Raw genomic sequence first — 121,305 nt, 5'->3', positions numbered from 1 at the left:
CAAGTGACATTTAGGCACAGTGCAGCTGCTGTGCAACTACGGCTTAAAGGTTTGCAAGAGCAGGAGGAGGTACCGAGAAAACTTGCCAGGGAAAACAAATGTTTAGAAAACAAAGGTGCTTCCAAGGCACCTGATGAGGGGATTAGAGTATTTGCATTACAGTACGGAAAATGTCATCAGGGCTTCTAAATAACTTTTTGCCCTACTTTCCTCCTGACCAAATTCCTCTAAGTGTAACTGCAACCTGCCCTTCTAAATTGCCCTTTGAGATTTACCTGCTCACTGCTTGTTTCCAGAAGTACAGCCAGTACAAAATTCATTTGTCAGACTTGTTCTGTGGGCACTCAGGGCAGAATGTTGTTTTTAGGACTACCACCTCCCAGGGCTGCAGCATGGCTGCACATCAGCCTCCCTGCTAAGCACACTGCACGCCTGATGTAGAAAATGTTAGAAAGCATCTCACATCCTCCTAGGTACTTTTCCCAATGACCTGACAACCACACACAGCTTCCCAGGCTGACTAGTCATAGTCAGTGGCAAGGAGAAGTTTGAGACATTTAAGGCAAAAACAAAGTCCTCCAAGGGATCAACAAAAACATAGATAGTCTAAGCTGTCCGGCCCAGAGGCTGGGCTCCCACTATTTTCAATCTCTTTCACAGTCTTAGTGGAAAAAGAGCATCTGCTCTCTTGTGTGGGTTTGGATTCAGCAGTTGCCTGGGCTGCAGAGGGACATGAAGAGAGGCAGAGGATCTGTTCCAAGCACTCAGAGAAGAGGAAGACAGGGAATAAGGTGTGTTCATGTTCCTGTGACAGCAGAGCCAGGCAGACTGTCTTTTCTGTCACCACTGTGCAGATCATACCAGACTATGCTTGATTCCTTCTTAGTCTTTCTCACCTTTTAGTGGCATTCACTACAGAAAAGCAAATCACAAACAGCAGTGGAGACTTGTGTGTGAAACAGGAGAAAATCCTCTGCCCCAAAACTTGAACTAAACAGACTGCCTTCTCCTGCTCTTCCAAGCACGCTGCTTCCCCTTTCCACTGCAGCCATTAATTTTCTTCCTAACCCCGCTAGCACACCCTATAAGCTGCCATGCAATCACTATTGCCTCTCAAGGGAAGGCTTGTAGGGAAGTGTCAGAAATGAGCAGAGTGCTCTGTAGGCAAGCTTCAGCAGAACCCCAAACAGAAGCCAGGTCAAGAGGTCTTTCTTCTAGGGGGCAGTTGTTTTTACTCTCCTCTCCCTCCAGGAATCAGCACTAGAAAGCAGGGTCTGTTCCTGCAGAAACACATTCAGAGTGTTGGGTAGGGAAGCTCTGCTCTAGCCCACAATCCCAGTGAAGGGCACAGCAAAAGCTGTGTTACCCACCTGCAGAGCTGGTGGCACATCAGCTCACCATGCCAGCAGATCCAGTTCAGCACAGACAAACCACATTTGCAGGGGTCTTTCATTTATGTTGCCTAAGCTTTGGGACCTATTTGAGCTGAAGAGTGTTAGGAGGTGCTGGTTGGGGCAGTAGAGCTATCTGACCTGAAGGAGACAGGACCTTCAGCACAGCTCCAGCAGAAGAGGGACACACCAGGCTTCCACATGCTTTGAAAGCATCTCTGCAGTGATGTTTCATCTCCAAGGCCCAAATACCTCACTGTAGGATCACCAGCTCACAGGTCTGAGCTATTGGTACTGACGGTTCCATTTCCTGCAGCCAGAACTTGCAATGATTTAATCTCTGACCACCGAGCTTTGCTCCAGAATCTCAACTTTCTTTTAAAAGACAACACACTTCTAACCTTACGTTCTACAGGGATCTCTGACAATATAAATTGTTCAGTTCAGGTATAGCTGTACTGTAAGCTGCAATGCTGCATGCAGATTTTAGAACCAGCCCATCAGAGAAAAGAATACCAGAAGCAGTCTGGCATGGGGATCTCTACACCACACAACTGGCAATGTAGACATACAATGAATATTAACAGCGATAATAAATACTTCAGTGCTGATCTTTGCAAAAGCATCAACTAATTCAATAAACGCCCTAAGAAAAGTGACCTGAGAAACATTATATAATAAAATAAACAAATCAAGATTATACAAACCCCACAGCAGAATTATGGGATCTTATCACCACATTTGTGCTTTTTCAGTTCAATCATAGAGATGTTAAGTCTTTTCTTATTTTGTGACAAACTTTGTACAGTGGAATAAGGGACCTCATGATAACCCAGGCAGCTGTTTTTTTAGCGTAAGCATAAACTAAGTATTTGGTGAATAATAAAGATACAGAACAAGAGGAAGAATATAACCAGCTAAAAGGAGAATTTTGTGGGGGGTATGAGAACCTTATTTTATTTATAAACACCAAGGCCCTAACCAGTATCACCTTCAATGAAAAGAGATCTCCTAAGGCCATGAATATCGAAAGGTGCTCTTGAGAAGCTAGTTTTGTCTTTGGCTGACAGCTTAGGTCACATCATCTAGGCGAACAGATGTGGTGTTTCAAATTGCCCAGATAAAATTGAGATGATTGTTATGGCAGGGGAAAAGACAAGCATCATCCAGATTTGTCTCCAGAAAAATGAAGTTTGGCTGCTTTATAGTTATGGTGAGACACAGTGCATGTTTTTGCTGTCATCTGACTTAAAATGTGGCTGAGCTTTCAACTGTGAAACATCTGGAGAACACCAAAAGATTTTTTGTAGCACTACTCTGATCTGAGAAGTCAGGTCTGCTCTATTTGTGGCCTCCAGGCAAGGAAGTGCCATCTGAAACATGAACATAAGGTCTGTCTTGACTCTGGAAACTGTTCGAGTAAATTCATCCAGAGTTTAGCTAAGAACATTTGAAGAAAATTAGCATTAGCATTCAGGGGCTGAAGCAGGTCATGCTCCAGAGAGAAATGAGAATAACATGTTATGGTGATGAGATGGGATGAGAAGACTTGCTCAGAGAGAGGCAGCTCTGCTTGCCCACAGCCAGCCAAGAGCTGAGCTCCACCTTGCATCTAGGGAAGAGCAGTCCCAGTTCAGGGACTTTCCAGGGATTTTTCACAAAAGATTACTCTTCAGATAGCTCCTCCTGCATGGGCGGAGCAGGGTGTGAAGGAGGTGAGACATCATAGGATGGTTTTCTCTGAACTTGCTGCCATCAATCGACTCCTTCCTTTGACCCACCTCAAGGTTGGACAGTCACCCTCCCTGGTGAAGTCCTGACCTTTTCCCAAGCTGGGGCAGTGGTCTGCTTCCGAGTCAGGAAGAGGTTGGTAGGAGTGGGTGAAAACAATTTACCCATTGAAGGGAGAGGACTCACAGGTCATCCCTGATTTCAATTCAGGAAAAAGAGTGAAAAGGGAAAACGTTTGTTTCAATAGGTAGAAAGAACTGAAGTTCTTTCCCTGTAATGGATGAGAGGCACCTCTGACAGTCTGACCATGACATCTCACCATGCTCTTCATCCAGATCTGGACCTTACCCCTATAAACCTCTGAGACATGTTCACCCATACTGTAATGCCAAGATGACAGTGTGTGCCATCATCCTCCACCCTGCAGCTGTTGAAAAGAAAAAGAAAAATGTTATCTGCATTACTCATCTACACCGGCCAAATTTCTACACTGTCTGAAGTACTCTCCTTGTCTGAAAAAGCTTTCTCATACTGGTCAGAGGGCATGAGAATGTGTGTTGGCTTCTGAAAATCCATATTGCTGTGCCTCATATATTACCCTCCACATCCCTGGCCTCAGACATCACTGGGAAACCACAAGGTGCACCAAAATCCAACAGCTTGTCTTGATCATGCCCTGCCTAGACCTAGGCACTGTTCAAGTAGTCTCTAGCCCTTTACTGCCATAGGCACCATAAAAAGGCCAGTCAGATAAATTACTCCCCCTAGGAGAGGCTTAATTTATCCTGATGCCCAGTCAGAACAGGTACAGATGGTGGATGCCAATTAGTTCTGCGTTTAACAGAAGATAAGGTGTTTGGGGTGTCATATATGCTGACCAGGACAGAAATGTCTTCTGGGCCCTTGTTTCTGGCTAGCATGCAAACAAGTAAGGTGGTAGAGGGCAGTGACTCAGAACCAAATTAAGGCAAATAGCACAGAGTTAACTGGAAACCAGAATTTCATTTGTTTAAATTGTACAATTAGACATTGTCTTAAGTGCTGTTAAGGTCACTGTAATCTTAACATTACTTTCATGAGCATGTTTCTTAAGGAAATTAGAACAAAGAGAAGAATTCACAATAAGCTGTAATTAACGGTTCCCCCTTGCACTGGTGCTCTTCAAATATGAAGAGAAAAACATCTGCTAAAAGGCTAACAGTGGCAAGATGAATCTGCTTTGACAGTGTGTACAAGCCAGGAAAGCCTTCAGAGTGTTTGGCTGGGATTCAGGATGGGAGATGGTGCCATTAATCCCCTCTAAACCAGGTAACCCACCTGTCTGGCCCCACAAGACAAGGTGGGCCTTAGTGAGGAGAGGAGTTATGGTAGAATCAGGCAGGAATGATAATAGCCCAGAAAAAATGCTCTAAGTTCATATAATCTTTTAAAAGTGTAGAAACAGAATAAATATTTAACTAGTAATAATTACATATTAACACAACTTATTAACTAGAAGATCCATATATAATCAACCTGATTCACTTTATGAGCCTGATACAAACTTTTGCTCTCCCTCCCATTTACTTATCTCCTTTTCTCACGCCAAGTCATTTGCTTCACTTCCCTGCCGCATCTTTTCTAGGACACAGATTTATTTTCCACCTTCATGGTTAAAGCACGTAGCGCTTTTTCTGGTGCTCAGAATTAATTAACAAATCTTTTTTTATTACGATCTGATGACAATTTGCTCTCCTTTACTGGCATCCCATCACAGTGCTGACTGTGGCCTGAACTGCAATTTAATCCTCATAGAAATTCAAAGCTTTTACAGCTCAGTGTAGCTACCAGGTTAGTGCTCATAACTCCTAACAGTCCTCTTGGCTGCAAAGGAGAAGTAGTTTGAAATGCTCATCTGGCAAAATGATGAAACTCCTGTCTTCCACTACAGAGGAATTTCATGTGAACACACAACAACCTGGGAAATAACCTGTGAAAAACATCCAACCCAGTTTCTCACACATCCCATAAAAGGAGCTTGCACCCTGCCCAGCAGACTGGGTTTGAATAGAGCGCAATGAAAAATGTTTAACTTTCCTAAAAATCACAGCAATGTATTTATTTTTGAAGCTCTATTACTGAAAATAGCTTGGATAATTAATGGAAAACTTTCCAAAACATTCCAGCCCTGGCACTAAGCATGAGAAACTCCAGGCTGAAGGGAAGCCAGAAATAGGAACCATGATCAGTCAACTCCAGAGGCACTGCAGTGCTGTTGCAGTGAGCCTGATGCCATAATCTGCCTACTGGGATCCAGGTCCATCTCCAGGTGGCAACAGGAATGTGTAAAATAGCCAGGGAAGGGGTTGGAGTTCAGAGAATATCAGGCATCCCTGTAATGTCAGGAGCATAGTCCAGGCAGATCAATGTAATATTAAATATTTATAAATTTCTACCATTTCCAACTTGTTCTGCTGGAACATCTTTACTTCCAGGGAGGTGGGTGAAGTAGACATCAAGGATGGCAAGAATATTTATTGAAATGACAGCCTGGGTGGAATAGCAACCAGTAAGAACTGCTGGCCTGCAGCAGGCCAGCAAGCAGCTATGTCAGTCTGGAAAGCACCAGGGGCTTCACAGGGCTACATACAGACAAGTCTCTCAGTATGACACCACTTCTGGTTGAAGAATAAGGTACACAGTCTGAGCCTGGCAGCATCCCTCTCTATAAACAGCAATCCAGGTATTGCTAGGCTTCCACAAACATGCTGCTAAATTATTCTGAAGCTCTTGCAGAAACTGAGCTGCTGTCCTTTTCATGACTTTAGAAAGTACTTCTTTAAATATTCACATTTTAGAACAAATATTTTTATCCCCCCTTAAAGGTAAAAGCTTTAGATGTGCTGAACAAAATGGCCTCCACCACTTTGGCATAGAAGGGGGGATGAGAATTACAAAGTAAAAAAATTCACTGTTTAAAAAATGTCCCCTTATTTTTCCTCATAATTATCTTCAGTACCTGAATGCATGGTTTGGCAATGAAGAGCTGTCACTGTGGAGTACAGCAGCCAGAAAGAGGAGTGAGAAATGGGAGAAAATGCTTAAGCCACTGTGAATGGAAGTGGTATTCTTTCATTTGAACACTTGCATGTCTGCAGAGATGCTCAGCACATCACTGCAGCATTTTCAGATGCAGAGATACATCATGACATGCATATACAGGCATGCACATGTGTTTCACACCCTTAGATTAGTTCCAAGTCTAACTCAAGTTTGCAGCAGACACCACTTTCCCTGGTGCTGGCTGAAGATGAGGAAAATATCTCCCACAGGAGATGAGAACCATTGCAAGCCTAACCATTTCTGTTTGAAAGTCACAGCAAGATCCAAGAAATGTGCCACATCTAAACTAATTCCTTTATAAATGTGTCCACTGCAGCATGCCTTTCCCCACAGACAGAGGATGAAAAAGGCTCTGTGCAACAATTATAACCATATTTCTTAATGGCATACTGAAGAACACTTACAGGTTCTTTTACTGCAGTAAAATCTATACAGACAAAAATAACCGTATCAATAGGTCCAAGCTTTAAAGCCCCATGTACAGCACATGCAATCTCAGCCTGCCAACAGTTAAGCTACCATGCATAAGTGTCATACTGGTCTTTCCTGCTTCATTGCCTGGCTTTTTGTCTGCTCCAAGCAGCTGGCTCAGCCAGGCAGACTTTGTCCCAACTCCAGCACAGAGCAAGCTCGGACTCCACCATCACAGCACTTCATGGGCTCTTATGTGCCGTGTTCCTGCCTCAGCTGGGCAGCATCAGCCCCTGTACCTGTGTCTCCAGAGATGGGAGGCAGCTCTCCCCTACTTGGCACCCCCAGGGGCAGCTGAGCACAGCAGACACAGAGGGAAGGAGGCACCAGGTTCTCTTTATCATCAGGTGCAGGAAGGAGCTCAACAGGAGGACAGATGTGTCTCACAGGGTCGTTTGGCCCCCAACAAATTCTGAAGGATGAGTTTCCTTTGACACCTTTGCAGCCCTCAGGAACTTCTGCAACCTCCCTAAATAGGGAAAAACAAATGTTCCACTTCTTTCCATCTCCCTCCTCCTGCCTGATCCTCCTTCATGTTCTTTGTAGCACCTGGATCAAAAAAAAAAAAAAAAACTTAGAATAATCCAAGTGTGAGTGTGATCAACAGTGAAGGAAGAGATGTGTTTTCTGCTTGCTAGCAGAAAACTAGCCTTAGATAGAAAACTTAAATATCACAGGTTGAAGGCCCTCTGTGATGCAAGAAAGTAGGAAATTGAAGGTCTGAACCAGTAAAGATGAGAATGTCAAATGGGAGTCACAATGAAAAATATCTGTTGGATCTGGAAATTAAAATCCAGCCTCACAGAGTCTCAGAGGGAGGTGCAACAGGAGACTGCTCACCAGAGGAGTGCTTTTGGAGAAAGCTAGGAATTCCTCAGTCAGGCGTCCCATGCATTGCAAGGAAAATCCAGGAGGCTGTTCCTCTCCCAGGCACACTCAGTACTGCATTGGCTGCTTCAGAGCAAGTCTGCTGTAAAGAGGAAGAAATTCAATTACAAAAGGGAATGAACATTAGTTGTATGGTAAGGAAGAAGGGGGAGAACAGAAGGTGGATTGCTCTTACTGCAGATAAAACAGAACAAAGTGCCTTACAAAAACTTGGTGAATCTGAGGTCCCACAGGAGAAGAAAAATGATGACAGACCATCTGCCATCTGGGGTGAAACTAGCACCATATCCATCTAAATCTGAAGTTGTTTTAAATCATCTGCAACAGAAATGATTTGTGTTGACAATGACCATTAGGTCATTGTCCATTCATCATGAGCTGGGGCTCACCCAAATTTCCATCCATAGACCACCAGCCACTACAGTATAAATAACAAAATCTGTAATTCTTTTTTGGCTCAGAAGCAGTTCTTTCACTAATAAAACACTGAAATCAGTGACCTGGCACTGTCTTCCATGGACTGAACTGAGGCAGACTGTGCACATTCATTTTTTTGCCCTCAGACTGAGCAGAAGTCAATAAATGAGCTATAGCCAGTGCATTGAGATTTAGAGGGGTTTGATGGTACTTTTAATTTTATATCTCTGCTGAATTTGTAATTTCTTCACCTCAGCCCATGGATCATGCTTTGGATGTGGATTTATTGAAGTCAAGATTTCACAGCTTTGAGCAAGATTCAGAATATACTTTATGGATGCAAGAGAGGTCAGAATGAAGAATTGGGACACAAGAGACACACCTTAAGGAAAGAACTTTCCTCCCATCCCTGAAGACTGATCAACTGTGGCTCTGAAAATCCTGTTCAGCAACTTGATCTCCTCAAAATGCCCCAATCTCACTCTATTTCTGTTCCCCAACCCCCAACTATTTTGTTGCATTTTGGAATAATTTTTTCCAGCCCTGTTACACTGATTCCAGCTGTGCTGTACTTGAGGTGCAATGCCCTACCACCACCCACCTGCTGAAGCATGAGCTCAGCTACTGAGGGAGCACCCCTTCCCAAGGGCTTGAGGTTTTAGAAATGACAAGAACAGATTTCCCCATGGGAGCTGTCGGAAGGAGCAGTGATGTATTTCCTACATTCACTGTGTGTGATTTGGGTCTCCTTGATATGAAATTAACAGGGAACAGGAGCAGGAGGTGAAATTGTGAGGTCCACAATGACTGAAGTCAAGAGGTCTGTTCCCTGGTACTGCCTCTTACTCCTCCACTCCTGGTGGACCCCAGTGATGTGACAACCTTCCACTTCAGTTTGGTGACACTCCAGCACCCAGTTCCCTAGCAGGCTCCTTTGTACCAGTTTGCTGTGTCTCAGCAGGAATCCAGGCTGCCAGCACTGCATAAATGCACAGAGCCCAGAGCCTGAGGTGGAGACACACAGATTTAATGCCTTTTATTCTCTTTTGTCAGAAAAATGTACTTACTTACTACTACTATTCACTGTTAAAAGAGAGAGGGAGCTTGTTGATACAAAAGTAATACTGCTTTCGTATACTGATAGCATTAAACCAGTGCAGCTTCCTCAGGATGGACACAGCTGCTAGATTCAAGGTGTTTATAGCACTACATTGCCAGGGGAATGAGCTATAAACACATAACAGGCCTCTGCACCCCCCTTGACAGCATCAGGTCACATTTCAGCTAGACAAACAAAAAAACCATCCAAAAGTTCACCTCTAATCAAAATAATAATTAATGCTATGCAAGTGAGGTCTAAATTTCTGCCTATCATGACAGAGACAGATGAATCCAGAGGGTCCTCTCCAGATGGTCTGCACTACCTTAGAAAATAGGTCCCTTGATGCATCTCAGTGGGCATTAACAGGCCACACCCAGCGAAGACCATTGACATTTAAGTATTTCACTGCTGAACACAGCCATGGTGTTCCTCAAGCCTGAACAAATGATACGTGCTCATCTGTCTCCTTGCCACTATTGTCCATCTCCCCAGCTGGCTCATCATCCAGCTACCTTGCAAGTGTCTTGTTCACACAGTGCAGCTGTTGATAGGCAGGCAGTTTCAGCAGGGGCAGCAAGCACCACAAAAGCAGCTCTACTGCCTTGTCTTTCATGTCCAATCTCCAGAGCAGTGAGGTTAGCACACATGCATAGAATGAGTTTCTACTCCTCTGCCACACATTAAAAATGGGAAGTCTGGTTATGTGTTTCTGACAATGTTCCCCAACATCTTTTTATGTCACTATCACCACAATCCACTGACAAATGCAGGAAGGAGGGTGGAGAAGCCCTTTCTTCCTTATCAAATCAGCACACCTAGAGCATTGAATCTTAGGGGTTAAAACATGCAAAATAGCTTGTTACCACCAAATCTGCCTGAACACCAGCATTTCATTCCACAGACTCTCTCACTAGGTTTACCATTACTCTCTGCATCCCCCATCCTTAAAAGAAACAAAGAGTCAGCCAGAGAAAAAAATACTTCAAAGTTCACTCCCTGGGAAGACTTCGAAGTTCTTCCTTGTAAAATGCTCTGTTAACTAACTGACAGTTCCTCTGTGCAGGAGCCTTTCTGAAGCAAACTGAAGCAGTATTGTATCATCAGGGACTTCCTTCCCCCTCTTCAAACCCTAAATGCAGTTTGGGATTTCTTGTTGGCAGAAACACGTGCAGTCACTTTAGCTGACATTTTTCAGACAGGCAATTCATTGAGAGTCTACTCACTGCTGGGTATTTCGAGAGGGGAAGGTGAAATTAAATCCTGCTGACCATACAGCTCAGCCCCAGCAAAGCAGGCACTACCACATGTCTTGGTGATAGGAGGCTTGTTAAAAAAATTTGACCTAGCTCTCCTCAAACTACCACAGGAAATATCAGTCAGTTTTCACCCTGAAAACATGAAGTGTGAAAAACAAACTATCTGGGGAGAACCAAGCTCACACTACTAAGGTCAGAGAAACTGTCTTGAACTAACTAGACTTTGGCCTTAGCACAGCATTTTTTTTTTTCCAGCACAGCAATTCCTACATCTCTATCCTTTCCCTCATGGATGATATGGGGTATTTTTTCTGTAGTGTGCCTAAGACACAGCACCCCATGGCTTTTGCAATTCCCTTCAAGTTGATTGTATTTTTCAGGCTTTCCCCTTCATCTTTGTTCAGGACACAAGTGAGAAAATCATGCTGGTTTTACTGGCATATATTTCCCATCTTGATTCCAGCACAATTTGTCTCTTTGTACAGCAGTTCCATTTAACTTAATGGGGTGGTGGTGATGGTGGTGAAATCTCCCCAACAAACTCTCAGGAATTTTACAGAAAAATAAGGCTGGTGAGGTTACTGACTCCATTGTCTCCCCTAAGTGAATTTTGAGATTTTAAAAAAATGAGCACATACTTAGGAAGAGAAAGTTTGTTTGGGTCTCGAGGTCTGTTTTTGTATTTTTTCTCAAGGAAGCTGGGATCTTTTGAAAGCTACTAAGTTGCATTAAAAAAAAAATCCTCATTTGGCTTCTGTGTGCTTTTTTGAAGCATTTGATTGGAAGTGCCAAGTGCGGTGCTAACACATAGTGTGAAGAGCAAAGGGGAGGGAACACGTGCCAAGGTCACCTCCTCAGCAGTAGCAAAGGCAAGCTTCACAGCAGTGATATAAAACCTCCCTCTGATACAAGATACCATTCACAGCTACTTTTTAAGAGCTATAAAAATCCAGAGCAGGCACGTATTAATTAAAGTAGCTCAGAGAGAAGCTCTTTATGTCTGTCTTGGCAGCGGGTGACTGAAGGGCACATAGCACGTGGGGGAGCAGAATGTCCATGGACAGAGTTAGCTAAAATATTTTAGTTTTTATCACCTCTGGGTTTGTCAGTGGGCAGCACAGATGGCTTGCAGCTGGGGAGCCAGTCAGTGTGCTGCTAAGAAAGCAATGTGACCTGTGTCATGAAGCAGTGCATACTGTAAGGAAGCTTTTCCTCATGACTAGTACAAACCTCCATCGTTGACATTTAAGTCCATAACCTTCCATCCTAGCTAGACTAGAAAGCACACCACAAAAATCCCCCTCCTCTTCAGCACAGTATGTTTCTTATTTACCTCTTCGTCCCTCCATTCTTTGTTTTGCCTAAACAAGACAAACTCAGTTCTTCTATGTAGGAGATGCCCAGCCCCTGCCCTGGAGGGATGTCTGCTGAGATAAGGAGATTGCTTAATCTTCCCAGGACTCCCAGGGAAGGCAGCTAACTTTGCAGTTACAGCGAGAAAAGACAGACTCAGAATCCTCTAGGAGACCCTATGCAGATCCTTTGTAACCCATTGGCCTTTACCCTCTGACACCCACCCCCCATATCCCTATAAAAGCTAGCCCCCTGCCCCTGCGAGGGCAGAGAGCGCTCGTCCCTGGCTCCCCTTCGCCGGAGTACGGACCAGGGGTACGGACCAACAATAAAGCTACCTTTGTGCGGAACCAGCCACACGAGCCTCTCGTCTCTCTCCCTGGTCTGGCCTGGAGGCTGCCCTGCAGAGCTGAGCTGGAATCACGAGCTGATAATCACTAAAGAGCTGACAGTCTCTGCACAGGCCCTCCTGCCAGCAGCTGAGGGAAGACACCGGGCCTCGGGAAGGCGATTCCTTTTGGGACCATCTCCCCGGACCGGTCACCTCTTCCTCGGTCAGAGCTACTGACCCCTCACCAGCTGTAATACTTCTAGACTTTGCTCATAAGCCACATTTCCACACTGATGTCTCCTGAAGAGCACAGGACTCACCTTCCAGAGTGGCAGGTTTTCAGCAAAAGAGGCAGTCATGAGGACAAGGACCCATTCAGGCTTTCCTCTGCTCCTTTCCCCTCAAGGCTAGGGCGAGGCAGGCCGAGGGACAATTGAGGTTAGTAGCCAAGTGCAAACCCACTAGCTATGGCCATTTCTCTTCCTTGTCCCCTACTGCAGCCCACCATGAGAAATAAGCTTTAGCTGTGAACTCACTGACATGACACAGCTAGCAGTGAAACACATCCAGCAAAAGGTTGGTGGCTAGCAGGAAGTCTTTCTGGTTTTAACTGGTGATTATTCCAATTGAGTGAAATAGGGATAATCCATCTTTTTTAGCTCTTACATTTATCTACTTGTATTTACCTCACCTGCTGGCTTCTTTGTCCAAAACTGCAGCAGGCCTTACACACTCCAATATTTCACTATACACTGGAAACCTTGAAAGCAGTGGAGCATAACGGGGACATGGAGCTAATGGGGCCAGAGCCCAGTGACATTAAGAGTTCCAATGCCTATTTGCAAGGCAGGGAAAAAAGGGGTATTTGGGTATTCTTGAGGATCTAACATTCACCTTCACCTATGGTGCACTTGAAGATGCACTTGAAGGCAGTTTTCTCCCACGTAAACACTTTGTCAAGAGACAGGCAGTCTAATCTGATGTTTTCCAGGGCTCTGTAAGGATTTCTTAAGTTCCAATTTTACTGCTTGGACCGACTCTACTTCTAGTGTGGAGAAAATATCTGTAAAATGGAGGTGGTCTTTAAGACATCAGCACAGTGCTTTGAGACACACAGCTGAACAACATGTAGTCTTGCTACTCATATATCACAGGAGAACCAGAGGGGGACAGAAGATAGTATAAAGCTTTTAAAACATATGGAAAACATTATCTGAATAGCAAAAACATGACATAAAACTATACACACATACAGCTCAGATTTGAACTCTCCATAGCCCTTGCTAGACAAGTAGGGATAATGATTTTTTTTATTCATCGTGCATTGAAGGGAGTCCCACTCATATTTTCACACGCCCCAGCAGTCAGACAGTCTCCCTGCTTTTATTTACGGCTAGCAGTCCCGGACAGTCATGGAACAGAGGAAAAAGGAAAAGCAACTGGCAGATCTCAGCTAATGCTAAGTACTGTCTGACATTTTTCAAAGAACAATCAATTGGAAAGGAGTTGCTGTTAATCAATGTGAAACAGATACATTTCAGATCCCCACAGAGCATGAGATAATGTGAAGCAGCTTCTTAGAGCAGCAGGGTTTTTTTGTGAAGGGAGTTTGGACAGGCAATTTTTCTCTTAAGCCTGCATTTCTGACAGCTGCCTAGTACCCTTTTCCCAGGCTTGTCATATTCGTGCCGAGATATATAAATGCCTTTTCCTTTTTTCCTTCTTAACCACTGCACAATCTTTCAGTTTTTTAAGCAAAGAAAGATAGAAGCCATATTTTCTATCATCTGTAGCCGAAGCTGAAGTTATTCCTGTACAAGGAAATGGCTTCTTGTTATCTGAAGATGACATCTCCATTTTACAGTAAAAGCCTCCATCCTTTTTTTTCTGTTCTCTTTACTCCTCTCCCCACCCCCCCCATCTCAAAGCTGAACTTATCCACTAGCTTGAAAAGAAAAGTAATAAAATAAAGATGGTTTTGCTTTGTTTCCTGGCGACCAACACCACTGAGACCCCAGGTACCATCACACTGGCTAATTCAAGACAAAAACAAGTTCCATTACAGTTAAGTGGCAAGAGAGGATGCAGTACTAACCTTGGCACAGAAAATCCTTGGCAGAGCTGCCTGCTCGTCATGGTAGAATTCACAGCAATAGAAGAATATGTTTTGAATATGAGAAACTATGTTCCTTGCATGTTTATCTGGTTTTTGGGTTTTTCTTTCCCTCTACTAAGCTTAACCATGTTGGCTCACTTGCATTACCCTCTTTACCTGTAAAAGTATTTAACAAAACCCCCTTGATGCAGGGCTAATACAAGAGGGCTCTCTGTGGCTCCTTTAATAACTCCCAGAGAAAGATGGATACATCTTCTTTGCACTTAGCTCAAACTACCTCTGCCTTTCTCCAGAACAATGTACCCCTCAGGGTGAGGCAAAGTCCTTATACCAATAACATGGTACTAAGTAGAAGAGAGAGAAAGGACTTTACAATGGCCCCTACTCCCAAAGAACACCAAAAGGGATGACAGCCTGTGGGAATGAAGAAGGTCTTATAGGTCTGGACTGCTGTGGAGGCCCAAAAGAAGGAGGAGATCAAGGAGCAGTGATGAGAATTGACTTGCTGGTTCAGACTACAGGTACCTCTAAATCGGTACAGAACACTGCAGACAGGCAGGTGACTCCTTGTTACAGAGGCTCCCTTTGCATGTGAAAAGACCCAGTTCCTCAAAGACACTTAGGCACAGGCCAAGGCAGTGAGGTACTTCTCAAGGCAACCACATTGCCTTCATGGAAGAACTCCCACCAAAACCATCATACAGATAGGGCAGAATCCAGATACTCCCTAAGGAGCCAGAGCAATAGAAATGCAGCAGGAAGAGAGCTTCCCATCCCTGCCGTTACTGAATACCAAACAGAGAAAAATGCAAGCCCACAGGGATACGTTGTCTTCAGTCCTGTCAGTCACAGATGTGACAGCTGGGACCTTTAGAGACTGTCAAAGGAGGAAAACCAAGGCACTCCAAATGCCAAGACTGTCAGCAGCATAATTAACATGTCATGTATGGTCTGCTCAAAAGTGCAGCACTTAACTGCATCTCCAACAGATAATGCTGCTCAGCTGGTAAATCCTGCACCTTGCAATAATGTCTAAGTTACTGAAAAACCAAGAAAAAACACCAACTGTAGTGTTTGGAAAGACAGAAATCAGTTTTCAGCCCAAGGAAGAAGGCAAGCTAGCCTACCACAAGGGCCATTGCCTCTCCCACTCCAGAGGCGCATCTGGAAATTTGTACCCAGTCATATTTTTACAGAACATCTGTTTCACATGGGCAAAACATATCAAACAAAAAGGATGGAGGCAAGTTCTGCAGGGAATTAATAAATCAAGACAGGTTTGGGGATCTCCGTAGATGGGGTGCGCTCCCCAGCAACCTGCAAGGACCAGTTTGAGGCAGGTGGCACCAAGCACCAGGTAAAAGGGAAAATTTCTCTCCCCCATCTCTGGCAGCATACTTTGGACAAACTTACAAATGTGAAGTGACAAGCAACAGAAAGAAAAATCCCATGTTATGAAAGGAGCCCATTCAGAGAGCATTGCCAATTCTCCCCGTGCACAGATAAAATGGATGTGCGTGGTTAAGTGCAGGACTGTCCCAGTTAAGGTAAAATACTTAAAAAAACCTAGATGAATGCTCAGGTTGAGAAAAATCTAAGGTTTCATTTGAATAAATGTAGATCTGTAGCCATGACTGACCAAAATGACCAGACCAAGGACAGCATCTGAATCCACTATTCAAACATACCTGAGCAAGCTCACTATCACATTGCTTAGAAGTACAGTATTGCTGCCAGCATGGGCTCTTCCACAGCTGATCTCTGACACACAAATCAGGGAAGGCACTGGAAAAGGAAACTCAGAGGGTGAGGTCCAGGTGTTATTTTAAGGAACAATGGACCTATAAGGACTGGGTAAGACACAAGGAAAGAAGAGAAAAAGCAAGCATGCAAGAAAGCAACAAAAGAGCTTCAAAAGTGGTAAGTCTGGTAAAAGAGTAAATTTTTATCGAATGTAACAATTAGCAATGGAGACATACAAGGAAGTTTTATCTATAGCCTAGTAGAAAATTTAAAATCATAATAAAATAAAGCTAATCTATTCCTGCATAATAAATATATTGCTTCCCCTCTTCTTTCAGAACTGAATTAAAATTACACAAGTTAAGGATATCTTACAAACAACAATGAATCTTAGTTTAGAAAATATTTGTGAAGGAAGTTCTCCTTGCTAGTTTCTATTTCTGAACAAGTGATTTGGAAAAAAAAATCTTCAATGATACCACTGGCTCCTTAAAAATAGAGGACCTGCAGTCCAGTTCTTGTCTGAACATTACTTTCTTGTCTCACAAACAGAAAAGACCTGACCCTGTGGTCAGCCAATCGGTTCCATTAAAGAGACCAGTTTTATCAGGAGTTCCTACATCAGAACGAAGGGAGAAAAAGCAGAACAAAGAGGTGAAATGGACACCTTGTACTCCTGATGACAGAAAAGGAGTTTCTGAGTCACACAGAAAGCTCTCAACATCCTGATCAGATGGAGACAGGACATAGCGCTATCTGAACACACACTCAAAATGCTTTGGAGAGAAATAGTTATATCCAAACTGCTGCTGTAGCCAGGAAGGTCTTGCTGGGATTATAATCAGCTGTGTGAATGAGCACAGAGACATACCACATTTGGCTAGATGACTTTTTGTTAAGACTTGCCAGTGGTACAGGAAAAAAATATTGCCCTTCTAATGAAATTGATCTCATTTGCAGCTCTGTGATAAGTAGTATTTATCATGAACCTGTGATTCCTCGTGCTGCTATTGCAGCTCCTCTGGGATAGCATTAATGTACCATTTCTCTCCACGGCTCCTACTTATCTCAAACAGTCTCCGCCACAAATAGGGTTTTTACCCCTGGCCTGTGAAATTTCTTGAATTATCTGATAAGGGACAGTTTCAGCCACAATCACAGCAGGTCCAGGATTCTGCCCAAATGTTGTAATAAAACAGGGGTCAACTGTGCTATACACAGTAGTGTGAAGATAAGGGTTTTACTGAAACTTCTTTACAGAGAGGTATAAAAGTTGAGCATAGCTTCATCATTCAGTAGAAGCACACTCATCTCATGCAATCAAAATAACCAAAAGTGATTTTTACAGAAAGGAGTATGCATTTTTAAAAAGTTATCTTTAACTAAGGTCTAGCACCAGACAAAAAATGTGAATATTTAAGGAAGTTAAACAGCAGCACATTTTAAAAAACAACAATAATAATTAGCACACACTAGCTTATATTTTCAAAGCATTTTACAAAAACATGAATTAATTAAGACTCACAACACCCTTGTGAGATAGTTAAGTATTACTAGTCCCATTTTAGAGACAGAGAAACAGGCATGGAAAAAGTATAACCTGCTCACCACCACACATGTCAAATCCAGGTACAGAACATCAGATTTTCCATTTTTTGCCATGTGTGGTCTGATCTCTTACAAGCTTCTGGTCTTCAATTGTTTCCTCTCATCTCTTTTAAGACGCCTGTCCTTATTTCAGTCCGATATGAAAAGGTACTCACCAAGAGCTATTCATGGAATCACGGAATGGTTTGTGTTGGAAGGGACCCTAAAGAACATCCAGTTCCAACATCCCTACCATGGACTGGCATACCTTCCACTAGACCAGGTTGCTCGGAGCTCCATCCAACCTGGCTTTGAACACTTCCAGGGATGAGGCATTCACAGCTTCCCTGACAAGCGGTTCCAGTGCCTCACCACCCTCACAGTAAAGACTTTCTTCCCAATATCTAATCTAAACCTAGCCTCTTTCAGTTTACAGCCACTAACCCTTGTTCTATCACTACACACTCGCGTAAAAAGTCATAGGAGAAGTGCTCCAGCCTTCTTTGTAGCCCTCCTCTGGACTTGCTCTACTATACTGGTGGTCCCAGAGCTGGACACAGTACTCCAGGTGGTCTCACGAGAGCAGAATAGAGGGGGAGAATCAGCTCCCTTGACCTCCTGGTCATGCCTCTTTTGATACAGCCCATGATGCAGCTGGCTTTCTGGAAAAGTCATCAACACATTCCAGGAACCTCCTGAACTGCTTATGCCCTGCTGTGTTGCCTCTCCAACAGATATGGGGTGGCTGAAGTCCCCCATGAAGACCAGGCCTTGTGAACCCGAGGCTGCTCTTATCTATAGAGGGCTTCATCCACTCAAGTCTTCCTGGTTGGGCAACCTGTAGCAGATCCCCGCTGTCACCTGCCCCTGCCCTCCCTTTAATCCTGACCCATAAGTTCTTGGTTGACTCCTCCTCCATCCCTAGGCTGAGCTCCATGCACTCCAGATGGAGCTCTGTGCACTCCAGCCAGTCACTGACATAGTAAGGTGACACCTCCTCCTTGCTGCCAGTGCCTGTTCTTCCTGAAGAGCCTGCACCCTCCATTCCAACACTCCAGTCACAGGAGTTATGCCACCCCGTCTCTGTAACAGCCCTGCACGCGTGAGCACACTATTCACGACAAACAAGCGGAATTAGGAAAACCATTTTTTATGAACTCTGTTACTGGAAGCTGGTTAACAAAAGACTTAACATGGGTATTTCCATACTGCCAGAGTGTCATTTCTCATCGGGCACTTGCCACCAGAAAACTTGCTGAGGCCTATCTGCAATGCTGGTACAGCTCAGCATCTGCAAAAAAAGTAAGGTTTCTTTGCTTCTTCCAAACAAGGAATCTCTCTCTGGCAGGGGGTCTTCTCTAAGAAGAACTCATACGAGTACAGCTGCACTGAAAACAAAGACTTCTATCAAGAAGACTCCCAAGGTAAAGCCAAGGGCACAAATGTATGTCAGAAAATCTGGAAATGTTCATCTATTGTGCTTTTGTTGCCTCTCTCTGGACTCACTCTATTACAAGAGATGGTCTGGAGGCATCAGACATCCTGGGGGCTAGAAGATGATTCTTCATAGTCACTTTGAGAAGACAAATTCCCTTATCATACCATTCTTCCACTGAACTGGTGAGTGACAGACTAGGATTAAACTTCCAAACCACCTGAAACTTCAAGTCAATGGATTTAACTCTATAAACTGTCAAATTTAACTCTGTCAAATCTGGCATATCTACTGCTGCCTTTTTGCAAACCCAGGCCCCAGGTGTTAGCGGAGACATAGAAATAAAAGTAGTCCTTCCATCTTCAGTTACATTATGTCCATTAGACACTATCCAGAGTCCAGGAAGTTAGTTTCATGACAGCTTGATCTGAAGATCCTCCCCATACTTTTGGATCAGCTTCATGTGGTTATGGTCCACTGACCATTGTTCTGGGAGGTGTTTGGGCTTCATGCTGTCCAAGAAATGCTGCCGCCAGCGTCTTTCCAGCTGCATAAGGGAGCGCAGGCCTCCTTTAGCACAACACTGCACCACCTTCAGTCCATGTGGCATGTAGCTCTCGTTGCAGATCCTGCCAGGACACAAGCACAATTTATTTTCACACAAGCCCACTGTCAGACTCCAGATCTGTCTCCAATGAACAAGACTGAAGACAAGACATTGAAGATATTGAAGATACTTTCAGCTGCAGAGTTTAATTACAGACAGAGGGTAAGCTAACCAAGAGGAAGAGTTTTAAGCTTTGCTTCAAAGCCAGACTGCTTTCTGCTACACAGTTACACCATAAAGCTGGTTTCTCTGAACTGAGAAAGTGTTCTTCTTTTACAGCAACACTAAACAAAGCTCTTAAGGTCCATTATAAACTCCTCAGGAGACTGCAAATTTCTCAAGGCAAGAACTATATGACCCTCCAGAGCACTGAGCCTGTCACTTAATTCCCTGCCTGGATAGGCTCTGAGTTACAACATCGGCACTTTACAAACAACAGCGAGCATAACAAGGAGAAAATACTCATTTCATGCAGAGACTAGACACTTGTTAAGAAAAGATATTTGGGGAGGCTTTGAAAAGGTGAAGAAGAGGAGACTTCCGATATGACTGTCCTTCAGACTCTTTTCCTGATCTGTCCTTCAAAAGAAGTATAAAATGTTGGAAGGGAAGATGAAGAGCAAGAACAGAAGACTGGTGAGGAGGAAAGGAAAAAGGGAAAGAAAGAAGAGCTGCAGCTCAGAGACCAGTGGTGGGTTGAGGGGAGACGGGTATAAACAAAAACAAACCCAGTAAGAAATGCAATATAAATGACTATAAACCTTACATCCAGCCTACATGGGCTTGCTATACCTGGTTTCCAGACCAGCTGCTGCCTGGAGCATCTCTGGAGTGACTGTCTCTGTGTTATAGAAGTCCTTGATGCTTTGCAGCAGCTCTGCCCTTCGGGGGTCAGGCAGGCTGTCTGCATTCAGCAGGGCTCGCGCCCCCGAGCGCACTTGCCTGCGCAAAGGGTCCTCCAGGAGACGCACACCTTCCTCGGAGCCGATGGGGGCCCCAAACTCCTCGGCCAGCTGCTGCTTGAGATGGTTGTCATAGTAATTGGAGATAGCATGGCAGGATGTGCAGAGTAGGAGTACGTCATGCGAGTTGTGGTCCTTCATCTGGATGGGGAAGTGTCTTCGGTATTCGTGAGGAACAACATTCTTCCTAGAGAAGACAAAACAGACAGCTCATTGCATTTGTCTGGAGCTGCTGCTCCCCAGTTCCTCCTCCTTCTGCCCCAGAAAGGGTAAATTAAAACTAAAAGTCCAGGTAAACAAAGATTACCAGGACTCATAGTACAGAAAGTGATTATTTTTATTCTTTTCATTTGTAGTTCTCTCTACAGATTTTCTGCATTTCTCTTGTTTCCCTTCCAAAAATTCATCACTTTCAATTAAAGATTCATACTGTTAAAAAAAAAAAAAAATCAAGTAATGCACTATGAGAAGTATACTTCTCAACTGATCAGTAGCAGACAAAAAGACAAAGACAAAAATCTTGTTCTTTTGGACCTCATGAGCTTTAGGCTCACCCAAACCTTTCAAAAATATAAGGACTAAATAGTGGAAGTAGTAGTACAGCTATTTTCAGAAGGGGATGCCACCCACCCAGTGTGTGTCAGCACACTGCTGCCCCCAGCGTTCAAACTACAGCACATACATGTTCCATATGCTTTTATCTCTCCCAGGGTCAGTATCTCCTCCCTCTATAAGAAGAAAGGTTGGTCTCTTCGGTGTCTCACACAGCCATACAACTGCAGAGCATTCAGTGTCCCACCCAGGACATGAACAAGCACAATGGTTCAGGCCGCTAACCAAGCTTCTGGATGCCAAACTAGATGCAGACCTCAGTCCTGTTTTAGAAGATGCATTTTTCTCCAATCCATGAAACAACTCACCGAATATAGGATTCTCGCCTGCCACATACAACACAGAGGTTTTCTTTGACCGTTAGATAATAATCAACTTGAGACTCAGGACGTCCTGAAGGTTCAAACCGCAGCTTCACAACAAATGGGTCTGTGCTAACTAGCTCTAAAACGATAAAGGCAAAGGGAAAATATTCAAGACAAAGTTGCATTGGAAAGCTAAAATAACGATGCTACAATGTAAGAATTCACTTCACTTCACTACAATGTAGTGAATCCCTAACAGTATTTCCAATAAGAAAGGATACAAAAAAATTCAGGCTCCATTATGAAGAAGAGAGAGAAGAGAGAGGAGAGAGAACAGAGAAAGCTGTATTTCAAATATCAACAGGAAAACTGGTATGCCTACCTCCAATCCCCTTGTCCAGATACCACTGAGCCTTCTTGCGATCACAAGTGCACAGGGGCTGTCCATCTGGTGCATGCAGGAAGCAGTTGTCATACAGTGGAGATTTTCTATGAAACAACGGCAGTATTACAGCAACTATAATAGCATGCAAAAAACTCCAGAGCTCTCTACAGCCCTATGTGTCACCATGCAGTTCAAGTGGCCTCCTCCAAATCACAGGAGTACCCCTAACACACACTTGAGGCTGCTGAGACTCCACAGGCTGCTGCTAAGGGAAGCAGTACATCTGAAAACTTATACAGGGTTCAGCAATTGACTCTAAGGCATCTTTGCTCTCCTGCTGCCAACAGAATTGTAACTCTGAATCCCAATTTTCAAGAGATGCCGTCAGTGATGACAGCCTTTAAAAAAAACTGCATTAGAAAACAAAAGAGAATTGAAGTCACAAAGGATGATGAGCTAAGAGTAAGCTCAAAGAGAGCATCAACTTACAGGCAAGGCAGTTTCAAGGATCGGCTGCCTAAGCCTGAATTTTAATGTTTTATTATGAAATTTTTTCTAAAACTTAGTGTGAATAGCAATTACTTCATTCACCCAAGAGAAACGATCCAAAAACGCTCTTGCAGCACTGAGAACTCAAACATATGAGTTCAGGAGAGCAACAAAGCTGAGCTGATGCCCTCAAACACAGGCCCCAACCCTTTGGCAGTGACAAGAAGTCTTGCTTGAGCAGTCTCTGGCAGTTTGTGGCAGTGTGTGGAAGGGCTCTTTTTTGCAGAAAATGTTTCCTTACTCTGCCAACCTCCTTCAAACAAAATTGGAGAGTGAAGCAGGCTGGGCTCAGAGATGACCTGGGAGGAACTGGTCAGACATGTCACAATACACTGTACTGGCCACAATACACTGTAGAAAAGTTTCCTTTCTTCTCTACAGTGAGATTGTACAAATTAGTACTCAGCAGAGCTCTACCAGCTAAAAAGGTTGATTCACAGGCTATGTAAGCTGACAAAATTATTTCTTCTGAGGTCCATGAGGGGAAAAACCCAACAAAAGATACAGGAGGGCTCCCTCCACTGAGCATCAACAGTTCAACTCAGTCACTATGATAATTTCAGTACTTCCCAACTCTAAATGGATAAACATTTAAACTAAACAGACTTAAACAGAAAGGAAGAGTGAAAACTGACTTTTGAAACCACATCCAGTGTTATTACAGACCAGAGCCACATTGCTGTAAATAATGTAAAAAACAATGAGTCTACAGATCTCTCATGAAGTCGAGCACAATGAAAAACAAAAAATAAATAAACAAATATGGGGAGATCTCAATTTATCTTGGAATGTAATTTTGTTTGAATTTTAATCCTCCCATGAGATGCAGTCCTCCTGTTTTATATTACACAGCCTCCATATAAAAAAAAAAGAGGGACTTGCTCTGTAAAACACAATACTGTTAATGACTGTTAATGAAATCAATACTACTGACTACACTAAAGTTTCTCCATTGCCAATCAAATAAACTTAAATAGAAGAAGACAAATACAGAAATGTCTGACTTTCTTTCCCAATGATAATTACATATAATTTTAGTTATGTCCAGTGATAAATTTTATTAGATTGTATCCCAACAAAACCAAACATACCAGTACCCTGCATCTTCCACTGCATTAAGCTTAAAGCAACTTTTTCAACTTGTTTTAAATTTAAAAATCACTGAACTCTCCCTAGCAAAAGCCTGTAAGAATTTAGGATTAGCTCCAAAAAATCGCCTGCAAGGATGGTGATCCTGAATCCAGCAGCATCTGCCTCTGCAAGGCCAAAGCAGCACCATTCTCTCTTCTCGCCCCCTGGCCAGCACAGGAGGGCACTGCTTTGCTGCTACCACAGGCTGTTCCTTCCTGTTCCCTCTGACACCTTGTACAACATCTTACCCCTGTTAACCTTAGCTTTCAGCCCTGCCATCTCTGTGGTCACAGTGACATGGGACAGCAAAGGACAAACAACAGTACACGAGGCAGATCCTGATGAAAGCACAAGCTCTGTGCCACCTTTTCCCTGGAGGAGACAGGACACAGCTGTTTGAGCAGTAGAATCACGGAATCATAGAACATGCTGAGTTGGAAGGGACCCACCAGGATCACTGAGTCCAACTCCTGGCCCTGCTCAGGACACCTTGGACACCCAAGAATGACACCTGGACAGCCAACTGCCTCCTGCTGGAACTCTGCTCTCTGGCTGATGCTTCCGCAGGGGAAGAAAGGAAGGGCAAAACTTGAATACAACACCTCGACTTGCTCATGATCTAAGTAGAAATCTAAGTGCTGCCCCCGCTTGCAATACCACCTAGAGGAAAATGAGGAAAACAGAAATAGGATCTGATGCCCATGACTGTTAGGGCCTGTGTTCCCTTTCCTAGCTCATATGATCTACTTTGTTTAATGACTAGAGCATGAGGCAACACTCAAAGTTTTCCATATGCAATGCAAAGAGTAAGATGTGCTCATATACTCACCTTGCAGAATATCCCACACCCAGAGGCTTTCGCTTCTGCCTCCGTGGATCTCTCATTTGCTGATTGCCAGAGGGCTGGCCATTCACCCAAGACTTCCGATTCTTTGTTTTCTGAGGGGAACGCCCCTCTCCACTCTTCTCCTCTCCTGTGCTGCCACTCTTTCTTCCTCTAAATGGGATATCCACCAAGCCCTGGCATTTTCCCCGTGCTTTCTCCCAAGCAGTGACAGAGTTTTCACCTTCAGATGTAGCAGGGAGGCTGGTAAATCCCAGCAAATGGAAGAACAGAGCCACTGAGACCTGGGCATCCCTAGCAGCATAGAGAACCTGCAGAAAAGCACAGAAATTGAGATACTGACAAACAGCAAATCCTCCCAAACATTATCAGTCTTCAGTATTTGGTACAGTAAAGCCAGAAGCTGGATTTATTTCCTTTTGAAGTTCACATGAAGTTTTGCCAGTTGAGTGGCACTTTCATAACATCACCACACCCCACTACCCTGGGGTAGTGCCCCCAGGAACTGCAAGGGACTGCAAATATACTTAGGTCAGACATCCTCCTACCCCACCAATCCCTCCCTCACAAAAAGTTCCCTCTTGGCATACTGGCTGCGAGTACTCAGCATGGTTCTTTGTCCTGCCACTCCCTCTACCGGTCACTGCTACCGCAGGCGTGTGCAGCTTGATTAAAGAAACTGAGCAGTCGGGGAAAACACAATGCTCTGAAGAAGGTGAAGAAGATTTCCAGTGTCTCTCTAATATTGCCCCGACTGCTACAGACTGAAGAAAATACTAAAAAGGTGAGGTTTTGGAAGCCTTTCTTCAAGGGATCTTGCCTCACAGATCTTTCAGGACTAAAGGAAAACAAGCGAGAATAGCAGAAAATTATCTTCATGGAAAAGGAGGGAAATGCAGGCCGTGAGCCTGAAATTAACTTTAGGCCACGTCACACATAAGGTTTTGAGGTATAATTTGAATAGGCTCAGATCTCCCTGTTGTAAAGCCTCTTTCTCTACTAAGAAGGCTACTTTTCCTCCCAAAACAGTAAGTCGAAGTGGAGGACACACCTGATCTTGTGTCAGTTCTTCTGCCTCCCAGTTGCTGCAACGCACATGAGGAGACTTGTCAAGCGGGAAGTTCAGGACTTTTTCAGCTAAAGACTTAAGGCTAAGGCAGTTGCGAAGTAGATCCTTCCTTCAGTTCAACAAAGAAAGTGAAACAAACATATTAAAAATTGAACTATACACTCATGCAAATTCAGTTGGCCTCATAGAGCCTGAACCTGTGAGAACACAATGCACACGATGCATGACTCAAACAGCACACAACTGCCTGTCAGCTTTACAGGCCCTCTCCCTCCCTTCTACTAAAATGTCCTTCCTAGATTTAGTAACTATCTTGCGTCTGCAATATGCAAAGCAGGCAAGGCTGGGAGTTAGTAACATTTAAGGCTGAAGTGTTTGGCTCTCAACTACTCAATTCTGAACTAAAGAGGTCCATCATACAGTGATGGACCACCTGTCCAAGGGATTCATGAGAAGCCCAAGAGCCAGGAATGACTCGGAACAATCCTGGCCACTAGAGACAAGAAGTCCATCCTCAGTGCCAAAAAGGCACCAAGAGGTCAGCAAACCCATGGCCCAGATCACTAACACTACACCCCGGCCATACACATAACTGTACGTGAAGAATATCTGCAAGTAAAGCATTGTTTTAGGAAGAGTGAAGGATAAGAAAATGGCATCATAACTGTAACCTTTCCATAGAAGCACTGTTATTAAAAGAGAAAACTGGAACTGGCTTATTTAGTAATTTTTCAAGAAATTTTGAAATTCAACAGTTCACTTACATGCCCTGGGCACATTTAACTCATACTTCTAGGCAGTGTATTAAAATATCTGCTGACAGTGTTCACTCTCACTGCATTACATCATTGTGCCTCGACTTCTTAAAAGCTGAAGCACAATACACAGAAAAGTCCACAAAGGTATTAGTCTGTGAGAGAAGACTAACAGACACAACTAGCAAATGAAATCCTCATGAAGATTTCATTTCCATTAAGATCGCAGAATAGAAGCATGATATGTTCTTAGGCTGCAGCTATCAATTCCCTAAAGCTACCCTAAAGCCACCCTAAGAATTCCAGACATACGAGCCTGATATCATTCAGTTTATGCAAATCACCTAAGAAATATTTCCACCTCAAATGATGCCTCAAACAGAGCTACCTCTGTCTTCGGGCACTTACCGCTGTCTCATGGCTAAATACCGGAGATCCATGCTCCCTTTGACTGGAAGACCATAATCATGAAGTAATTTGCAAGCATCTTCCCAGCATCCTACCCCAACTTTCAACACAGCACTATCTGCCATGATGTCCAACAAAGTCTTTGGAAGAGTCTGGCCACTAGCAACAAGCTTGGGCAACCGAACAAGAATGCAGAGGCCACTGGAAGAAGCCATCTGTAGCAGGGATACAGGATTTGCTTTCCCCTCCACAGATACCTGTAATGAAGTAAAAAATGAGAGTCCAGGTTACAGTATTATTAGTAATACTGGAGCTGAAGCAAATTGCAAAAAAGGCCACTGAAGGCAGGAAATACTTATCGGTTTATACAGTCAAGTACTGTTACATGTCTCTAAAAATTCACTGCAAGTTATGTGGTCTTTTTCACAGTATTAATGTCCCCAAGTTACTCCTTGCCACATTCCCACAAGAGAATCTTTCCCCCTTTCACCCTCCCCCTTCATAGCTGAGCGGTTGGAAGAAATCAGAAATATTTTTTAATGCACATCAGCACAAAGCCAACCGCTATATAAATGTTTATGGCAAATACATTGTTTAGCTGTGGCTTATACTAATGACTGTGGGGTGAATAAATTTCCAGTCAAAACAGTGGCAAAGCCAGGCTTTATAAATTACTTTACACCTGTTTTGAGATGTCACACATGCAAATGTACAAGCAGAAGAGAAAGTTTGTTTTCTGGTTGTCCCAGGGAGTTTTATCTTCATATCAGCATTATCCTCCTTTTTGGATTTAGTGTTCTTAAGATATTGTTTCTTGAATATGTAGCTGGATTTAAAATAGTGTAAGCTCAAGCTACTTCTAGTAAATCACCTTTAAAGAGATATTACACAAAACACATAATGCTATATTTAGCTATATGACCGTTACTATATTTAGTAAAGTCGATTTATCACAGGAACTCAGTATATAAATACATCTGGTGAATTAAAAACTTAGCACACTTAAACGTAAGAGCAATCAAAATTAGCAGCTACTTCACTGCTGCCTTGACAGACAATCACAGTTTCAATAGTCAGTCCTGTGGTACCTGTTTCAGCAAAGGAATTACTCCACCTTCAATGATCTCCCCATGCAATTTGCAATCTAAAGGAAGGAGAGGCTCTTCTTGATCACTCACCCACTCACAATCAATTCCAAGAACCGGCCACTTCTCCAGCTCCTTCTTCAGCAACGGTTCAACATGATCCCACACCTCCTGCTCTGAAACTATCACTATGTCTGCACCAAGGGTCCTCTCTATCCAGGAAAAGGTGGGAGATCTGAAGAAGGAAAGCACCTTCTTATCCTCTGCCTTAATGAGTTTCTCATCTTCTGACTTTACTGCTGCTTCCTCTTGCTGACTACTACAGCATGTTTTTCCTTTCCGACGCTGGGTTGCTTTCCACAAAACCAGGCCCCCCAACGCAACACCCAGCAGGGTTGCCAAAGTAATCGTCACGGCTGTTTGCTTGGCCATTTTTTATTGCCCTTTCTGTCCCTTCACCTCACCCTCTCAAAACAGCATTGTGGGATTTCATCATGGCCTGCAGAGAAAAATGAGAGAGGCAGAAATTAAAGACAACATAATGAAATGTGTTTGGAAACATTAAACACATACAGTGGTACCATAACAAGGTTCTAGCCACAACTTGTGATCCTGATAGAAAAAAAGTCTGGGTCCCACTTTGATAGACTGGGGGCCGGAGGACAGACTGCTGCAGTGATGGATTGGGCAGGAAGGGGAGACTGAATACTGCTGTTGATCACACAACTAAAAAGCTTAAAGGGAATCCATTGAATTAAACTGATGCAACTGGATGCTTCCACAAACTCTGCTATTCCAAGAATAAACCAGTCACTGTTATTATCAACATCTTTTAGTTCAGTTTGGAACTAGATCAACCTAAACAAGGCCAAAATGAAATTGCTGCAGAATAAGCATGTCCGTTCACGCATTAGTAAATAACAGGCATTTGTCCATTATATTCACATCCATACTAGGGTCAAATAGCTCTTCAGGCATTGAAAAGCCCTAAAGCAGCAGCATCTATTTTTAACACAGCTGTCCCTGTATCATACAGAAGCGTAGTACCCCTTCAGTAAACTGAAATCAACCCTGTCCCTGCATCCCTACCTCCCCAACCCACTGCATCGTTTCAAAAGGGCTGTCCTTGCGCACTCTTCCCCGCAAGCAGAAGTTCGGGTGTCGATGCTACTCCAGCCCTGCGCAGCCACTCCCAGCACCCCGAGCACGGCCCGGGAACCTGCCTGAGCGCCCCCGAAGCAACAGGTCCTTCACTGCCACCCCGTAAACTGAGCGCGAACACGGGCTGCAACGAAGCCGCCCGCAGCGATGGCCTCTCTCTCGGTCCAACAGCCCCTACCCCTCTGGGAATCGGGGGGTGCCTGTGATCCTTGTGCGGATCCCCCGCCGGGGCAGGAGAAGCCCCGATAAGACACCCCAGGCGCGGCTCAGCCCCGGCGGCAGTGGTGCGCCAAGACCCGGGGGCGGGCCCAGGACCGCAGCCGAGCGCTCCTCCGGGCCGCTGCCAGGCCCGGCGGGAGGGGGGCAGGCGGGGGGGGTCCACGACTCCCCTCGGCACCAGGGCGAAGGCGCTGCCCGCTTTAGGCTCGGTCGCGGTTATTTACCCTGGGAAAAGGCCCGGGCGCCAGGAGCGAGCATGCGGGAGGCCGCGGGCGCACCGGACCGCACACCGGCGCACCTGCAGCCGCGGCCGCCGTCTCTCCGGGATGCGCGCAGCAGCCTCTCCCCCGCGCCCGGCCCCGCCACCCGCCCGCGGCCCTGCCGGGGGCCCACCGACCCGCCCGCTGCCTGCGTCCCGCGGAACTGCCGCGTCCGGCTGCAGGAACCCCCCGCGGGGCAGTCGCCACACACACCGGGAGCCTAAGAGTGGCGGACGCTTCCTCTGTGCCGGCGGTGCGAGTGGGCGGTGGGCGCCGCCATGTTGTACGGAAGCTGGTGGCGGGGCGGCTGTGTCGCTGGGCAGGCGTCAGCATGCCTTCAGCCAGGGCAAAATACTGGCAAAAATACTGAAAAGCCAGCTCTTTTTGTGGGAGATTTTTGCAGCGAAAGTGCGGTTCGTTGTCTGCGAGTAGGTAGGGGTTGAGGAGCGAGCCGAAGGGGCTGTGAAGCGGGTTTGCAGCCACCCACAAGCAGAGCACCGGAGAGCCCCTGGGGCAGGAGGGACCAGAGAGAATGGGAAGAACAAAGGCAGCCAGGAAAATAAATAGCAAATCGCAGCCACCTCCGAAGTGGCAAACTGGAAGAAAACAAAGGGGGGAAATCAAATAGAGAGTATTAAGAAATTAACAGAGCAATAATCGTGACAAGTAATTGTTTCCCCCCTGTGTGTGGAGAAATACGAACGTTGGAAGTGTGACACCACAAAACCCGGACAGTGAGTATACAGGCAGCTGCTGTGTTCAGGATTATGATCGTCAAGGCTTGAGGCCATCACTGTCAAAAAGCAAACAAGTTTCCACCCCAAATTCCGTTGCAAATAAGAGGATCTGAGCACCCAGTTTCTTCAAATCCCTTTGCAATTCCCAGTATCTCACAGCTTTTGTGCTGTTAGAATTCCAGCTAGCTGCATGTGTTTGAACTAGAGACTGAGCCCACGGGAAGTGCTGCGTTAATTTAACAATTTGACAGCATCAAATTTTGTTTTAACTTTGCCCATCAGCGTAGGAGGATCTCCCTAGCAGAGACTTGGCATTTAGCAGACACATTGTCCAAAGAGTGCAACAAAGCAGCTAATGGCTGGCATTGGGGAAAAATCTTCTATAGAAGCAGTATTTTTTTCTGTCTGTAGCTCATATTTATTTTCCCCCTTCTTTTTTTCTTAACTCAGGAATGAGGTACAGACATATTGATAGCTCACAAGGAACAGAAGTGATTTTCCAGAACACTTTTCTGAGCAAATAATGCCCTCTCCTTATCAGAAATAAGATGACAGGGCCATTAAAAGTTAAGCAGCTACTTGTTCTAAGGACCTGATCTAGGCCAGCATGGTATGACCACATCAGGTCTCACTGGTGGTGGAGTAGCATCAGAGAATTTTGTTTTCCAGTGACTTGCATCTGTATTTTGAATGTACAAATGCTTTATACCTCAGAGTTACAGCTGCTGTATCATAAGTCTTTCTGCAAAGCTTCTCGATCTTGCTCCACAGTGAAGAGATTTTTATATTAATTCACTGGTGGTTACAAAGCATTGCAATCTCACTGCAGTAACTCACACATCTTGTCTCTGATTTATTCTTCTCTATAGGGAAGGTCTGCATCTCCCTTTCAGTCACAACCTGGCCACAGCTTCTCCATCTGTCCCCTAGGCTCTGATGCAGCAGACACAGCTGACCAGCTGAACTGCAGGTCACCAAGCAGGAGCCAGCACTACTCTGAAGTTTCTCACGTGACTTGTGCTCAGAAGAAAAGTGCATCATGTGCATGCTCAGGAGAGAAACCTGGAGGGGTCTGGCAGTACCTGAATTCCCACAGTCAGATGGACATGTTTTGCCTGTTTCTCTTCCTGTCTCTTCACACATATCCCTCAAGGTACAGTGCTTTGTTCTGTATGGTCATTGTAATCTATCATAAACCCAGATTGCCACTTAGATGGGTAGCCCCAGATTTCCTGTTGTACCTGTGATTGACTGCTCATTCCCTGCTTCCTTGCTCCACCACCCACATTTCTGTAATGACAGGGTCCGAGAATCATGGAACTGATCCATCTGTAAACTACTTCAAGGGAAAAAGGTAACACCTGGGAACACAACAGACTTATTTTGAGGCCCGAGTGACTGGAAAGAGAATCAAGACAATGCTGTAGATGGGCTCCTGGATCCAGCTGCCCTGTTGTGGGGTAGGCAAGGCATTCTTAAGAGAACTCTGTCAGAGCTTGAGATAAGCACAGAATACTGAACAAATCTACAAAGCTTGTTTGTAGGTGGACCCTTCATGATAATCTGGCATTCACACAGAAATCTGAAATACCAGGTTTTCCTTTTAAAAATTATTTATCTTCATTTCTGAAGTAATAGAAGTGTAAGTATAAGGATTAAATTAAAAATAAATGAAAACAACTGATGCATGAGTGCACTCTGGCAAACAAACAAACCAACCAAGTTCCCAAAGCCTGATAGGGACATTGCTGAAGGTGAGAAGATTACTGAGTAAACACCAATTGCTGGCTTTTCCTTACAAGAAGTCTGTTACAGCAGGTAACTGGAAGCCTTTATATGGTAAACAGCAACATTTACTTTTCTGTGTCTGTAGCCTGACCTGAGGTCTCTGCAGAGGTCTCTGTCAAAAGATTAATTTTTAGCCTGATTTCCTAAGGAAAGAAGGCTTATGCAATTACTCTATATTAGTGTTTCTGCCTCTGGGTCCCATTACTTCCCCCACTTTCCTTGCCAATAAAAGCATGTTTAAACCATTGCTGAATTCTGTCTGAATTTGTACAAAGGTAACTTAAATGAAATGCCAAATGGATGAAACAGGTCCTAATAAAGCTGTCACTGATAAAACGGTAAGCATGTGCAGGCACTGCTTAATATACATATGAGAATCCACACAGCGGTACCACATCAGGACAAATCCATAGGAAACCAGGCTTCACTTGTTCTGCTGATCACAGAAAAAAGAATTATTTTTATAATGACATTAGCTCATCCTTTAGGAGGGAGAAGACTAGGGTAAATGACTCAGTGTTCAAAGGAAGATCAATGATCGTGGAATATCAAAGGAGAGAGGCTCCAGTGAAGACTTAAATTGCTGGTAGCAGACAATGAGCAGAGAGCTGCATGTAGTCCCCACTAGCTCATTAATAACACTCTCTTTGGGGCCCCATCCCAAGCTACAGAAGAAAGCCAAACTCACATTTCAACTCCTAATGTGATTTATCTTCCTTCTGTCAATGCTAGCAACCCCATGACTACATATGCAAACAAGCCATTTTGAGCAGGATTTGTTTTAACAGGGTTGATACCAGAAAGGCAGTAGGGTTTTTTTCCTGAATAAGTCAGAATGAGATCAGTTTCAACCAACTGTGAAGCCACATCCTAAAGGTGGAGTCTCACACTGCAACAAGGTGGATGGAAGATTTAGCTTCTGTTGAAAAGGCAGTTCTGCTTCCCACTTCTATCTGTCAGCATTCTTCTCCAGCCTCAATTCTACAAATACCGGTGCCTGCTTGATTCAAGGAATTAAGCGAGCAGAAAGCTAGCACAGAAAAAAACTGGGTTTTCTTCTGGTTTAACTCCTTGTACTAACTCATCATACAGCCAATCTCAGTGAAACTACATCCTAAGCCAAAAGATGAGTCAGTGGTAGCTCACTGCAGGGATCTGACAGAGTTTGCAGGTTTTGCAAAGAATCTGAAAAAAACTCTCTCAGAGGTGTAAGATGCCAGATAATCCCATGAGGATGAGTTGTATTAACATCGATCATCATCAACGTATTTCTTCCTTCATTGCCAACTCTTTCCATTGCTTATGTAGAAACGGAGATGAATTTCACAATTCCATTTCTTGACGAGCTGCTTAACTTACCCCAGGAGTTCAGTCCAGAAGGCACACTGAGTCAGCCTCATGGTTTATGGCTGCTAAGAATATGACATCCCCCATCTCCAAAACTTATCTCCCAGCTGGGCACTCCAGACCAGCTTGTGCTGATTTTGGCACTCATTGGGACACTTCCATGAGCCAAATAAACACATGGCAGACAAGCAGGTCCAATAAGTAGCATCAGGACAAAGAAAGGGACAGAACACAGAGCCACAAAAAAATAAAGCCACTTTTCAGTGGCCACAAATCATTAGATTGGCTTAGCTGCATGTTAAACCTACATAGCTGAACAGCAAGTCCCAAGGGGAGACATTTGAGAAAACAATCCTTGTTTTTCCTACCTTTCTGTTAGTAAAGGTAAGCACGAAAGTAAGCAAAAGGAGAAAAGCCCAGAAGCCACCAAATTTTCACTAGAGGGAATAAATTACACAAGCAAAATTATTTTTAAAAAAATGATGTGGCTAAAATATTATATAGTTTTCTTGGTTTACCCTTTCTTTCTATTTCCACTCAAAAAATATTAGTATAAATAAACAAATTAATAAAAGCCTTGACTCAGCTCCACTTTCCTTATTACCCTCTCTGACTCACTCCATAGACATCCAACTATCAGTGTCCAAACTTCTCAGTTTCCACTGTGGATTAACCAAAGCCAATCAAAGGTTCAACAGAACCCCCCCCAAAATATTTAAAGCTCATCCTTTCTCACCTGACACAACCATGCTTCACTTAAATACTTTTTACCTATTTAAGCCTTCCTTCCTAGTGCTTGACAGACTCTCAGAGAGTTGGTCTTCTGTTATCCTCCTACATTATCTCTGAGTTATCTCATCTGAAATACAAATAAATTAATGTCTCTCTGCAGATGATTTTTGGATCTGCTCCTTTCCCCAGAACTATCTCCCCCTACCCAAACTCAAAACATAAGTCTTCTTCTCTCTTCTATGAATGACTAGCAGGAAATTAGACCTCAGCAGAGCTAGAACTCTTTCCTGAAAGCCCTCTTATTATCTTCTTTGTGAGTATCCGTGGATAGCATCACCAGTTTACCTGCCACTCAGGCTTGTTTGTCAACTGTCAGGTCTGACTGAAATTTCTTTGTAGATCCTAGCACCCAGGGTATATACTTCTCTGTGGCAGCTCCAAGACAAAGTCTTTTGATCCATCCTTGCAGCTAAGACCCTTGTTCTCTTGCGGATATAAAAGGCTGCCCTAATACCTCTCCCTCCATCATTAACCAACACAGCTCTTAACACAATCATTGACCACTGGAAATGCCAGAGTCTGACAACAGAGTAAAGCTGACTGTAGGCCTCCTATTAATGATCAAATACACCACAGCCATCAAATGGGAACAACTAATGCAATTTAACTGATTCTCCCAATTCAAATATGTTTGGAAAAAATGTCGAAGGGATAACTTTGTCCCAGCAGGCAGTAAACCCCGACCAGTTATTGTCAGTCCTTCCAGAGGCAGAACAAAAACTCTGTGGCATGGACAGAAGCTAATATGAGAGCAATGTAACACCATGGCCACACCCGATCCAGATCAATTTAGTACTGCTGAGAGACCTGCACAGCCTTGGAATTACCAACTCTGAAACTGCAACCCAGGATTGTTTACATAGATCATTACACTAACCACATCACTTCTCTATTTGAAGGATTCTCCTAGTTCCCTCTTACGTATTGCATCAAACATTATTTACTTACTTTCATTTCCAAGGGCGACTACAGCAAGTCACCGTCCTGTTCATTATCTCCCATTTCCTATCCAGTTGACTCCTCTACTCTGTTGCCTACTTATTGAAATTCCAGTCAAAACATTTGTTGTGCTTGATTTCATGCTGCTTTTGAGACACGGAGGAGACTATATAAACATCCTACAGAATTAAGCAGCTCAAGCAGTGTGTAGAGACAGACTCTGGCTTCCCGCGCCCTTTGGGTCTGGCTGGGCTCAATCCAGTTTGTTCAGTCTCGGTATAGCACCCCACATGCTAACATGTCCCACAGAACAGCAACTTGATGAAGTTTGATCTGTTTGGCTAACTACTGCCAGTACATCAATTCCATTCCAAGCTGCAGAATGTTCCTGTTAAAGTAGACAAAGATGCTTCACTGATGCTACTTCAGTATGACTCAGGACAACAGTGTATGTGCTTTGGAGAGATAACAGCATTCTGGCATTATTAACACAGCAACCCATTCTTTTCAAAGGAAGATATTACCTGTATAGGCTATGATAACTTCCTCAGGTGTTATGTTCAAAATTAATTTAAAGAATGCTTACCAGTACAGTTTTTAACCTATATGGTCATGTCATTGAGCAGGACAGATTGGCAGTCTGCTATTATTTTTCTTTTAAATTCTGAATGCTTACAAATGTGATAAAAAAAAAACCCGCAAAAAAAACCCCTCAGTTAAATCTTTCTTGAAAAACCTGGCACTCGGGGCTTAGGAAATAGTTTTATTTCTATGCAAGGCCATGTAAGTACACAGCTTTCCCAGAGACTGGATCCAGAATGGAGATTTTATTATATTGCATATTTATTTCAGTACAGAAATCAAAGGTACTCAAAAATATTAAACCTGAACTATACTTTAGGAAAGGAGGAAAAAACGAGCCACATGTCGGGAATTTAAAGGTGAGCAACAGTTTCTGATAGAATTGTAATGGTGCAGAATGTCATGGCATGCAAGCAACAGAGGTATAAAATATGATTTTATAGCAGTGTCTGAAGCTTACCTGTGTCTGAAGCTAAGGTAACAAACACAAACCATGATGGACAGGGTCTTTGCCTCTCTGTGTTGAGGGTGGCTAGACATGGTACACTGCAATAGTTGGCCATCAACAACTGTAACTAGAAAAGACCCTTTTGTACAGTTCAGATGCAGAAGAGATTAACTGCTCTGTTTGTACTTCAATTGTGAAGCACTGTTAATTATTAATATTAATGTGTTAATGTTAGCAACTTCTTACATTCTTTTTTTATTCCCAATTAGAAGGGAAAGTTTTTTATTTACTTTTTTTATGTGTTAAAATTAAGGCTCTAGTGTTGTCAAATAAAAAGCTTGGTTTATGCAGGATTTGATGCTCTTTCTATAATCTTAATCAAGAAAAAACCCAAAGCACTTAACTGACTTTCTATAATGAAATAATTTCTATTTCTATGGAAAAGCTGTCACCGGAACATGGCAGCAGTCTTAACAGTACTCAGCCATCTTGCCATATCACAGTTTATGTCAGGGAGGGTTTTTCTCTCTGCTTGTTTTAAAGTTTGAAGACTCCAGATGTAGTGCTACACAAAGATGGCCTGGATGGTCAGGCTAATTCCTCTCACTTTCTGAAAACTGTATCTTCCCTAGGTACTGGTGCCATCGGGAAATACAGACCTGAAAGTTTCAAGCAGCTCACTTTGTGCACAGGCAGCATGCAGTTAGATGCTGCAAGGTGGGACAGGGGGTCTGTGCAGCACCTCACGGACATCACTCTTTGAATGACACTCCTGTTGTCTGACACAGCATCAGATGTTACCAGAGAGGTACAGGGTCCTGTGAAAGAGAAAAGATATTTTTATCCTGGTAAGGTAAAGGTTGGGGTGCCGTCAAACAGTGAAGGACAGCACAGATCAGGTCCACCTGGTTAGCCAGCTACCTTTTGGGGTTTAGTTGATATTGGAGGGTAAGAGAAGAAAATTCATCTGTACTTCCAGCAGTCTTCTGGGGCTGCAGAAAGGTCTACTGCTCGTGATGGGGCAACCCTCCTTTGGTCAGTGTTGCTCGGGAAGGAGCAGGAGAGAGCAAGCTATGAAACCTCTGACAGCCCCATAAAAAGTATCATAGAGAAAGCCACCACCACAACAACAAAAAAACCCCAAACTAAATTCTAAAGCCGTAATGCTTTGAATTTTGAAATCACTCAGCATTTACAGAGGACAAGCCCCACTGCAAACCGGCCCCGCACTTGAACTATTTTTCCCTTCATCTTCCCTCCGGTTGCCCGCAGGATCTCAAGGCGGGCCGGCCGTGGCTCCGGAGCGCTCCCTTCTCCTTCACCGCTCTGCGGGAGCACCTGCCCGCCCGCCGCCACCTTCCCTGCCGGCCGCGGGGCCGCAGGCGGCACAGGTCGCTCAGCCGGCCCGGCGGCGGGACGCGTCCTCTCGCGGCTGCTCCGAGTGACGGGTGTGCCCGTTCCCCGCCAGGTCCTCCGAGTGGCGAACGTGTCCCTCCCCCAAAAGGTCCCCGGAGCGGCGAGTGTGTCTGTCCCCCTGCAAGTCCCCGCAGCGGCGAATGTGTCCTTGCCCCAGGAGGTCCTTGGAGTGGCGAACGTGTCCGTCCCCGGAGTGGCGAACGTTACCGTCCCTCCGCAGGTCCCCGCAGGGGCGAGTGTGTCTGTCCCCCCGTGCCGCTCCAGGAGCGAGTTAACCGGCGGCGGCGCCACGCTAGAGCCGGGCCGGGAGGCGCGGGCTGCAGCTGAGGATCAGCTGCTGAGGGAAGCGGGGAGGAGCCAGCGGGATCAGGAAGCGGCGGAGTGTCTAACACCTCTCTGCCATGGCTGGCTAAAGAAAAATCATCATAACCATAACAAGGGGGGAAGCGGGGGAGGGGAGGCGGCGGCGGGGGAAGGGGCGGCGGGGGAAGGAGCGGCGGGGAGCGGCGCAGGCGGCAGCATGAGGAGGAGAGGCAGCCGGGGGGGCAGCATGAGGTCGGTGGTGGGGTTCCTGTCCCAGCGGGGCTTGGAGGGGGACCCCCTGCTCACCCAAGACTTCCAGCGAAGACGCCTGCGGGGCTGCAGGAACCTCTACAAGAAGGACCTCCTGGGCCACTTCGGCTGTGTCAATGCCATTGAATTCTCCAACAATGGAGGCCAGTGGCTGGTCTCAGGTAAAGCGAACGCTCCCGTCCCTCGCCCCCTCCCGCCACCCCCTCCCCAGGAAGCATCTTCCTCCCCGGCCGCCTCCCCTGCGGCCCGGGGGAGGGGAGCCGCGGCAGCGCTGCTCAGAGCCGTTTCCCAAATCCACCGGTGCCCGGGAATGATGTTTTCTCAAGTAGGGATCTAAAATGGTTGACAGGTTTTGAATTCCACTATTATCGGGGGGGGAGCCCTGGACAAAGTTTTTACGAGAGTGTTTCCCAGGCGCTGGGGGTGGAAACTAGGGGTGCCCTTTTATTTGGTGGCTCGCGTGTCTTTCCTCGTAAAAGGGGATTTTCTTATTTTGGGGGGACGACGACGGAGAAGAAGCCGCCCCCCGGCGCGCATTGTGGGCACCGGGTGACATTTGTCAGCGCCGTGCCCCGGGCCGGGGGTCAGCGATCGCTGCCGGGGGCGGGCGGCGGGCCCGAGTTTGGCCGGGGGGGCTGCAGTGCCGCTCGGCATCGGGCGGGAACCGGATCGGTTTAATCGAGGGACTGGTCACTTTGAGGCCACCCCCACCCCATCTTCTTTTGGGGGAGGGGAGTGGGGTTTTGTTTTGTTCCTCCTCCCTCTCCTTGCAGGGCGCGTTTGTGGAAGAGGGGCATATATTTGTGGTGATGGTTTTTGGCATCAGGTCCCCTCTGTTGCCTGCCCGGGGCTGAGGGAGCCATAGGGGTGGGGGATGCTGTCAGGTAGGAGGGAAGCGAGGGCTTGACATCAGCTGCGACACCGAGGACGGGGAAAGGCTCTGCACCCCCAGCCAGGGAGGGGCTGCGGGGCTCGGCGGCCGGCTGCCCGCCTCCCCCCACCCCAGTAGCGCTTGGCACAGGTGCCTCTTCCTGCTTCCCCGCCTCCGGGCTCCGAGGGGCGGCAGGGGAAGGAGGCAACTTGAGGCCGGGGCCTGGCCGGGCGCTGCAGGCCGCGGTCTCCTCGGGCGGCTCTTAGCGACAGGCCGGGGAATCGCGGGCCGATCCCGCCCGCGGCGCCCCAGGAGCTCGGGCACTGAGGGGTCACGGCGCTCTTCTCCCGCCGAGCCCTGGGATCCCGCGCTCCTCTGCGAGGGGGCAGAGACCTTCGAGCGGTGGGGAGGGGGCTGCCGGCTCCGGAGGAACCGCTCGTATCGCGCCGCCCCGGGCAGGGCCGGGCCGCCGAGCGCGGTGTCCATTGCAGGCCGCGGTCGGGGGGCGTAGTATCCCGGCCACCCCTCGCCCCCGGGGAAAGCAGGCTGGAGGGAGCCGCCCCCATTCCGTCGCTCTCCCATGGCTGAGGCTGCCGACTGGTCCCTCCCCAGGGGCCGTGCAGCAGCCAGAAAGGCCTGTTCCTCGTCGTGTGGGGCAGCTGCCCACGGGGGAGTCGCAGAGGTCCTTGGCACAAGGCCGTGGCAGCTTTGTGGAGAGTGGTCTCCGCTTGCCAGGAGGGTGCTGGCCTGGTTACTAACCGAGGGCCTCGGTTTTGCCTGTCCGCCTTGTAAATAGCGACAGAGGCTACTGAGGAATGTGACGGGGACATGGCTGAGCGGACACTTTACTGCCTTGCCGTGGTGTCTGGGAAGAGGTGAACTGTATCATACAATGGTATCAGTACTAACTTCAAAGGCAATTCAATAAAAAGTTTTTATGACTCGTTACTTTTAAGCAAGGGCAGACTAGAAACCCTGTATAAACTTAAAGTGGAAGCTGATACACTGAAACCTTCCTAAATTCAACATTCGTACCCGAAGAAACTTACAGGCCTATGTCCAATGATTTCTGTAGTAAGTGTCCGTGAAGGATCTCAGTGTTACTGTTAGGGATTCTTTTATCTTTATGCACATGCAACTTCTGAGATATGCATCCACTTATCTCGTGAATATATGTGTGTATTCATACATACATATATATGTATATAAACATGAGTGTATATGGGAAGGGAATGCTGATTCACCTATTCTAAAGTTCCCATTTGTGCCAGTTGTCATGCTGGTTTCTACTGGTCCTTCTCCAGTAGAAAGCAGAGCAATGTATTTTTACTTTTAAAGTGCTACAGAGAGCTCAAGTGTATTTGTTGTTTCTTTTTTATTTTCCGTAATAAGTGATGGGAACACCATCAGTATTTTCTTTTCTTCTTGCTCAACATCAATGTACTTACCTATGTTGACATCCATTCTTTAGGCAGAGGCATAAACAGTCCAGGGCTGGAAAGGATGTTTAAGAATTAATTTTGTCCAAACTGCCTGAACCAAGGTAGGTGCAGTGAGAGAATGAAAGCAGAATTCACATCTAGTGGATATCTAAAAAAGGGTATGTAAAAGGAAGGCTTTCAAGCAATGTCGGTTTTCAATTTCCTAACTTCTCATAAAGCATCAGAATGTTCAAAGAGGATAAGCTTTTCCTCCATATGTAGTATATAAATGCTACTAGAGTTCTACCCTCCTAAAAAAAAAAAAAAAAAAAAATTTACATGTGCTAGCAGTACACAAATTTGGGATAACCAAGAACAGGTTACCTTAAGTCTGACCTTCTACTGATGCCCTGAGAAAATGAAGAGCTCTAATTATGGTAACATTCTTTTTAAAAACTTTTGTGTTATCCATGAGCATAATATCTAGAATGCTTTATCTGCCATAGCAACAGCTCTGTTGTTTTGTGCTTTGTGCTTCAGTCAAGAACAAGAAATTAAAAGTCCAAAGATTTATGGATACTCTGTTAAGTTTCACACCATTATAAGACTAAACTTCATTAAAATTACACTCAAAGCACTCCTTTTTAAGTCCATACTTGATCTTGAAGCTCTGAGGAGTAGCAACAGCAGGAAGAAAAGCAATGAGGAAAGGTAAAGGAAGGGTGTAAACTGTCTCTACTCTGAAGTTTTGTAGAAGAGTTGCTTCAAAAGACTTACAAATGCAGGTAAAGCCTTAGAATTGGTGGTATGAGAGTCTCTCTTCCCTCAAAATGGTCAGCATACAGAAGTAAGGATGAGATGTTGGATGCTTCCAACTGCACTTGTAGCAGCTAAGAGAGTTAACATATTGGAGCGCATGAAAAGGGAGAGTGTAAGCGGTCTTTTCAGTTGTTCAGTCTTAATATGTGTATTCTTAACCTAGAGAAGGCTGCTTTGGCTGAGTGACTTGTTAACAACTTAGACCTTGTTAGAGCTGTTTTAAGTACAGCTGATACAGTGCATTCATAGCAGCTATACCAATGCCATTGAAATAGTAGCCTGCATCCAAGTTAGTGCTGTTCTCATCACTTGGCTGGAATGCTTTCCTTAGGTATGTGTCCTGTTTTTTTTTTTTAAATGTGTCTCACAGAAGGAAGTCTGTGAGGCTAATGATTACTTTTTCAGTAAACAATTCAAACTGCTTAAACAGGGCTTATATTGCAGTTAAAGATAATTTTCCTGTTACGATTTTGGAGAGAACTTTGGTGTAGACAAGCCTCAGCAGGCCCTCTGAAAGGATGTTTGAAACTTTTTGGTATCTTAACTTCTTTAAATCTTGTATTGGAAAGTACATGTTTAATAGTCTTTATTTTTGTTCTTAACCATATTTCAAAGTAAAAAAGTTGAGGTCCACAAATTGAGTTGGGGGCCAGTCTGCACCTGTGTGAAACTCAAGTGTCACTTTATAGAGGGGCAGAAAGAGAAAGGTTAATGTTTTGGGACAGGAGTGCTAGAAGAAGGGACTGACATAAGGACAAGAATTTTAAAAAATTTAAATAATTGGAAGGAGGAGGTGGACACTGAGGAGAAGGTGCAGTGTGACAACTAGAAAAAAAACTACCTGTCGAATGACACAAGGGAAGAGGAAAGCTTAACATATAAAAAATGTGTAAGCGGGTTGAAATTGGTTAAAACTTGCTTCTGGATAGAGTTGAAAGATTTTATTGGGGAAAATGTGTCTTTGCAACACTTTATGTACTAGATAATGTTTTTTTCTTTTAACAGTTTGAGAAACACATGACTGTCCATGCATGGAAATTAAAATCACCATGCAATGGTACGCAACTAACTTCTTCCTTCATATTGCCCAGCATCTCCTGCAATTTGACTTCTTAAAAATCAGCTTTACTTGGTCTGTGTAATAGTCTTTCTCCCATCCTTAGGTTTGGTGGATATGTTTTCCTGTTTGTTTATCTGACTGTCCTTTTTCATGCCTGCTATCTTTTACAAACATGAGTATCTTTATCAGAACCTCCCACTTTTTTTTTTTGCATACTTTAAACTGCACTTTCAAGATAACTTCTGGAAAGTACTGTAATCAGAGGCTTATTTAATCCATGCCAGTGTTCTTTTTCTCTTGGCTTTTTTTTCCCTCCTACCAGATAATGCAAAAATTAATAGCTGGTCTATGATCGTAAATCTGTGAGGATGCAAGAAACTGTTGGAAATTTATCTGTCATTTAGTTGTTATGTAAATCTGAAGGAACATGAGCCTAAAACAGGGGAATGAGGTGACTTTAGCAAAGCTTGTGGAGTATTACCTCTGAATAAGGGGATTGTGTATCAAGTATGTTTTAAGGAGGGGCACTTTGATCTTAGTGTCTTTGTATCAAGCAGAATTCTGTGTGAGGAGGGATATTAGGTTCAGTTACTACATCATGTTTTAATTAATGTCTGAGAAATTATAAAATTTCTCAGGAAAGATGGGATAAGGCAGCAGTAATTTCAGGGGGTAGGAGTTGAAATTCAAGTTAATTAAGATATATTACACGGGAAAAAATGTCATGTGTTTTGATAGGGACAAGTGCAACCTACAGCATGTGAATAAAAATGGTTGTCTCTACAATACACCTTGGAGACTAGACCATAGTCATGTAGAAAAGGATCCAAATGCATAAATATCACAACACAAATATTGTCAGACATGACAAAGCATGTGAAGTAAATCTGCTGTGGTTCTGTTGGGGCCTCAAATGGAGTGCTGTGCTCAATTTTGGGCACTGTGTTTTGAGAAAGATGTGCCCAAACTGAGAAAATTCAGAAGAGGGGGCATGAAGAATGATCAGAGGCCTAGAAGAATGAAACAGTGAAAGAAAGGGGTCAATTTAGTCTACAGAAAGAACAGCTGAGTAGAAATGCAAGTCTTGAGCTGCATAAAGGTGTTTTTAATTATTATTACATGAAGTTGTAAACTCTTTTTTGTCTACTGGGAATAGGACAAAGAAATGGTCTCAAATTATAGGAAGAAAGATTTTAGGATGCTGTTTGATCTTGCACTTTCCCTTTATCCTGTAACTCATTCACTTATTTCTCTTCATTGTTTGCACTGTGGCATTTTCGTAATTTAAAGTCTGAAACTGGTATGATGGAAGAATCTGATCAGGGGGATGGAATAGGTAAGGACAGGCTGTTTGTCTGTCAGTTGATTTTGTGTCAGGTCAACTTCTTTAACTTACCCCCTGCCTGAATGGCCACTGAATCCAATGGAAAGGAAAATAGCAGGAGCACAGGGCAAGGGGAGTGGGATTATATGTAATGCCAAGATGCACCCTCAGGCTTGATATAATGGGGTAATCTGCCTAACAGCAAGGATAATGAAGAACTGAAATAGGCTGCCTAAGGAGGGTATGAAATCTACCTCAGCAGTGGTTTTTTTTAAGAGCAAACTAGAGACTTATCTTCTGGGAATAATTCTGACGGAGTCTGGTCTTTTGCCATTGGCCAGGGCCAACTAAATGATCAACTTCTTGAAATACCATCCAATCCTGCTTTCTGTGATTCATGCAATTTCTGGAGTAGACACAAGCAATAAAACTAATCTTTAATGTTATGATTTAGAAGTATTGCCCACTTGCCATGTAGGTTCTTTAGCAAATGGACCTGGTATATGGGAGGTAAAGGGGAGTAGTGGTCTTGAGCTTTGTCCACAATCAGCAAGGTTAATGCACTTTAAAACTGCAGTTTTTCAATCCTGAATGGTATGATTTTGAAGTGCTTCTGTTAGTACACAGGAGCTCAAGTGTGTTTCGTGAGCTATGCACATAATGTTTGTAATAGATTTGCTTTTCACATGGGTATGTTCTGGCCCCCTTCAAATTATTTTGGGTTTAGAAGGAAGAGACTTCTCCTCCTGTCTCTCTTTGGTTTTGATTGTAGAAGCAGGTTTGACCCTGCTCCTGTAATGAGCACTGGAGTACTTGACTAATTAGATCTTTTAAAACGTAGTTCCTTTCTGAAAAGTAACTGTAGAATGGCATTGTGTAGTTCTTAGCTGGGTCACACAAACTTTTACTTTTCAAATTGTCAGTCATACAGTTCTAAACAGAATCTGCAAAATAAGATGAAAATAAAGCTATTTCCTCATTGTAGATGCCAAACTTATTGGTTTTGACACCATGGACTGAAAAATTACAAATTCTCTGTGGATCTTTAATTTCCAGAAAATCCACATGTGGAGCCTTGTTGACTAAGGTATTTTCATATGAAGCCATATATCCAGGTTTTGCAGATAAGTAGTAAACCGGTTGCTGTTGGTATATGCTCTATATTATGTTAAGAATGTGGCTTCTGCCTCAGTTGTTGTAGAATTGATGTACATGCACAATAAATTCACCATAAACTGAAAGCATTTTAATTAATCTTCATTTGGTGATGTACTGCACATAACAAATGCTATGGACCTGAAGTTTCCTGTAATTCTCAGACTTGTAACTCATGCTGCATAATGTGTATGCAGTTTGTGTCTGATGAATCATAGTTCCTTTCTACAAAGCATAAAAATTATATATTCACATTTTCTTTGCTTTCTCCTTGTATACCTGTCCATACACGTGTACCTCCCTCCTTTCTTCCCTCTTATGGAAAGAGTCAGGTTTGGGTAATGGAGATTGTGGATTTGCACCTTTCCTGGTTTCAGGCACTTAAGATTTACCTTTTCTTGGGTATTATTTGCCTGTGACTTAACACTTCTTGTTCTCTTGTGTGAGGATGTAGGGACTGCTGAAGTGTCTTGTTTCCCACAAATCCTCTGTGGTCCAACACATTGGGTAACTTTTTCTTTCTGGTGGAACTGGCCTTAAGTCAGAAGTATTTCTAGAATAGCTGAATTGGAATTAGAAGGGAACATACTTCCAACACAGTTAATGTTATTATTTTGTTGAACTTTTATGTCTCAGTGGGGTATGAGAGAAATAAAACTGAGGAATGAACAGATGTAGAAGTTCTCAAAGAAAAAGATGTACATGAGAATAGATAGATAGAGAAGGGACAGCATTGCATAAATGTGGGGAGCATTTAAAAGCTTCTGGGATGTGGAATGTGCCACCATCAAAGTTTCATGGAGATCTAGGTGTCTGGGAAGAAGGAGACATTTGCATCCAACAGGAAAAGTAGTTTCCAAGGTGGAGGAAAACAGGCACCAAGGTATAGGAATTGATAAAAGAGAAGGTAGCGGCAACTTTTCACACTAACAATTTTCTGCACAGGTTGCAATTTATCCTACTCCTACCATACTGTATGTGTGCTGGGAACCACAGTAATGTTTGTTTTCTGTGGATGTCTTAATTATTTTACTTGCATCTGGACAGTGGTTGGTGGAAATGATTATTATGAGTTTACTCTTGAAGTGAGACACCTAGGCAGCTGTGCTGTTAGGAGGATGTGTAGACTTACTGCAGTGGTTTTGAAAATTGGTTTGCTATGGTAACAAATAACAACAATATGTTACTATATTTTGCCCTGACATGTCTTTTAGGGAGGGCAATAAATGAAGTATGATAGAAGCAATGTTGGTGTTCACCTGTGTTAAATGTTGCTTAAATTGTTTTTCAGGTGGTGATAACATTATGACATGGCTGTTGGCAGCTTTGGGAAGTAGACACATTTAGTGTGACAATTACTTCCTAAGCTTAACTTGAATAATGTGGTCATATGTTTTGAGACTCATGTATTTCTATGTCTCCTTATTACAAGCTCATCTGCAATCACTAGAGTGCAAATGCAACTTTCTCTCCTATTTCTGGACAGAAAGGAGTATAAGTTCCCATCAGTTTAGTTGACCATAAATTACCGTGAGATTTTGGATCCATCAGATTTGACTCATTCTCAGTAGTTATCAAATGCATCACAAATCTTTGTATCATGTAATCTCGTTTGATGTGCTAAGTACAAAATCAGGAGGAGGAATACACAATTTCAGGGAGCATGGGTAATCATAACATGCTGCTGTACTGTCTATCAAAGTGTCATAAAATCTTTTAGGAGACTCAAAGGCTGAGAGACTATTTACTTGTAGGATGTTTGACATAACCCAGTTCCATGGGAAAACTCCTTAATAGCAACATATGATGTGAAAAGTTTCAAGAAATCTGATTAACAGCAGTAATGAAATCTATTTATGCATTTACTTTTTCTGTAAGTAAACAGCAGCCCAAGTAATTTTGGTTTCTTTTTTTCTCTTTTTGATGCCTTTGTCCTCTGGATAGCAGCTCAAAAGGCTCTGAGTTTAGGCTTTTGGTTGTGCAAAGAATCAGTAAAATGTTCTAACTGTAATCAGCATGTTTCTAGTGTCACATTTCACTTGTGATGCCATTCTCTTCCATTTGTTATTAAAGACAGATACCAAAAATATTTTGAGTCTGACTTGAAGAAACCTTATTCAGATTTTACAGGCATTCAAAATTGCTGTTGAATGCTGACCAATACAATAGTATCTTGATTTATTTTTTTTCCTAATAAATAATAACTTAATGCAATTGAAGCGTGAAAAGTCTAGTATTTATTATATATATAACTGTTTGCCAGAAAGAGAAGGAGGTACTTAAATATATTTATGTATAGAGTTCTGAACTGAGAGCTGCATGTAGGCAAGCAATTAGGAGTGCAGCAAGATGTAAAGCAAGCGAGTTGAACTTCCTTTCTCAGGTACTCCCTTTGTCAGGACTTCACCTCAGAAATGTCTGTCTTAACCTTTACAGATCTAGAAGCTTGACATAACTGTGCATCCTGAAGACTTCTGAATGCTTCAGTAAAATCTTTTTATGGCCACCTGTCAGTCCTGAGCCAACCTGTGCTATGAAGGCTTAGGAAAGACTGCTGGAGGAAATATAGTTGTCAGTGAAAGGGGGGAAAAGTTCGTATTTTATGAATAACATAAGCAATGCTGGCAACAAGGAGCTGGTGTAGAAGCATTTTGCCAACATGCGTATGTGAATTACTTCAGCATGTAATTCATCTACAGCTTTCCACGGAGTTTTACATAGAAGTAAATTTCTGAGTCTCCAGGTTGCTCTAGGTTGTCACTATGTGTTGGCAGAATGGCAGCTGTTTAATTCAAACTTTTCCTGCTGATTGCTCTGTTTTCATTAGTTTTAGTTGAATACCTGACTGCATGACATCTTAATGTAAATGTGTGTCTATATATCCAAAAAGGCATACATTTTTTTTTTATGCTAATTAAGGTTTTAGCAAAGCTTTTTATGAATAGCTGCAGAATTAAATAATTTGTCTGTAATCAATTTACACATGGCTCTGGCAGTAATGCACATTTCCTTTATTTCTTCTAGGAGGCGATGACCGCCGGGTCTTACTTTGGCATATGGAAGAAGCCATCCACTCAAGAGTCAAACCAGTTCAGCTGAAAGGGGAGCATCACTCTAACATCTTCTGCCTAGCTTTCAACAGTGGCAATACAAAAGTGTTCTCTGGAGGTAAGGAAGGAAGAGCACCCTGATTTCACCTGAATATGTATTGTGAATGCCTTGGAGTAGAAGCCATGAGTGAGATCCTGCCCCACATGAGATCTGGAAGGTGTTCTTAATCAGCAATTGGAATTTATTTGGCAACAGGGAATCCTTTAACTAGCACAACATTTTAAATTTTGCCGTTTTTTTTCCAAACCCCGGTGTAAGCACATCGTGTCTCAAGCTATCGCGAGAATCCTGGGTCCAGTCTGCCCCTACTTGTGCTAAGGACTATGGAAAACATTGTCTTTGGTATTCCCTCTTAGCTGTACCAGACTCTGCATTCTCTCTGGCACTCAAGCCTTATGCTTGAAAATCTTTGCTGCTACTGTCTGATTTCAATGCAACCTTAGATGGCTCATGAAGGACTATTGCCATCTATTGGTGGATCATGTTTTCTTAGACCCCGTTTCAGTTCTTACTAGGTAAGCCTCTGCCTTTTAGAACTTGTTGGCACGTTGGGCTCTGATAACCCTTTTTGCTCTCATCTCTTTTTAATATAAATCTACTTTTCAATAGAAAGTTTAATTCGGTCTTAAAACTAACGTAAGGAAAGTGGACATATACTTGTTCTGGGGTAATAATTTCTGTAATTTAGGTCCATTTCACCACTTGATTTTTAAGGTATTGAGATAGGGAGGAAAATTGAATTGAGAAGAAAAAGGCACAAGAATGTCAATGCAGTCAAGTGTCATTTTCTGCTGTACTTTATTTCCACTATCTGACAGGGTCATAAAATGGATGAGAATTTGTATCTTTCATCAATATGTCCATTAACATACAGCTAGACTTACTTTAAGGTACTATGAGACTACTTGGTCAAAGTCCTTCATTGCCATTTTGAACCAAGACTTGTGAACTGCCAATCAGTGCTAGAGATTGATTCTGAGTTCATGTGTATGGTGGAAGCTTCCCGTCCTTCAGTGTTGTGTTAAAATTATAATATCGCTTTTAAAAAAAAGACATGACAAAGCTTAAGATGGTGTCAGATTTCAAGGATGAAATTATTCAGATATACTTCTCAGGCAGAATAAACCCCTAGACTGTCAAACAGTGATGCCTATCTTCTTTTTCTGGGGACTGCTGTTTGTTTTATGAGAAAGACAGCAGTACACGCTGTCTTCAAATGAATATATCTGCACAAGTGATTCCAGTGGAATTTTGGGCCAGAGTCTCTTTTACTTTAGTTTGAATTCAGACAAATGGAACCTTACATGAATATTCAAGGAATGAAGTGTGCCAAGTCTTGCTGGACCAGATGGAATGGTATTTTCTCATGTCCAACTCAGCCCTCTGTCCATTGGGCTTTGCTGTCAGAGGCTGCTGTTTTCACAGGAAAGGCAGAAGAGTGGTCTGATTGTACCTTGCTACTGAAGTTAACACCTGCATTTAAAGATTTATATAATTGATTATGGTGGATTTTTTGCTAAGATGCCAGGTTAGAGGAGCTGTGACAGCTGATGCACAGAGAAACTGGCCGTTCTCATATCTTTTTCCTCCTCCAGTTTGCATAAAAACACTGTGACTCTGCCAGAAATTATTTCCATTGGAGGAGTCAGGAACTCTTTCAGCTGTTCCATCAAGATTCAGTGAGCTCATCTGCAAGGGCTGTGAGTCTGGCTCTTGGATCCCTTGTAACGAGTCATTTTGCTGCATGGCCTAGATGTACCATCTGTTTTATCTCTGTTGGTAAAATGGGGATAGCTATATTTATTCGCTCAATGATGTTCTGGGAGATTCTTAAAAAGTCTGAAAGAACTGTGGGTCGTAGGAACTTCTGGTTGTCACACAGACACCCACACCCACACCTGAGTTTGGAGTGGTATTTAAATCATAGAAGATTGGAATACTTTAAAAAACCCCAAAATTAAAAATTAGAATATGGAAACTAGCACAGGTCACACAGAGCTCAATTTATTCTGTTAATAAATTACTGCCAACGACTAATGACTTAGGATCTGATGACCTTTCCCTAAAGCAACTCTTGATAACAGAGGAGAAGGGATTTTCCACTTCAGTACAGATTGGATTGCATCCAAGGAATTTCAGAGCTCTTTGCTTTGAAGGAGCAAGCACCCCATGGAGCTGTTACAAAAATGGAAGGCAGGAACTGAGTGGACAGTGTTTTGCATGTAATCTCTGGAGGAAAAAACTGTCCCAAAAAGTTCCCATCCCTGAAGAACATTTTTGCCCTTCTCTGTCCACACACACTAAGTGTAGAGCAGCATTTGAAATGCAAGGTCCCTTCCTAGTAAACTGCATGGACTTTTTTTTCTTTGCACTTAATGTTAGGTATATGAAAAGCTGAAATAAACCTACAGGAAATTGAATTTGTTCTTTTAGGGCTTATATGACAGATATGGGTTTTAGGCCACCTTAACTGTGCTCCCCTGTATGTGCTCTGCAGTATTTCACCCTTACAAGTATAGTAACTGAAGGGAATGGCAGATCCTTCCTGTCTTTCTGATGGTTGTAACTGCAGTTATCAAAACAAGAGAGATTATAAATGACACAGTTGTGTACACAATTATGACCCAGTTAGTCTCAATGAAGAATGAACTCTCCAGTGTTAAAGCAAGAACACTGTAAGTGGGAACCCCCCTGGGTTGAACAGCAGTGATGTTTTCTGCAGGGATGGATCCTCACCAGAAGCAACCAGTTTGTGGTTAGATTTTTGTCACTACTTTCTCCTCCCACACACAGAACAGAGGAAAACAGTGGTTATTCCACTTTCCCTTCATTCTTTCTTTCCCATTCTGAAGCTTGTGATGGAAGGGAATTTGATCCCATGATGACTAGATGCCTGAAACCAGGCAACTGGAATGATTGTGTTCATACTGGATGGAGACTGAAGAGCCAGGACTGTCTGCTGGAGGAAATTTTGTCATTGGAGAAACTAGGCTGCATTTTTCACTACATAGGCACTAGAGTAGTTTTACTAAGTATAAACAGTGTAATAATGTATAATGGGCAGTTCCAAATACAATTAATTACCAAAGGACACTTACGCTTAAATGACTTGTTTATTGTACCATGGAAAAGATGAGCTACTGCAGTAATCTAAGGCTGGCACGATTTTACTAGGAGCCTGGGCAAAGAGCAAGTGGTTGTAGAAATTCTCACACCTCACTAGTCAAAGGGAAACTTTCTCATACTTCTCTGTTGAAACAGAATACAACTGAATTATGTATGGGATAAATGAAAACTGAGTCAACTGAACATTTAAGAATCATAACATGAAGTCTTGCTCCTTCTGAACCTGTCTTTAGTGTGCACTAGGAAAGCTTCACAACTCTACATCACAACTACTAAGATATACAGAGCATAAAAATATGACTTTGCAGGCTTTCTGATTTGCGTTTGTTTGTTTGTTTTTCTGAATTACATATAAAAGTGTGTGTGTCCTTAAATATTTCTAAAGAGGAGGTGCCAAATTTAGGTAATAAAATATTCAGTACAGGGACTCAAAAAATAATCTGTTGCTGTTGCTTGAAAAACTCTGCATGAGCTACTGGAATTCCTTAGCGTCTGTGACCCTGTTAGCCTGCACACATGTGGTTAGTTTCCATTGTATTCAATGGAGTGATCAAAGAAAAGTGACATGATTGTCTGGTTACTTAGTTTGGTTTTTGTTAATATAGAAGAAATTACATTGGCTGTCTCATTCATGCCTTCTCAATGGTTGCAAAACCCTGAATGCTGACAGTGTTAGCTGGCAGCATTTGATCTGGGAGCCGTGTGCATTTCATTTATGACATCTCTTTTCACCATCCACAATCTTTTTATGGAGCGTCCTTTGAGCAGGAAGAAAAATGTATTTTCATGAGAGTTAAAAGTGTTTTGCTGCTTCATGTTGTAGTCTTTATTGCAAATGTCCCAAAACTCAAGCTCAAACTGAACAAAGAATGATTAGTAGCATATTTAAATAGAATTATTTGTTGAGCAGTGGCAGATGAAACTGCTGGTACATTTGGTAATGACTGGCAATATCACATGGAGCCTTTCATATAACTGAGCAGAGGGTAACCAAGTAGCAGCTGAGCTGGTCTAGTCTTCTTGGTTTCAATATTGGTTTTGAAATTGCAAATTTTTTTTAAGAAGGTGGTTTGGGGTTCTTTTCACTATAATGCTTTTTAACCGCTAGAGCATGGTGTTAATTGCTTATATTTCTCTTTTTAGGCAATGATGAACAAGTTATACTCCATGATGTTGAAAGGTAAATACCCAGTTTGTGTTTCAACTGCTTCAAGAACTCCTTTGATGTCAACTCACTGGAGGCATTTTCTGTTTTAAATTAATGGTTTAGGAGAAGAACAGTGCTTTAATACTGAAATTTGCTTTTTATTTATCTAAATTCATAACTGGAATGAAGTATTCCCCATCACCCCATTTTCTTTTCAGCACTTGGGTTCTGTATTATTTTGACCTTAGTAAAGAGAATGATTTTTAAATATATATGCTCTCCTGCAGGCAGCATAGTAGATTCTGAGTAGATTATTCTGGCACATATGCAACTGTTGGCACATACAGACTTCGTGTTTTTCAACAGACTCACCTGACTTGTGTTTAAGATGGCTAGTGCTTGGCCTACCTAACTTCCTTTTAAAACTTTGGATGCAGCTGCCTGATTCTCCACACTAACATAAAGCATATTGGTTTTGATACTTACTTTCTACCAAAACTGCAAAACAGTTGGGAATTAGGCTTTGTGGTGCTACATCAAGATTTAGCTGTTAGTCAAAGTGTAATTAATACAGCAGTGGTAAAATATTGAATTGGACTTCTCTAGATATCAGGTCCATTGAGCTTACTGCTTTTGAAGTAAAAAAAAAATTTAAAATTTTGGTCTGTGCTAATTACTTCTGCAGATTTAAGCATTGACCATTCATTTAACTTGAACTCAAGAAAATAAAGAAAAAGCAGGAAGAGATATATGTAAGAACAGAGAAATATAAAACCTTACATTTCTTTGAGTTTCCTGAATAACATAATCGGGACATATTTCTTGATGTGTTTGTCCAGAGCCTTTTGCATTGAATTGTTCAGTGTATATCTGCCTTCCACTGTACCTTATGTCTGCTTCTTGCATAAATCTTACATGCAAGCTGGGCCAAAGTAACTTCGTCTTCTGTTCTGATGCTTTCTCAGGAATACCATGTTGTTTAGTGTTTGGGGAGTTTTTGTTTTGGTTTTAACATTTTAGGCCTTTTTGGGAGGGGTGTTTTGTTTGTTTTTGGTTTTTTTGGGGGGAGGAGGGTTGGTTTTGGGAGAGTTTTTTGTTTAGTGTTCTGTTTTTCTTGTTTTAATTAAATATGGAAATGTCAATTTTAGATGCTGGTGTTTATTGTGTTCTGACTTTTTAAGCTTCTACAAGATCTTTGTCATTTTATCTTTTGTATGTAACACATTTTTTCCTTCTATGTCTTGTTGAGATGTTTTAACAAGTCTTTTTGATATGTGCATATTTTTAATGTGCTTTTGTTATCAGGTTTTTATCTTTTTAGGTATGCTAAGTCCAGTTGTAATCCATACAGAATTCTTTCCTCCATTTTGTGTGATCTTCTAAAAGAAACCTTAGTAGTCTGACACACCAAATTCTGATTGATTTCTGTGGAAAGTTAATCTCTTTTTAGTGATAACAATAGGTCTGTCAACTCCTTTTTTGTAACTTTAAATGGCTTTTTCTGTAACTGCTTTCCCCCCCACCTTTTTTATTAATGGTCCCTGAGACAGAGTTAGTATATCTGCCATTATGAACATCATTTGCCATGTGAGCAAAATTTTATGTGGGATCTCTTTGGTGGAGCTTCCATGGCATATAGGGCTTGTATACAAAGTTTATTCCCTAAAGAAATAAAGGGGCTTTTAAAAAGAAATAAAACAGTCCCAGGATCTTCTGATTTAGTATTTCAGCTTTTGGCCTCTCTATACCCCTATTTCCAGCTTTTTAGATGATCTAAAACATTGGGAAAAGAATAGAGAATGTGCTTTTTCTTTTTTTAGAAAAAAAAATGAAATGGCTGAAATCTAGGTATAGTTTTAGGGGGATTATTTTTATTTTGTTGGTTTTTTTGCCATTCTTTCTACATGGAAAAATGTAGGTCTGGTCTATCCTGAAAAACAAAGAAAGCTTACTGAAAAAGCCATCTGGAAAGCTGCTCTTATGTGAGCTTCAACTGAACTTTTGAACAAAACAGAAGCCTGTATTAAAGAATGAACTTCTGTCTTGTTTCCTTTTTACATTAAGAAGTAAAAATTGATTCCAGAGGTCGCAAGGCTTCTTCCTCTTTTCCATTACATCTTCCCAAACTTAATCTAATACAACATGTGTTCCATAGCATCTTGCAGTATCTGAAGTTTTTAATGTTTGGGTTTTAGTTTGAGAGATTTTTTTCCTCATAGCATGAAGTCACTGTACGTGGGCATTTTGTTTGTTTTTTACTCTAATTAAACACAAGGGTCTTCTTACGAAATTACAGAAAATTTGTCGTTAAGTATTACTAGGTAGATAAAATGGTAAATATTTTGCTTTATAAAACAATAGCAAAAGAAGGAAGAATAATAATGTTGTGTCTGTTTTCCAGCACGGAGACCTTGGACGTGTTTGCCCATGAAGATGCAGTGTATGGCCTTTCAGTGAGCCCAGTAAATGACAACATCTTTGCTAGTTCATCAGATGATGGCCGGGTTCTTATTTGGGACATCCGAGAGTCTTCCCATGGAGGTAAGATCTCTAGAAGGAAAAGATAGTTCATTTGGGAAGAATTCATGCAAGGCAAGGAGGAGAAAAGTTATGTTCATCTGGGATAATTGAGACAGTGAGTCTTGGAGAAAGGTGAGAGTGAGGCAAAATTCTTTTGGCCGGTGATTGGCAAGCCCTGGTCTTTACAGTTCTGTGTTACTGTGTTAAATGACTTTATAAAGTACCAGCATATAGCGCAGACTAGCACAGAACTTGGTATGAATAGGTTTTAACTAGAGTAAAGGGGCAGTGGAGGGAATGTTTTTTCAATGAGAACATCTTGCCAAACTTGCAAGCAATTGGGAATATGTTTTTGGGTTTTTTTCTATAGCCTAGGGTGGGAAAAAAATATGTTTAGAAAGCTGTTATTTTGATTTGAATAGTTTCCAAAGCTATTTATATACTTCCTGTGACCCTGATACACTTATACATAATGTTTTCTGCTTGTATGGAAACTTAGAGCCTTTATGTGATAAAAGGGAAGTTGAATTATTACTTCAATCTTTCTTTTCTGAAACAGAGCTGAATACTGTTGATTTATGTAACAAACCTGCAGCTTCTCAAAACACTAACCTGTGTTTTTACAGCTGCGGTTTTGACACTGAGGAATCTCAGTTTAAAACTGTAGTTACATAAATTTGAGAGGAATGCCTTAATAATTGAATTTCAGTACATGAGTACTCAAGTAATACTTAAGTAAATGAATCTTCAAGTTTACCTAATCCTAAAGAGCACTAAGCAATCTGCAAGATACAGAATATGGTTGCCTTCATTCATAGCTAAAATAAACGTTCATCTTTTTTTGTAAGCTGTTAAAATGCAATTACCAGTAGCTTCTACTGGTCTTACAGGAAAATTATTCATGGCACTGAAATCCAGATCAATGTATTTTGTACACATTTGTTGTTGGGTCAAAGCTGATGTTTTAAATGAATTATCTTATTCCATGCCTAGTGAATTTCATCACTCTTCTAGACTGCAATTCTGTCCCTTTTTGACTTGGAAATGAAAGCTGAAACAAGACATACTTTATAGTCTCACAGGAGTTTTTAAAGCCCTCTAGCATCCTGAGGGCTTTAATGAACATGAGTAACCAGAGATAGGTCTTTCTTGACAAGCCTCACCAGAATACTCAGAATAGATTGCTCATTGATACCCTCCCTACCTCAGGCATATTGCCTTTGTATAAGTATAAATAAAAATTTTACATACTAGCACAGCACAATTTTGTGCATTTCTCTGGCACAATCATATTACCCCTTATCTCTTTTCCATGTAGAAATTTTATTAAACATTCTGAAAAACAATGTACACTCTTCATATGTGTGTATTGCCGACTTTAATAAAAATATCTACATCGTGTCTTTTATATCTTTGAGGAACTCATTAATAACACCCCTCTTGCTCCTAAGTCCCTTATAAGTCCCTTACAGCACAGTGAACTATTGTCTTCCCTTTAGACAGTTTCTTATCCCATGCACCTCCCTTTGCTAATCCCAACTGCCTGCAACTAAACTTGATACTATACCATATGTGAATTTAGTCCTCATTACATCTACCACTTTTCCCTTGCATAAAAAGTCAGTAACTTTATTAAAGAAGAGATTCAATCACTCTGTAGAGAATATTTTACTTTCGTAAAATCCAAACGGAACTTCATCCCTGTTTATATGTTTTCATAATATCCAAATGATAAGACTAGACACTGAATATGGTTTACAAATTGAAAATGGTGAAATGTTGCTTTATTGCTTTCTCCTGAACTCTCCACCATAAAGATCTATCTCTGTTAGGAGAATTACCTGTTGCTGACAGTGGATGTCAACAGTCAGGATGACTAGGTATTTAAATGCATCTGTATGAAGCTGCTTAGCATCATAAGATAATGTCCAATCTGATCTGAGTTTCTGAAATTATATGAAATTAAGTTTGTCCTTCTTTGTTGTAGTTAAACTTTGTTACTGCTTTTACTGTTGCTGAGGCTTTGAATGAGATTGCTGCATCAGTGAAAATGGTGTGAAGACATGTTGTCTGTAGTAATTTTGGGCTTTTTGGAGTCATGTTTTAGGTTCTCTGAATTTAGAAAAAAAGGGTTTTTCCACGCTTATACAGTAGTCCTGAGTCAGCATTTATATGTGAGCCCTGCCAATGTTTACTGCAATGTAATGCTTGTCACAGGGGCAATGCCCTTTTCTGCAATGGTGTTTTCATGGGAATAGGCACTACGCCTGCTAGTGTGAGTGTAGTTAGTTACCCTGAGTGGCCAGCTTGTTAAAGTCTTTCAAATAATCTCCTAGTTTAAAATAGTGTATTAAAAGAAGCAGAGGAACCATCTCTTTCTCCCTGTCTTTCACTGCTGAGTGATTTATGCAGTGATTTTTATAAACCTACTTACAATTTTTATTAAAGATGGTGTTGAGCTGCTCCCTCCAGAAACATGTTCATACTCCGGTGTATAAGAGCTACAATTGTGAATGGGCATAAAGAACAATAGAAAAGTAATCCCCCTACTTTTCATTGAAATGACTTAGTGCCTCATTAGTTTAAGTCTTGTAATCTCTCTCCTGAAAGGCAACTTTTGATATCTTAGAAAACTGTGGTGCCAATCTATTTATAATAAAGGTGAGAAGGAAAGCACCGGTAATTCGCAACAATTATTTGACTAAAGAAATATACACAAATTTAAAGTTTCTTTCAAAACACAGCTCCTTTATTTGGCAATCTGGTGTTTGTCTCTCCACTCAGCTAATGCAGGCCTTTGCTTCTCAGTGGGGGCTGCCATTTTGATAACACAGCCTTTTATGCCCCAGCAGGATTCTGATTTGATGATGCAAATATAGAAGGTCAGTTTTGGTGTTTGTTTGGAGCTGCTGGCAGACCAACAGCAATTTCTAAAGCCTTTGGGCAGACTGGCAGAACAAAAGTTGGCTTCTTTTCTTCTTTTTACCTCTGACTCCTATGACAATGAATAGCACCGTGGAGCATCATCTGCGGTCAGAGACCTTTGTTTTCATCACTGCTAAAAAAATGCTAAAAAGGAAAGTCCCTGTATGAAAAAACTTATAATAGAGCATGAGAGGAGGATACAGATGAGGCAAGACAAGTAAATGTTAATTCTCTCTCATTTGCTTGATAGGCAGTCATTTCATAAGGTATTTGGAATTTGAGAGGGTTGCCTGCTTAACCATGTTTTATATGTGGTAATGAGGGATATGAGGAAAGAAAATTCCATACCTTTGGAGGTGCCTGTGGGACTACAGGTGCTGCACATGGTGGCTTGGATCGGGGCAGTAACTGTCTCCCAAGCACATGAGCAACACAGGAGTTGCTCCAAAGTAAATGGTGAATGGGAAAATCTGGCATAATCCCTGACTCAAAATAGGGATTGATTCTGGTTGATTGAAAGAGTGGCAGCATGCCACAAAAGATACAAACAAGGAAGAGAATTAGACTGTGCCTAAAGCTGTAAAGCTCACAGAAACAGAGAGAAGGTAACAGAGTCAAGGCTTTTCCCCACTCTTCATGAAGACAGTATTATGATGTAATGAATAAGGCAGAGTAGCAGTCCAAACACAGTCTTATGAGAGGGAAGGAGTCTGAATGAGCATGTTTTCTACTCTGTGTGTGAACAGGAAGAGCTGTTAACGTTTTTTTTATGCAAGAGGAACACCTTACTTGTCTGTTTGTACAGCACTTAAGAAGGTAGGCTTCTTTTCCCTTTAGCAGCTTTCTTTGAGCTGAGTTTCGTACAAACTTATTTCATTTCTCGTGATATTATTCTCCTTTACAAGAAATTGCTGCTACATTTATGGTTTGGGTAATCAGCAGTGGCTGTGAAAGCTCTCAGGCATATATTACTAGGAAGATTTCAGAAGCGCCTCCATGTATAGTCCTTACCAGATAATCATTTGGTCGTGAACCTTGAGAGATTCAAATATTTGATCTTTGAATAGCTAGTTTTAAACTCTGATAACCTTCCATAAAGAAAATGGTGTCTTGAAATTCAGTATGTGTCCTTTTCCATACTTAGACAGAATTAATGTACACGTGGGTGGATTTTAAAGCTCCAGGTTTTATATTGCTTTGGATGTGTCAGCTTTAGAAATGGTTTGAACATGTCTCCATATCTTCAGATCTTGTTATGCTGTTTCCATATTCAGCTGCCAAACTCCTTGCATCAAACAGTTGTATGCATTGTTTGTTCTTACGTCTGAAATTTTAACTTTTTCAACAGAGCCCTTCTGCTTGGCACACTACCCATCAGCCTTTCACAGTGTGATGTTTAATCCAGTAGAACCCAGATTACTGGCTACTGCCAACTCTAAGGAAGGTGTGGGACTCTGGGATATTCGTAAACCTCAGAGGTATGATCTGGCTGTCCTTGTTTTATGCTGTGTTATTTCTTTCCCTTGGGAAGTGATGGCATGCTGCTTTGTTGTTTTTGTTTTTTTAAGTCAGAATATATGGTAGTAAGAAAAGATGCAGAACAAAATTAATCACAATGTTGGTAATCAATTATTTTACATAATTAATGTTCTTCTTCATACTTACAATCTAATTTGATTTAAAATGGGACTAGATCTTCAGTGTTAAGGTAATTTTTTTCGAAGCCTGCCTGGCCTCACCACTGCAGATTAACTTGGATTGCTGTGTCACGTTCTCATCATTATATTTAGCACTGTCTTGCTACTACTGAAAGAAGCTGTGATGGGCACTGCCTGGTTTACAGTTTGTTTTTCCTGCCCAGCTCAGTTTTCAGTGGCTGACTGGAGACTGTGGTCAAGGCAGCTCTTTACTCAGTGCTTATGAGTTTTACATGACTTCCTGACTGATACAGACATCTGTATAATCATTTCACTGTATAATGTGCTTCCAGATTCACATAGAGTTAAAAACAAATGAAGAGAATTAGGTTGCAGCTTGAAATATGGTTAGACTGGGTTCTAAAGTGGATGTATGCAATGTCTGATACCAGACTTTGGCATGCATGAGAGATTAAGCTTTTTCAGTCTTTCAGATTTTGAATGTTCATTTTTTCATCATAATGGGCTGGGGTGGGTTAAATCTGGCTGGATGCCAGCTGTGACATAAATGAATGCAGGTGTTAAATCTGCTTTCAGCTACCATTTTTCTGGGACAGCCATTAGCTCTCCTCCTTGGCTTAAACAGAAATGTACCCAAAACATGGTGAGAATGGTATGTTTGGCTTAGGAAGAAAAAATGGCTCTAAAGCACTCTGTTGCCACTGCAGTTTTTTTCCCCATGAAACTCTCAGGAAAAGGACTCTTCAGAATGATCTGTGTCCTACTAATGGGCTGCCAAAGCCAGAGTTTCTCATATTTAAATAAATTAGGCTGGATTTTTGTCTTTTTAAAGTAACAGAACATTTGCCAAAACTTCTACTTGTCTCTGTAGATCTAATTTGCTAATCTAGAAAGCTGGAACTTGTTTTTTAATGTATTTGTGGCCAATTCACTTTGCCTTATGAGGAAAAAAAAAATTATTTATTTTTAGATCAGTTAAGATACAATCCTTCCTCCACTGAGGAAGTATAAGGCAGAATTTACACTTCCATCTGTGTGTTTTAGTTTGTTACAGTCTCTTCTGGGGAAAATACACTTAATTATCAGGGGGAAAAATAGCTTTTGTTAAAGATAAAGTAATCCACATAAAGCTGTGAGTACTTGTGATAGACTGCATAAACCTGAAGTTGGTATGTGCGTGAGTTTGTGAATATTTTCTGTGTTCTTATTAATAATAAAGGATGCTATAGTTGCAGGTAAGATGTGTGCCAAAAGCATTTTAGTTGAGGAATTCTACTGGCAGAATGGGTTAAACAGCCCTGAATTTCTCCATAATCAAGGGATAAACAGGAAGCTGCCTGTGTAAGCACACCACTAGCACAGCAAAGAAGGGCTACTGCATCAGATGCTTTCCTCATTGTCAAAAAAGTCTGCTGATGGTGGAAATCCTTGCTTCCCTACATGTTTGTAGCTCTCTTTTATGCTGTCATCGGTATCCAAGAAAATGTAATAGTTCCTGAAGTGTAGGAAGTATGAGGGAATAGAGGTTTTTGAGGGACATGATTTAGAAGTACCTGTTTGATTGTTGAATCCTTGCTGGGATTGTTGAATAGCACAATATATAAATAACTACAGTAAAAAATTGCTAGATCTGTCTATTTCTTCCCTAATCTGCATTTTTATTTACATTGCTGCACATGATGTTCACCTGCGAGGGATTTTTATGCCTTAAACCATCAAGAGAAATTTCTCCTTTGCTTTGGTATTGATGTAGTCCATCATAACTCTGTGGCCAACAACTTGCGGAAGTTTTTCAGTCCTATCATTCCACCTGTGGTGCTAGTAGAAAGTACTAGATCAGGTAAACTTTGGCTGTTTTGTCACATTGTGTGGTAGTGGGATTTTGATTAGAAATTGAGTGGGTAGAAAAAGGGGGAGAAGTATAGATACTTTTAAACGTTTGCTGTGGATGGCCAAAATTTTAACTTCCAGTGGGTTAAGCTGGACCGCAGCACTCTTCCAACAAGGGACAGGTGAAATGGTTACAAGTAGTTAATAATTTACTGCTGATATAACACTTCCTGTAAAACTCACTTCCCCAGCTGCTGTCAGTTCTCAGATGGAGGCAGAGTGAGATGATGCAGGCACTACTTGGTTTTCTTCATAACTGGAGGCTGCTCTGGGGAATCCTGCTGCTGCTCATCTGCAAAATCCAGCAAGTGAAAAGCTTGGAACTCTGAAGACTAGCTATTTGTGGCCAGTAGCAGTACTATAGTTAGCAATATCTTAGTGTAACATGTATGGCAGCTAACAGCACTGGTGTGGTAAGACTTTTTACAGATATAGGTGAGGTTTGATAAAACCAACAGGATTTGGCTGGTCTTCACTCATTTGAAGGGGATCAGGCTTGATGCTGACTTTCTGGTTTTAATCAGCAGAGGCTCCACAGATGAAGTATAGTTTTTCTTTGTTCGGCTTGATAATGGACTAAGAAAAGGGGAGATTTGCTGTTAACTTCTAAACTTGTATGTCAGTCAGTGGAATATGGCTAATTGTGTAGTTTTAAACTAATAGCTCTACATTTTGAAAATGTTGACTAGAACAGTGATGTCCTTGTAGGATAGAGAATTCAGATATAGATTCCACTGCTTGTCAGGAACAAATGAGCTGCATCTACTTATTTATCCAGAAAATCTGAGGATTTTTACAGCAAAGTATTTTTCTCCAAAATACATGGCTCTTCTCCAATTGGATTGTGGGAGAATTTGTCTCAGCTTGCTGTTGCATGCCTCCAGCCAGGAAAGTCGGTTTTGTCCACTTCTTTAGACAGGCAACGTTAAACGCCCCTAAAATTTTTAAATTGAATTATTTTAGGGCTAGAAAAAAAGTCCTGATTATGAGTAGATTTTATTCATATGCTGTGGAATTGGTTAACTTCCTAATGGAAAGCTGGGAGTGCTTTATACTTGGCTACAGTGAAGGAGGTAATTGAAAAGCCAGCATTTCTTGGCATGCATGGACAAATTTAGAGACAGTTGCACAGCTCTGAATTGTGGAAAGTTTAGCTCACTTCAAATAATCATAATTTGATTAGTCTTGCTGACTGAGTCAGGATACAGAGGCGGATTCATTTTGCTTTTTCCCAAAGTTCATTCACAGCTTGATATCTCTTCTGTCTCAGATTTAGTGCAGCAATTGAGATTCTCTCCTTCTACCCCAGTATACTAATAAGATCTGGATGTGGTGGGTTGGCTCCTCAAAAATAGCGTATTAAGTGCTATAAATATAGGACTAATATAAGTCTATGATTATAAGTTGACTAGTGATTCTGGAAATCTTATTTTTTTATTTTTAGGATGTGTAAGTATTTCTATTCCTTCAGGTGGACGTTAAACTGAAACCATCTGTATTGTTTCTTTTTTAAAAACAGGGCATTGAAAAGCTTTAAATGTGGTTTTGATTGAGGAGGCTGCTGTAAGGCTTTCACGCCACTAGATGGGGTCTGGAAGCTGAGCCTTTTTTAAAGAAAATTTTAAAAGGGAGGTCGGTGCTTCTTAAACTATTTACAATAAAATATATATTACAAGTATTGTTACAGAATTGCTGGGGGCAACTCAGCAAGCTAGAGTACATATATATTGCAAGCAAAGACTGTGTTACTTCAGCTATTTTTAGGTACTCATGTTCTCCCTCCTCTTTTTCCATGCAGCTCCATGATCATCTCCTTCTTTTTACTGAAATAAGAAGACTACTTTTTCCCCTAAGAAAATATTATCATTATCCCCTTAATGCTTTCTTTTCCTATGTTCCCCCTGACCCACCACTTACATCAACTTATGTGGAAGTTTTTGAGATCAAAATTATATTTCTTTGTCATATTAATGACCATCACACATTTTTAAACTGATCTTCATGATGCAAAAAGGCTGTTCACAGAAGTGTGTTCTGCTTGTGATAGGAGCATTGAACCTGTACTTTATGCATACTGAGATCCATTGGTGTGTCCAGTTCAGGGGTTAAAATGCTACGTCTTGTGTCATAAATACATATCTTGGGATATTTTATGGGAGTCTGGGAGGGCTTAGCTAAAAACTACCAGGCCCTCATTCCTATGTCTGTTGCATAGTTATGTGTTTGACCTGTTTTTTGAACCAACTCATCATGTTTAGAAGTTAGAAAACTAAGCAGGAAAGGCTTTATAGCTTTCTTATGCCCTAGCAAGTTGAACTTGGTTCAAGGCAGGTCCAGTGGCAACTGTAAACCATGGAGAAGAGAGAATAAGACCTGTGAGGCTGAGAGGGGAACATAAGAAGGAAACATGTCCTCATTTGAGAAGCAGTGAACATGTGTTCAGCTATTTGTGGCATTCTGCTCATTCTGTTTTACTTGATTTGGTTTCTTTTGCTACACTAACCTTCCTCTTTTTTGCCTCCTCAGCATGTTCTTTACAAGCTTTTTACAAAGTAGAAGTGAAATGTGACCAAAGCTGGGGATGATTTACCTTCCAAGGATGCATGTTTCATAAGAATAAACTATAAGCAGAGTTTTTATTTTTTTCATTTGACTTTTTGTGTTCCTGGAGTAAAACACTGTTCCAGGACCCCAGACTTTAGTTTTGGGATCTGGAAACACATTTGTCCCCCTAATTCAAGTACTAGATTCAACTCTGAGTGAGGTAGAAATGCTTACACACAATAGGCCTTTTTTAAGATTCTTCTGAATGTTCAGGAGATTTGTGCTGTCTGCATAGTTACAAGTCAGTGTACTCAAAAAGCCCAATGATGAGTTAAAAAAATCCTTGAGCAACAGGGCAAGCCTGGTATTCTTTGGTGGTTGTAACCCTTATGGCATATTTTAAAAGCTAATTTGACCATACAAATCATAATAAGACCAAGTTTAAAGGAATGTCAGTTTTGGTGTTTTCCATCAAGTCTTTACAGATAAATCCAAAAGGAACATTAATTCAACTTTGATTTCTTTCTTTATCTTGGCTGACAACTAAGTGCAGTTCAGAGCCCACTAAAACAAACTTTTTTAGCTCATATTAAATGAATATTTGTGTCTCAAAAAACACCAATCAAGAAGGCTTTCTTAGTGTACTCCAAGCTAACATTACATTTGCCTCCTGGACTAAGAATTTGGAGGAAGCAAACTCCCAAACAAGGAATTACTGCTATTAGATGTCAGTGAATCATCTCGTGATTAGCTCATTAAATAGTAAGCAAAATATAGAGATATAGAAATTTCTTCCCTGTAGTAAACTAATTAGATTCAGGGGGATCTTGAGAGAGGACTCTTCTTAGCAGGTTTATGAATGTTCAGGCATGTCGATCTTGCCAATGTGTGGAGGACTTTGAAGGTGTGGCTGCACTGTACTGCTGGTCTTGAACTGACTCTTTTCTAAAGTCTTTGTCTTGAACAGAGCTTTTCTGCCAAGTACTAATTACGAGGTGTTCAGCTTAGTCATTGTGCTGCAAGTAAACACAATCCAATTCTTCAAACAATCTATCTATTAAATCCATAACTTCTGGTCCACATGTATTGGAAATCACAGGTACTTTTGAAAATCCAGTTCTTGGCTCCTGATTGCTTTGACTTGTAGTTTCTCTTATTTTGTTTAGTTCCCAGCCTTTCAAAGACCTGATGAGTATTACTTTTTTGGTTTTGTATCAGAGGTCTGATAGCAAGAGGAAAACACTGTTGGACATAGAAATCTTGCAGGTGGTGTATGTTAGATTGACATGTAGTTGGAAAAGCTCAGTTTGAGGTTTATGAGGCCTCTCTCAGTATGAAAATAGAAGTGGTAGCTGCCAGAACTACAGGAAATTTGAGAACAGTTCTTCACAGTGTAGTTAGATGCATGTCAAATAAACCAGCTTTGTAAGAGAGGGCTGAGTATTACCTCTGAATTAAGGCATGGTTAATTCTGTTAGAGTTTATTTTTGATGAGTGGATGTGCCAGGCAAAGGGAGGAAAGGCAGATGATGAGTATTTGCAACTCCATCTGTACCACAGGTGATATTCGTAAACTGTCGCATAGAGAGGACTTCAGAAAATCTGTGTGGTGATGTTAAAGGTGTTCTAAGGTCATAAACACTGCATTCTAACTGAGTTCAAGTCCATAGATTGAGGTCTCCCATGGTTGCCAGTTTTAGTTTCTAGGGTCATGCCTTTAAGCTAGTTGATCCTTAAAGATCATACCATAAAAACAGAGATGGCAGTTATTTTCAGAGAAATGCTCATACATGTGCTGAGTTTTTATCCTTTCTAGCTTTCCTTCCTGGGCTCACTCTACAAAGTAACTGTTGCCTTTTTTTATCTGTGTGTTACCAAGATGTCCGGTATGCTGGATGACATACTGAGCTTCTGGAAGTGCAAGTGAGGGATCCAGTATTGTTGGTGATTGTGTTGGGGATATTAATTCAGGGGCCAGCCACAGGGTTTGCTTCTGACAGTGATTTACATATTTCCTATTACCGAGGTTCAGGGCTCTTTCCTTAAAAGCTAGTAATTTTCTTAATGTATAATCTGTAGATGTTACATAATGGCAGGAATAGTATGAGGATATTTAAGGTTTTACTTTGACTGTTTTGCATTTTGACTTTTCATGTGAAGGAAAGAAGCTTCTGATTGTCATCACTTCCAGCATGAATGCTTTGGGATTCCCAAAGCCCCTGCAGGTGGAAGAGTTCACTACATCATTGAATTGGCAATTACTGTTTAAATTATTTCAGTGCAATAGAAGTGTGCTGCACTTCTCTCTTTGGAGACCTTTGTCAGTCCTGCTCTGAGCAGAGCGCACTGTATTAAAGACTTCAGGAGAAATGCGTGTATCTTGGCAACCACTTGCTCATTGTCAGGCTCATCATTTCTTTCTCTTCCCTGTGGAATAATTTGTTGAGAATTTTGACTAACTTGGTGCTGCTAAAAGTAATCCATTTAGCTGGGTTACAGTATAACAAATTTTAAGTGCTATTTTGGAACTTACCAATATGGGTCAACCACACCACCTCAAATAGTTCAAATAACTATTTGTCTTCTCTTGCAGTTCAGGAAGTAGACCTCATCCCACACATGTACCATCCTCATCTGTTATGTTTCTGTGCTACTGAGGCAGCTCAACTGATCAGTTTCTCAGCCTAGAATTTGAAGATCTCCTAACCAGATCCGACTTGGCGTATTTGCCCCAAATTACTCAGAACCTAAATGTAGATACTTTCCCCCCTATTTGTCTTCCATTATTTCTCAAAAGTTCCCTTTAATGTGATAGAAAGATTATTGCTTAAGTTCATGGGGATTGAATTTTTCTGGGAATCTTTGGGATGTGTTGAAGAAACATTTGAATAGTAATGGCATCTGGGGGAGTAGTACTTTTCAGATGGCTTTTGGCTTTGATTTCCTTATTATAAACATAAATAAATCTCCAAAGTATTTGCCACAAATTTAGCCAAAATCAACGACTTTTTTAGGGTTAGAAATATCTGAGGTAGTTTCCTCTGCCTTTCCTTCTTTCTTCTCACTGAAGGAAAAAAGGAAGTACTTGCAAATGAGTCTTTTTTGACTTTGGGCAAAGAAAGATCGTGACAATCATTAAGGCTTTAGTCATGTTGATGACTTTCCTGCATATGAAGACTTTTTTTGTGGTTGCCACCTTCAGTCAGTTGATGTTTTTTTCTATTTTTTTTTTCTTTAAAGACAGGAGTGCAGCCTAAAGTTGTGAAATATGTAAATCAGTGAATTTATTGTTAAATATTTTTTATTCTGAAGCAATAATTTCTGTTGCTGGTGTGAGCATCAACTAATAGATAGTCTGGAAATACTTAAGTGTGCAAGTCTGCCAAATACTACCTGGTATTTAAGTGTGTGAAACAGGTGCTATAGTCTCTTTTTCCCACCCTTATGCCTTGTCCTTATTGTGGAATTTACTGGAATGGTACCGTAGGAAAGGCCCCCTCACTTATTTAATTTGTAGTCCTGCTTTATGCATGACCTTGTCAGCCCTCTTGGGATAGAGGGTTTAGCTTAGCTTTTTCTGTGTTTAGGCTAGTATCTTTCCTGTAGTAGAGTGTATTTAGAAAGATTTTTAACTTTCCTCTAGCATCCCTGGATTTGTTGATCAGACATACAACTGAATTTTGGAGAACTGAGATTCAAATTGTATAATAAAAAAGAGTGTTGTTAGTAGCTCAGCTTTTAATTCTTTGTTGTTCTCAGATAGGGCTACAGTCTTTCTTCTGTTCAGCCTCTCCTGTCTTGATTGCCCTCCATCATACGCAGGGGGATTTTCTGACTTGAAGATGAAACTTTTTCACACCTATCAGCATCCTCACATTAACAGGGACTTTAAGCTCAATACTATCCCTTTGCTCTGTGGGATCCAGCTTGCTCCTACAAGCAGAGGGGCTATTCGGGTTTTAGATTTTCAACACTGTGTGTAACTGTAAACAAGAAGTCAGGAAACCTGGTTTTGTTTCACAGTGTTGGTTAGGTCTGTTGGTTGACCTTTCTTGCCCTCGGTTTTTCCTGTACCAAGAAAAGGGAAAACTGCCTACTTCAAAAACCTCATGATGCTTAATCTTTTTGTTAGCTTTGAAATACTTTAGCACCCAGGTCTTTCTAAAGCAAGAATTTTAAGTGCCAAGTATTGTCCTTGTAATGCAAATTTTAAAATTGTAATGCCAAGTATTGTCCTTGTAATGCAATTTTAAAATAATCTGTTGTTCAAAAGAAGCTCAGATTGAATGGGTTTTTGTAGAGCACTTTCTTGAGGGAATAGGTCAGTAATCGTTGTAAGTCATGCCATAATCACCTCTATACCTCCATTTAATGTGGAGGGAATTAAAAGAGAAACTTTTTTGTTCAAAAAGAAAAAAAAAAAAGAAAAAAGAAAATTTAAAAAAATATTGGTGACTGAAATCAAAGGAGAGATCCTCTTAGTGCATTTACTAGGAGAATATCTGAAATATTAGTTTAATGCTATTGTAAGAGAAGGGAATTAGTCTTTGAAACATCAGTCCAGTGGAAACTGTGGTGGAACCAACCTGATGACTCCAAAGTTATGTCTGCAGTTGCATTCACTTAGCTTTATGAGAAAATTTATTTTCATCTTTTACCAACTACAGGCAAAAGCTTTATTACTTCAAGACTGGACTCTTCTACTGCAGGAGCATTTTGGATCTTGCGAATTTTCCTGACAAAAGAAAGGCCTACTTTCTTTTTGCTGCTGTTTTCTTTAGTTTCTGTTTGTGTGGTTTTTGTAAATCAAAAATTCATGCAGCTTCACTAGAGAAAAGAAGGGAAGTGAGTGTATATATTATCGGATAAAAGAACAAATCTATGGCTGATGTTACTCAGCTTTCCTAATGCAAGACAACAACTGCAGCACAGAAATGTGTAGGAAAAATGTATCATAGGACTGCAGTATTGACACATGACTGATTCTGCATAAGATATGAAAATGGATTCATTCTTCAAGAGGAATTGCCAACTTTTACACTCAGAATATTTTTCTGAGGTAACATTCTCTGGTATCCATGTTCTTTGTTTTATAACTACTTTGGTGAATGCTTGGTTTTGGGAACAGTTACTGTTCCTTCATTTGGCCTAAGGGTCATCTTCCAATGCCAAGTCTGGCTGTATCTGCATCTTCTTTATCTGGTTATCTAATGGAACCTACTCCTTTGTGTTTTGCTGTATTTAGCTGAGCAATGTTCTATGTCACAGTCTGTACTCCATCCTACAAGGTGCTATTTCTGAACAGGCTGAATAATGGACTCTGATCAGAGAATTTAGGGATTAGAAAAGGATGGAAATGATCAGGTGTTTCAGCTAGTTTGCTTGTGGCTGTTGGACAGTTGTTTTTTACATTGTGTTCTCTATTTTGGTTTTTTTTTAATCTGGCTAAATTTTGTTGTTGTTTGGTTGGGGGTTTTTGTTGTTTGTTCTTTTGTTCGTTTTTTTTCCTGAAAAACAAATTGTCTGCCTACTAGATCTCATTTATTACTTACATTACAGTAAGACCTACATGATTCAAGCAGAGAGTGAGAATAGGACACTCTTGTGCCTGCTGACTCTAGTGAGGGCAAGCCTAGGGCAGGAGAATATTTGGGAACAGGTCTCTAATAAGACCAAAACAAACCTTGGCTAGAGCTGGAGGAGTATGTGAAACATTCAACCAAAAGGGTGGTTTTTTTGCTTGTTGTCATTTGCTACTGTTCAGTCTTTTTAATGGCAGAGGTAAGCCTTAAATCCTGAAAGGATAAAAGTAATACAGATGAGGGGGAGAGTTTAGTATACTTTATGCCTCTGCTCTTGCCATCTTCCTCAAAGTACTGAAATTCTTGAGTTAAAAGGCAGAATACAGGAAAACATAATGCTTTTTGGAGAACTGCCTGAGATCACTGATGAAGCAACATTTTCATTCAGTGATTCAGTTAGGTCATAAGGGCCAAATCAGGCGAGCCTTTGCTGTTGCATTGTCGGGTTACTCTGGGTACATAAATGGTGATGTTTGATGTTTTTAATGCTCTAGTTTCTGAAGTCAGTTATCAGATAAGAATCTCACTTATTTAAAAAATTAAAATATTGCCCTCGTGGTTTGGAGGGCAATATTTTAATATTTGGAGCTTCTATTCCCCTTAGAGTTTGCCGTGCATGAAAGTTCATTAATGATGGTGAGATTCCATTTTGCATTAGTTTACATGTTTCTGACTCTAACAGTAAACAGCAAAGAAATGTCACGTTCTTGAACGTGCAGAATCTTCACCCTGAATTCTGTACTTTTCTTATCTTGGTGGATGGAGTTTATTTTAGTTGTACTTTCTTTTTGAAGGAAAACAAAGATGTTTAATTTTGCTAACAATACTCAGCCTTTATTTTATTTGGTTATTGTTCAGTGTCCAAGCAAATACCCCTTACTTTCTGGTAAGGATTCTAGGAGGCAGTTCTTGTAAAGGTAGTAAGATAATCAGAAGTAGTGATGATAGAATTTAGAAAAATGAACTTGTTTCTGAAAAATAATAAAATCTTGAGTATGGCTTGTATACCTTCTAACCTTAAGGCACTGATGGACTTCCTTCACTTTTGTTAACACTTACAATACTTGTAGTGAAATGCCATAAACTTTGACACAATTTATCTGCTTTTCAAAGAAAGTATCTTGAGATTTCTGAGACTCATAATCTACTTTAAAAAGGTCTGCATGATTATTGATATTGTGCTGACTTGTCTGTTACTGGTTAATTTAGCTCTAAGTGCTTCAGACTATATATGAATTGTGTCCTTTTAAACACACAATAATTTTCTTGCAAATAAACCCCCAAACTTTTCTGCAGTTTTCCAGGCCAAAATTTTGTTTGCCAAGTTTCATTCCAGTTCTTTTTTTGCACAGTTAGAAGTTCCTCAGTTTTGTGGTTACAGAATTGCTGACAAACACAGTTGTATGCAATGGTGTGTATTAGTTACAAGCATTCAGTTCATTCTTTCCTTTTAAGGTCATTGGTTCATTAACTTAGTCTCACTCACTGCAGTTTATGATACCAACCACTTTTCCCTTGCTCAATTCCTTTCTTTTTCCTCTTAAATGACACCCCTGTCCCAAGGACAGTGTCTATACTGCAATGCAGTGATACTGCTTCTTCCCTTACCCCACTAAGTGCCAGTAGAAACCGATTTATTTACATTAGTGGTGCTACTCGTGGATTCAAAGCCTTCCATTGTTTGGCTGAGCTGGTATTTAGTTAGCCCTTGCCTGCTGCCTGTGTGCAGCATATCCAGCTATGGAAATGACCGTATTGCATATAATCGTCCATTCTCTCCCTCCTCTGCCTCTCTCCAGCTCCAGCATATGTGTTTGGATTGCAATGTTCCATCTGTGGACTAAATATTTCTCTTTATCATACAATATGACTTTTTAAAAGACTCGAAGTGCATGTGTCTCTCTATATTGCTTCCAGAGCTGGTAGGCAACATCAGCATTCCACAGCTGTCTGGGTGAGCCAAATTTGGAAGCAGAGTAAATCCGAGTAGTCTGGTTTTGGATTCATAAAAATAATGCCTCTGGCAGAAAGAGCACTCATCTTGTTCAGAAGTGTCCTTTTAGTATTGACTTCAGATTTCTCACTAGCTGTCATGGTCTGTGTCTTCAAGATGAGAGTATTGCTTCTGGCATGATGCATCAGTAAACTTTTTAGTAACTGCAACAAGGTGTTGCCTCTGAAATTCCTTTGTTAGTGCATGCAGTAAGGGGCAGGCAGAAGTGGCAGTTCTAACATGAGCAACATATCCAAACATGTCTACACTGCCCCACATAATCCTGTGTGAAAATATCTAAAAGTAGAACTGACTAAAGGTACAGAGCAACACCCTGGTGCAACTGGGAAAGCGGAGGTAGTCATTTGAACATGCTTAAACACAGCACGTCTCTTCCTCTCCCCTCCCCACACCTCAAAAAAAGAAAGTGCAAAAGTCCTGATTCTGATGAGTTTGAAGATCTTTAGAGCTTCTTGATTCAGACATCCTCTTTAGTACTAGCAAGTATTAGTAGTGGTTTAATACTGTAGAAAATAACTTCTGCTGGCTTCTTTCTTGGAGAGGGCTGTCTGTTTTTTTCCTGCAATTTTGATGGAGATGGATACTCTAGAAGTCATCTCAGGCAATTATTACTTTTTTCCTAAAACCAGCACGATTGTTCTAAAATCAACAAAATTTTATGATGGAAGATACCAAAGTCCTGGGGTTCCTCAGTTCTCAATACTGCTACCATGTGCACTGCCTGCAGTATGAGGCAGAGGAAGAGAGACTTCTCAAATCCTTTATATATCCTCTATTTGTGAACTAGGTGAGCAGCTTTGCCACCAAGATAGAGCCATGAGCTGCACTCCCTCCCTCTTATTTGTGAACATATCTCTCAGATGTTCTGTCCTAGGAGGAGAGAGAGAGAGAGCAAATATTTTTCCTCTGTTTGGATCAGGAAATGGATGTTTGGTGGGGGCTTGTGTCAGTTTGTTCGCCTCATCCCCACCTGACTACCTGCTGCCTCTTTTCAGAGTTTGTTAAAGGAAAACACTGTGCAGTTAATTTAACAAATCCTTTCAAAGAGGCAGAGAGGAAGCAATCAGGACACAGCAGGGTGGGGAAAACAGAAAACTGCTGTCTTGTGATTAGTACAGCAAAATGCTGCACTTGGAGCTATAGTGTCAGACTTTTGGGGCCAGAATTAAGGCAAGCGGGGAAAGTCATTACTCTTAGGTTATAAATGAATGGCAAACAGCTATTTTAGTATTTCTTTCTGTATTAGCCAAACTAGCTCACTGGGTTTTTTTGTTAGCGTGGGGGTTTGGTTTTTTGTTTGTTTTTCTTTTTTTTTGAGCCGAATGTTAAAAAAACTGCAGCATGAACTGTATTTCCATTACACGTGTGGCTGAATTGTGTGGAGTGAGGGTCTGAGGCAGGCAAAGCTGTGGATCTTTAGAGGAGCATTAATTATGCAGCTCCTTAATTCTAGACTTTTCATGTGTGTATGTGGTCATTTTTTTCTGAAGTTCTAGTCTCTCTTCCTTCCTTTAATTTCTGAAGTAAAATATTCTTTTGGAGCTTTGCTATGATGAAGTTACTGCAACACAATACAGAATTCAATTCCAAGTGTTTGCTTTGGTACCTTTGACTGCTATAGGAGCTTAATGAAACATCTGTAAGCAGAATGGAAGCCAGTTTAACATTGCACTCCTATTGCTATAAAACATAATCTCAAATGATTTCAGGCAGGGCATAATAATAGTAACCATGGAAACTTTGCTTGAAGACTTCAAAGGATGATCTGGTAGGCTCACTCACTTGTAGGCAGGAGAGAATTCTGGGCTGTGGTTTGGATTAAGGAGGAGAACTGGTAATGAGGAGAGGAGCTTAATCTTGGTGCAGCAGTGGCTGCACCTAAGCATTGTCTGGTTGTTGCATATTTGTTATGACCTTCTTACTCATGCTGGACAACTCATATCTTTTTATTAAAAATTGACTTTTCTTAGCCAAAAAAAATCTAGGATTGTTTCTTCTGCCAGTTTTTTGTGTTGAGGTCTTGCTTGGGTTGGGGCTTTGGGGCATTTATGATGTTTTAGCTTATTTGTGTATCTTTTTTTAAGGAAGTGGAAAATTCCATTAAAAAAAAATTGGCTTACTAAGACCTATCAGAAGAGGGGGAGGCAAAAATGTCATGTGTGTTTTGGTTATCTTGTTTTGTTTTGATTTTTAATGCCTGAGTATTTTGAGCTGTCTGAGTACTTTATTGGTCTTGATGAACAGAAACTAGGGCTGATGAGAGGGATTCTAAATCCTTGTCTCTAAGGTTACAGTTTCTAGTATTAAATTCTCTCATGTTTTAATTAAATACCTTGAACATGATTAAGAAAAGCTCAGCAACTTTGGAGGAGAACATGAGACACCAGGACTGTTCATGCTGATACAAGTGTTCAGAAGTTTTGGTGCCCAGCTTGAAGAACTTGCTAGTTAGTTGGCTTTGAAAATGTGACTTCTGGTGCCTTTGTGGCGTCCTGGCTTTGACTGTTCAGTTCAAAAGTGTGTGTGTGAAATTGGGATATTTCTAGGGCATTCATTATGTAGAGCCTTGTATTTTGTATTGGTTTTGTTTAACTCTGGCTTAGGAACAATGGTTTTTAACTTTACAGTATCTCAGGCAATGATGCGTGCTTCGACCTGCCTGGAATGTGGCTTCCCATCCATGTGGAGTGACTCAGTTTTCGCAGTTGTTGGGGCAAAGGGCTGTATCAGAAAGTATTATGCATTAAAATCTGTGAATAAACTTCCCTCTAGAATTTACAAATTCTGAGCTGGCATGCTTTTTCTGGTTAAGAAGGGGCATAAAAGTCACAGTTCTCAACAAGATTTGATGGTTATTTCTCAAAACAGAACTTTAACAAAAGGTTGAGCTCTAGTACTGTTTAGGGAGGTTTCAGTGATCACTGAACAAAAAAAGGGATAAAATATCTTCCATCTTTGTCTCACTTTCCCTACACACAATCATTTCAAATACACAAACTGAATGAAGTCTTTGAAAAGAACAGAAGATCTGTACAAGTTGCATTTAAGGTGTGCTTTGATTAACTTTATGTTCCTTTATGGAACAAATTCCATTTCTGTTACTTTTTAAAAGAGAGAGTCTGGAAACTTGTGAACCTTTGGTTTTGTTTTGTATATGTCAATAAGAATGGATACAAATACTCCAGCTCTGAACATACAGCCTTATATGGGACAAGGAAACCAGCTAATCCTGACACATTAGAGTTTTAGGTAGTAATGTCATGTGATAGCATAATTGTCTTGCCTACTTGGCAGTATTTTTAGATGAAGCTAGTTTGAGATTAGCTAAGTGACTTATTTTAGCATTTCTTGCAATAACGTGTTAGTAAGATCTCCTTTTATTTAAGACTTCTGGAACTGATTGTGAGTTTAAACATCCTCTGATGCCCTGTAGAGATATAAATAGAAGCAGAAGAGAGAGAATGGCCAGCCTATCTACATTTGGATAAAATGCCATCTGGTGCCAGAGCAGGGGTAAAAAACTGCCTGGATTAAAGAACCAGCTAACAAAAAGAAGGGCTGAATGCTGGTAGGGTCAGTCTCAAAGGCAGACATCCCAGAAGTAAAAGGACAACCTTTTTAAGGCTAAGTGCTCTGTCCAACTTTGCTCCTATGCAGGAAATGTATTTGTTATTAACAAAACTACTCACAGTCTTTTAACTTTTCTCTTCTGAAGACATAACAGTCATAGCATTTTGATAGCTTGTCATTCAGGTTTCGTACTAAGATTTTTCAGGAACTGATGCTTTAAAGCAGAAACTAAATAAATTATAGTTTACTGGGCTTGTTGGATTGAAATGCCTCAGTAAGATTAAAGAGAGTTCTGTCTTTAAGTAGTTCAATTCATATGTGCAGCCCATCTCACTTGTTCCCACTTGTCTTTTCCCAGTTCCCTGCTTCGCTATGGTGGGAACCTCTCCCTTCAGAGTGCCATGAGCGTCCGGTTCAACAGTAATGGCACCCAACTGCTGGCACTGCGTCGGCGCCTTCCCCCGGTGCTCTACGACATCCACTGCCGGCTGCCTGTCTTCCAGTTTGACAACCAAGGGTACTTCAACTCCTGTACTATGAAGAGCTGCTGTTTTGCAGGCGATCGTGATCAGGTAATAAGCAAGCAATGCTGCCCTGAGTCTCCAGAGTTTCCATGACTGTTTGAGAACACTTCTATAAGGGTGGCTTTTTTCTGATTCAGGAGGTAAAACAGGAAGCAGGACACGTACAGGCTTATTCAGAGCTGTTTTGCAATGTGGGCTGTGAAAGAAGGAAAATGTATGCCAAAACACATGATAAATTTTACCTGTTGTTTGATGTGATCTAATACTTACTTTGAAGATTATATTCAGAAGAAAATATTTGCAGTCTTTTTAGGTCCAATTAATACAATGTTATCTACTCATCTACATAGGATAAGGAAGCATCTTCCTTGCATTACAATATTGATACTGGGTAACATAGAGGCAATCCCACAAAATGTAAATATTGCATATTTACAGAGTTACTGATTCGTATTTCAAATTATAATGTTTCTCTTTTAATACTCTGCTAATGGATCAGGTAGGATAGGTCTTCGTAGGTCAATGTTCTGTAAGTGGTGATGGCAGGTGATTAGGAAGGAATAGTCTGCTCCTTCACTGAGGCAGGGCTCTGTCCCTACTACTAATCACCAAGAAATAGGTCACACATCAAGTGACTAACAGAAGTTCATATGATTCTTGAGCCAGATATTGTCTTTGGACAACTGTATTTAATAACCACTGGCACTGTTTAAGGACAAAAGATGTATTTTCAAGCTATGATAGTATCAAACTATGGTCTGAAAATTTCTTAATTGTCATCAGCAAAATTCTTGCAGGAAGAATTTCATCACTAATTCTATTGCTGCTGCTGCAGGAGGCAGAGTTGAGCTTCTTTCAGATTGCAAGTAGAAAATACGTTCATGTCGCTGAACTCGAGCAGTGTTCCTTAGTTCTGCGTAGCTTTTGACAGGAGTGTGAAGATGTGATAATGAAACTCTCTTAAAACAATTGAGTGGCTTACTACAAAGAATGGGAAAACACATGTATTGGTTAAGAAGAAAACCACTGACAATTTGTGGTCCACTGTTTAGTCAGCCTAAAGATAACACTTTTCTCCTCTGGAACTCAGTGTAGAGCTGTGTACCCTCTGACACAAAATTTAGCTTCTCATCTGTTACTAAAGATGTAGAGGAAAGTCTTAGTATATGTTGCTCTGCTTTCTAAGCTATTTTCTGATGGGTATGGTATTATTTTAACAGGAAGAGTTTGTCTGTTCTGTATCAGGGTGATGCAATACTTCAGGAGCCTACATTTTTAAAAAACTTTATATTCTTGTGGCTTGACAGACTTTCTGTTCTGATAAGTAGCAGCACATAATGCTGCTATGAGTTGGAAAACAGAGCAAAAGACAATTATATTCTCACATAAAGCTATATGAAGCTAATAGGGAAGATGAAGTTTAATATGGAATGTTAGAGAGATGTGGAATTTGACATTTAGACACAAGCTTGTACCCATCTTCTAACTGGAAGGAAAAAAGATAATGAGTTTAGAAAATGCCAACACATGCTCCAACTCTATGTCTGAAACTGTCCAGTAATGTTCAAATTCTGTGACTAAGACTGTCAACACTAGGGATAGCCCTTAGGGACTGCCTTTTACAGAGAACCCAATTCCAGTTGCAAGTATATCTAGAAAAGCAGGTTAGAGCTGGAACCTACTGTAAGATAGATAAGGTGAATAAAAAAACTACAATGTTTTTTGAGTTTTGCCCTTCTATACAACAAGTATGCTTTTGCTTAATGTATACAAGTCTTCACCCCTGCAAATCAGAATTCATCAGAAGAAGAACTAATTCTGTATCCAATTTAATCTGGCTCCAGTCCCCTCTACCTTTTAATATTGCTGTTCTTAGCCTTTATAAAGAATGTCTTTCATTTGAAATCTGTGCAAAGTAAGCTTCACAGAATACCTTGGTTGTATTTCCTCATAGGATCAAAATTTTGTGTGAGCTAAGGCTCATTTGAAGGGACTTGTGGATAAGAAGGTTGTTTCAAATTGTGAGTGGCACTTGTGGTAGGAACAGTTCTTCAGCAATTCTTTCACATTGCACCTCTGATTTTCTCTGTCTTCGAGTCTTCTTTTCGTCCTTATTAAACTGCCAACTTGATCTTTTTTTTCTCTTTTAAGCTGTCTGAAATAGTTAGATTTACCTTTCTTATAGAGCATAGTAAATTAAAAATGGGAGTCTCCCATGTTCAAAAATTATTATGTGTTGTCTGCACAGGTAGTTCCTCTCATAAAGTAGCATTTCTATTGTATATTTTAACTTTAATAAGAAAGGATTATCTTTAACTCATCAGTGCTTAGAATGCAATTGCATTGGGGAAAAAAGTGAACTGCTGAAAGGGGGAGGCCTTTCTTATCCAGCAGAGGCGTGGTGTAAGACCTTTCACTGATACCACTTCTAACTTGGCAGTAGCATTTACTTCTTTTCCTGGGTTAATGACTTGTACTGACACCCAGAGAGCTCTGACAAGCATTTGGATGTGATATAGGGATCAGAAGACGAGTGAGAGATGAAGAGATGGCCTTTCAGCTCTGTAAGACTCAGCTCCTCACAGAACTATAGTCTTTGCTAATCTTTCTCTGAAGTTTGTACATAGAAAGTGGTTTGCTCAGGAAGTTTTCTTGTAAATTATGACCATCAGGGTTTAAAACCCCATAACTGTTAGTTTTGGGTTGCCTTTGGAAATTTGTTTTAACACAGTGGTGAAAATCTACAGTAAAGGTAAATAACATCCTGTTCCATATGGAACAGTTGGATTCTGATATGGCAGAAATGAGCAGATTCTGAGCTGCAAGCACACAACTTAAGAGTTCTCTTGGACATTGCCCTTATATCTTAAGAGGCCAAATGCTTAACTTCCCTAAATGACCAGAAGTATTGTTCTTACTTTGACAGGGTATGTGTGTTAAATTGATGAAATTTCTTTGCAGAAATAGAACACAGACTACTAGTTGGGGAATAGTTTGATTGGTTTGTCTGCTGATGGGGATTAGACTTTATACTAATATTTCCTCAGTATTGTTTTTTTAGTGCTCACAGACTGTGATAGGTACCCAAAAGAACTTTGAGCCAGAACTCTTGACATGTCACTCTAGAGGGAAGTCTGCAACCAGCAGGTGTGCAGTGATCTGTGTACCACCTCCTTTCACTGGAGCATCTCTGATACAAGTAGATTGAAACCTCTTAGCAAAGAATGATATATCATTAATGCTTTAAGGTACAAAATGCAGAAAGACTCACTTGTTAACTGCAATGATTTTTTGAGGTTTTAAGTTTAAGAACACATTCTGTAATGCTTATATGGTTTTGAGTTGTTGCAGGTATTGTGGGTGGCAGCACAAGCTAAGTGACAGGATCTTAGAAGATAAACAGCTTAGTTTCTCTTTGTGGCCTTGCAAACTATTCCTCCAAAACTTATTGTCCTAGTCCTTGTGAGCCTGATTTCAAAGTCAATGAGCAGTATATATATATATATATAAGCATTTTTCTAGAGATGCCACAGTCATGCTTTTCTTATTTCTTGCAACTACCAAAGCTTGAGAGCCATTGTTTAGTTGATGTTTTATTTGCACCCACCTTCATTTGCTCAGAACTTTTTCTTTTGTCCATGTTATTGGTGTAATGACCTAATTCACATGACACCGATTTTTCTATTCTTTGAAGAAGAGCTCTGATGTTGGTTATAAATGGGTTCAAAGTTGTAGGGCGTTTGCATTATCCAGGAGCTCACTTGAGTCATACAGCTGTGAAAGAGAGGAAGGGTTAGGTAGTCTGGATGGATCAAGCGTGACTCTCAGCTTCCCACTGCCTTTGTTGGCTGTAGAGATTTGTCTGAGACTGTAATTTATCCATACTTCTGGGCACCCAGGTCCAGAATTTTAAAAACAAAACAGTTTATTTATACACCCAAGCCCCACTGACTTTAGTGTGCACAGATGTTTGATTATGTAAAAATATTAAATGTGTGAGACTCTCTAGTCATGTCATGGTGCCGGGGGAGTTCCCATTCTTCTTGTCAGCATTAGAATTTGGGAAATGTTGATTAAATACTAAGGATTTTTAGGTTTTAGACTGGTATAGAAAATATCTTCTTGCATCTGAGGATACAGAAAGTATTGCAGGACTTCAGGTACCCAAATGTATTTTTAAGAGTAGGAGCCTCAGAGGCTATAGTGATGGGCAACAGCATAAAAAAGGCCCAGAAAGAAACCACAAAACCCAACCAAACTAAAATAGTCCAAAAGTTTTTCTTGCTCAAGGATTGTTGCCTGTGTCACAATGATGAATGCTATCGGTTCATTCCTGTTTTTTCCCTGTGTAGATAATGTGAGGCTCTGTAACGCTTGTGGTTGTAAAATCAACTGCGTATTGCCTGTTTAAAAAAAGTGTGGGTGGGGGGAAATAGCTTGTACCCTGTGAATCAAACAAAAAGTGTCTTGACTCTGGCATGCCCTCAGACATTACATCACCACTCAGCCTTTTCTGTTGACATTACACTGGTATAGGAGAGTTTCAGGAATGCACTGCTCACGGTACTGCAAGGCTGCTCCAACTCCCTATAAAGTTACAGCCCTCATTATGTTGAAATCCGTGTTCTAAATAACCCTGGTTAGGGACAAGCCAGCTTTTTGCAGGACAGAATTATTACATGAATGTAACTCTTCCAAAAACAAGGTTAGTTGTGTAGGTGCCAGGGGTCTTGTATGTTTGTATACTGCCTTTGTAAAGAAAGAGAGCTTTTCTTCAGTGGTGTTCTTTGTGCCATCTAATTTGAAGGTCATTTATCATGGGAAGTAGTGCTTATCAATGTCTAGGTTTGAGAATTAGCAAGAAGAAAGGGAATTATTCTTTGAGAGAATGTATCGTAAGTTTCCTGTGCACAGACAACTTCCTAATGAATAGTAGCTTGTTGCAGTCAGCATTTCTTAATATATGAAAAGCATTCAGTGTGCAAATATGTTGCTGTGCTTGGATAAAAAGAAAATTGATGTCTTACTCTGTCTTAAATTTGATTTCTTCCAAGAATTACTGATGAGACTGTATTTTGTTTTTTGCTTTATCTAAATAGCAGATTTAATTCCAGCTATATGCATAATACATACGTATAAGGTTCATACATGAGATTTAGCTAGCAGTGAAATTATTTTTTTTTTCCACATTGTTTTTGGTAATTGACATTGGGAGGCTCATACTGAAAATGTCTCTTCAGAGTCAAGGTCTTGACAGCAGGAGCTATGAGTTTTCTTTAACCTTTCTTGTTCTGATTGCTTCTTCCCCCATTCCTGGTACATCCTGCCAGCCCCATTTCCTGTCTCCCTTCTCTTCTGCATTCCTATAAGCCCTTGGGGGAGGTTTTTAGACATCTGCACAGCAGTACGTAAGCCCAAAAGGACCCATACTGAAACTAAATTCTGGTGGAGTGGAACTCAGACTCAGGAGACTTTGAATTTTGCAGGCTCATATCTCCCTCATAGTACATCACAGGAGATCTGTAGTTTAGTAGCACCTCTCATATGCTCAGATAAACTTGTTGATTTCTTTGTAATGTAATAGAAATATTTTCCCTGCCATAGAAATCCTCAGTAAGGATTTCTAAGTTGCTTTTGTTCATTAATAAAATTACTGTTACAGCCTTCCTGCATCACAAAAAGGCAGCTGTAAGAACACTGATGGATTGTTCCCAATGATGCTTCTGTAAGCATTTGAAATTGCCCCACACAGAGTTGGCTGTTTATAAGATTAGGGATTTAGGGAGTGGGAATACAAATTTTTGGCTTTGAAATTTATGTACTAGAAGCAATTTGTATTTCTCCAGTCTGCTGTGTCGCAGCTTTACTTTTTCCAGTTCATGAAATAGGTGTGCTCCTTACTGAGGAACAAAGCTTTTGTTGTTAAAAGCCTTTCGGACGCACCTGTTTGATTCTCAGGCTGAGATGGAAAACTTTAAAGCTCTTTTTTGTGCCAGTTTCAGCCTCTTGAAAAACAGTCCCAGAGAGTACAGGTTAGTATGTAAAGAGTACAGTCTGTCCTGGCTCATGTGAAAAAAGATGTCTGTTTTCACAGTGTTGTGAGACCTCTTTGATTTTGTTAAATATTTTTTTTAAACCCCATAATTTGTTCTCCAGAATGTATTATAAAGCAGAAGATAAAAGGTTGTGTAGATAGCTTGTAGGCAAATTCTTTTCTTAGCCATAAGTTTTCCAAAACACTTCTCAGAGAGAGCTTCCTCAGTTATGTATCCTCTTACTTTAGGTTTTTCTTCGAAAGACAGGAATAAGAGGTTAGTAGCTTGCACAGGTGACTGCTCATTATTTTGTCATCTCCTGGTTAACTGCCTTGGAGAGAAGAACTTCTCTAATTGCTGACAGGGAGAGCTGCTACAATGGGGGTTGCAGTTCGAGGTACAAACAAGGCATTATGGCCTTGAGGGGACATCCTGTACTTCCCTTGGGCTGTGCTGGCACCCATCTGACCGCTATAGAATCTGGTTGAAATACGTAAATGGCAATACCATATTGAATGACTCATGACAACTTGTATGAGGTTTTACTGCTGTAGCCACTGAATCAGACCACTGCTGTTAGGAGTGCCAGTGTTAGCACAAGACATGTGGGTGGGAACATACCTGCTGTGGAAGTCAGCTGATGATCATTACAGCAGTCTTTCAAGCTGTACTTAGTGAGAATGCTATACTAAAGACCTGATTTCATCAACATAAAGCTACCAGCCTGACAGATCAGGAATTGCAAAGAAATGGAAATACTTGACTAATTCACTGTTGTTTATTTCTTAATTGTTTTGCCCTGTTGTTTCCTTGCTTCTTTGTTTCTTGATGCCTTTTAACTACTGAAAAAGTCTTTTCCTCCTCTGTAGTTGTGTCCTTACCTAGTTTCCCATCCAGTTAGTAGGTACTCTAACAATAGAAAGATGAATTGCAAGCAAATATGTGGGTTTTCTACCTGCAGGAAATGCAGATATCATGAAATTATTATCAAATTGTAAATTATCAGTCATTTTTAAAAATGGGAAAAATAGCAGGGGAAGCTTTTTTTGTAAGGAGGATATGTGGAGCAGTCTTGGCACCACAAACGGTCTAGAAGAAGCTATAAAAAAATTTGATTGTATTCTGTCAAATACTTTTCATACAAAACATGTAATGTATAACAAGACCTGTGTTCATGGTTGTGGTTTTTATATACATATATATTTATATATATATATATATACATACACATATACACAATCACAGACAAATATGCATGTGTGTATGAGGGGAGCTTTCTTACTTTTTGCTTCTTTTTGTTTATAGCTTGTTTATCCCCCTTAAAATAGTTCCATGAGAAGCAGATTGTCATGATATCATTGGGATTTTGACTTCCCTTTTGGGTTTCCTGATGTTTAGTTTGTAGGATGTATCTATGTATCAAAACTGCTTTGTTTTCAGTGGCTACTTACAGAGTATCTCTCTCCCCTATGTGTGACAGCTGCCCTTTTGTAAAATATTATTTCTGGACAGTCCATAATTCTGGAATCTTCAGGTCCTCTGTCAAATTTGAAATTACACTTAGAAATTCTTTGAGACAGAGAGCTGCCACAAAGAATAAAATGGCATAAGACCTGTTTACTTAGGAAACCTTTCCTCCTTGGATAAATACACAGTTTTTATATTCTTCATGTAAATGGATTCCTTTTCACAGCTGATTGCTGTGAATTCCAATCTCTTTTAGACAAACAATATTTTTCAGACTTCAGTGATGCTTCATGTCAAACTGTGGTTTCCTCAATGTCTATGAGTGCATATTCCACCACAGAAGGGATGTGCAAGTCTCAAGAGGAATTAAGACTTGAGACTAGCAGACTGCCCCAAACCAGTTTCTTTATCTGTTGTCGTAGGAAAAGAACCAGAAGTCTACACCCCACCCATGAATTATGTTACAGGTAAAATAGAGGGCCTGTACATCCTGTCTCTTAAAGGACATGTGCAAAGCACCAGTGTAACTTTCAAATTTGGATGCCTCTGTGCTTCTTTCCTAGCATGTGGGTTTTGCATTACTTGAAGAAGCTAAGGTACAGCTCACTAAAACCCTGAGAAAAATTCTGTCTGCTCTGGTCTTTTCTGCCCCAAGTTTCATTGGCCCCTCTGCAGAAAGGGCAGACATGCCCAAGTGAGTGGGAATTGCGATTTAAAAAGTTTAGTCTCTTTCAAAGCTGTAAACAGCAGCATGAAATTCAAATCTGACAAGCATTTTCCTGCTAGTAGCTTAGCAGTACTCACTTTTTAATGTTTATCATTTCTGTGCCTTTACCTGTTGCTTGTGCATGCATTTATAATTACACCGTGATGGTGCTTCTCTATTTGTGCATTTAAGACAAAGTCTCCTACATTCTTCTTGTTCTCCCCTACATTAGTTGGGTTATTCAAGAGACTTGCTGATACTTTTGGAAACACAATCCTTGTCTGCTAGTCCCTTATCTAGGGCCAAAAGCTCAAAAATCTCTCTGATGTAGATCATAAGCAAAAGGATATTTTATAGGAGCAGGAAATGGGGATATTGAAAACTAAAATAAGGTGCAATTTAGATAAAATTTTATTGAAATAATCCATATTCAGTAGCACCTGAGGAAATGCAGCTTGTGGGATTTTGAAAGCTTTCAAACTGGCAGTGGTAAGAACAAAAAATAAATTCCCTAGAGTGGTAGTACTCTGCAAAATGCAATGCTAATGCTACTGTTACGAGACTATAGCAGCAGATTAGATCTTCATTTATTTATATCAACTGCTGTAATTTCCTTGGGGAGAGAGAAAATGAGAAGAGTTACAGTGAAATGAGTGGGGAGTGCTAGTCCAATGTAATTCTTTCCGAATCCTGATGGCGTTTCATTTTAAGCATTTTATGCGTACTTGAAACTCAGACTGAATTGGTGTTTTCTCCCAGGAGCAGACTCTAACCACGCCTGAGAGTTTTCTTCCTTCTAAGGCAAACTTCTGAATCAGCAGCTCATAGTCATCTGGAAGCCTTTTCCTGTCATTGTTGCTAACAGCTAGGCATAGAAGCTGACTCTGCCCTTCTAAAAAACCTCCAGTATTAACAGCAAGTGTTTTTTCTGTCTAATCTTGTGTTAATGTGAATACTGTAAATGTTGATTTCTGAAGTCCTGGTCAGATACAGCAGCAAAAATGCAGACAATGAAACAGGTGGGTTTAATATTGGTCTGTTCCCCCCAGACATCTGAGCTCCTCATGCAGGGTCTGGTCTGATTCCTAATTCAGCACTTCAGTGGTTCTTGAGGTTATGTTCAGCTTGAGTTTGGCTTTGGGAGGAGGGTGGAAGGAGGACAGTGCTTGATGTCTTAGCTATTTAGTTGTCTCTGTGAATGCACATGTTTTTGCCTCCCCCTGGCTTACCTCTGTGATTTGATTATCTGTGCTTTTGTTCTTTGAGTGAATAGAAGGTACTCTGCTAGGAATTACATTTCCAGCATCCCCTCAGGACCAAAAATCCTTGTTCACAATTAAAGTGGTGTCTAACCATATGCAGGATGACATTCTTTCATCTACTCTTCCCCAAGCCCTTCTACTTTTTCCCTTTCTTTTCCTTCCTTTTAAAAAGTCTACTCCATTCTCTCAGGATTTGAGCCTTATTAACTAGAGTTTGGTGAACTTAATAGTAATTGCTTCTTTGACTTTTCTAGTAGTAGGGAGTGACTTTTTAATTTTCTTAATCCTTATTCCCCAACTATGAACTAGTGAGGAGAATATTGGCTTCTTGTTTTATTAGTAATTAATACATCAAAGAAAAATTTTCACAGATGGTCATGTAAATGTCTTAGTAACATCAGTCCAGCTGTGCTCTCTAGAGGCCTTAGGTTCTGATTGTCTTGTGCAGAGAGTACTAATTGGAATTGAGGGGTTTTTTCCAAATGTGACATCAGGTGTGTTTCTGACTTTGGCAGCTTGGGTGTCCATTCTTGAAGCTTCATGTGGCGCACTGTTCTTGCAATGGCTACAGTCATGAGGTGGTTCTGGCAATCTCTTGGTCTTGGCCAGAAAAGCCACTTTCTACTTGTCAGACCCATATCACCTAGTGTTACAGAAAAAACCGAAAGGAGTGCATTTGGGGATTCAATTCTCTATTGTGAGAACAGCCAGGAAAACATGTACCCCAGAGGTATCCTTACTGGGAAAGAGAGCGGAAAACAATGCTGACTGCTACAGTGGTGGCAGTGTAATGGCAGAGATGCAAAATACTTGGATATGTTGTGGAATATGATCAAATTCTGGTGATTATTGGCAGATTTAACCATCAAAATAAAATTTAATTTTATATAAAAAGTTCACAACTCACAGCCCACTGCTTACAACATCAAACTTGTGTACATGACTTTAACAGTTAATGTTTTGGCATTTACTAATGGCGGTCTTGTGTCAAGATTAAAGCCATAAGTACTTTTTCAGCTCAGATCCCGAGCTGAGCTTCTTCTGTGACTGGACATAATTGCATTGCAGATGTTTAATTCATTCCTACTTATTTTCTCCTAATTCACTCCAGAATACTTTAGCCAAGTGTGTTTGATCAGTGCAAATGTCATTAGGCTTGAAAATGATAATGAAGTGAAGGACTTCACAGTCCTTTTAAGTTGGTAGGATTGGATTAAATCTCTGGCATTGGAGATACTCCAGAGCCATCTGGACACAGTCCTGGGAAGTCAGCTCCTAAGTGGCCCTGCTTGAGTAGGTGGATTGGACCAGATGACCTCTAAAGGTCCCTTACAGCCTCAGCCATTCTATGATTCTGTGAACCATTTTAAGGTACTTTGTCAGTTTCTTCCATTAAATTCCCCAAATTGTGATCACTTTAATTTATGCAAGTCCATGTACTGAACTGCAGATCCTGTCTCTGTGGCCTAAGTTTGTCTTCTCATTAGTATTTTCATGAAGCTGTGATGTCTGATGGAGTGTAAAGGTTTCGGGTGGGCATTTTCCTGACACTATCCACTTCTCCCCTCCTCCTTTCTCTCCACCCTGTAACCCAAAGCCCAATCCCAATCCACCAAGACAATTATTTCCCTTTTTATTTTGGCAATCTTTGAAGAAAATCAGTCAGAAGAGAGCTCTGGAGATCACCCAACTTAAGATGCTTCCCAGAGCAGAACATCTTCAAAGTCAGATCAGATTGCTCAGGGAACTGTTCAGGTAAATTTTGGATTTGCAAGAGTGGAGATTCCACTGTGTTGGGGCTGTGTTGCAGTGTTTGTTATGCTCCTGAACATGCTGTTCCTTTGTGCTTAGCTGGAATTTCCCTTGCTGCGACTTGTGACTGTTGCTTCCTGGGTATCCACTGCATGCCTCTGAGAAGAGTCTGTCCCTGGCTGCTCAGTATTCCTTTGAAGAGGGGGAAACTGTTGAGGTCCACTCTATCCCTTCCCTTTCTCTTCTTCTGGCTAAATGAGACCAGTTCCCTTAGGTTTTCCTTGCAGGTCATGGGCCTTCAGCTGCAGCAGCCCTTCTTGTCCACTCTGTCTGATCTGTTAGTGTCACTCTTGTATTGGGGGACCCAAGCCAGACACAATACCCCAGGCGTGGCTTCAAAAATGCCATGTAAGGGAAATAATCACTTGTCTTGACCTCCTGTTTACACTCCTGACAGTGCATCAAGTTGCTATTACTACACATCACTGCAAGGGCACTCTAAATTTTGCTGTCTCCAAAGCAAGACAGAGTATACTGGGGTCAATGGTCTTTGCAGGTAGTATTTTGCACCATGGGCAGTGATACATGAGATTTCCTGCACAATTGACCATTGAGTCTTACAGGATACACAGAAGGTTCCTCTGCAAATAATTTTGGGAGCAGGTTTGAAGAGTCTCATGGACGCTCCATTCCTGGCACGTAAATAACATGTTTCTTCTGTCCTGTGTGCCTCATGCAGGATATCTGAAATCTGTCACTTTGGGGCCCTGTCATTGTTGGTTTGTGATATGTGGGGGGGGGGGGGAGGGGGTGCATGGTCATAAATTCAAGATACTGAGTTTTCTAGGCATTTTAATTACAAGTCTGTTTTTAGTCATGTGTCCTTGGCAAACTAGTTGCTGCTTCAACAACACAATTTGGTAATAAATAGTAACAGCTGGGAACATCTCTATATAAATAAAACTTTTCTTTCCATGTAGCATTTTTTTAACAAAACATTAGAGGTGCTTTCTTTCTAATTGCTGGGATGTTTCCTATATGAGCCCTAATCTGTGGAGTTTTGGCACAGTGGCTCAGCCTGCTGTGGGCTAACATTTATGAGCAGTCAAATGAAAGGGGAAGCACATATTCCTGGCACCATCAGGTCAGTTTGGAAGGTAAATTGCCTAAGTGCTTGAACATGTTGGCTTGTAGAAATAACTTTCTGGCTTGGAAAGTATGGGTTTATGAGTGATGCTGAACTAGTGTGCACAGGCTTTTAAAGGAGCTTTTGTTTGATCAGTGCTTCTTACCTGTCAGAAAATGAGCAGAATTGCATTCATAAGGGCTTACTCACATCCTGCATTCTTAAAAATGAGGGAAAAAAAGAATGGTTGGATTATGATAGCAGGAAACCAGAGAAGGGATTTTAGTGGGTCGTTATTGCATTTTTGTGACAGGAAAGATCCAAACACTGCACTAATGTAATTAGCATTGCAAACAGAATATATGCAAATTTATAGCCACTTTTTCTGTGATAGTGTATATTTTTTGTTTATTTGCTTCTCAGTCCTGTGTTATTCCAGAACTTGTCTCCCCACTGCTTGATGTTACTGTGCCTGATGATTTTATGTATGCCTGGAGAATGAAAGGCAGAAACCAGTTATATTTGAGCCAAGCAAAACAGAATTTGTCTCTCATCAAAGGTTAGAAAAGGGACAAACTGGCTCCATTGCTTTCTTTTTCTCCCTTTCCCCATACCTAACAATAATAATAAAATGAAAAACCCATCTTCTTGACTGTATTGATTAAACTGCAGCCTAATGTCAGTTGAGGGATAGAGATTTACACTGTCCACACCAGTATAACTGGAACTGGAATCTGCCATTGGTTCCAGTACATGTCATTTAATCTCTAATTTGGGAGAGAAATGAACTGTACTCCCTGTCATTTATTGGAGAATAAGTGCTTGGGGGCAAGGCACAGTTTGTGGCCTCTCCAAACTGAGAGGCAGAAGCTTTTTGCCACATCAAATGTCACCTGTCATTCCAGTGTCTGCTTGTAGTATATTAAGCTACTTTAAATTGCATATTGCCTGAAGTTCTGCACAATAAAGAGATTGTTTATCATTTGTGCACTGTTGAAAAAGGGCAGCCTTCCATCTCTTCAGAGTAACTATGAGCAGGAAAAAAATGAAACGTGTCATAAATGTGCGGGGGGGGGGGGAGGTTTAAACCATTTGAGATTTGCTGACAGTGAATGTTTAGCTTTGGTTTTTATTTGGTGTTCAAGATTATTCTCAGTGACTGACTTTTGATGGTCTTGGTAGACATGTCTGGCTTGATGAGTTATGGACATGGTAGCTCTCTTCTTAGGTAGGTGTTTAATGGAGTTTTCCTTGGTAGTACAGGAGATGAGAAAAAGCGATGAAAGGCTTCAACATCAAAAAAGACCAGAGTTGCAAGCTGCAAAATAGAGAGTGTGATCTAGATCTAGACATGTTTATATTAAAGCCAACCAAAATTCATAGCCTTATTTAGCAAAGCAAACATACACTTTGGGCAGTAGGCATTAGATACATGAAATACGCTTTTCAATTTTGGTCCATTTATACAAGCAACATTTTCGTGCTGGTACTTAATCCCCATTTAAATGTAAATTGATCAGTGAGGTGCAAAGAATGATGCAAATTATCCTTTCTCATTTTTGGTTTGGAGGAAGTAGATCAATAGTAAAATAGCATAATTCAGGTGATACTTTGTGGTAAATGGCTTTTATTTTTATTCTTAACAGTATATCCTTTCGGGCTCTGATGACTTCAATTTGTATATGTGGAGGATTCCTCCAGATCCAGAAGCAGGTAAGTGTTGTTGTTGTTTTAGATGGGGAAGGAAGAGTGGGGGGCAGGTATCTGACAAATACTAGATTGGTATTTCAAAAAAATTGCTCTTCTCACTCACACTGTGAATCTAGAGGAAAGCTGGATAGGGAGAGTTTACAAATGCTTGATCCAGTGTCTGGATAACAGTGGGCAATGCCATTTGAATGTTTTATCATAATGATTTTCTATTTTTTTCCCTTCCTTCCATAATAAAGCTTGCAGCATAAAATGGTGCTGTGTTCACAGGGTGCTCCTTACAGCTCCAGTGCATTGACCTCTTTTCCCGTCTCCTTCCTCTAACACCAAAATCCTCCCACTGATTTCCAGTGCAGAGGAGTTCTGCTTTTTTACTTTCTGGGTGGAGGAGCACTATCAGCTGGTGGAAATGGCCACTTTTGACTAATTTCTGAGCCATTCCCATGCTGGGGCAGACATGGTAAGCAAATAGCAGTAGCACAGCTCTGTATGAAAGTACAGGAGAGGGATGTGAAAGAAAAACAGCAGTGTGGGGGCAATGTAACAGCAGTATTGGGAATGCCACTGTTGGTCAGTGTCTAATTTGATGTGGTCTAGTAGGGTGTAGGGTTTGGCACGATTACACTCTAAGCCATACAATGTCAGCATCTCTGTTCTGTGGAAAGAAATGACTGCACTTCTAGAAGGGCGTTAAATTTTAGTTGACAGAGTCAAGACTTTCAAAACTGTACTAGTGTTTTCATTTTTAGTGGCTCTGGCTCTTTAAACTGTACATCTTAGTGATATTAAGTACAACTGAGGGCTATCCTGTGGTCTCAGATGCTTTAGCAATAGTGAGAAAAAATTACAAGCTCTGTTAGAGGTAAAATGAAAATATTTTGTTTCATTTTCAAAGGTTGTTAATAGCAGCTATATAATCCACAGCTGAGAGGATGAATAGCCTTCGGTTAATGGCAGGGTTTTGAGGAAAATTACGTCCTAATATTGGGGGTTTTGCTTAGTTAACCAGCATTTCATGTTGCAGTCCACAAGTCCTGAAGATGGTCCTGCTAAATACCAGTAACTTGGCCTTCTATCTTTGTATAGAGTTTATCGAGATATCTCCCTGCTTTTCTTTTTATTTGTGTGATTTTCTTTTACATTTGACACTGGTTTACTACTACTTACAGATTGTACCTCTTAGCTAAAAGAAAGATTACATACATTAAAATTAGTTATTTATGTTCAAGTTTTACTGTGTGGATTGTAGAATTTTGTTTTTTGCATATATCACTATACTATCCTGACTTCCTTTGTAAATTCTGATTTGAGATTTTGTGTTTATATGGCTGTAATGCTCTTGTAAACTTTTTTCCCAGACAGCTGCATGTGACAAACTTTTATCTAGGACTTTTGCACAAGGAGTCATAGCTAGCACTTGTTGCACCTGTAAGCAAAATAATCTACTTCAGAGTAGTTGTTAGGGATGCCCCTCTGTAAAAGACACATGCTTGCAAAAAAGTTGCTATATACAACTAGATGATACAATTTAATCAAACAAATTTACAATTTAATTTGTGATTTACCACAAAAAATTGTCATATCTGTTTTGGTCAGGTTTCTTGTCTCTGGTTCTTGTAACTTCAGGAAGGGTGTCAGTACACTTGCAACATTTCAGTTACAAAATTAATTACTTAATATCAATTGCCTTCAGTGGTTGCTTAACGAATCAGAAGATCCAGGAGTAGGAACGTGTATGTCTTAATGTCTTGTAACTTGAGGAGTTCTCTTTTTGAAATATTTTACCAAAATTCACAAGCTTTGTTTTGTTAGACCTAAAGATCCACTTCTGTGGCAAATAACTAATTGGGCATCCAGATCACCTGTGAGAGGCTTATTGAAGCTTTTCTTTTCTTCATTCATCTCTTCTTGAAGGGTTGTGCCTGTTTTGAATGTGATGAAATGTTCTTTGTTAAATCTCATCCGGCTGTTCAGAATAATTGTCAGAGAGAGATGTTGCTGTGCTTCCTTCTTGGAGAAATAGTCTTGCCATAGGGATGTAGAGACTTCGGAAAACTTTTGCTTCAGTGGAAAACTCCTTGTTCTTATGTTTTAGCTAAAATAGGAGTGCCTTTGCATTCGTGATCTGAGAGAGTGGAATGTGGTCTTTCACTTAAAATAGTGTACAAACTAGACAGGATGATGTAATGTCCTGTGCCGTTGGTTGGTATTTTAAATAAACATATCTCTCTAACTGATTTCTGCCTTCCGGTTGAACTCAGACATTGTGTTGCTATAAATATTTTTGATACAGCTCCCTTAAATTGTATCAGTTATTTGAAAATAGGGAAAATTTTTGCAAGCTTATATCTTTTTGAACAGCTTCATCCTTAACGACAGTTCTGAAATTATTTTGTTTCAGTATAGGTGCACCAACTACTGGTTATCCAATGGTTAGCAACATTAGTGAACAAAAAAGATGAAGAAGAGTGTGAAGGAACACACCAGTCAGACAATTGCAAACATATTTCAAGTTGGAGAAATGTAGTTGCCTGTACTGGTATTTTGCCAGGAGAATAGAACAAATTCTACTGGGTTTTTTTTTTCAAACAGTCATAGTTTAGACGTGTCCTTCCAGTGAGCTGCATAAAATCATTCCCATAATCAGCTGGAAACTGCAAGCAGCTTTGTTTGGTCCAATAATTAGGCAGGATTTTTGCCCCCTTTGGGGCAGGGAGGTGTGTGAAAAAAGGTATTTCCTAAATTGCTTAGGAAGCTAGTCTGTTGATGAGTTTTACTGACTGTCTCCCTCTGTAGTCTTAGATTATTCTGAATGGGTTGGGATTTCCTATGCCAGAAGGTTGGTTGCTTTTTTACCACCTTTTGTGGTTTCTTAAAGATGGAATAGTTTGCTCATTTTTCCACTTTCTTCTCCATCCAAGTATTATCCAGCTTTCCACTGTGCTTCAGAAGTAATTGCCAAATGTTTCATGAATTTGTTGGCCAGTTTCTCTTTTAAAGTAATCCATGAAAGTATCACAGTTTTCTTCAGAAGCAGCTTCTAGCAAAGTTAATACATAAGTTTGGCAGAAGAAAAGCAGTCCTGAGTTTCCACAGCTTTTACTTGACTCCAAGGCAAGCTGGAAGTGAGAAGAGACATCAGTCCTACATGACTTGCCCAGCAAGCCTGTTAACGTATAAGCACTTTAGACATTATTAAACCTAGCACCAATAAACATGGTCTATTAGCTGGTAAAAAAAACCTTGACATTTCTTGTGGAACAATAGAGGGTTTAGTAGACCAAAAGTTTTCAAAATGTAATTTACGTTCCTCGCTCACTACTCTGAATCATCTATGCAACTCTTGTTTTTGAAATATTGCTTAAAGCTGCTGTATTTATTTGTGATTGAGAAGACAGTTGGGGATCCTTCAGTTCATGTGAGCAGGCTGTCACCAAGTTCTGGAAAACTTCACTAAATCAGAACAGCAAACTGCATTTCAGAACTTATTTTAATTCTGTCTTTGACTGTAACTGGAAGCAAGAAAGGGCCCATCATTGTGGTTCAGTTACTAAACTAATTGCACAAATTTCCAGCAGAACTGATGCAATTTATCTTCCTTTTTCCTCCTCCTTGGTCTTTGTAAATGCCAACACTTCTTCAAGACTTGAAGAATTCAGCAACAGATCTTTTCACAATACTTGAACAAGGCTATCTCATTAGAGACAGCTTGTAGTTTAAGTTCTCAAAGTTCTAGGCTGATAAATGAAGATGAATAAAAAATTATTAAGTGTTTCTTAATATCTTAAGCTATTTTTGAGGTATTTTATATATGGATACATATGCATATATGCATACAAGTTGGGTTGGGGCACGGGAAAGCCATCTGACCCAATGGGGAGCATGCTCTGGAAGGTTTGTATTTTTCTTAAAAATTTATTTTTCTGAGGTGTGGTCTTGGGATCTAAACTGTTTCACTTTTAGGACTGTAGTTAGTCTCTTTCTTCAGGTCAGGCAGTGTTGACCATAGTGTGCTATGGAACAGTTGTTTGATTAACACAGCAAGTATGTGCTTGGGCCCAGTAGAAAATGTTCTTGTATTTGGTGGAATTGGGGCTGGTTTCCATGTCACATGGATTGCAATGATGCCATGGACCTGTGGAATGTACTGGCCAAATGGCATCTATCAGAAAACAAGGCAGTGTTGGGTGCTTTTCAGTGCTGTAGACAAGAGGAAAAAGATTCAGCATCCACGAGTGTTTCTCTCACCAGCCTTGGTATATTTAATATCTAATTCAGGAACAGAGAGCTGAAGATAACACTGAGCTCTGGGACAGGCAGGAGGAGCTTTAGTCCCTAGCAACTGGCCATCTAATTGTACCAAAGCTCCTTTCTCTTTGTTGTATTGAAAATGTTTGCAGCCACCAGTGCAAAAGAAATGCACAGCCAAGCAGTTTTCACACTTCCATTAAAAAAAACCAAAACCAACCACAAAAAAGCAAACAAAAATCCCCAAGCAAACAGCTATCGGTTGTGAGATAATTTCACTTACTTTATATCTGTTATGTTCCAGAAGCATAGTTGTTGTTGGTAATTTGCATGGTTCCAATAACACTGTGAAACCCATTGCAACTTATGCAATTAAGCACACGAAAAAAAGCAGTGTCTCTCAGACCAGGATGGGGAACAGAGTGGAAAGGGTGTGCCAAAGTTTATTTCTATAGTAATTTTGTCTTAGCTGTCATATTGTTGTTCAGCTATACTGGTGATAACAACAGTGGTAGGGCTGGTATAGAGAAGGTGTATGGCAGATATTTAGAAGCAACAAAACAAGGGAGAAAATTTACATCCAAAAATAGCCACTACTACTACGGCTTTCTGCATAGTGTTTAAATGTTTAAAATATTACTTTTCTCTGTGGCTTTTGGAACCTCTGCAGAGGTACAAGACCACTATGGGGCTGGTTCTAGGTATAGGCCAGGCAAAGGAGTTGATTGTCTGGAAGAGCATGTTGTCTGAGGCAGAGGCTTCTACCTTAGTTGACTGCCCCCTGTGCTTTCACTCAAGCTCTGCAAGGCCCTGCTGATCCTTTCACCTCGCCTGGAAACTGGAGGGGGTATTCAAAGGTGTCAAAGGAAGCAGTCTGCAAATGGAGTTGGAGCTGCTTTCTTATGGGGGGACACTTGGTGCTTCCAATGTCTCCTTTTACCATGCTAGGAGGAGAAAAGATCTTGGCCACCCCTTCCTATTCTCACCCCATATTTGATGTGACCTAAGTCAGTTTTGCTTGTGCTGCTGAGAAACCTTTAGTAAGTCTGGCTGCTGCCTGAGCTGGAGTCAGATTCCTGATCCCAGAAGAAGGTACACTGCAGGACCCTGTGCTCTCAGGGCAAAAGTGCTTGTGTTTAAATCTAGCTTCTCTGCAGGTATGTCTCTGAGTAGCAAAGCCATCTACTGGCATTCATTGTATGAAATAAATACAGGTGTGTGAGTGACCAAAGAGAGACCTTTAAGGTGTCTAAACATAATATGCTGCACTGAAGGCAGAGGCCCTATATGCTATGCATATTTGCTTCTATTGTACTGTGCATTTGCTTTCCAAACAATGGTATATCTCTTTGTTAGCACATCATGATCTCATAGGATTCAAATGCAAAGTAGTGGCCTACAGTCTAAATGTGCCCTGGGTTATTATTAATGAAAACTAAATTAATTTTAAATGAGCTACTACTGTAGTGCCAAATACTGCAGTGGAATGGTATGCTATGGCACACTGGCAGCAGCTGCAAATATCTGGTTCTTCTCAGGAGTTTTCAGCACTTTGAGTAATTCACAAGGCTTGTATGAAGTTATGCTTTAGTCTGTGGAACGTCTTTCTACCTTATATGAACAAACAGTGGGATTTCTTTTCCAGTGTCCTAGATAGAAAAGACTTCTTAATGAGGTCATTTAATTCCTCTGTTACAGAGCCAGTGGAGGATAGTTCCTTATCCCAACAAGTTCTCTGGCATTTTGACGGGTTTTTTTAATGTTTGGAACAATTCAGCTTCCATTAGTATGGACACTGTTCTACATTCTTACAGGATTTCTGCACTAGAGCACTTTTCCCAGTAATCTATCACTTTTGCTTTTTCTTTATCCTTCAAATAATTCATTCTGGGTTTGTCTAAACGTTGCTTCTTGCTGTAGAACTCATGCAGGGGAAGTCAGATTGATGTCTAAATCACTCTCCTTTGTTACAATTTACTAGAGTTTTTAAAATGTATCGGGATGTACCATTCAGCTTGTTTGCAATATGTCAGATCATTCACATGAATATTTACAAAACCACATAATTAAGAAGTAGTTCATTAGCCTAACATTTGAAACACAAATTAATAAAGCAAACCAAGAAGAAATCACTTTGGCAACTTAGTAGACATCAACTACTTCAAAACATTGTATTATTCCTTCCTCTGTACAGGAGCCTGTAAAGAGGGCTTGTGTTGCCAAGGTATTCTTGTCAAACATAAATGGGAAATCTGTGTTAAAATGTGCACATTAGATTCAGCCTTTTATTTCTTTCAGATGGTCAAATATCATAGTAGGGTATTACTTAGAGGGTTTTTGGAGATTTTATACTGCTCTTCTTTGGAACACTTATTTGCAGGGTACAAATTAAGAGTGATTTTCTTGACATTTCACTTTGAGTATCAAATAAAAGCAGACCAAAAAAACCCATTGAAGCACAGCTAGAACACTAAACCACTACTCAGGACTGTCTCTAAACATGGCAATTTTTGGGTAGTATTGCAAAACCAGCTAGATATCCATCTCTTCCCTCCAGTACTTAGAGGTTATAAAATGATAAACCTACTAAAATAGGCATAAGTCAGCCTCTGAAGACTTGAAAATTTATTTTTTTATATATTATTAATAACAGATATGTAAACTAATGGCCTCTGCATGAGCACTGCTTAGACTTGTGGGAGCTAGCTAAGGATATAAAAGCTGCCATGCTAAAAGAGTTGCAGTACCCATTCATGCCACTAAATTTAAAAGCAAACAAGTAACACCCCCTTCCCCTAAAAAACCCCAAACCGCAAAAGCAAAATTTGAGTGGTTTTAGGAGAGCAGACGTCAATTCTGCTGAAATAATACAAATAAAAATACCATTTCAAGGGAAGGCAGCAAAAAGAAATGGAATTTATTACATGGAAAAAAGGAAGATAGCATCAGGAATTTGAGCAGTTTATGGCTAGTCTCCACTTAAGGTACAGATGCACCTTTTTTTTTGCCAGCAGACATAAGCAAACTTACCTCACACTCTGAGACGGCTAAAGGCTGTAGAGCTGCAGCTAAGCCTCTGCTGAGAGACCAGGGGGATTCCAGACAAGTCTGGACACAGGCAGATTTCTGCCATGCAGATACTTATGTAATATGATGACAGCTGTGGTGGGCCACCATAAAATAGAGGGACTGCTTTCAAAATAAGGATGTAGAAGGGTTTCCATTAAGAGCTTACTTAGAGGTGTCACTTAAACATATAGGAGTTGGCAGACTAAAACTGCATCAAGCAAGGAGTTGCCCAAAAATGGGGTTCTGGGACAGTCTGTTATATTTGACACAGATTATCACTTCTTGCTTTAAATTATTAAAACCTCCCATACCATTGGTAAAATCTGACTGCTAAGATTTGTACTTCTCCTGTGGCAATTTCATGTAATTGGGCAGTTCTTTTAAGGAGCCTTGTAGGGAAGTTCACCTTCATTTTAAGAGAAGTGAAGTATGTTCTATTACTATACTTCCTCTGAATTTACTGTTAGCTGCTTAAAAGGAGTTCAGGGAACTTCAATATTAAATCAGAAACCTTTGGAGTTCCTTCACAGAATTATAAAATCATAGAATCATAGAATGGGTTGGGTTGGAAGGGACTTTTAAATACAGTTCCAACCCCTCTTCCAAAGGCAGGGACACCTTCCATGAGATCAGCTTGCTGAAAGCCCCATCCAACCCAGCCTTGAATACTTCCAGGGATGGGGCAACCACAACTTCTCTCGGCAACCTGTTCCAGCATCTCATTACTCTCATTTGAAAAAAAGCCTTCCTTATATCCAATATAACCCTACACTCTTTCAGCTTAAAATTGTTGCCCTTTCTTCTGTCACCGCAGGCCTTGGTAAAAATCATCTGTCCTTCTTATAAGGCCCCTTTATTGAAAGGCTGCAATAAGTTCTCCCTGGAGCCTTCTTTTGTCCCAGCTGAATAACCCCAACTCTCTCAGCTGTTCTTGTAGGAGAGGTATTCCTTCACTCTGATTATTTTTGTGGCCCTCCTCTGGACCCACTTCAACACCTCCAGGTATTTCTTGTGCAGGAGGCCCCAGAACTGGATGCAATATTCCAGGTGGAGTCTGAGAAGGGCAGAGGTGAATCACCTCCCTTGACTCGCTGGTCACACTGCTTTTGATGCAGCCCAGGATATGGTTGGCTTTTCTGGGCTTGAGACACTGGATGAATCTGACTACAGCCTGTGTTCTAGACATGGCATGCTGAGCACTTTTCATCCACTGCTCTTAGTGTATTGATAAACATTCAAAAGTTTAATGCCAGAAGATACTTCTGACATTAAATTACTCTTCTCACTGTTCTACTAGGAAAAGAACCATGGGTTAATTCACACTGCTGACAGTACCACAAAAGGCCAATGAGTGACTTAGAAATGAAGCCCAAGATACTGGTATACGGCTTTTGTATTCATCTCCAGTATAGTTCTGTCTTTGCTTATTGTCCCTCTAACTTCTGACTCTTTTGTTAGTGACTTACAGGGCAGATTTCTTGTTTTGTACAGAATTCAGGCATCTACAGTCCATGGATAGTTAAAACTTGTTTTGGACATCACTTACAGTCTTGTAAACATTTCCTAAGTGAACTATCTCTTCATTCCCAAGGCCCTTTTTCTCAGAATATTTGTCTGCTAGGTCAAGATGTGTCTTGATGTAACCATCTACTGTTGGCTTGATAGATACAATTGGACTGACAGCTCTGATTTGGCTGGAAGGAATGCTGTGGGAGTAGGGCAACTTGCCATCAGCCATAAGTGTCTAGCAGGATGAGCAGAATGAAAGGACATGAGGAATCTCATAAAATGGAAAAGAAAATCAAAAGAGCTTAATTTGGCATTTAATGAACTTGCTCTCCAATCAGTTACTTCCTGGTCAAATTTGCTGACAGTGGTGAAATCTTGCTCCAGTGGCTGAAGGCAGAATGTATCCCTGAATCTTTACGGAAAATACAAATGTACCCAAATGAGAGAACTGCTCCAGGTAACTCAGTCTCAGTGCACTTTCAGTGCAGTGAACACATGTAGAAGTTAACTAGCTAGTGATAGTCTCCCTGTCAAGTTTTCTTAGTTTTAAATGAGACTTCATTCTATAAACAGCCTTTAAAAGGGCCATGCATTTTGATCCCTGGAGTTATTTGCCATCACTTTTCCCATTTTCAGGAACTTTATTTTTCTATCCCAAAGTGCCATGAGACAGCAGTTTGTTGTGCAAAAATTGTGCAAAGCAGAACACTTTCCAGGAGCAGTAAAAGATCTGTCTCTGGATTTTTAGGAGTTGGATGACACCTCATTTCTAAATCCTTATCATGGTTTGTACTCCATGTTAAACGTCAGTCAGGTCTTCAGAGTGCAGTTATAATGAGTGAAAGGGATAGCACGCTTTCTGAGAGGAGAGGGGCTGTACACAAAGTCATTAGCTGCAGTTGTTTTCATCATTTATGTAACCTAACGAATGGAAGGTGATATAAGAATGTTTTTTTCTTTTTTTTTCCTTGACCCTTCCATCTTGCTAGTCTTCAGTGGTAATGCAAGTTTTTCTTTAGGAAATGTGCATTACAGGAGAACTCTGACTCTGTTTTAGAAAACAAGTTTTTCAACATAGGGCTTTAACTAGCAACTGTTTCAGCTGAAATAGCTCCTATTGGGGTCAAAGGAAGATAGCAAACATTTTCAACAAGAGGAACATGAGGTTTGTTTCGTGTAAAGATGACTATAAGTAGCACAGAAGCTAATGAAATTATTTTAACTTTCTATAAGGTGTACTTACAACCTGTGAAGTTTTAAATAGCAAGTTGATTTTCATTGGAAGCGATTGTCAGTTTTTACTTCCCGGCTTTTAAGTTTTGTTTGCTTTCACTGAAAATGTTTAGTCATAGCATGTTGATGGACAATTGTTTATTCAGATACAAAGATGTGCTTTCTAACAAATTTGTCTTTTTAATTGTGTGACTCTAAGAATATAAAAAAATACTGCGTGACAGTTTCTTGCTTTGGTGTATAGACCTAGTAAGAGTCAATGACCAAGCAGAAAAGTTAATTTGCTTCTGTTTTGGGTTTAACCACTAGCACAAAAGCATTCCACTTTGGCTAATTCACTGCCTTGTGACAAAGAATGATATAACCCACTGCTCAGATGTGTTATTTCGGGTCCTTTCTATTCATCAGACTAGAGTCAACTGTGAGAGTAATAAACTACTGATTTAAAAAATAAATTTGAAAAATAGTACAGCTTTAAAAAGTCAACCTCTTTATTTGTCTCTGCTTCAGATTTACAAACTGTCTGTGTCATGCCTTAGGTACTGTGGTTTCACTGGTGATTTCATTATGTATGTTGTTCTCATTCACATATTTGTCATATTAGGTCAAAAACCTTCATTGTTTGTTCAGATGAATCAAAGCAAGCCTCTAAGTCCTAATATGCAGGAAGGATGCTTTTCATCAAACTTGCAGCTTCTCATAGGGCATTGCTCATAAAATCGGAATTCTGCAGCCAATACAGGCCTTAAAATATTGCAAAATAAAGCTGAAGCACATTGTCAAATATAATAGGACTTTAAATGACTGTGACCGAAAGTAATATGAAGATTTAATTATTCATGTCCATGTGTGCTTGTCTTCCCCTAGGTGGCATTGGCAGGGTCGTCAATGGTGCTTTTATGGTATTGAAAGGTCATCGGTCAATTGTAAACCAAGTGCGGTTTAATCCTCACACTTACATGATCTGTTCTTCTGGCGTTGAAAAGATAATAAAGGTAAGATTAGTTATCAGAAAATGTGTTCTTTCAATGTTTCAGGAAGAAATGCTTTGTTTTGCTCAGCATCATTCTATTCCACACCCATCCTCTCTTCTCCTCTTATTGTTTTATAAAATGTTATGTCTTGTTTGCTGGCTAAATGGATCCAGACTTTTAATCGGTCATTTCAACTTTAAACTTCATTTCAATTTCAAAGGTTTCAGAGATAAGGGATAAGATCAGAATTTTCTACATTTGTACCTTGAAAAAGGAATTTTTCTCTAGTTTAATTCCATGCATAGCTGAAGTATCATGCAAACAGTCCCTCTTGGGTGAGTTTGGTCACAGTTGTAATGTGATCTCTTGCAACTTCTGATACTTTAATAAAAGTATCTCCAAAGAGTATTGTTGAACCTTAACCTAGACTGACCTGGCTGAATTTGGTCCAAACAACACCTCAGAAGCCCTCCTATAATTTTTGTACATATTTGTGCATTGAATCAATTCAACATACCTTTTCTGTGGCTTCCAGAGGAAAGACTTAATAACTTGTACAATATGTCTTTTCTGAATCCTTTAACAATGTTCAGTATTTTTAGGAAGTTTTTTACCTTTTTCGGTGGAAATGGAAGAGATGAGAAACTTTGTTAGATTCTGAAATTTTCTTTCCTTAAGGAAAGACAGTCAATATTGTGGGAGCAAGGCAAAACCAATTTTGTTATATGAGGGTTGGGAAGGCAGAGAAGTATGCTACACTAATGTGATTTGCATTCTGCTGCCATAGATATTTTGCTATAATTTAGGTCTACCAACAGGATGAAAAAAGCCATAATCATTTAATTTTGAAGTAGGATAATAAGAACTGCTGCTGATCCTATTTGTTGAATGACTTCATGAAAGTCTTACCTGCATGTGGCTATAAATAATGTTGTTAGAATATTAGGAAATGCTTTTGTCAGCTACAAGTTGACAGCATGAACTTGTCCTGCAAAGGAATGTTTTAGTGATGTGCAACTTATGGACCAGAACTGCCCCAAAATCCTGGGACCATGGCTCAATGTCCCACTGCATCGCTTGCGTTACAGCCACTATCATTTGGGTTCTGACTGTAGTTCAGCTTTCCTTCTCTTCTGTCTTCCCTTGTACTTTAGTTCTTCTTTCTTCATCTGTGCCTGCCTGACAGGTTTGATCACAAATACAGTAAATACAGGCTTTGAACAAAAGTGCATTGAACAGTCTTAGCAGCTCACTGATTTTTCAATTTCCAAGCAGTCAGACTGTCACTGTTTAACAACAGTTTTGCCAGAGGCATATTTTTTTTGCTTTGGGAACTTGATTCATGCAACCTGAATTTTCCCTTTTGGATTCTAGATCTGCTGACCCTTCACCCTATGAATCCTTCTTGCATGAGTGTGCTTAGACTGTTGGATTAGCATTGGTATAAACATCCCCTGTGTTGCTTTTGTGTACTTCTGCTAGGGTTTTGGCAGGGCATTTTTTTTGCCTAGTGATTAAAAGGTTAGTTTGATTATGGCTGCAGTCACAGGTTGTGTAACTCTTTGAAAGACACCTCTGCTTGAGCGCTTCCTTAGAAGAGAATGCCTGTTGTGTCACAGTGTGTGCAGTGGAACTTGTGCAGCTGCTTTGAAGGAACTGAATTCCCCAAACACTGCAAGCTAGAAACAAATTAAGGGAAAGGTGTTTAATGTATTAAGTTTATTAGCGAGCCAGAACTTCTCACCCTTTTGTTGTATGTCCTTTTGTCTCAGCTTGTAATGTGCCTTGTTTGGGGATTGGGCTGTTTCAATGCTTGTGTCTTGTCTGAGCTGCCTGACTTCGCTCTCTAAAGGAACTGTTTTAGTGCACAGTGGTTTGTGGGTGACTGTACAAAGGTGGTTTCTTCTTCATTCCAGCTAATTCTGTGGATAGGTTGGAGACTAGTAACTGCCACTAGCAGAAGGGCAAAACAGGAAAAACAGCACCAGTGGTTCTGAGGGGCCATTTACTGCATTAAAACCAGCTGGGAACACAAGTCTTTCCTTTGCATGGCTGTCTTTCTTTCCCCTATATAAACCCTTCATGTGCTTGCTCAGAGAAATTGAAATGACAGAAGGAACCATAAATAAAAATTGTAGTTAATTTTTTTATGTTTTCTTATTTTGTTCCTTTTTGTTTATTTGCTTCATTCACTTTCTTTAAAAGTGTCCTTGTTTTTATTATCCTTCAAGTATCTTCTAAAACCCTTCTGGAATTAAATCACAGAAGATAACTTCACTGTGGTTGGTTGCAACTGTAGAAACAATTGTAGAGACTTTGTGATGAATTAAAAACGTGGATGCAAGTAGTTGTTTGTCTGAGCTCTTAATTTTTAGACTAGCTGGCCTAAATTTAGTACTTCAAGAAGGGAGGAACTGATAGCACCAGCATCAAGCCATAGTACAGACAAGCCATTCAATAATTCCATGAGCTTCTGCCAACACATTTGCTATTTTAATGCTGATTGTAAATGAGAGACAAATTAATCTCAGGCCTAGCCCCACAGAAAAGAGTAGTATTCACAAGAATGGTTTTGATGGTTTTGGTTATGTTTTTTTTGCTTTAGTTTTATTTTGTTGTGAAGCACCCACAAGAATACAATTTAGTAATTCATTGGTTAAGGTTTGATTTCTGCTAGGACCAAAAATAAGACCCAACAATCTCATTAATAGAAGACATTAGAAGTCTCTACTCCAGACAGTGTGTGGTGGACATGTCAACACAAATGAATTGTTCATTGCCCTTCATTTACTGAACTTCAGTAAAATTGTCTGAAAAAGCACAGCTGCAAACTAAAATAATCATTTGCATCAAGCATTCACCACAAGAGCTAAAGCAATACAAAACAGAAAAATACCACTTTCTCCTCAGTTAAGTGTGCAAGACATTGGGACGTGCTGGCAGGAAAACAGATTGCATTGCAGAAGAAATAAATGAGGCATTCCCTCTGATGTGTTGGACTTAGAGGAGGACCATGGAGAATTATGCAGTTAGGAGACAGTTCCAGAAAAGATAAAATAGATGAAGTGCATAACGACTTTCAGAAAGAAATTCTGTTTTGTACTGAAAATGGAATATTGTGTAACAGAGCACAACTGTTGTAGGTCCCATTTGTTTAAAAATCATCAGTGTGTCAGAGATAACAAAGTCTATTTGCACATGTTGCCATGGTGACAGATTAATGTCATTGTGACTATCTGCCTCTGCCTAATCAGATAATCTAATATAGCTGGTTTTAATTATTCTCACGCCACAGGCATAACTACTTTTTTGTTTTAAAATTTGGGGGTTTGCCACCATGGAATACAAACAATTCAAAGATGCTGTCAGTAGATATCTACTGAAGTAGAGAACCAGTTTCATATTTCAATTTTTCTGTTATTGTTCCTATTTTTATATCTGTACTCAGGTCATCAGTGAGTAATAGTCATCTCCTTAATCTTCTGACAGAGAAAGAACTTCTTGATAAATTGTTGGCTTCAGTGGGTTGATTTGCCAACTTATTTTCTCCAGTTTGATTACATTATTCCTCAACGTGGCATCAGTCAGAGGATGAGAAAAAGGCAAAGGCATTCCATTTACAGAAGCCCATTTCAGATGCCACAGAGAGCACTGGATCAGTTGATGCCAGTTTAAAATCTTCCCAGGTCTGCCAAGGATAGATTCTTAGTCTGATTTCTTTCTGTGACTCTGGCAGGCCTTCACACTCCCTGATAACAGAATATCTAAAATGCAGGGATATCGTTCTCCAGAGACAACTGATCCTTTACAAGCAGGTATTCATCCTGAATTCCCTTGACTTCTCTTTATTACTTACTTCTTCTCTGTGAACAGAATGGAATGGAAAACCCTCACTATGGACTCTTTGTAGCTATTTTTTCAATATTTTACACTGCTCTATTTTTGCTGATGCTTGCAGAAAGAGCAGAGAGATGTGGTAGTGCCAGCAAGGATGTAGAATATCTCAGTGCACACTTTATGAACCTTCTTAGATTAATTTCGTTAGAAAACGGACCTTTCTCAGAGGGACTTCGGGGCAGACTACCTCTCCTCTGTTTATATTGGTTCATACAGGATCTAAGCATTTTCTAATTCTGTTGCTTTAAAAATAAAAAAACGTTTCATAAAACCTAGTGATCAATCGATCACTGCTAAGAATTAGAGGAAGGGGCATGCCAGCCTGTGAAAGCACACAGTATGAAGTGTTTACAAGAAGATATGCTTCTTAAAAAGATCTGATCTGCTTGCTGAAATGCTCAGTAGTGGGAAAAAGGGGGAAAAGATCTGACAGGTTGTGAGAGAAGGTACTGAACACATGCTACATAAATCATCAAGAAGGCAGCAACCCAAGAATAGTCTTTCAGCAAGTAGAGTTCTTTTTTTCTGTTAAAAAACTTGGTGTATCCACAAATCAACAATCTCTCTCATGGATTCACTCAGAGAAAGCTCTTTCCTACATTGTCTTTAGGAAGTGAAGCCTGGGAAATTGAGGATGAAGAGTGATTCTTTCTGTTCTCTTGAATAGTTCAAAAAGGTTAAGTATGGTTGTTGAAATTCTGTACATAGTAGGCTTAGACTGGGTTTTGCTATCTTCATCCAAACGTGATGCTTGTCCTTTGGGCTACATGTCTGGTAAGTGCAGTGCTTGAACCAAGCAACAGAGAATCGTCTTCATTCTGGTTTCAAGTGTCATATTAAAGAACTGCACTGGGAGAGAATTTGCTGAAGTACTGCAAAAAATAAAAATAGCGATTAAGTACCAATAGCAAATACCACCTTGATGTTGAGATGTTCCTAGAAACAGCCTAATGTAATGCAATGTAAAGTTCCATTCCCTTTGCTCTGAAAGGCAGCTTGATGACTGTGTACAGAAGAAAGGCAGCCCACTTTAATTTTGGAATAGCGTCTCTTTTATCTGTCTAGCCAGATCATATGTGGAAGCTCTGTTAACCATAAATTACAGAGAATGAAAAGTAAAAGCCTTCAAATTTGGGAGATTTTCAGAATAAAGTTTACTTGTTCATCTTAAATTCAGCTGTTCTGGACAAGTAGTTGCAAGATAATTTATTTCATTTTGCTGTCATTATTAAAGGTATAAAGTTTCTCTTGAAACTCTGTTGAAAATCTCAGTGAATACAGAGTAAGTGGCATTCTTGTGGGCTTTTCTTATATTGCTTGTCATGGTAGTATTGGGTTATGTTGCATGTGTTAATTAGGCATCTGTAAGATGAGTGCTGATTATGTCATTTATACATGCAAAACACTCTTTTTGTTAGCAGTTTTGTCTATTTGGAACGAAAGTTAATTAATTTCTGTTGGGAAAATTGTTAGATTTTTTTTCCAAAAACTATCCCAAAAGCCCAACCTGTCATAGAATTTTTTTCCCTGAGCTTGTTAGCCTGGTAAAACCAAAGCATGGCTGAGATCAGATCTTTAAAAGCAGTACATTAAGGCATTTTAGGTAAGCTACATACTGGCTCTGCTCACAGTAAGGCATTGTTCATCCCATTAAAGTGATCGTGGTTGTTCACAGAACGTCATAATCACATTGCCCCCAAATCTGTGAGTAAATCTGAGAAGGGTGAGGACATCCAACTATTATGTTTGCTATGGATTACCAGTTTCTTAGGGATATTGGTGGATCTTCTTTGGAGTTTTTTTTCCCCCTTTTCCTCTCCATACCAGGAAAATTGAGGGAAGGACAGATGGATAGCATAGCAAGACTGTGGCTGTTGGTGAGATCAGTACACTTCAAAAGTAGCTTTCTACTTCAAAACTCTTCAACTTTCCCCATCAAAACTGCTGCTGTGTCTTCAGAGGATGTTGGAAGATTTTTTTTCTTTGTAACTGTTCCCTAAAGCCAGTAGTGCAGCTCTACTTTTCACCTCCATGCATTCAACTCCCTGCCTGCTGATCAGGTGGGATTGACTACGTAGCTGGATGAAATGTTACTCTACACCACTGGCACAAGCAGCTCTGGTTTCCTGGGAAACAAGTGCCTTCATTAGTGCTAAGACTGTATTGTAGGCAACAAACTATTCTTACTGTTAGTGAGTAAGCATCCCTGATTACATAAAAATGGAGCCCTGCAATTTGGGAGGAATTATCACACAATGAATTACCAAAATGATGGATAATTTGCAGTGTGAGAGCTTTTGTATTCTGGATGGGAGAAGTAAATGCAGGAAAAACACATTTGTAAAGGGGAAGATAAAATCCCACAGCTCTGTAATACTTGTAAGTATGATACTGAGGGGTAAAAATTAATAAAAACAATCTGCAACCTGCAGCTATTCTGGGTATTTGAGCTACTGTTCCATTTCAAATGCTTATAATGGTTTATGAATTCAAAGACATATGTTTGGGGTTTCTTTTATTTTCTGTTACAGATCTGGAGTCCCTACAAGCAGCCTGACTGCACAGGGGACCTGGATGGTAGAATTGAGGATGACTCACGTTGCCTCTACACTCATGAAGAGTACATCAGTCTTGTGTTGAACAGTGGTAGTGGTTTGTCCCACGATTATGCCAACCAATCAGTCCAGGAAGATCCACGGATGATGGCCTTTTTTGACTCTCTCGTGCGCCGGGAGATTGAGGGCTGGAGTTCTGATTCAGACAGCGACCTCAGTGAGAGCACAATCCTGCAGCTCCATGCAGGAGTAAGTGAACGCTCCGCCTACAGCGAGTCAGAGTCCTCTACCTCTTTGCATCACTCCCCACCACATGTGGCTGAAGAGTCTGATGAAACTGCCTATAACTTAAGGTCCTTAAGATCAACTGCGTCCCCCTCAGCCAGAGAAGATGTGTCTTCCCGTCAGCAGAGGCTCTCTGCGCTGAGAAAGTATCAGGATAAACGTCTCCTGGCCCTTTCCAATGAGTCTGACTCTGATGACAATACCTGTGAGGCAGAACTAGATACAGACCTTTTCCCACGGCCACCATCCCCGAGTCCCGAGGAGAATGAATCCAGCAGCTCCAGCAGCAGCAGCAGTACAGAAGATGAAGAGGAACTGAATGAAAGACGCACATCGATGAGGCAACGCAATGCGCTGAGGCGCCGACAGAAGGTGCAAAAGGAGGAAAGGACTAGCACTAACACGGAGAATGTAACCCCTTATATAGGTGAGGACATATATGATTACCCCCAGATCAAAGTAGACGATCTTTCTTCTTCTCCAGCTTCTTCACCAGAAAGGAGTTCGGCCAACAAAGTTCTTAAAGAAAGGACGTCCCCTTGCTCAGACAGTGAATCAGTGGAGAGAAAGATTTATAAAGCTTACAAATGGCTCCATTATTCTTACATATCATATTCAGCTAGTAAAGATGGTGAATCCTCCAGAGGAGGTGGAGAAAATGATGAAGGGAAACCAGGAACCAGTGGAAGGCACAATGCAGCACGCTCGCTAACTAAGGAAGATGCTAGGAACTTAAGTCCAGTAGTTCCTCAGGGTTCCTCAACTCCTGCTGAAAGCCACAACAGAGAAACTTTAAAAGAATGTGGTGGGATAGAAAATTCTAGTAATGGTCAAGCTTATGAACGTGACAATCAGCGGCGGATGGAGGGTCAAGAAAACACATCTGAAGACACAAGTGGTGGAGGTGTAGAGCATTCTTTTGAGACTAAAAAGCTCAATGGAAAAGCTATCTGCAAAGGGCTAAATAGCTGTACCGAAGAACCTTGCATTCAGACCGCAGGACTTGTGGAACAGAAAAATAGTCAGAACTGTCAACCAGCACCAAGCCATCATTCACTGGTCCCTCCATTCTCCGCTGTTGCCATCTGTAGTATGTCAGGTCACTGCTCCAGAAACCAGACTGATGGCAGTGAGGAGAGGAGCCTCGACCCCTCCTGCATTAACCACAATAATGGCCACTTGCATCTTCACCCTTCATGCTTCAACAATGGACAGAGTTTTGGAGAGCAGGAAACTGTGACGCAAGGACTACAAGTGCACTCAAATGCTGATAATGGCAACCTTGTACAGGTGGGTGTGACCTTGCACAAAGACTGCTGCCTGTCTGAAATGGACTCCAACAGCTACAATGTGGGCACAAGAGAGGATACTGCTGACCTGCATCCTGCAGGCAGTGAGAGCACTCAATCTTTTGGAGGACTGAAAAGACACAGAGCGGAGTTGGAAGATGCAGATTCAGAGAGTTCATCCTTAGAAAAGAAGTTGAAAACATGATAAATGCAAATGTCTGTCGTAGTGTGCACTCTCTCAAAAAGAAAAGGAAAAAGAAAGTATTAAAGGCACATAGAGCTTGGGTCTGAAACATTGCGTTTGATTCTCCATTCCGTTCTTCAGTGGGTCTGTTTTAGATTGCCAGTGGTTCATGCTGTATAAAAATCCAACTTGCTCCTTAATGAGACTGAGTCTAGTGTACCCATACAAGGTTCTGTTTAAAGTAAATCCTTATTAAGATGGTTGACTGAATAATTCTTGTGTGAACATGTGTCATTTGTTCAGCCAGCCAACCAGGATGACTTCTTTAAAGTTTAATTGTTCTTCCAAGGAGGAAGTTTTCTATACTGACACCACATATTGCAGGCTGAAAAACAGTGGAATTAGATCACACTGCTGGTAGATCACACAATTAGGGTGTGTTTCTTGTTGAGGAAAACAGGGAAGAAGTCTTTCTGAGCCCTTTATTCTGCTTCAGAAAGTAAAGAAATGCAACCATTAGGGAGGATAATTTCAGAACTGGCTGGTATCTTTAGAGATAATACTTCATAAAGCACTTACTTCTGATACAGTTCAGTGACATTATTTTTATGCCAACAGAAAAGCTATAGGAAATGAGCCTCTTTCCAAAATCAACTTTAGACTGTTCCCATGGTGACATGCAATTTTGTGGGCTTTTTTAAAGAAAAGAGCTGAATAATACAGTGCCATCACTATATAGAAGTATGGTTGTTGGCAAGAGGCAGGTATTATGCTGTAGACTTCATTCTAACCAAGGGCTTTTAAAAATCAGGCACTGAAACATGCCTTTCTGTGATCTGAGCACATAGATATTCTTCTCCTCTATTATTATTGTTGTTATCATTCTTATTATTATTACTATTATTATTATTATTATTATTAAGAATATGGTTCTGGGTGTTGAGATATATCTTGATTATGCCCACCCTTCCCCCATGTTCTTACTTTTGGGAAGCAGTAGACCAAACAGAAAATAGCTGAAGTATGGATAATGTAACCGATTCATGTTAACAGCAACATTTGGTAAAGTCTGAAAAATGCTTTTTTAGCAGTTTTCGTACCCCAAAACAGGTTAGGATTGGAGATCAGGGTTGGTTTTCCACCACTGTGCTGCTAATATTTAAATTGCAGATGGGTAGATGTATTCAGCAGAGTTCTGCATGTAAGGGAGAGCTTCAGAGAACTGTCCCCATATGTGAGGAGATTGAGTCTTCAAGTCTGGCAGTCGGAACTTGGGCAAGAGCACAGCTCTTGCTGCCAAGAACTGGAGTGCTCTGTGGTGGACAGAGTCCTTTCTTGCCGGGGCACTGTTTTGAGTGGAGTATCTGGTGAGTCATCTCAGTTCTGGCATGCTGGAATTGGTGGAATTGCACTTGCTTCCCTAGCACCAAGGTAAGAGGAGTCAGTATGTGAAGGGAAAACAAACCATCTATAAAGGACACAAAAACTAAATGTGCGTGCAATAAAAAAAGAGGCTTCTTTTTACCCTACTAATTTTCAAAGGCTTTCAAGCCCAATACTGAGGAAGGGTTAGTTTATTTTAGGGAATTGGAAATTTTTACTTTCAATACAACTCTAGCAGTACATTGCTGTAGAGCACTGCCCTCAGAATAATTATTTCATATCCACAACTCCCTGATACCTTGGGAAAGTAGGAAGATGCCCTGTTAAAACAGGATGAAAGCGAAGGAGCACTTCGGAAGGGATGCTGTGAGGGAAAGGTATGGGAGGGAGAGTGAAGAACACAACCTGAAACATTGTCTTACAACTACTGTAAGCAGCCTGTTGTAGGCTGTCTGCCCACACTGGGTCTGCTTTTCTAGGTGCGAAAGGCAAAGGGGTGTTTGCAAACGCAAGCAAAAGTGGCAACAAGAGCAAGCTCTGATGTTGGGGAAGATGATACATTGTTACCTATTGATAAAATCGTTCAGTACTTACTATATTGTACATCACTGCAGTCGAAATCTCTATAGGAGTGTTTTCCTCGGTTGTATAAACATCGTACTGTAAATTCTGGGTTTTAGCCAAAATCTTGAGGTTGCTGAGTCAAAACTTTTTGATGTCTTAAAAGGTCTTTACATTGAAAAACTTTCTCCTCTCTCACTTCTTCTGGCAAATGAGCATCTCTACCCTTCTTTGACCACAGTCATTTTTTCCTGGTGTTTTCCTGAATGCCTTGTGGTCTCACTTTCTTGTTCTTTTGTTTGTTTTCAGAAGCAGAATAAAAGCTCCCAGACTTGGTGTTACAGAATCACAGAATGGGTAAGGTTGGAAGAGACCACTGGGGGTCATCTAATCCAACCTCCCTGCTCCTGTACAGGCTCTGAGCATAAAGGATTGCTGTGGTTTCCCCAAAGACAACCTCCCATGCTGTCTGCATTCCTATTTCTAGTTTCTGTCAGGCAGGAGGAGGAAGGCAAGCTGCAATCTCAACCTTTTGTACCCAGGAAAATTAAGTGCACACAAGAACTGAAGCTTCTGAAGCAGTATGTTCACCTCCTCACATAAATAAATGTTATCAGCAGTAGGCAGCTCCATTATGTGGTAAAGACCCCTAAAAAAGCAAGCCAGCAAGCAGCAGCATGTTCCTTTCAGGCAGCCAACACTGAGAAGAGCTGCTCTGAGCAGGTTGCTTCACTCTGTCATTGATCCCATGTATTTCCTCTCTCTCCCTACACTGGGTTGCTTGTCCTGCTGTGTGCCTACAGTTTCCATGTGAGTTTTGCTGTGTGCTTGGGATTGTCACTCCCTACTTCTGGGAAAAGAGTAAACTGTTTGATGGAAAATCTTACTAATTTATCTGAAGAGATTTTTCCTTTTCTAGTAATCTGCTGTGGACTTAAAACTGAAAAAGGTTGTGTAAATATTGAACTACCCTGTTAGTCACTATTTGCTTACCATGCAGCTTGTTATGGCAGGAAATTTGCTAGGCCACCTTGTACAGTTCATCTCCAGAGAACCTTATCAGTGGGAAAGAAAAACCCTCCCTTCTGCCTCCCCAGAACACGTTAGACAGAGAAATATTGATCTTTAATGAAGTTATTTTTTATATATTTCTACAAGGTCACAGACTGTATTTGCTTATTTCAGCTTTCTCTGTTTAAACAGAGAGTCAAAGCTGACTCTTCCTCTGAAGAGCAAGCATGAGGCTTGTCTAGGCCAGGGTATTAACTGCTTGTAGAGGTGCAGGAGGATATGAAATCTATCAAGCAAAGTTCATCCGAGGTATTTCCAGCTCTCCAGTGAACATTTTACCAAAGCAGGTGAGTCTTCTCCAAGGTGAGTGGCTCAATGGAGATGAAACTTTGCTGTTTAGAAGCAGCTCTCACAGACTAAACATGAGCAGAAAGAGGCAGCTGCCTTGAGAAGGCAAGAGCACAGGTTTTTACCAGTTGTTTGCAGAAAATTCAGAAATCCAGCCTGTCTCTGCTGGAGAAATAGATGGGGAGGATGACTTATTTCAGATCCTTTCCTCCAAAATTTGCAGTGGATTTTTTCCTGCTAAGTTTCATACTAGAATAAGTGATTGAAACCCCATCCTAATCTTTACTTATAACCTATGTCACTTGGTAGGTGGGAACTCACTATTCCTCAAACATTTAAAGAAGATAAATGTGGTTAGGTCCACTTCTGAGGTCTTGTACTTGCCTGCATTGTCACATCCTCATGAATGCATAGAGGTCTCTTGCTCACTGTACCCATCATGAGCTGATGTGGCTGATATTACTAAATTCTTGGGCTGCTTTTATTTGCAGTAAATTTATTTTGCTGTTTATGGAAGACAGCAAGAGAAGATTGTTGTTATTACCCCACTGAGTTAAAATGCTCTGTGTTAGTGAGTTTTCATCTCCTTTTTACAGGCACTGGTACTGGCTCTACACCTGATGCTTTCTCTCATTTTCACCCACTCAGATTATCTGTGTGTCTCTGTCAGACCTGGGAAGCTCAGTGCTGTGCTGCAAGACCTTCAGAGTACCAGAGAAATGCAAATGGCTGCAACAACTGAATTACTATGTGCACATGCACATGGTTCTTCAGGAATTCTTCAATAAGCTCATCCTAGCACATACATAATTTATAAAACACATCAGCACACTCCTGCAGCTGTGTCAGGATGCACTAATTAGCCCAGCTAATGCTCTGCTCTTACAAACAAGAACTCTATTTCAAACATCTGAGAAAATGGCAATTCTCTAGGGGGAAAAAAAGAGAAAAAACCAAAACCACCACCACCCCCCTCTCAATAAAAAAACCCAAACCAATGCCCCACTGGTTATGGGAGGCTCCAAGTTTGCCAAAGTTTTCTTCAGTGGTTGTGCAGGTCAAAAGCAGGAAATCCCAGACATCAGTGTGTTCTGTGATCAGAGGAAATAAGCAATCTGAATTTGATGTTTCTACTTTGCCTGATTGAAGTCAGGGACTTGAACTTGGGCCTCCTGCCTTTCACTTGAGCATCCTAAGCATCAACCTATTGCATTATTCAGGATGGGGTTTGTTCATCTTTTGTCTGAAATGCAAAGGGAAAAGGAAATGGAAACAGTTCCTTCCACAAATACCTGGAGCAGAGCCTCAAGCCCAGCCCTGCTCGTTTATGGTTTGGTGAGAAAATGCTGGAGGATCCTTTCTCCCTTCTCCACCTCGCACGATCTCTGTTACAGAGAGCAAGAGGGAGATGCTGATGCAGCCTTGTATGCTTGCCATTGTCTGGAATGTGGAAGAATGGTCCTTTCCAAAGTGGGTGGTGTGGGTATGATTTTTTTTTTATATTATTATTTTGTTGTAGACATATAATACCTAGCTCCTGAGCTGACTGGCCAAGCCAGTGAGCTGTTCTGGAATACGGCTGGCAGGCTCAGCTTCTCTGTCTCATGGATATCTCATGGATATCTTCCTTACTTCAGTTCTAGTCTTGCATGGTCTCACCAGCAGCTCTGGTGTTGCTGTGCAGATGTAGGTTGGCATTGTTGCTGCTTTCAGAGCTGATCAGAGCTGTGCCTTTGCCTGAGCTGCCGTTTACACTCTGGCTGCTTGGAGCTATGTGGTGCAAATGAGTGAAAACACTTTGTATGTTCCTATAAACAGGATAAAATGCCTGAATTTGAACTTTTGAAGGGGGAGCAGGTCCCTCACAGCCACTCGATGCCTCTGGCTATGTCTAGCACTTTCGGTTAGATGCTACAGGAGTTGCAGGTTTCTAGGTGTAATGAGGTCCCAGGACTATATTTAACTTCACAAACCACAGCTTCTTATTAGCAGCATTAACAGCTGAAAGCACCAGCTCCTAGGTACTTCCAGGGCTCACCTCCTGGCCATTCCTAAATGGTCAAATCATATGATCTTTGAGAAGGTCTTACGTGTCAGTGTCCTGCTTCCAGAACAGAGACAGAAACAAAAGTTGCTTCAAGGAAAGCCTAATGCGTATTTTCAAAGAGCTTTGGCTTTAGTTCAGCATTTAAGTACTCATGAGATACATTTTGAACTCTTTAAAATGTGGATGTGTGGCAGAAAAGGAAAACAGCATGAGCTTCAGAACTGAATTCTGTCAGGAAATAGGAAAGGAGTTGAAATGTTTGTTGAAAAGCAAACAAACAAGCCCCTCATACCCAATTAGGTTCTCAATAGAAGTTCATTGCCTGCTTCAAAGACTGACTTCTAAAAGCCTCAGCAATAAGTTAACAGAATTGACTTCTCACTCTTGAGCTTGGACAGCTCAAAACCACTGATCTGAAGAAGCTGAGAAGCCACAGCCAGGCCTCACATCGCTCTCTTGACAGGCCTGCCACAGGTTGTTACGCAGTCGGGGTCACTCTTCCATGTGCAGCCAGTGTGGTTGTCAGCAGCAAGACTACCCCTGGCTCTGACCAGCTGATTTTGTCTTGTTTTTTCTACAGCCGTCTTGGTTTAGCTTCACAGTCCCTGGGACGTGCTGAAGGAAACCTGAAGTGTTTTCCTCTAAGGACCTTAGTTCATGTCTGCCTTTGGATCTTGAAGGGAAGGTCTGAGGCTACGTTTCAGGGTGATCTTTATGTAGCCTATTAAAATTAGGAAAAGAAATGCATCCTTGCAGGAAGAGCAGAGGAGTCCAAGACATGAGCCTCCTCTGACTCTTTCCCTTCCTGAGGTTTCTATGTCTCCTCGAGGAGTCTTGTGCATATTTCTTGTTTCTAGGACCTAGAGAGAGATCTAGAAAGCAAAAATGAAACTTCGTAGCTCTGCTTCTGTGACATTTCCAGTATATTAAGTCCAGACCTGGCATTTCCTGGCTTGGAATTATATCCTTGAACACAATTTTCTCCAAAGCATGAGCAAAGTCTGCTTCCCACCTATTTAAGCTTTGTAGGGAGAGAAAGGAAAGATGGTCTAAGCTTCAACAATCTTGGAATGAAAGGATGTACATGTTTCAAGCTGTTTATAAGCCCCCTCTTCCCAAAGTTTGTCTTTCACACACACCAACTCTGCAGTGCAGTGCACTTATCTGCATGCAGGGATGACAACAGCAGAAGTCCTGCATCTCCCTTAATTCAGGGACTGAGAGTGCTTCAGTATGTCTGACAGGGCAGATCTCTAGTCTTTCCAGAAAGAAGCTTTTTTTAGCTCCTACATGTTTCTGATGATGTGGAAGATTTATTTTTAATCTGGGAAAGTCTGTAGCAATATTTTGAATTCCTAAATGGTTGGCTGACTGATAATCTATCTGAGATACACTGCAAGCTATTTACAGCCTTAGATGGAGATTTTTATTTAGTTACACATACTTCTAAAGTCAAAACTTGTACAGTTCGTCACCCAACAAGAGAACTCTTCACCTTTCATCTCCCCTTTATTTGCCAAGGAAGGGTGAACTTTCTCCTTCGCTCCACTAATGACCTCCACTAATGATACAGATGCAAAAGGTACAGATCCTTTGTGGCCCATCTTCCCAGCAGTTAATGAGCATGCTGGGACAGTAGATCATCTTGCTAGAGACACACAAATTGTAGCAGACAGCAGGAGAAATGGCTCATTATCTATGTTTTGAAGTTGAAAATCTGCAAAAACATTGGAAGGTTTCAGTGAGTGACACATTTTGAGGTCTCCTACTGCTGGGCCTGAAATACCTTTGATGTTTCTCCAATTTTATGTTATAGTCTCCAAAGCCAGTATTTGTTTCCAGCCCAAGGGTAAGCCTACTCTAATCTTACTCCTGTCAGATGAAAATTATTTCAGAACTCAAAGTCAGTGTATTGCTTAGCTGATTACATTTCTGAAGTTTAAACCAAATTAAATACTCAGCTGATCATACTATACAATTATACTGCCTAAAGGGCAGGATTTAATTTGTCTACAGCTGGGAAAGAAAATAACCAACCAAACCAAGCAAACAAAAAATCCCCAAACATTTTAAACTGCAAACTCTGAGTAAAAAGGAAGGTGATGGTTGCATGAGCAGCTGAAATCTGCTACTATGAAACTGCTGCAGAGGAGAAACCTCCTCTCCAGGATGGAGGCAGGCAGTCCTGCACTGCTGGCCTTCCTATGGGAACCAGTTCAACTTCCAAAGCCTGTGGAAAGCTGACAGGTTTCTCCTGGATTAATGGGCTTGTTGACTCACAAGGAAGGCCCCAGAAGGAGCAGCAGGAGTGTTTGGTGGTAGCCAGGCTCAAAGAGGGGTGCTCTGACTCCTGTCATCAGTGGTAAGTGAGGAAGCTCTTAGAATCACATCATGGTTTGGGTTGAAAAGGACCTTTAAGTTCATCTCATTCCAGCCCCCCTGCCACGGGCAGGGACACCTTCCACCAGACCAGGCTGCTGAAAGCCCCCATCCAACCTGGCCTTGAGCACTTCCAGGGACGGGGCATCCACAGCTGCTCTGGGCAACCCGTTCCAGTGCCTCACCACCCTCACAGTAAAGAATTTCTTCCTAATATCTAATCCAAACCTACCCTCTGTCAGTTTAAAGCCATTACCCCTTGTCCTGTCACCACATGCCTTTGCAAAAAGCCCCTCTCCACATTTGCTCTAGCACCCTTCAGCTTCTGGAAGGCTGCAGTAAGGTCTCCCCAGAGACTTCTCCAGACTGAACAACCTCAACTCAGAGTTTCAGCCTTTCCTCATAGGAGAGGTTTGCCATCCCTCTGAGCATTTTTGTGGCGCTCCTCTGGACTCACTCCAGCAGGCTGATGTCCTTCTTATGCTCAGAACCCCAGGGCTGGATGCAGCACTCCAGGTGGGGTCTCACCAGAGCAGAGCAGAGTGGCGGGGGAGAATCCCCTCCCTCACCCTGCTGGCCACAGTACCTTGTTACTCTTCCACAAAAGCATTGCCCCATGGAGGAGTTATTCACTGGGGAAGGAGAGGCAGGGAGTTGCCAGGACTTCAGTTCCCTCCCTCACCAATTCCACTCATTACAGCATCTTTGCTTGTGATATCAGGATGTGAAGACCCCATTTCACTACTGCTGATAGCAGCATATAATGGAGCTGCCTGGGTAGCTGTGGCTTCCTTCCATCCAGCCCTGACTTACAAAGGTTTTAGGATGTTTCCCTGGAAAGTCCAAATACCACACTGAGACAGCTGGGTACCGGTGATTTGCAAATGAACTTGGGTTCAGGGGCAGTAAATGCATTCATAAAGTACATATTTACAGTTAGCAAACAGTGAAAAGGGGAAGTTCACTGCAATAAATATGAATTAGAAATATGGGCAAGCAATGAGGGAAACAAATATCCTAAGGAGAAAAAAAAGGAATACAGGGCAAGTAAGAGTACTTGGTCAAATCCAGATTAGAAGGAACCCACTGTTTTCCCAGGAGCTGAAAGTGCAGTTTGTCCGCAGTAGCACAGGGTGGGCAGGACCCTGAGGTGAGCTGCTCCTGCCCCAGGAAAGCCAGCAACTGTGGCTCCTGTTCCTTCAAACCAACAGGAATGGATAATTTGCACTTGGGAGTTTTCAGCTAACCACACAGAGAGATCTCTGAACTGCTAATATAGTGTGGAGAGTATTAATAAGTCTTGCTGCTCAGGAAAGCTCTGGGGGTCTGGGAAGCAGCCGTGGAAACAGGATGACCTAATTCCAGTCCCACTGGCTTGCTTTCAGTGCCAACAGAACGAAGATTTGATATGAGGCAAGTGCTAAAAAAGAGGCAAGAAAATATCACCATGGCTAATTAAATCATGCAAAACTGATAGGGAATGGTGTAGAAAATGGATTGTGTTGAGCTAAGCATATTTTCAAGCTCAGCTGATAAATGTAGAAGTTGCAATAATACTTGGGCTACTGGAGAGGTGTTTTCAGTGTCCCAGGGCCCAAGCATTGTCTATTAAACCAGAGCAATTCACATTCAGTGCATTCATCGTTACTCAACATTAACCCCTAGCAGCAAATCACTAGTGACACTTTTAGTGGAGAGCAGGGCCTGAAATGGGTACTGATACATCTATTAATGTCTTTATTAATGGCTGGGCAACATGCACAAGGGTAACTATGTCCTTTGCAGCCTGTATTACAAGCAGAAAAGACAGAGAGTGAGAACAACATGGCTCTGCAGCCAAGTGGCCAAGCAGCCTGCCACAGATCAGGCCCCAGATCAGTCCCTGATAAACCTGGGCCACTTGGGTATGGGAAAAAACCAGCCAGAAAAGCGGGGATTTGTATGGTTAAGGGATATAAAACAGACAAGTCAATGTTACCTTTTCTTAACATCTTTCAGGATAATTAGGTGAAACCAGACTCCAAGCAGTTTCAATCCTTCGTGTGTTTCACTGCTATCTGTTGATTGGCTTGTCTGGTGCAGCACAAGTCAGAGCTGGGGACTTCTCACAGAGGGAGTTGTTTTCTAGCAGCCCTGTCTCTGTGTGGCTGCATGATGCCAACACTTCTGCAGGTGTTCCACTGACACATGAGCAGTACAGACATTTGTCCCTGTAATCTTGTACTGGATAGCCCCTTTTCCTCCTGAAAGTTAATAGTGCAATGCATAATGCTCTGCAGAGAAAAACCTGCCACCTGCCTGATGTACTGGAGGGACAAGCTGAGAGAGAAACTCCTGAAAAAGCATTTAAAATGTCATTTCAGGTAACTACTCTGCATACATCCTTCAGAAGCTACATTAAGCCCACGTGTGCCATTCCTGAAGTACTGCAGCTGACTGGTCCAGTTGCCTGCTTTTTGATTAATGTGAAAGCCATATTTGCCTCGTGTACAAAGACTAAAGCCCCTTTCAGCCCATTTTGTTGCTAAGGCAGGTTGTGATTCTTCTCTGCAGTTTCTCGCCACTGTTCCCCCACCCCTCGTGCTGCTCAACCCATGCTCTGCCGAGCAGGCAGCTGGAGCCATCCGTGCCAGCAGCACCCTGCCGGGCAGCAGCAGAAGCCTCACCAGTGCTAAATGCTGACCAGACAAGGAGAAGGGAAAGAGCCCAATATGAGTGCAAATGTGATCATAACATCACTGCATCCTTCTCTGAGGAGCTGCTCAGAGCACTGTGCTGAGACCATTTCTTGTTAGTCTGATCTTTAATGTTTTCAAATTTATGAACACAAACAGCTCTTTGGAAAATAGTCATGGGGGCATCCGGTTCTGTACGGCAAGAGTGAGGAAGGACAGGATATACAGATATTTTGGCTTACAATCTCTTCTCATATATTTCCGTTGATGGCATTCGAACTCTTTGAGAATTAATAAATTAATTCACTAAACAGTTGTGCTGTTGTTCACTAAGTTTGTTATCAGCTCATCTATGAAAAGTAGCAGCAGCTTGAGGATTTTCCTCCAAACACTTGGATTTTGCTTAAGGTGGTTCTTGATTACCTCCAACAAACTAAACTGATTTAAGTTCTCTTCTCATGAAAAGTATGATGGGGGAGCTGATTTATTCAGTCAGAGAATTCATCATTGCATAAACAGAGGAAGAGGCTGAATTAGCATTAGTGAAAGATCTATGAATGTTCCTGGAGAAATTTTATTACTTTAACTCAGAGAATTGACTCTGGGGCTTGGCTTATTCTCCTTTGCTCTGTAAGAGTTTCCAGTGGACTGCTCTGTGATGAATAATATCTCAGTTGTTCTTCTTTTCATAAATAAATCTAATTATGCTTTTTCCATGCAGGAAATGGAATCAAATTATAGGTATCACTCATTCATCCTTTTATAACTCCTGTAATATTAGCAAGACAATGTCCTGCTGGTGAAGAAAGCAGTGTGCTTGGCTCTGGGCAGTTGGTAGAAGATGGAAGCATCTGATCAAATTACTTAGCTTCTCAAAGAAATCATTTTTAGAGGATGTTGATGATGATCATTTCCTTACCTTGTTCTGTCCAGGTTGTTCCTAGCCATGGAAAATCACCACGGCAGAGGAGTGATGCTGGACAGGGGGATATGGGTAGTGCTGAGCACGAGGATGTCACCAAGGCAGCCGGCTGGGATAACCCATCAAAGCAAGTGCTTGGTAGTCTCATACGTATCTTGGATTCTTCTACAGGGCTTAAAGCATGTCATCACACATGTCTTGAATTATATATGAACAGCTGATTGGACGCAGCATATCTGTGTAACCACAGCATTATCCACCTGCCTATGGGCTGCCGGCTCCGCCAGATGGGAAACGTCCACTCCTGCACAGCCCAGCTGCCGTCTGTCTTTCTCCTGTGTCAGAGATCCCAGCTGCTGCCACACTGGGGTGGCCTCCATCCCAGCAGAGGTGCTACAGAAGGGGGAAAAGCTCAGGTATGAACATCCCACAGGGATACAAGTGTTTCCATCTCTCCGTCCTGCCCTGGTCAGCTTCCCCTGGTGTTAGTACCACACTGGCCCTGGGGGACAGGTGGCACTCCCAGAGCATCAGGGGGCTGCAGCATGGTAGATCTTGGACCACAGTGGTCACAGGTAGCTGGCAAGGATGGTTCCTGACTCCCCCATTGAGGGGGCCTGGCTGAGGCCTGCTGAGAAGCTGCTGCTTGTGCTTTTACACAGCTGTTGTAGTAGAAGGCGGAGAGGGCTGGACCACCAGCATGGTGAATTGGTAGCAGGGTGGGTGCAACCACACCTGTGCTCAGCACTGGATGAACAGTGATGGTCCCCTCCAACTTTTGGGTGGGCAGGATTGGGGCTCCTGTCCCCAGTACCTGCACTGGCGTTTGGGCAGGTGTGACCCTTTCACCCCAGGCACTCTGCAGCCAGTGACACAGTGCCATCCACCACAGTCAACTGGGAGCAGCAGGCTCTGTGCTCAGGCTGCTTGGGAAATAAATCATTGCTGGCTGAGGTTTGAGCCTGGTTTCTTTACAAGGGGGTTTGTGGAAAAGCAAGGCAGAGGTGGACTCATGGAAGTGGACTCTGGGCAACAAGTGTGGTCACAGTCCAAGCCCCTCTCCTCACCTGTCTGCAGTGGACACAGTCAAAAAACACCAGATCTCCTAGATCTCATAGAGATCTCCTCTACCTTTATTCCTTGAAGAGCTGCTTGCAAGTCCATAAAGTATGTGTATGACTGAGGCTGCCCAACCTACCTGCAGGGCTGGTGCCCTCAGCTGTGCAGCCTCACTCCAGCTCCCTGTGTGCTCAGACAGAGCACATTTTCAGCAGACAGCCTCAGCACCCCCTCCCCAAGCAGGGGGCTCTTCCTTACTAGTCCCCAGCCCCGGGGAACTGACCCAGTTCGACCCCAGTTCTCTGTTTATTTCAAGTTTTATAGCTTTAGAAAAATTCTTGTCTGATGATCTAGATCTACTTACACCCCACTGCTGTGTAGCAACATTCCACCAGTGCTAAGCAATATTTCATTCAGGGACTAAATTTGCTGTCTGAGTTCAGAAGCTCTTCATCACTGTG

The 121,305-nt window shown here is 41.3% G+C and overlaps 2 protein-coding genes and 1 long non-coding RNA gene across 12 annotated transcripts; 2 read left to right on the top strand and 1 right to left on the bottom strand.

The window, feature by feature from the left end:
• Positions 1–17,122: 17,122 nt before the first annotated feature.
• EXD2 (exonuclease 3'-5' domain containing 2) lies at positions 17,123–37,707 on the bottom strand. 9 transcript variants are annotated; one of them, XM_048307302.1, is made up of 10 exons: positions 36,830–37,707; positions 36,568–36,726; positions 27,729–28,134; positions 26,551–26,807; positions 25,370–25,496; positions 24,304–24,629; positions 21,792–21,898; positions 21,413–21,548; positions 20,323–20,679; positions 17,123–19,552 (listed from the first exon to the last, which is right to left on the bottom strand). In XM_048307302.1, the coding sequence occupies exons 3-10, from the start codon at positions 28,065–28,067 to the stop codon at positions 19,336–19,338; spliced, it is 1,866 nt and encodes a 621-aa protein (XP_048163259.1). In that variant the 5' UTR covers positions 28,068–28,134; positions 36,568–36,726; positions 36,830–37,707; the 3' UTR covers positions 17,123–19,335. The 9 variants fall into 9 exon arrangements, with proteins under 9 accessions (XP_048163259.1, XP_048163256.1, XP_048163265.1 ...); XM_048307299.1 differs by lacking the exons at positions 36,568–36,726; positions 36,830–37,707 and adding an exon at positions 34,888–35,266; XM_048307308.1 differs by lacking the exons at positions 36,568–36,726; positions 36,830–37,707 and adding an exon at positions 34,888–35,266 and having other exon boundaries at positions 20,473–20,679.
• On the top strand, positions 29,922–32,045 carry LOC125327610. The gene is made up of 2 exons (XR_007204330.1): positions 29,922–30,009; positions 30,882–32,045. It is a non-coding gene; the product is annotated as an uncharacterized LOC125327610 (long non-coding RNA).
• Positions 37,708–37,826: 119 nt separating the features above from the next.
• On the top strand, positions 37,827–108,732 carry DCAF5 (DDB1 and CUL4 associated factor 5). Of its 2 annotated transcripts, none has more exons than XM_048307583.1 (9): positions 37,827–38,058; positions 47,572–47,715; positions 51,928–51,964; positions 54,333–54,472; positions 58,725–58,854; positions 74,993–75,206; positions 89,153–89,219; positions 100,143–100,270; positions 106,678–108,732. In XM_048307583.1, exons 1-9 carry the CDS (start codon positions 37,845–37,847, stop codon positions 108,478–108,480), a joined length of 2,877 nt encoding a protein of 958 aa, XP_048163540.1. In that variant the 5' UTR covers positions 37,827–37,844; the 3' UTR covers positions 108,481–108,732. The 2 variants fall into 2 exon arrangements, with proteins under 2 accessions (XP_048163540.1, XP_048163541.1); XM_048307584.1 differs by lacking the exon at positions 37,827–38,058 and adding an exon at positions 38,198–38,222.
• Positions 108,733–121,305: the final 12,573 nt, after the last annotated feature.

Source organism: Corvus hawaiiensis, chromosome 6, assembly GCF_020740725.1.
Source record: "Corvus hawaiiensis isolate bCorHaw1 chromosome 6, bCorHaw1.pri.cur, whole genome shotgun sequence".
In the NCBI taxonomy this organism is placed as follows: domain Eukaryota; kingdom Metazoa; phylum Chordata; class Aves; order Passeriformes; family Corvidae; genus Corvus; species Corvus hawaiiensis.
This window is presented reverse-complemented; position numbering and strand designations above follow the sequence as displayed.

Excerpts from the sequence above, each read along its gene's own strand:
- EXD2 (XM_048307302.1), bottom strand. The coding sequence starts at position 28,067 with ATGGCCAAGCAAACAGCCGTGACGATTACTTTGGCAACCCTGCTGGGT. Across the intron at positions 24,630-25,369 it reads AAGAACTGACACAAGATCAG|GTTCTCTATGCTGCTAGGGA; the intron begins GTGTGTCCTCCA and ends GCTTTTCTGCAG. Across the intron at positions 19,553-20,322 it reads GCAGCTGGTCTGGAAACCAG|GATCTGCAACGAGAGCTACA; the intron begins GTATAGCAAGCC and ends GTGTCCTGGCAG.
- DCAF5 (XM_048307583.1), top strand. The coding sequence starts at position 37,845 with ATGAGGAGGAGAGGCAGCCGGGGGGGCAGCATGAGGTCGGTGGTGGGG. Across the intron at positions 47,716-51,927 it reads TACAAAAGTGTTCTCTGGAG|GCAATGATGAACAAGTTATA; the intron begins GTAAGGAAGGAA and ends TTCTCTTTTTAG. Across the intron at positions 58,855-74,992 it reads GATATTCGTAAACCTCAGAG|TTCCCTGCTTCGCTATGGTG; the intron begins GTATGATCTGGC and ends GTCTTTTCCCAG.